At 42.2% G+C, this 144179-nt stretch overlaps 2 protein-coding genes across 20 annotated transcripts in view; both read right to left on the reverse strand.

The window, feature by feature from the left end:
* Nucleotides 1–218: 218 nt before the first annotated feature.
* PCMTD1 (protein-L-isoaspartate (D-aspartate) O-methyltransferase domain containing 1) lies at nt 219–72966 on the reverse strand. Of its 5 annotated transcripts, none has more exons than XR_008844228.1 (7): nt 72531–72940; nt 46316–46733; nt 19395–19497; nt 12939–13110; nt 11104–11227; nt 10532–10708; nt 2382–2516 (listed from the first exon to the last, which is right to left on the reverse strand). XR_008844228.1 is itself a non-coding variant. In XM_056521896.1 (7 exons), the coding sequence occupies exons 2-6, from the start codon at nt 46620–46622 to the stop codon at nt 8631–8633; spliced, it is 888 nt and encodes a 295-aa protein (XP_056377871.1). In that variant the 5' UTR covers nt 46623–46733; nt 72531–72966; the 3' UTR covers nt 2385–2516; nt 8628–8630. The 5 variants fall into 5 exon arrangements, 4 of the variants coding, with proteins under 4 accessions (XP_056377872.1, XP_056377869.1, XP_056377870.1 ...); XM_056521896.1 differs by lacking the exon at nt 10532–10708 and adding an exon at nt 8628–8812 and having other exon boundaries at nt 2385–2516; nt 72531–72966; XM_056521894.1 differs by lacking the exon at nt 10532–10708 and having other exon boundaries at nt 221–2516; nt 72531–72935.
* A 16141-nt stretch (nt 72967–89107) lies between these two features.
* Nucleotides 89108–144179, reverse strand: part of ST18 (ST18 C2H2C-type zinc finger transcription factor) — a 445260-nt gene continuing 390188 nt past the window's right edge. For 5 of the 15 annotated variants that reach the window (XM_056521900.1, XM_056521898.1, XM_056521902.1 and 2 more), the window contains exons 18-22: nt 136661–136882; nt 132179–132267; nt 118085–118191; nt 104910–105053; nt 89109–94398 (exon numbers count right to left, since the gene is read on the reverse strand). In XM_056521900.1, coding sequence (XP_056377875.1) covers nt 94258–94398; nt 104910–105053; nt 118085–118191; nt 132179–132267; nt 136661–136882 — 703 coding nt within the window. In that variant the 3' untranslated portion in view covers nt 89109–94257. Of the gene's footprint in view, nt 94399–104909; nt 105054–118084; nt 118192–132178; nt 132268–136660; nt 136883–144179 lie in introns of all 15 variants that reach the window. The other 10 variants (XM_056521909.1, XM_056521901.1, XM_056521904.1 and 7 more) reach the window with 8 other exon arrangements.

The following is a 144179-nucleotide window of genomic DNA, read 5'->3' on the forward strand; positions in this document are numbered from 1 at the left end:
ATAGAAAACATATAGGTTTAATAATTTTTAAAGAGGATTGTAACAAGCAACATTTTGTTCTAAATGCAAAATCATTTCCAAGTTTGACTATTCAAATTTTTCTTAGAAAATCACAAAACTTATGGCGTTCACAAAAGTTACCTTTGCTAAACTATTGCACTTTTTAACTGGCATATATATATATATATATATATATATATATATATATATATATATATATATATATATATATATCTCTAACAAAATTAAACAAATTAGAATGGAATGTCCCATTGTGACTTGTGTTTTAAAATGATTGAAATGGCTATTAGACCATTCAGACCTTTCTCCAATGTGCTATGCCTTGTATTAGAATACAGGCTGCTTAAGAATGCTTTCCCCAAAGAGCAAGATATACCACAAAGCAGTAACTTGTTACAGTTAAAAATATGTGTACAATTTATCTTAAAATGTACAGAAAATATAGAGCTTGTAAAAAACAAACTACAGTAAATTAATGAATGGAGTTAAGACCGTCTAGGTGTTCACTGGATTTGTTGCTGAAAGATACACTACTCAAAAAAATAAAGGGAACACAAACAACACAAGGTAACTTCAAATCAGTCACACTTCTGTGAAATCACACTGTCCACTCAGGAAGCAACACTGATTGACAATCAACTTCACATGCTGTTGTGCAAATGGAACAGACAACAGGTGGAAATTATAGGCAATTAGCAAGACATCCCCAATAAATGAGTGGTTCTGCAGGTGGTGACCACAGACCCCTTCTCAGTTCCTATGCTTCCTGGCTGATGTTTTGGTCACTTTTGAATGCTGGCAGTGCTTTCACTCTAGTGGTAGCATGAGACTGAGTCTACAACCCACACAAAGTGGCTCAGGTAGTGCAGCTCATCCAGGATGGCACATCAATGCAAGCTGTGGCAAGATGGTTTGCTGTGTTTGTCAGCGTAGTGTCCAGAGCATAGAGGCGCTACCAGGAGATGGGCCAGTACATCAGGAGACGTGGAGAAGGCCATAGGAGGGCAAAAACCCAGCAGCAGGAACACTACCTTCACCTTTGTGCAAGGAGGAGCACTGCCAGAGCCCTGCAAAATGACTTCAAGCAGGCCACAAATGTGCATGTGTCCACTCAAATGGTCAGAAACAGACTGCATGAGGGCTCAACGTCCACAGGTGGGGGTTGTGCTTACAGCCCAACACCATGCAGGACGATTAGCATTTGTCAGAGAACACCAAGATTGGCAAATTCACCACTGGCGTCCTGTGCTCTTCCCAGATGAATGCAGGTTCACACTGAGCAGGAGACGCCGTGGAGAACGTTCTGCAACATCCTTCAGCATGTCCAGTTTGGGGGTGGGTCAGTAATGGTGTGGGGTGCATTTCTTTGGGGGCCACACAGCACTCCATGTGCTTTCCAGAGGTAGCCTGACTGCCATTAGGTACCGAGATGAGATCCTCAGACCCACCATATGCTGGTGCGGTTGGCCCTGAGTTCCTCCTAATGCAAGACAATGCTAGACCTCATGTGGCTGGGGCATGTCAGCAGTTCCTGCAAGAGAAAGGCATTGATGCTATGGACTGGCCCACCCTTTCCCCAGACCTGAATCCGATTGAGCACATCTGGGACATCATGTCTCCCTCTATCCACCAACACCACAGACTGTCCAGGAGTTGTCGGATGCTATCGTCCAGGTCTGGGAGGACATCCCTCAGGAGACCATCTGCCACCTCATCAGGAGCATGCCCAGGTGTTGTATGTAGGTCATACGGGCACGTGGAGGCCACACACATTACTGAGCCTCATTTTTACTTGTTTTAAGGACATTACATCAAAGTTGGATCAGCTTGTAGTGTGGTTTTCCATTTTCATTTTAAGTGTGACTCCATATCCAGACCTCCATGGGTTGCTAAACTTAATTTCCATTGATAATTTTTGTGTCATTTTTTTGTCAGCACATTCAACTATGTAAAGACAAAAGTATTTCATACGATTAGTTCATTCATTCAGATCTAGGATGTGTTATCTAAGTGTAACCTTTATTTTTTGGAGCAGTGTATAACTGGCAAATTGTTTATTAACAAATGCTACATTGTCAAGAAAAAAAATTATCAGCAGGCAATAAAGTTTCATATTCAAGTGCATCATCATTTCTCTCTGTAATAGGTCAAGTATGCCTTTAAAGATTCCGGGAGAGGTAAGCTCAGAATTCTCTCGCGAAGAAGGTTTTGTGGAGGCTCCTCAGCTTTTAAAGCTTCATTGTGATCCTTTTCTTCTTCTTTGCTGTCCTCGTCTATCTTTTCATCATCATCACTATCTAAGGCTTGAGGAATTAGCTGATTTCCTACAAATACATAGGTGTTTATGCGACGTCTACGGCAACGCCGCCTTTTCCGTTTTGGAGGGGCTTTTGGAGGAATTCCTTTGGCCTGCATTTCATCATTTATGCAGTTTCTAAGTGTACGGCGAATATAGATACGAGCCAAGTCCTGTAGGCTTCTTACAGTACACACAGCTGTAAGAAAAAAAAAAATTATTTAATGGCAATCATCAGTTGGAAAATCTGTCTCCTCTAGAGAAAGAATTCTATTTCTGTCATTTCTTTCACATTGTGGAGTCTCTGCTGCAGCCTTATTAGCAGATCCCGATTCAGACTAAACAAGGCAGTTTCCTCTCTCCTAGATGGTTTCAGCAGACTCTCAAGTGCTTTTTCATTTTTCCAGTTTAAACAAAGGCACTAGCCAGTTACAATTTACATAACGGGTACGCTCACGTGTGCATATTTCCCTGCAGATTTTCTCCAGGTGATACTGCTACCCATTGAAGTCAATAGGTAGCAAAATCACCTGCAGCAAAATACACAGTAAACTTGCAGCAGGAAACTTAAATCCACCTGTGTGACTGTATCTTTAGGATCCATTCACATAAGCAGATTTCATGCAAAAAGTGTATTTTCTACAGCAAATTTTGCTTCTATTGACTTCAATGTGTCCTCAGAAAATCCACAAATCTACCAATGCACTGCAGAAAATTTGCACAAAATCTGCCCGTGTATTCACATGTACAGGATCTATTGCATTTTTGATGCTGCATATTTGAAGCTGTGTTCAGTCATTTAGTTTACACTGAAATCTGCAGCAGATCTTTTACATGTAAATATGCCCTTAAATGGGTACTCTGTGGAACTGAACATAGACATGATAGGGGAATGGATGGGCCCCCCAAGATCTCTTGGTACAGGGCTGTTCCTAATTTCCTGTCCTCCGAGTGCTTCAACCCCCACCTTCCTGGAGGTGAGCAAGTGAAGGCCGCTCAGCCAATCACCTGTTGCAGCCATGCCCCACTTCACCCGATGATAGTCTAGACGGGTCCATACTTGCCCACGTCCTGCATGGTGGGGGCCGGAGCGCACGAAGAACAGGAATGTAGGATGGGCGCTGTACAGGAGATGATAGAGGGGTACTTCAGGGAACTGAACTTAATATTTTATATAAAAATAAATAAATATAAATTTGCTCAGACTAGAACACCACAGGAGCCCAGAAGACCAAATATCCAGTGTTTCAGGGTAAAAAAAAAAGAAATAAAAAATTACAAATCTTTGCCTTTAGTAACGGCTCATTATTACATAAACAAAAAGGAACATAGAAAGTAGATATACATGTATGGGCATCTTGAGAATAAAATACAATGGTTATAATTGGAATACCTATTCACTAAGTACCATACACACAAATTAGGACTAGCATTAGCTTTATGTTATTAGTTTTGTTATTTACTAGCAATTTTTTTTTTCTGTATTGTTCATTGAAAACTACTGCAGCCAGCTCTGTCATAAGGCACAACTTCAATAATTTTACCAGGGATCAGGCCCCACAACCTTAATAATGAAGCCACTTTTCATCCTTTAGAGCAAGCAGGGCAGAGGAAAGAAGTGCCCATAATTTGTTGACAGGCAATTACAGATGCTACTTTGTAATGCTCTGGCTTAGGACAACAATTGGGGGCAGTATAAAGTTTTGATGAAATTGAGCGTGTAAGGGTTCACCTGGGTTTGAGATTTGTAGTTCTGAAAATAAGTTGCAAGGGCTTATTCATAATGTCAACTGCATCATTTTTAAAAGGGTTCACACACACTATTTTAACTGCAAAAGATTATTTCTCCTTTATATGAAAATTATATTTCACAAAATACAGCAAGATGAGAAAAGCAGTAAATAATCACCCAGGTGGATATAGATAATCGGCTTCTTTAACCTCTTAAGGACGCAGGGCGTATGGATACGCCCTGCATTCCGAGTCCTTAAGGACGCAGGGCGTATCCATACGCCCGTGGGAATTCCGGTCCCCACCGATAGCCGGTTGGGGACCGGAGCCGGATGCCTGCTGAAATCGTTCAGCAGGCATCCCGGCATATGGCATCCCGGCATATCGGAGGCAGACCACCACAACTCCCAGCATTCCCTTATGAGCATGCTGGGACTTATGGTTTTGCAACAGCTGGAGGCACATTTTTTCTATGGAAAAGTGTACCTTGAGCTGTTGTATAACTACAACTCCCAGCTTGCACAAACAGCTAAAGTAGATGCTGGGAGTTGTAGTGGTGCATCTGCTGGTTGCATAACTACAACTCCCAGCATGCCCGTTGGCTGTCGGTGACTGCTGAGAGTTGTAGTTTTGCAACAGCTGAAGGCACACTGGTTGTGAAACCCATTTTTTTTTTTACCTAACTCAGTGTTTCACGACCGGTGTGCCTCCAGCTGTTGCAAACTACAACTCCCAGCAGTCACCTTACACCATGCACCGTACATGCTGGGAGTTGTAGTTTTGCAACAGCTGGAGGCACACTGGTTTTGAAACACTGAGTAAGGTCACAAACTCAGTGATACATAACCAGTGTGCCTACAGCTGTTGCAAAACTAAAACTCTCAGCTTGTACAGTCTGTCAGCGCATGCTGGGAGTTGTAGTTTTACAACAGCTGGATGTCCCCCCCCCCATGTGAATGTACAGGGTACACTCACATGGGCGGAGGCTAACAGGAAGTATCTGGCTGCAAGTTTGAGCTGCAGCAAATTTTCTGCAACAGCTCAAACTGCCAGCGACAAACTACTGTGAACCCCCGCCCGTGCGACTGTACCCTAAAAACACTACACTACACTACCACAAAAAATAAAAGTAAAAAACACTACATATACACATACCCCTACACAGCCCCCCTCCCCTCCCCAATAAAAATGAAAAACGTCTGGTACGCCACGGTTTCCAAAACGGAGCCTCCAGCTGTTGCAAAACAACAACTCCCAGTATTGTCGGACAGCCGTTGACTGTTCAGGCATGCTGGGAGTTTTACAACAGCTGGAGGCACCCTGTTTGGGAATCACTGGCGTAGAATTCCCCTATGTCCACCCCTATGCAATCCCTAATTTAGGCCTCAAATGCGCATGGCACTCTCACTTTGGAGCCCTGTCGTATTTCAAGGCAACAGTTTAGGGTCACATATGGGGTATCGCCGTACTCGGGAGAAATTGTGTTACAAATTTTGGGGGGTATTTTCTGCTTTTACCCTTTTTAAAAATGTAAAATTTTTGGGAAAAGAAGCATTTTAGGTAAAAAAAAAAATATTTTTATTTTTACATATGCAATAGTCGTGAAACGCCTGTGGGGTATTAAGGTTCACTTAACCCCTTGTTACATTCCCCGAGGGGTCTAGTTCCCAAAATGGTATGCCATGTGTTTTTTTTTGCTGTCCTGGCACCATAGGGGCTTCCTAAATGCAGCATGCCCCCAGAGCAAAATTTGCTTTCAAAAAGCCAAATGTGACTCCTCTTCTGAGACCTGTAGTGCGCCAGCGGAGCACTTTTCACCCCCATATGGGGTGTTTTCTGAATCGGGAGAAATTGGGCTTCAAATTTTGAGGGGTATTTTCTGCTTCAACCCTTTGTATAAATGTAAATTTTTTGGGAAACCAAGCATTTTAGGTAATTTTTTTTTTTTTTTTTTTACATCTGCAAAAGTCGTGAAACACCTGTAGAGTATTAAGGTTCACTTTACCCCTTGTTAAAGTTCCCCGAGCGGTCTAGTTTCCAAAATGGTATGCCATGTGTTTTTTTTTGCTGTCCTGGCACCATAGGGGCTTCCTAAATGCGGCATGCCCCCAGAGCAAAATTTCCTTCAAAAAAGCCAAATGTGACTCCTTCTCTTCTGAGACCTGTAGTGCGCCAGCAGAGCACTTTTCACCCCCATATGGGGTGTTTTCTGAATCGGGAGAAATTGGGCTTCAAATTTTGAGGGGTATTTTCTGCTATTACCCTTTTTAAAAATGTAAAACTTTAGGGAAACCAAGCATTTTAGGTAAAATTTTTTTTTTTTTTTTTTTTTACATATGCAAAAGTCGTGAATCACCTGTGGGGTATTAAGGTTCACATTACCCCTTGTTACGTTCCCCGAGGGGTCTAGTTTCCAAAATGGTATGCCATGTGTTTTTTTTTGCTGTTCTGGCACCATAGGGGCTTCCTAAAGGTAACATGCCCCCCAAAAACCATTTGACGCTCCTTCCCTTCTGAGCCCTCTACTGCGCCCGCCGAACAATTAACATAGACATATAAGGTATGTGCTTACTCGAGAGAAATTGGGTTTCAAATACAAGTAAAAATTTTCACCTTTTTACCCCTTGCAAAAATTCAAAAATTGGGTCTACAAGAACATGCGAGTGTAAAAAATGAAGATAGTGAATTTTCTCCTTCCTCCTTCACTTTGCTGCTATTCCTGTGAAACCCCTAAAGGGTTAAAACGCTTACTGAATGTCATTTTGAATACATTGGGGGGTGCAGTTTTTATAATGGGGTCATTTATGGGGTATTTCTAATATGAAGACCCTTCAAATCCACTTCAAACCTGAACTGGTCCCTGAAAAAAAGCGAGTTTCAAAATTTTGTAAAAAATTGGAAAATTGCTGCGGAACTTTGAAGCCCTCTGGTGTCTTCCAAAAGTAAAAACTCATCAATTTTATGATGCAGACATAAAGTAGACATATTGTATATGTGAATAAAAAAAAAAATTATTTGGAATATCCATTTTCCTTACAAGCAGAGAGCTTCAAAGTTAGAAAAATGCAAAATTTTCACATTTTTCATCAAATTTGGGGATTTTTCACCAAGAAAGGATGCAAGTTACCAAAAATTTTTACCACTAAGTTAAAGTAGAATATGTCACGAAAAAACAATCTCGGAATCAGAATGCTAACTAAAAGCATTCCAGAGTTATTAATGTTTAAAGTGACAGTGGTCAGATTTGCAAAAAAGAGTCCTTAAGGTGAAAAAGGGCTCAGTCCTTAAGGGGTTAAAGCTTCAACATTTAGCTCCACTGCTGTGCTTCTCTGGCCATCTCCATGCACTCGAAGGACAGGTGAGATAGATTGCAATGTTTCAGAGGCTACGCCTCCTTTGTCAGGCTTGACAAAGGAGGCGTAGCAAAGGTTCACAAAGGAGGCTTAGCCTCTGAAACGTTGCAATCTATCTCACCTGTCCTTCGAGTGCATGGAGATGGCCAGAGAAGCACAGCAGTGGAGCTAAATGTTGAAGCCTTAAATAAGCCGATTATCTCTCCAGCACACATCTTGCGGACTATCTATATCCACCTGGGTGATTATTTACTGCTTTTCTCATCTTGCTGTATTTTGTAAAACATAATTTTCATATAAAAGGAGAAAGAATCTTTTGCAGTTAAAACCGTGTGTGTGAACCCTTTTATTACTGTGTACACACTGGGAATAGAGCACCCAGTCACCACACTGACACACCTTGAAGCATATGTGCATTCCCTTTATTTTTTGCTTGTGAACTGCATCATTTTTATCATAAGTTCCTGCTCGTGAACAATGGTGCCAACTGAGCATTCACCACCCCTCAGGTCCAAACAAGACATAGGAAAAAATGTAGCCCTCCAATTCTTCATAGTTAAAAGTAAAAATACATGCTTTATTTTACTAAACACCACAGCAACGTTTAGACTCAAGCAGAAGTCCATTTTAAGCTTAAAAGAGACTCAGAGTCAAGACCCTGCTGTAGTGTTTGGTGAAATAAAGCGTGCAAGGTTGCTTTTGCCCATGAAGGACTGGAGCACTGCATTTCTTTGCTATTTCTATTCCTAGTAAACAATTCTCAGCATGGCTCAGCCTTTTTCCTTTCTAGTGACTCAGGTCTAAGGCTATGTTCACCCAGCAGAATTTCTTCATTTAATTCTGAATGAAAATCTGCAGTAAATTCCACAGAAATTAATTGCCCATTTACTTCAATGGAATTCCTGCAGCAGAAATTATGCTGTGTGAATGTTTTTGGGAGGTTCACAAAGGAGGCGTAAATTTCTGCTCTGCTCCTCCGCTGCAGTCTCGTTTGGCTGTGGTCAACGTGTCAGACTGCGGCTCAGCAAATTCTCTTATGCAGCAATGTCCTGCCTCGGCTGGCGATAGGCTGAGCGGCAGTGTGAGGCATTAAATACTGGTGACCAATGCCGTGGCTCAATGCATTACACTGCAGCTCAGCCTATTGCCGGCCAAGGCAAGACATCACTTCGGGTGGCGATACAGGAGATACATGTTAAAGCTGATAAGCTCCATTAGCTACCTACTAATTATTTCCCTTCTTGGTTCCACACAGACAGTACCAGCTCAGCTTCCAGAGGAGTATTGATCAGGTTCCATAAAGACGTCCCATTTGTACCCTCTGCACATCCCACCTCTGGCAGTGGCAGATCTCTCACCTTCATGTTTCTATGCACCCAACAAGTCACAAGGCTGATGGCTAATACAAACACTGGAGGAATTGAAGACGTTTGGGCTACAATAGTCTAATACAAGAAGTTCTGTAACATTCCCTTACCCAATCAGAATACATTTTGAAATTCCCTCCTTCAAAAAGGTATGAACTACCTCCTTAAATCACTTAAAGCTTATGTAGTTGTATTCACAAAGGAAAGTAAGGACCCCATGAATTAAAGGCCCACATCGATATTGGATGTGGACCAAAAAACCTGGGACAAGTTACTGGCAATTAGGCTAAGCAAAACTTTCCCAACCTTTTACACACTGACAAAACAGGATTCATCAAGTGCAAGAAAGGTAGGCACAACTCCTTTTGAGTCCTTTATATGATTCAAGCTATGGTCCTGTTGAATGGCATAAAGTCAAGAAGACCTATTACAGGGTTGCATAGGACTACATATTCTTCACCCTTAAATGGGCACTGTCAACTGCAGAAACATTTATATAATGTGCATAATAACAACATTATATGTATATTTTTAATATACATAGTTTAAAAAATGTACATATTCTTGGGTGAAAAAAAAATGTTTTCTTGCTCCAGCAAGTTATTGCCAGTGTGTCTTGGCTGGGACATAATACAGAAACAGTAGGTGGCACAAGTAAAGTTCTATGCACTGAGGCTCTGTGACATGCTCCCGACTCACACAGCAGGCTGATTGACAAGCCAGGAGCCTGCATAGAGCCCTGCTTGTTCTGTCCACACTTCCTATATTTTGTTCCAGACAAGATACACAGCCAATAGCGGCAATGACAAAAAAAAAATGTCACCCAAAAATATACACATTTTTTAACCAATGTATTTATTTGATATGTTATCTACATCATCAATTTTTTTTTTTGTGCAAATGACAGTATGCCCATTTAAGAAACTTAACTTTATGTTCCAACTGATCTCTGCTATCTATACTACTTTTTGACTTTTAGATTACCATTAATGTTGGGTAAACTTTGCAACTATGGGGACTGGGCCGAGGGGGGGGGGGGGGGGGGTTTGGAAGGAGGGTGTCTATTTAGAGGCTCAGATTTTTTAACAAATTACAGTAACTAGGTGGTGACTCCCTTTATCTCTCAGTTCCCACTATGGATGATGTACACCAACCCCATGCTCAAGGGCTCTCTGCACTGCCTGTCTTATACTCAACCACAGCCAACGACTCTTCTATTTTAGACTTACTACATCATGTTTCATTGTCTGACTTCCTGTATAAGCATATCACACCCTCGAATGATAAAATTCAGTCTTTGGTGTCCCTGAATCAGTCAAATCTTCTCCCCCTTCACATGATCTGACACAGTTGTGACACCTTTTTAATGGGCACAAAAGTATACTAGAGACCTCACGTGGCTTGATCATGACTCGTCAGAGCTATCTCAAAACTCCATCTATCCCTGGTTGTTCCAATGTTTCTCATCTCTTGGGAATCGGAACTTAAAATTTCCCTCACGGAGACTGAAAGGAAGTGCATACTTCAATACGCTCATGGATTTTCTATGTGGATAAAATTGCAGACAAATTATAAGTTATTAATATAAGCTACTTATGAGATGGTAAAACCCCCAAGTTACTTTACTATATGGGTCTTTTGGTGTTGAAGCTCTGATGCAGGTATACCAGCTCTCACACACACTTTGTAGCATTGTCAGGAGATAAATCCCTTTTGGTCAACAGTGTAAATAAATAAATAAAATAAAATTTGGTATGCTCCACCTCGATCAAACTTTCTCTTCCTATTATTATTCTGGCATTCCTGGTCCTGTGCTTTTCCTCATCTGTCTAGTCACACACCTAGCAGCTGCGGCTGAACTCCTTCTACCGTTGCTGTGGATTAACCCATCTCCGCCTACAGAGCAACAATGGTCGGCCAAGGTTAACCAAATATGCCTCCTAAAAGAGATTTAAAGTTGGGTGTATCATAATCATGACCACTTCTTTAAGATTTGGCCCTAAATGCTTACCTCCCAAAAACAACATCTGATGTCCCTACCTCCCTCCTTCACTGACTCATTAATACCAATGAATCCCTTTGTGACTCAACCTTCCTAGCTCCCATGTCTCCTGCCTTGCTCCATTTACCTTTCGCTAGTACTAGTTTATCCTCTTCCTAAAAGATGCTTGTACATTGATTCACAGGTAACTCCTATTCTACATTATACGGATACCTTTTTACATGTGATGCATGCCCTGATTACTGTTATGATGTTATATTTTTCTGTTCTGTCATTTTGCCAATAAAATCTGAACTGACAAAAAATTAAATAAAGATATAGGTAAATACTTACGCAACTTCACAGTTTCAGATTTGTGATTGTCGTTATTACTTGGTTGCATCAAGGGGGCAAAAGAAACAGCTAAAATGTTTTTACTTTCCCATGTATTCTGTCCGGTTCTCTGGATCTGCGTAAGCTAAAGTAGTTTAAATTGAGCATGTTAATACAGTAAAACAAACATGTTGTAATGGTTCATTGTGTGATCATTAAAAGATACATTGTGGAGAGTAACCAGGAAATAAAAGAAAAAAAACAACGCGGAAGTGCACATTAATCAAACACTCTAAAAGACAGTCTACATAGTCCATGTCAGCCAAAGCGCAGCTTCGAGAGCTAAGCACTGATTTTTTGCTATGGGCAACAGAACCAGGCTTACTTTTAGGTTATTTCATAAATCTTCCCCTAAGTGATTTATTTATTTCATATCTTTATAAATAGTTTTATATATATTGAGTAGAGCAGTGACACAAAGCTGCATAGTGTTTAAAGTAGCAACTTTCAAAAACCAAGTTTTTTTAAGTGGTGCATTCACACCTCATTACTGTAGGCAATAGATTAAAAAAAATACACTTACTGATAAAGGTCAGTGAAGTTGTTTGAACTGGATCTATTTATTAAAAAAATTGCTTTCTCCCACATTTGTGGTCTTACTATTTGATGTAGCACATCCACAAATATGTAGTACAGTTTTAACATCACCAAGTTGCAAGCTGATCTGCCTTTTGCTCATTCCAAATGTTAGTGCCTTACTCTTCTGGCAGTCATTGCACATTAAAAATTAAACCTCTGGTGGAGGTGGTCTTCTCAAAGTAAATGCTCAGTATGCATAAATATGGTGGAACCAAAAATATATTCTGGATAAAAGGGTGGTCTTCTGGAGCAGTTCCGCTGCATGTATTTACTCTTTCATAGAAAAATCAAGCTTTCTTAGACATATGATTTACCATACAATTGAAAGTTATTTGATTTACATTCAAGATCATGGCGATCAGCTAGTCTATAGATCAAGCCGATATCCATGAGGTTGACTTCTACCTGAATTCAATGTTCTGCTTTCAATGACAAAATGTGTAATTCCCTCAGTTTTGGAACATTTGTTGACAGTCACTGTGTCTTTATTGACCTATGTGAGAGGCACCACAAGGTTGCGGCCTTGGTACATTGTCTCTTGCTCAGACTATAGGGGAATCATAAATAGTATATGCTTCTGAAATGCAAGGCAAAATTTATCATAAATATGCCATTCAGAAGCTGCAACAACAAAATATTACATATCATGGGTGTGGAATGTCCGGGCCGTGGGCTGTATAATCCCTGCCCGCAAAAAAGTTTGGTAAGGCCTGGCCAAGACAGTTATCTCAACAGTGAGATCTCGCTAGGTAGCACAAGATCACACACATTCTCTATAATGCAGCGCAATCTCTTTAAATAGCGTGAGATGTCACATGTCCAGTGGGACCATTTTGCACAAACTGTTCAGAATTGTACAGTGTGAGACAGCATTAATATACCTCTGAAATAAGGCTTGTTTATGGCGCTTATCTCCTGAAGAGATGGAAATCGCATGCTGAACACCCAGACTACAATGGATCAAAACTTTTGATTCCTCTGCCCCATATTAGATAAAAACTTTAAAACACTATTTTTTTTTTTTTACCAATGGAAGGCTACAATGTGATGTAAATTAGGCCTAACAATAGTACACTGCATAGGAAGTCATCAATTTGCTTTTAAAAACCTAATGGAAACAAATGTGCACAATTCTTTCTGAACTGATCTACTGATGTAGCTACTTCAATTTTATCTATGTTAATGTAAAAAATAAATAAATAAAATAAAAGTATCACCTGGTCTTCAATAGGCATAACTAAAATTCCTCCAACTTTCAATAAAATTTTCATGTAATTTTCATGGTCTTTTTGGACACCAGCACCACAATAAATCCGATCATATTGTGGACTGTCTGATGCGATCTCCAAACAATTTCCAACAACGAAATTAGGCTCACAAAACTCAAATCTGAAATACAAAATGTAGCGAAAGAGAATTTATGTAGACTTGGTTTGCCATTAAAGTAAATAACACTGTACTCCGTAATTTTTTTTTTTTATAAACCCCTTAATGACATCAGAAGTAAATGTACATGTCCTGGTGCTATGGTACTTAAGGAACCAGGATGTTTGTTTATTTTCGTCCTATGGGGCATTTCGACTAAAGTGAGCACAGGAGCTGAGCTCGCTTCATAGACGGTACCTCGCTGCTAATGATGGTTAGCAGCAATCACGCTGATGCCTGCTATTACTCCTTCAGATTCTGTGATCAATACTGATCACGGCATCTAAAAGCAGTTGCGCTGCTTGTATGGAGTAAAAAAAATGCAGCCAGATGTCTCCTCACCTGCCTCCTGCTGCTTTAGGGACCTGCTTGTATTGTCTGCCCACAATGGCAGACTATAAGACGTAGATCACTGATACAGCTGATCACTGCTATGCCTATGCGTATCACTGAACAGTAATAGCAACCTAAAGATTGCTATACAATAAATAGTCCTAAAGGGACTTAATACATTACTCAAAAAATAAAAGGGGGCACTTAAACAACACAATGTAACTCCAAGTCAAATCACACTTCTGTGAAATCACACTGTCCACTCAGGAAGCAACACTGATTGACAATTTCACATGCTGTTGTGCAAATGGAACAGACAACAGGTGGTAATTATAGGCAATTAGCAAGACACCCCCAATACAGGAGTGGTTCTGCAGGTGGTGAGCACAGACCCCCTTCTCAGTTCCTATGCTTTTTTGCTGATGTTTTGGTCACTTTTGAATGCTGGAGGTGCTTTCACTCAAGTGGTAGCATGAGACGGAGTCTACAACCCACAGAAGTGGCTATGGTAGTGCAGCTCATCCAGGATGGCACAATGCAAGCTGTGGCAAGAAGGTTTGCTGTGTCTGTCAGCATAGTGTCCAGAGCATGGAGGCGCTACCAGGAGACAGGCCAGTACATCAGGAGATGTGGAGGAGGATGTAGGAAGTCAACAACCCAGCAGCAGGATCGCTACCTCTGCCTTTGTGCAAGGAGGAGCATGAGAAGCAATGCCAGAGCCCTGCAAAATGACCTCCAGCAGGCCACAAATGTGCATGTGTCCACTCAGAAACAGACTCCATGAGGTTGGTATGAGGGCCCGATGTCCACAGCTGGGGGTTGTGCTTACAGCCTGCTTAAGTGCAGTTGTGCACCTACGTTGGGGTGGAGGATCTGCACTTGTAGACCACAATATGGGTTCACTCCTGTGGTAAATGTAAACAATGACATTAGCTAATCCTCAAAACTAGGGTTTAACCCTTACTTACCCCCATTTACCAGGGTCGGGCTTTGTTTAAAGTCCCATACAAGTCTATGGGAAATATATATGTTACTGCATAACTTCAAAACGGCTGGAGATATTTCGATAATACTTGATTACATGTCCACTTAAAATATAGGATCTTTAATTTAACCCTTAACTACCCCCATTTGTGAGGGTCTGGGTTTTTGTTTAAAGTCCCATGCAAATCAATGGGAAATGTATGTTCCCACAAATTTCCGTACAGCTGGAGATATTTCAATACCTGGTACACATATTACGCATCGGGATAGGAGGTCGGGATAGGAGGAAGGGAAATGACAAGATATGAGGACGGGATATGAAGTCAAAAGCTTCCTCTGTTGATTTTCCTCCACAACAAGGATTAGGAAGGAAAAATCGGGCAACGCCAGGTACTCAGCTAGTGTATATATGTAGCCTGGTAAAGCTCCACCCATGCACTAGACCTGCCGCCTGAATAAGGAGAATAACCAGCGAACAGGGCCATGGATTGGCCCAAAGCTTATTAATTATTTGGACCCATATGCTTGTCTATCCATAATGGTAACTGCAGGCAGCCAAAATTGGTATTCAACTGTATGGCTACATCGATAATTTGCTGGAAAATTTTTATCTGTTAACTGAGCTTTATGCACAAGAACCTACAGATGTGACTGAATGACCATAGTTCTGCTAAAAAACAAAAAGGAGAAGGGGGCACTAAATTCTAACTTCTGTTTAACCCCTTCCCGCAGAATGTCATATATAAACGCCGGGTTGTGCAGTGCGTTCGCGCATCCCGGCGTTTATAAATGACATGCAGTTAACCCGGCGATGCGCAGCATCGCACGGGTTAACTGGCAGAAGTCCCGCTGTTTCCAGCAGGGGACAACTTCTGCTTCACCCCCAGGACCATCAATTGATGGTCCTGGTCAGCGATCACTGTGATTGGTCCCTGTGGACCAATCACAGTGATCTGGGGTGAAAGTTCAGATCCCCCGCACTGCCCGCCCCTGGAAGTCGGGCAGAAAGGGGGACGAAGGCTGCAGGGGCTCGCGGGGACCTGCGGCATTCGGGGGGAACACGTGGGGACCGGCGGACTTACCTGATCCAGCGGCGGGACCGAGGAGCAGCGCGGGACCGGCCACGTGGACGAGCAGCGACGGGTAAGTATGTGGTCCTCAGAGGCAGCAGTGAAGATCTTCACTGCTGCTTCTAGGAGTCTGAAAACTACAACTCCCAGCATGCCTAGACAGCCTTTGGCTGTCTGGGCATGCTGGGAGTTGTAGTTTTGCAACATCTGGAGGGCCTCAGTTTGGAGACCATTGTATAATGGTCTCCAATCTGTGCTCTTCCAGCTGTTGCAAAACTACAACTCCCAGCATGCACTGACTGTCCAGGCATGCTGGGAGTTTTAGTTCAGCAACATCTGGCCCTTCAGATGTTGCCGAACTACAACTCACAGCATGCCCTTCAGCTGTCTGGGCATGCTGGGAGTTGTAGTTTTGCAACAGCTGGAGACACACTGGTTGGGAAACATTGTTTCTAACTCAGTGTTTCCTAACCTGTGTGCCTCCAGCTGTTGCAAAACTATAACTCCCAGCATGCACTAAAAGACCATGCATGCTGGGAGTTGTAGTTTTGCAACATCTGGAGGGCCCCAGTTTGGAGACCATTGTATAATGGTCTCCAATCTGTGCTCTTCCAGCTGTTGCAAAACTACAACACCCAGTATGCACTGACTGTCCAGGCATGCTGGGAGTTTTAGTTCAGCAACATCTGGCCCTTCAGATGTGGCCGAACTACAACTCCCAGCATGCCCTTCAGCTGTCTGGGCATGCTGGGAGTTGTAGTTTTGCAACAACTGGAGACACACTGGTTGGGAAACATTGTCCGTTTCTAACTCAGTGTTCCCTAACCTGTGTGCCTCCAGCTGTTGCAATACTATGACTCCCAGCATGCACTAACAGACCATGCATGCTGGGAGTTGTGGTTTTGCAACAGCTGATGCAAGCCCCCCCCCCCCCCGCCCCGCCACCCCCGTGAATGTACAGGGTACATTCACATGGGCGAGGCTTTTACAGTGGGTTTCTCGCATCTTGAGATGCAGCAAATTTTGCGCTGGGAAACTCGCTGTAATCCCCCGCCCATGTGACTGTACCCTAAAAACACTACACTACACTAACACAAAATAAAATAAAAAGTTAAAAACACTACATATACACATACCCTTACACAGCCCCCCTCCCCCAATAAGAACGTCCGGTACGCCACTGTTTCCAAAGCAGAGCCTCCAGCTGTTGAAAAACAACAACTCCCAGTATTGTCGGACAGCTGTTGACTGTCCAGGCATGCTGGGAGTTTTGCAACAGCTGGAGGCACCCTGTTTGGGAATCACTGGCGTAGAATACCCCTATGTCCACCCCTATGCAAATCCCTAATTTAGGCCTCAAATGCACATGGCGCTCTCACTTTGGAGCCCTGTCGTATTTCAGGGCAACAGTTTAGGGCGACATATGGGGTATCGCTGTACTCGGGAGAAATTGCGTTACAAGGTTTGGGGGGGCTTTTTCTTCTTTAACCCTTCATGAAAAGGAAATGTTGGGGTCTACACCAGAATGTTAGTGTAATTTTTTTTTATTTTTTACACTAACATGCTGATGTTGCCCTATACTTTACATTTTCACAGGAGGTAAAAGGGAAAAAAGCCCCCCAAAATTTGTAACGCAATTTCTCCCGACTACAGAGATACCCCATATGTGAGAGCAAAGTGCTCTGGGGGCGCACAACAAGGCCCAGAAGGGAGAGCGCACCATGTACATTTGAGGTGATTTGCACAGGGGTGGCTGATTGTTACAGCGGTTTTGACAAACGCAAAAAAACAAAACCCCACATGTTACCCCATTTCGGAAACGACACCCCTCACGGAATGTAATGAGGGGTGCAGTGAGAATTTACCCCCCACAGGTGTCTGACGGATCTTTGGAACAGTGGTCCATGAAAATGAAAACTTGTACAGCCCACTGTTCCAAAGATCTGTCAGACACCAGTGGGGGGCAAATGCTCACTGTACCCCTTGTTACGTTCCTCAAGGGGTCTAGTTTCCAAAATGATATGCCATGTGTGTTTTTTTTTGCTGTTCTGGCACCTTAGGGGCTTCCTAAATGCGACATGCCCCCCGAGCAAAATTTGCTCTCAAAAAGCCAAATATGACTCCTTCTCTTCTGAGCATTGTAGTTCGCCCATAGTGCACTTCAGGTCAACTTATGGGGTACCTCCATACTCAGAAGAGATGGGGTTACAAATTTTGGGGGGTATTTTCTGCTATTAACCCTTGCAAAAAGGTGAAATTAGGGGGGAAACACACATATTAGTGGAAACTTTTTTTTTTTTTTTTTTTTTTTACATATGCAAAAGTCATGAAACACCTGTGGGGTAATAAGGCTCACTTTATTCCTTATTACATTCCTCAAGGGGTCTAGTTTCCAAAATGGTATGCCATGTGGGTATTTTTTGCTGTTCTGGCACCATAGGGGCTTCCTAAATGCGACATGCCCCCCGAGCAAAATTTGCTCTCAAAAAGCCAAATATGACTCCTTCTCTTCTGAGCATTGTAGTTCACCCATAGTGCACTTCAGGTCAACTTATGGGGTACCTCCATACTCAGAAGAGAAGGGGTTACAAATATTGGGGGGTATTTCCTGCTATTGACCCTTGGAAAAATGTGAAATTTGGGGGGAAACACACATTTTAGTGAAAAAAAAAAATTTTTTTTTACATATGCAAAAGTCGTGAAACACCTGTGGGGTATTAAGGCTCACTTTATTCCTTGTTACGTACCTCAAGGGGTCTAGTTTCCAAAATGGTATGCCATGTGAGGGTTTTTTGCTGTTCTGGCACCATAAGGGCTTCCTAAATGCAACATGCCCCCAAAAACCATTTCAGAAAAACGTACTCTCCAAAATCCCCTTATCGCTCTTTCCCTTCTGAGCCCTCTACTGCGCCCGCCGAACACTTTACATAGACATATGAGGTATGTGCTTACTCGAGAGAAATTGGGCTACAAATATAAGTATACATTTTCTCCTTTTACCCCTTGTAAAAATTTAAAAATTGGGTCTACAAGAACATGCGAGTGTAAAAAATGAAGATTGTGAATTTTCTCCTTCACTTTGCTTCTATTCCTGTGAAACACCTAAAGGGTTAAAATGATGACTGAATGTCATTTTGAATACTTTGGGGGTGCAGTTTTTATAATGGGGTCTTTTGTGGGGTATTTCTAATAAGAAGACCCTTCAAATCCATTTCAAACCTGAACTGGTCCCTGAAAAATAGTGAGTTTGAAAATTTTGTGAAAAATTGGAAAATTGCTGCTGAACTTTGAAGCCCTCTGGTGTCTTCCAAAAGTAAAAACTCGTCACTTTTATGATGCAGACATAAAGTAGACATATTGTATATGTGAATAAAAATTTTTTTTTATTTGTAATATACATTTTCCTTACAAGCAGAGAGCTTCAAAGTTAGAAAAATGCAAAATTTTCAAATTTTTCATCAAATTTTAGTATTTTTCACAAGGAAAGGATGCAAGTTACCACAAAAATTTACCACCATGTTAAAGTAGAATATGTCACGAAAAAACAATCTCAGAATCAGAATGATAACTAAAAGCATTCCAGAGGTATTAATGTTTAAAGTGACAGTGGTCAGATGTGCAAAAAACGCTCTGGTCCTTAAGGCCAAAATGGGCTTGGTCCTGAAGGGGTTAATATATGGCCATTTTATTGTTTTAGGTAACAATAAATGCAGTATTTTCTGACATTCCTCCATGTTGGAATCATCAGGAATACAATAGATTTCATACTTACTGCTTGGCATGAACAGTCCTCAACAGCTGTTAGAGTATCTTAATCAGATATGTAATGTCAATAAATAATAAATTAGTCCAAGAACTCACTTGTCAAAGCTATCACTGTACTTAATAAAAGTCTCCAATTTTTCCTTGGCATATTCCACCACATCACAATGAAGCTCAACTCCATGGTTAATGCCAAATGGACCTAAGGCATAAAAGAAATGCAGGTTTACATTGTTCATAATAGAATACAATATAATAAAATATGACAATGGCCAAAGAAAGGTAATACACACAATAAGGCAATCACATCATGGCTGAACACCAATAGATTCTTTATGGTAGATGGAAGAAAATCCCTGATGGGCATAACTCCCGATACCGATAAATGTTTCTTCAAACCATGTTTTTTTCTTTTATTCTTTGCTTAAAAAGTCTTATAAGACAGGTAAAGTGCTTAGAGTTTTGCTAGCAGAAGCAACATTAGCTGTTAATCCCAGGTTATGGCACATCGTTTCATGGGGTGGACCCCCTTAATCAATAAGTCATTTAGTAAGCTTATATCAGCTGCATAAAATCCATTTCAGTGCATATAAACATATACAATTTTACAAAAAGCAGTATAATATACCTTTACATAAATACTTTAAATATACACTGTAGAAAAGAAGGTCAGAGCATACACCTTGGAATCCTGCTGCAAACATTTATTCAGCGTTCAAACATAGAACATCAAAAATGATAACATTACCCCCCCCCCCCATGTCACGAGCAGAGTTGGGACGGCAGGAGCGTGCACTCGGACAACAACCACTGTTTAACGCTCCAAAGCACTTCAGGAAGGTCACCGGGGGGCCTGATGAAACGCCTTGCGGCGTGAAGCAGCGGCTGTCAATCGGGTGCAAGCTCCTGCCATCCCAGCTCTGCTCGTGACACGGGGGTAATGTTATCATTTTTGATGTTCTAGGTTCGAACGCAGATTAAATCTTTGCAGCAGCATTCCAAGGTGTATGCTCAGACCTTCTTTTCTCCAGTGTATATTTACAGTCATGGACGTAAATGTTGGCACCCCTGACATTTTTCAAAAAAATTAAGTATTTCTCACAGAAAAGGATTGCAGTAACACATGTTTTGCTATACACCTGTTTATTCCCTTTGTGTGTATTGGAACTAAACCAAAAAAAGGGAGGAAAAAAAAAAGGTTATTGGACATAATGTCACACCAAACTCCAAAAATGGGCTGGACAAAATTATTGGCACCCTCAACTTAATGTTTGATTGCACACCCTTTGGAAAAAATAACTGAAATCAGTTGCTTTCTATAACCATCAATAAGCTTCTTACACCTCTCAGACGGAATGTTGGACCATTATTCCTTTGCAAACTGCTCCAGGTCTCTTATTGTAAGGGCACCTTTTCCCACCAGCAATTTTAAAGGGGTTATCCAGGAAAATATATATATATTTTTTATCTATCTATCAACTGGCTCCAGAAAGTTAAACAGATTTGTAAATTACTTCTATTAAAAAAATCTTAATCCTTTCAGTACTTATGAGTTGATGAAGTTGAGTTGTCCTTCTCTGTCTTGGGAACCGCCCAGTTTAGAAGCAAATCCCCATAGCAAACCTCTTCTACTCTGTGCAGTTCCTGAGACAAGCAGATATGTCAGCAGAGAGCACTGTTGCCAGACAGAAAAACACAATTCAACTTCAGCAGATGATAATTATTGAAAGGATTAATATTTTTTAATAGAAGTAATTTACAAATCTGTTTAAACTTTCTGGAGCCAGTTGATATATAAAAAAAAAAAAATGTTTTCCTGGAATACCCCTTTAACCCCTTAAGGACTCAGGGTTTTTCCGTTTTTGCACTTTAGTTTTTTCCTCCTTACCTTTAAAAAATCATAACCCTTTCAATTTTCCACCTAAAAATCCATATTATGGCTTATTTTTTGCGTCGCCAATTCTACTTTGCAGTGACATTAGTCATTTTACCCAAAAATGCACGGCGAAACGGAAAAAAAAATCATTGTGCGACAAAATCGAAAAAAAAACGCCATTTTGTAACTTTTGGGGGCTTCCGTTTCTACGCAGTGCATATTTCGGTAAAAATTACACCTTATCATTATTCTGTAGGTCCATACAATTAAAATGATACCCTACTTATATAGGTTTGATTTTGTCGCACTTCTGGAAAAAATCATAACTACATGCAGGAAAATTTATACGTTTAAAAATGTCATCTTCTGACCCCTATAACTTTTTTATTTTTCCACGTACGGGGCGGTATGAGGACTAATTTTTTGCGCCGTGATCTGAAGTTTTTATTGGTATGATTTTTGTTTTGATCTGACTTTTTGATCACTTTTTATTCATTTTTTAATGTTATAAAAAGTTACCAAAATACGCTTTTTTGGACTTTGGAATTTTTTTGCGCGTACGCCATTGACCGTACGGCTTAATTAATTATATATTTTTATAGTTCGGACATTTACGCACGCGGCGATACCACATATGTTTATTTATTTTTTTTTTTACACTGTTTTATTTTTCTTATGGGAAAAGGGGGGTGATTCAAACTTTTATTAGGGAAGGGGTTAAATGACCTTTATTAACACTTTTTTTTTACTTTTTTTTTGCAGTGTTATAGGTCCCATAGGGACCTATAACACTGCACACACTGATCTTTCATCCTGATCACAGGCGTGTATTAACACGCCTGTGATCAGCATTATCGACGCTTGACTGCTCCTGCCTGGATCTCAGGCACGGAGCAGTCATTCGTCGATCGGACACCAGGGAGGCAGGTAAGAGCCCTCCCGGTGTCCGATCAGCTGTTCGGGACGCCGCGGTGAAATTTCACCGCGGCGGTCCCGAACAGCCCGACTGAGCAGCCGGGATACTTTCAGTTTCACTTTAGAAGCGGCGGTCAGCTTTGACCGCCGCTTCTAAAGGGTTAATACCGCACATCGCCGCGATCGGCGATGTGTGGTATTAGCCGCGGGTCCCGGCCGTTGATTAGCGCCGGGACCCACGCGATATGATGCGGGATCGCGGCGCGATCCCGCTTCATATCGCGGGAGCCGGCGCAGGACGTAAATATACGTCCTGCGTCGTTAAGGGGTTAAGATCTCTCGACAGGTGTTCAATGGGATTTAGATCTGGACTCATTGCTGGCCACTTCAGAACTCTCCAGCGCTTTGTTGCCATCCATTTCTGGGTGCTTTTTGACATATGTTTGGGGTCATTGTCCTGCTGGAAGATCCAAGATCTCGGACGCAAACCCAGCTTTCTGACTCTGGGCTGTACAGTGCGACCCAAAATCCATTGGTAATTCTCAGATTTCATGATGCCTTGCACACATTCAAGGCACTCCGTGCCAGAGGCAGCAAAACAACCCCAAAACATAATTGAACCTCCACCATTTTTCACTGTAGGTACTCTGTTTTTTTTCTTTATAGGCCTCATTCCATTTTCGGTAAATAGTAGAATGATGTGCGTCACAAAAACCTCCATCTTGGTCTCATCTGTCCACAAGCCGTTTTCCCAGAAGGATTTTGGCTTACTCAAGTTCATTTTGGCAAAATGTAGTCTTGCTTTTTTATGTCTCTGTGCCAGCAGTGGGGTCCTCCTGGGTCTCCTGCCATAGAGTTTCATTTCATTTAAATGCCGACATATAGTTTGCGTTGACACTGATGCTCCCTGAGCCTGCAGGACAGCTTGAATATCCTTGGAACTTGTTTGGGGCTGCTTATCCACCATCCGGACTATCCTGCGTTGACACCTTTCATCAAATTTTTCTTTTCCATCCACGCACAGGGAGATTAACTACAGTGCCATGGGTTGCAAACTTCTTGATAATGTTGCGCACTCTGGAGATTGACTTGTAACCTGGAGATTGTTGATATTTTTCCACAATTTTGGTTCTCAAGTCCTCTTCTCCTCTTTCTGTTGTCTATGCTTAGTGTGGCACACTCAGACACAGTGCAAAGACTAAGTGAACATCTCTCCTTTCTATCTGCTTTCAGGTGTGATTTTTATATTGCACACAAACCTGTTACTTCCCCAGGTGAGTTTAAAGGAGCATCACATGCTTAAAACAATCTTATTTATCCACAATTTTGAAAGGGTGCCAATAATTTTGTCCAGCCCATTTTTGGAGTTTGGTGTGACATTATGTCCAATTTGCTTTTTTTCCATCCCTTTTTTTGGTTTAGTTCAAATACACACAAAAGGGAATAAATGTGTTACTGCAATCCTTTTCTGGGAGAAATACTTCATTTTCTTGAAACATTTCAGGGGTGCCAACATTTACAGCCAGGACTGTATGCTTGGACTGGCTGTCTTCGTTTGGCACCCTATAGGATCATGGACTGCTATTTACACTTACCACTGTTTAGCCTCAGCACTTACCATTTTCTCCTGCATTGTTCACGTAGGCAGTGCCCAGCAATTTCTTCATTCGAATTCTTAAGAATACTTTAAAGCTGCCATTCTCATTCATACCCTTTGGAACTAAAGGGTCTAATTTGGAACTAAAGGGTCTAATTTGGCTATACAGTTGGCTATACAATAGGTTTCCAAAGAAAGCCAGGATTCCATATCATTTTTATAAAATTTAAAAAGTGTCCATTTTCTTCGGTCTTATCTCAGTGTTGCGATCCCCACCGGTGAGGGGAACATATGGGGATAAGCACACTTTACTTTCAGCTCTTATCGATCTTTGTATCTTTTTCCATTATATGTTTATGGGGCAGCAAGACAAAGTCACAGAGAGTCAGGGAGTGAATACTTTATAGGTGGGAGTCTCAGCACTGAGACCGATATAACCTTTTGACATGTCTCTGGGATCTTACAAGTTCAGAAGTTGTAGGCTTATTGCTAGCCAAGGAGAAGGCATATCTATAGTGTAGGGTCACCTCACCGTGGTGGGATGGTATGTTAAGAACCTCCTTTTTTCCCTTTTATCACAGTATTGCAATTTTAGACTTGTCATATTATACATATTTCTTCATTCGAATTCTTAAGAATACTTTAAAGCTGCCATTCTCATTCATACCCTTTGGAACTAAAAGGTCCAATTTGGCTATACAATAGGTTTCCCTCTGAGTGTCCAAAGAAAGCCAGGATTCCATATCATTTTTATAAAATTTAAAAAGTGTCCATTTACTTTGCATTAGCAGTGTGCTGCTGTCATTTTCTTGTTTGCAAAGGTCTCTGTATGTCTTTTGTTTTTTTTTATTAATGACAGGAATACTTTAGAGCAATGTTTCTCAAGCACAGTGCTCAAGACCCCCCCCCCCCCCCCTTTCACAGGTGATATAACTCTGGTGATGCCCGATGCAATGACCATAATTAAATCACCTGTGAAAGACTAAGAAAATCCAGAAAACATGACCTGTTCGGGGTACTTCTGGACCACGCTTGAGAAACAATGGTTTACAGAGTGACACCAACAAGTCAATAAATCTGATCAGAATAGCTGTCACTGCAGCAAGTATTGTATATAGTCAATGTTACAGAAACAATATGACCCCCTAACCTGTCGGTACAGACAGGCAGAGCAGGCAACACTGATTACAACAACATTTACCTGGTCCAGTTTCCAACTTGGAGCATGGGTGGAGCTTAGTGACCTCACCGCTACTGTTTGCTAGCAGCAGGACCCAGCAGAGAACAGTAGTGGTGAAGTCATTAAAGGGGTACTCCGGTGGAAAACTATTTTTTTTAAATGACCTGGTGCCAGAAAGTAAAACAGATTTGTAAATTACTTCTATTAAAAAATCTTTATCCTTCCAGTACTTTTTAGCAGCTGTATGCTACAGAGGAAATTCTTAGCTTTTTTATTTTTTGTCTTGTTCACATTGCTCTCTGCTGACACCTCTGTCCGTGTCAGGAACTGTCCAGAGTAACATGGGTTTGCTATGAGGATTTTCTCCTGCTTTGGACAGTTCCTGATACGGGCATCAGGTGTCAGCAGAGAGCACTGTAGACAAGACGAAAAAAGTTATGAAAAAATAAATGAATTTTCTCTATAGAAATTCTAATTCAAAAAGCAAAGAATTTCATTTGTAGCACACAGCTGCTAAGAAGTACTGGAAGGAAAAATATTTTTTAATAGAAGTAATTTACAAATCTGTTTAAACTTTCTGGCACCAATTGATTTAAAAAAAAAAATATATGTTTTCAACCGGAGTACCCCTTTAAAGTGTAGCTCCCACCATCCTTTTTTTTTTTTTTTCTGTTCCTGCCTATTGCCCATCTATCCCTAACCCCCTCCCTGCTTTAATTTTTTTATTTTTTTTTACTATATTAAAAATGCTTTTTTGTCCGCCAGGTAGTGTGCTCGCTACCAGGCAGACTTCCCCAGCAGGCACAACGTCACTGATGCCTCCTGGGGGGGGGGGGGGGGGGGGGGGGGTGACTTCCACCCTTAGTTCATCTACACAGGGTGCCTCCAGCTGTTTCACCACTACAACTCCCAGCTTGCCCTGACATCTATTGGCTGTCAGGGCATGCTGGGAGTTGTAGTAGTGAAAACAGCTGGAGGCACCCTGTGTTGAAAACAATAAGTCAGGGCCATAGGCACTGCACCGCCATAGGCACTGCACCGCCCCCCCCCCCCCCCCCCCGTGTTAAAACCCGAACCCCCGCTTTCCCCCAACCCCCGTGTTAAACCCCGATTCTCCTTAACATACATACATGCCGCAGAGTCCTGCAGCAGCAGCGGCGTTCTGCTGGGGCAGCAGCAGCAGCGGCATGTACGGGAGGAGTGGCCTCCCGGCCAGTGGCCAAGGAGCCAATGCGCTCGCTCCCGCCTGTCTGACAGGCAGGGAGCGAGCACAGGCTGAATGAATTCGGACCGGATGAATTGCCCGTCCGGCATCGGTCCGAATTCAGGCGTGATGTCACGCCAGCCTGCAGCCGGGCCACTAGGAGGGAGACCCCTAGTGGCCAGTTTTCAAACGTAAATTAAAAGGTTTTAATTAAAAAAAATAATAAAAATATATTAGAGATGTTGTAGTCCATATGTACTACAACATATAAAAAAAATTATAATATGTTGATGACGGTGCCCATTTAACCCCTTAACGACGCAGGACGTATATTTACGTCCTGCGCCGGCTCCCGCGATATGAAGCGGGATCGCGCCGCGATCCCGCATCATATCGCGTGGGTCCCGGCGCTAATCAACGGCCGGAACCCGCGGCTAATACCACACATCGCCGATCGCGGCGATGTGCGGTATTAACCCTTTAGAAGCGGCGGTCAAAGCTGACCGCCGCTTCTAAAGTGAAACTGAAAGTATCCCGGCTGCTCAGTCGGGCTGTTCGGGACCGCCGCGGTGAAATCGCGGCGTCCCGAACAGCTGATCGGACACCGGGAGGGCTCTTACCTGCCTCCTCGGTGTCCGATCGACGAATGACTGCTCCGTGCCTGAGATCCAGGCAGGAGCAGTCAAGCGTCGATAATGCTGATCACAGGCGTGTTAATACACGCCTGTGATCAGGATGAGAGATCAGTGTGTGCAGTGTTAAAGGTCCCTATGGGACCTATAACACTGCAAAAAAAAAAAGTAAAAAAAAAAAGTGTTAATAAAGGTCATTTAACCCCTTCCCTAATAAAAGTTTGAATCACCCCCCTTTTCCCATAAGAAAAATAAAACAGTGTAAAAAAAATAAATAAATAAACATATGTGGTATCGCCGTGTGCGTAAATGTCCGAACTATAAAAATATATCATTAATTAAGCCGTACGGTCAATGGCGTACGCACAAAAAAATTCCAAAGTAGCGTATTTTGGTAACTTTTTATAACATTAAAAAATGAATAAAAAGTGATCAAAAAGTCAGATCAAAACAAAAATCATACCAATAAAAACTTCAGATCACGGCGCAAAAAATTAGTCCTCATACCGCCCCATACGTGGAAAAATAAAAAAGTTATAGGGGTCAGAAGATGACATTTTTAAACGTATAAATTTTCCTGCATGTAGTTATGATTTTTTCCAGAAGTGCGACAAAATCAAACCTATATAAGTAGGGTATCATTTTAACCGTATGGACCTACAGAATAATGATAAGGTGTAATTTTTACCGAAATATGCACTGCGTAGAAACGGAAGCCCCCAAAAGTTACAAAATGGGTTCTTTTTTTTCGATTTTGTCGCACAATGATTTTTTTTTCAGTTTCGCCGTGCATTTTTGGGTAAAATGACTAATGTCACTGCAAAGTAGAATTGGCGACGCAAAAAATAAGCCATAATATGGATTTTTAGGTGGAAAATTGAAAGGGTTATGATTTTTTTAAAGGTAAGGAGGAAAAAACGAAAGTGCAAAAATGGAAAAACCCTGAGTCCTTAAGGGGTTAAGCTCCGCTGATGCTCCAAGTTGGGTACGGAGCGGAAGATACCGAAGAGGATAGCCAGAGAACCACAGCATGGAACGGGACCAGGCAAGTATCATAGTCATCAGGGTCACCTGTCCTGTCAGTACAGACAAGTTAGTGCAGGTGACATTGATGACAGATTTCCTTTAAACACTGTTACACAGGCTGTGCAATTCCTTAAGTGTTGTCACATAAAAAGATATAATATTTACAAAATTGTGAGAGGTGCACTCACTTATGTAAAATACTGTATACATACACTACTTCTAGTCTAAGTTCTGTCCTACAGTGACTCCAGTGTCGTAGGACACAGTAAACAACTAGAAAAGTGGTTAAGAACATTGCTGATGTGTTATCATACCAGTACCTTACATATTCTATTCTGAACGGTCATGACCTTTGTTTTTGAAGTAAAGTGATGGTACTGTTTGATCCAAGGTCAATTATAATCCCAAGAGTACTGTCTTGGCAACATAAATGATCTGTAAAATCACTGTCTTCTTGAGGTCAAAAACAGGATTGGAATAAATCAGAAAAACTATTGCCAACCCTTTCCTTTTCGTAAAGTTATCCAGCTTACCTCTAAAGCGATCCAAAAATGCTAGTGGCTTAACAGTATTTTGGTGGCCATCCAAAGAGCTGTATCCTGGGGGTTATTAGAGAATGAGTGGAGGGTTACTCTCTCTCTATCACTGCTTGTTGGTAATACTAGGGCTGCCAATATATCAAAATTGCATCTCAGTATTTAATTTTTGCAATGTCGATTATGCTCCTAGGAAAATGTTGTGATTATTACCTTGGCCCAGCCCCCGTGCGGGTCCCAGCTGTTAGTCTCTAGTGTGGGTTCGACTGTTGCTCCCACTCAGCAGTGTCCAGCTCTGGAAGGAAGTGACTAGATAAAGTCACTTCCTTCCAGCCCTCTATGGTGCAGTACAGCCGCGTGGGAGGGAATTCATGCAACAAGGCCGCAAACTCACTATATCGGACCAGACAGGTATATGAAATGCAGAGGAGGAATTAAGTTAATTTCTCCCCATTTCCTATCCAGTCCTCCCAGAACATGAAATTGAGGGAAATGGAAATAAATTGAGGGAATTGGAAATAAAACAGGGAGAATGGAAATGAGGGGAATAGGGTATATGAAATGAGGGGAATGGCTAGGGAGGAAATATATATAATGAAATGAAGGTAAGAGCTATGATTAAATAAGGGGAATGGTCATGAAATTAAGAGGAACAGTCATGAAATGGAAGGGACTGGACATGAAATGAGGGAATGTCATCATTCGTTTATTATATTGCAATTACATTATGACATTTTCCCCCAATCGAGCAGCCTATAACTGAAAATGAGTGCCTATTATTCCATTTATTTTTGGTTTCCCCACTATTTTCTTGGTCAGCTCAAGACCGTAACTAGGTTCAGACTTCCCTAGCTGATCAGAATGCAGCATCGCTCACTTTGTTCTGTAGGACCATTCCTCTGATATCCCTAATAATGCCGAGGACACAAGACAGCAGGAGAGTAGTCCTTGATATTTATGAGGACCTGCACCCTCCACCTACTTAATGCTGATTGGCTGGGATTGGATGTCAGTCAGCAGCCGATGGATGGGGGAAACAGCACAAAGCGGGCTTTGGGTAATACATTTCTGTATCTTGTAAACAGCAGCATAAAATGGTGCAAGCAAAACATCATTCTGATCAGCAACTCTGTGACTAGTTTATGCTGACAACTTGGATAACATGAAGAAACCCATTACAAATTGTAAAACAGAAAAGATATTTACACCACTGACATCAGGTGATCTAGAAAGCTCAGTCTATTTATGCATACCGACTACTGCACATGACCTAGAGCATGCTCATAATCTCCCAAAACATGTCAATAGATCATTCTTTGACTTTTAATTTATTTTTTTTATATATATATATATATATATATATATATATATATATATATATATATATATATATTACATACACACATAAAAACAAAGTGATGGTATCAGTATCAAGAACAAAAAGGGGGATTCTCCTGGTGCAGCACAGTGTAGAATATTTGTGCATTAAACCATATAGAGATAGACACTAACCTTTTAGTTTTATGCAATGGTATAAGCACAACTCTATACCAAGCGTAAGAACAGTCTTCCATATTCATAGCCCTATTTGCAGAAGACCGGGAATCCAATAAATACAGCAGATCACAAAAAGGACAAGGTTGTCAGAAAGCCAGTGTTTTCTAGGTGCTTGTGAGTGGCAGGACAGATTTAGCGATTCCCCAAATATAGAAAATGCTGCTAATCTTTCTTATGGATCCCCCCACACGTGACCCCATTTTGGAAACTACACCCCTCATGTAATGTAATAAGGGGTACAGTGAGCATTTACGCCCCACAGGTGTCCGACAGATTTTTGGAACAGTGATCCGTGAAAATGAAAAATTAAATTTTTCATTTGCACAGCCCACTGTTTCAAAGATCTGTCAAACGCCAGTGGGGTGTAAATACTCACTGCACCCCTTATTAAATTCTGTGAGGGGTGCAGTTTCCAAAGTGGGGTCACATGTGGGGGGGTCGACTGTTCTGGCACCACAGGGGGGGCTTTGTAAACGCACATGGCCCCCGGCTTCCATTCCAAACAAATTCTCTTTCAAAAAGCTCAATGGCGCTCCTCCTCTTCTGAGCATTGTAGTGTGCCAGAAGAGCCCTTGACGCCCACACATGGGGTATTTCCATATTCAGAAGAAATGGGGTTACAAATTTTGGTGGTCATTTTCTCCTATTACGCCTTGTAAAAATGTAAAATTTGGGGCAAACAGCCTTTTGATGAAAAATTTTTTTTTCATTTACACATCCAACTTTCACAAAAAGTTGTGAAATACCTGTGAGGTGTTAAGGCTCACTGTACCCCTTGTTACGTTCCTTGAGGGGTGTAGTTTCCAAAATAGTATGCCATGTGTTTTTTTTTTTTTTTTGCTGTTCTGGCACCCTAGGTGCTTCCTAAATGTGACATGCTCCCCAAACACCATTTCAGCAAAATTTGCTTTCCAAAAGCTAAATGTGACTCCTTCTCTTCTGAGCATTGTAGTTCGCTCGCAGAGCATTTTACGTCCTAACATGGGGCATTTATATACTCAGAAGAGATGGGGTTACAAATTTTGGGGGGCAATTCCTCCCATTACCCTTTGTAAAAAGGATACATTTGGGGGAAAAACTGCACTTCAGTGAAATTTTTTTTTTTCCATTTACACATCCGACTTTAACGAAAAGTCGTCAAACACCTGTGGGGTGTTAAGGCTCACTGGACCCCTTGTTACGAGCCTTGAGGGGTGTAGTTTCCAAAATGGTATGCCATGTGGGGGGTTTTCTGCTGTTTTGGCACCATAGGGGCTTCCTAAATGTGACATGCCCCCCAAAAACCATATGAGCAAAATTCACTCTCCAAAATCCCATTGTCGCTCCTTCCCTTCTGAGCCCTCTACTGCGCCCGCCGAACACTTGACATCCATATATGAGGTATTTCCTTACTAGAGGGAAATTGGGTCACTAATTTTGGGGGGATTTTTCATCTATTACCCCTTGTAAAAATTCAAAAACTGGGTCTACAAGAACATGCGAGTGTAAAAAATGAAGATTTTGAATTTTCTCCTTCACTTTGCTGCTATTCCTGTGAAACACCTAAAGGGTTAAACTTTCTGAATGTCATTTTGAATACTTTGAGGGGTGCAGTTTTTATAATGGTGTCATTTGTGGGGTATTTTTTAATAAGAAAGCCCTTCAAATTCACTTCAAAACTGAAGTGGTCCCGATTTTGAAAATTTTGTGAAAAATTGGAAAATTGCTGCTGAACTTTGAAGCCCTCTGGTGTCTTCCAAAAGTAAAAACATGTCAACTTTATGATGCAAACATAAAGTAGACATATTGTATATGTGAATCAATATAAAATGTATTTGGAATATCCATTTTCCTTATAAGCAGAGAGCTTCAAAGTAAAAAAAAATATGCTACATTTTAAATTTTTTCATCACATTTTGGAATTTTTCACCAAGAAATGATTAAAGTACCGACAACATTTTACCACTAACATAAACTAGAATATGTCACGAAAAAACAATCTCGGATTCAAAATGAAAGGTAAAAGCATCCCAGAGTTAATAATGCTTAAAGTGACAGTGGTCAGATGTTCAAAAAATGGCTGGGTCTTTAAGGTATATTTGGTCTGGGTCCTTAAGGGGTTAATATATATACTTACATTTCCTATGTAACAATATGCTCGAGACCAAAATTAGAGAACAAATTTATGAACATTTGATTTTTTTTTCAGAAATAAATGTAATCTACATTGATCATCATTTGAAGGATTTTTTGTAAGGGGTACTCCATGCCATCAAAACAGTGTTTTACAAAATAATCAAAATATATCAACATAAAACCTTTATTTAAAAAAAAACAAAAAAAAAAGATATAATTAGAGAACAACAATGAGTGTAGCACAGGAAGATTGTAACTACATTTTCTGAAGGTTCCAACAGTCACCAATCATTAGGAAGTGTACAGGCCTTTGCTTTGAATGACTTCAGCACATCTGCGCCCCCCACAGGACATTACTAGTCTCTCACACTGCTCTGGTGGGATTTTGATCCACTCTTGTTCCAGTCTCTTCTACAATTCTGTGACTGTTGTGGCTTTCTTGACCATAACTTTGTCACCAAGGATTTTCCAGAGATTTTCTATTGGGTCTAGATTAGGACTCTGGGCGGCCATTTCATTGTTTTCAGTTTTAAGGAACTGCTTTACCTGTTTTGACAGGGGGCATTGACCTGCATGAAAATTGCTGCTGATTGAGTGATGAACGCAAGGAAGGAACCATGTGTTGTTGAAGAAGGTTTTGACACGCACTTGAATTCACTCTACCATGTAGCTGTATGAGAGGTCCAACTCCTGCTGCAGAAAACATTCCCCAAACCATGACACTTCCTCCTCCACCTTTCACTGACTTCTTTACACACTTTGGGTTCAGTGTTTCCCTGAACATAATGTTTCCCATCAGACCCAATTAAATTAAAAACTTTCTTTCATTACTAAAATGAACTCTGGGCCACTTCTCCTCTGTCCACACAACATGCTCCTCAGCAGAGGCGAGTCGAGACACTGTATGACGAGACAGATCCTTACCCTGTTCAATGCTGAACTGGCGAGCAATTCCAGCTGCAGTGTTGAAACGATTACTCATGGAGATTCTCCGCATTATCCTGTACTTTACTTGCATTTGTCTTTTGAGGGTGACCAGCCTACTTGGGGGACTTTAATGAGTTTGTGATGTTGTTTAAAGATGCAATATTCTAGAAATCACAGACTTGGAATGACCAACTTCCCTTGCTATGGGCGATACATTCATCTGGGCAACCTGCTGCCGGAGGGTTTCAGTCACTTTGGAGCAGCACACCATTTTTGAAAAGTCAGTGAAAACTGGAAAGTTAGGCTGCCAGTTAAATAGGGTTTGTCAGATCGTTTAAAAGGGGTAATCTGGCAGAAAACCTTTATTTATTTATTTTTTAAATAAACTGGTCCTAGAAAGTTAAACAGATTTATAAATTACTTCTATTAAAAAAAAATCTTAATCCTTCCAGTACTTATTAGCTGCTGAATACTATGGAGGAAATTATTTTCTTTTTGGAACACAATGCTTTTTGCTGACTTCACGAGCACAGTGCTCTCTACTGATATCTCTGTGCATTTTAGGAACTGAACAGAGAAGCATATGTTTGCAGAGATGTCAGCAGAGAGCACAGTGTTCGTGATGTCAGCAGAGAGCTCTGTCTTCCAAAAAGAAAATAATTTCCTCTGTAGAATTCAGCAGCTAATAAGTACTGGAAGGATTACAATTTTTTAATATTAGTAATTTACAAATCTAACAAGCACAAAGAGGGTTTTTCAGCTCACCTGATTCTTGATACGTGCACGGCCAGCCTCTGAATGCAAAGCAAGGAACAAGGAAGGGTTGACCAGCACTGAATAAAAAAATACTTCTTTATTGTAATCCAAGATAAAAAATCCATGAAAGGCAGGGAAAATGAGCACAAGGACAACAAAGTGAAAAGTTGCATGGTTGGAACTCCTCAAACACCGACGCGTTTCAGGCCATCAGGCCCTTAGTCATGCAGGGATGTGGAATTTCTATCGCCCGACGCCCGGGACTAGCAGTTTTGGGCGCCGGGCAGGTGAATTTGTCCGGCCCTTAGCCCGGCTTCGGGCAAGCAGGGCCGGACCTGACAAGTGCGGCGGATCTGCAGTCTGTATGGAGCGGGCTCCTGACTCCTGCCCGCTCCATACGCTGCAGCCTGTGTCCTCTGAAGCAGAGCAGGGGAGATGAGAAGCTGTGTATTTGTCTTCTCTCCCCTGCTCTGCAGACGTGTGTGTGTGGGGGGGGGGGGGGGGGGGGGGGGATGAGGGGGCGTGGCTTCTTGCTTCCCGTGCAGACCTGCGTCCTCTGCCTTCACTCCCCCCAGCTGTAGCTTCGGAGAGCTGAGGGGAGGAGGCACGTCTGCACGGGAAGATGCTTGCGGCGCTCTGCAGTATGTATGGAGCGGGCTCGGGATTCCTGCCCGCTCCATACTCTGCAGCCCCCGGCTGTTCTCAGTAGCCGGGGGCCGCCGCTAATAGCCAGCATGCGGCGACCGCCGCGGCTGGCTATTAACCCTTTAGATCGCCGCTGTCAAAGCTGACATCGGCGTCTAAAGGGAGATGTGAATGCTCCGTGGTGGGCTAGTGGAGGTGGATCGCCCCCCCCGCAGCGCGATCGCGGGGGGAGATCCACTATGGAGATAGCCGGAGGACTTACCTCTGCTTCCTCCTGTCCCGGCTCTGTCATTGATAGATCCTGGCTGGACCAGGCTCTATCAATGGATCACAGAGCACACAGATTAATAGAGTTCAATAGATCTCTATTCATCTGTCTGTGGAATCTAATGATTCCTCATATAAGTGTACTAAAGTGTAAAAAAATTAATAAATAAAATAAAAAAGTTTTAATAAAAGTTTGAAAGACACACATTAACCTAGTGGTCTTCAAACTGTGCCTCTCCAGATGTTACAAAACTACAATTCCCAGCATGCCAGGACAGCCGTTGGCTGTCCGGGCATGCTGGGAGTTGTAGTTTTGCAACATCTGGAGGGCCACAGTTTGAAGACCGCTGCATTAACCCCTTCCATGTTAAAAGTTCAAATCACCCCCTTTTCCTATATAAAAACATGCAAACATAATAAAAATAAACATATTTGGTATCGCTTCGTGCGTAATTGTACAACCTATGAAAATATAACATTATGTATCCCGTAAGGTAAATGTAAAAAAAAAAAAAAAAAAACACAGATTTGCAATTTTTATAATATCCCAGAAAAAAAAGTTAAAAAGTGATTAAAAAGTCAGATCAATACCAAAATGGTACCGATACAAAAAAACAGATTATGGCGCAAAAAATGAGCCCTCATACAGCCTGGTATGCGGAGAAAAATTAAAGCTAGAGGGGTTAAAAAATGGCAAATAATTTTTTTTTTTTAAAGTCCAGAATTAGTAAAACATGACGTAAACTATACAAATCTGGTATTACTGTAATCAGGCGCCTAAAGTATAAAACTAACATGTTATCTCAACCACAAGGTAAATGGCGTAGAAAAGAAAACCACCAAATCTGCAAAATTATCTTTTACTATTTCAATTTCACTTCACCGATTATTATTTATATATATATATATATATATATATATATATATATATATATATATATATATTTATTTATTTTTTTTTGGTTCAGAGAATGTAATTGAAAAATTAAAAGGTGTCATTATAGTAGGTAGTTATGGTAGGGCGAGGAGGAAAAAAAACGAGAGCGTAAAAGCGAAAATTGGCCGGACAAGTGGATCGTCATGAGGGACAAGTAGATTTTGCTCCATTTTAGTCCCGTGGACAAGTAGTTTTTTATAAAATTTCCACACCCCTGTCATGGCATATATGTTAGCTCTTCAAAAGATTCTTTTATACTGAGAAGGTCAAGAAGCTCACCTCCCACAAGGGGAGGGAGCTAAAAGACCCACCCATTTGAACAACCCACTTTATTGTCCAAAGTGCATTAAAAGCAAACATATAGAAAAAAAGAGTTTGCAAATAAGAGAAAGAAAAACCCAAAAAAGGGGCAAAAGGATATTTTTTTGCATTAAACAAAACATACAAAATTTGTATACATATAGAAAAAAGTGAGCAAGCAACACATGTAATTTTTGTATATTACCAGTTTAGAGTTGCAATTAATGAAACTATAAATTGTATGCTTTTTATTGTCGATGGTGTCCTCAATGGTGGTACATTTCACAGCATATTTACAAATAACACATTTAAAAAATTATTTGGTTGTCATCCAAGTGTCATGTGTATCACGATCTATAACTGTGCTAGGGGTTAATGAGTTAGCTAGTGTTGGGGGCTCTACGAGTGGAAAATCTTATTCCATTTTGTAACACTGTGCTTAGACCCGAATCTGAATGAAGCATAGGTACCGTATTTTTCGCCGTATAAGACGCACTTTTTCTTCCCCAAAACAGGGGGGGGGGGATGGGGGGTTGGGGAAAGTTGGTGCGTCTTATACGGTGAATATACGCCCGAGGCTGCTGCGGGCGAGAGCGGGAAGTCAGCGGTAATTACAGAGGCTGCGGCGGTGCGGTACAGCGCTGACTAACTGCTCCCCGCCAGCAGCAGCCTCATGACCGCCGTTGAATTTTTCACCTCACACCGGCTATGTTTATTGCCCTATACAGTTCTGGGCGCTGGGCAAGTGAATTACTAATAAATGTATACTAAAAACCAGGGTGCCTCCAGCTGTTGTGAAACTACAACTCCCAGCATGCCCGGACCAGCAAAGGCTGTCCGGGCATGCTGGTAGTTGTAGTTTCACAACAGCTGGAGGCACCCTGGTTTTTAGTATAAATGAATTAGTTTTTACCTGCTCTGGCCGGCCCCCGCCTGCAGCCGCACACAGGAGCTGGCCCTGGCAGATAATCATAGGTTTTCCTATGCCGGACATCCCTGTGTCCCGAAAAATCTTTTCGGGACATAAGGATGTCCGCGGGTCACTAACCATTCCCCGGCCGATGCGCGTCCTCCTCCGGTCCTCCTGCGATCCTCCGCCTCTCTATGGTTGTACGCACAGGACCTCAGTGACGTCCCGTGAGTACAACCATAGAGGCGCAGGAGGACCGGAGGAAGACGCTCGCTGGCCAGGGCCTGGTGAGCGACCGGCGGCGCGTAATCTTCAGTGTTCCGGTCACCGCTCCTCCGGTCCCGGCACCTACTGCTATGGTCCATAGGCCATAGCAGTAGATTGTGACCCCGGGCCAGAGGAGCGGTGACCGGAACACTGCAGGGGCAGCACACAGACATACAGCCTCCAGCCGTACACTGTATATGGCTGGAAGCTGTATGTCTGTGGGGGGGGGGGGGGGGGGAGGCTGCCTACCATTGTGGGGGGACTATACTGCCAACTATTGTGGGGGGACTATACTGCCAACTATTGTGGGGGAACTATACTGCCAACCATTGTGGGGGGGGGGAGCTGCCTACCATTGTGGGGGGAACTATACTGCCAACTATTGTGGGGGAACTATACTGATATAAAATATTTTACTACAGTATTTGGTTCAGAATATTTTTTTTCTAAATTTTCCTCCTTTAAAATTGGGTGCGTCTTATATGCCGGAGCGTCTTATATGGCGAAAAATACGGTAAGTGTTTTGAGATGATATCTCTGATTTTATAAAACTGGGGACTATAATTTGTTACAAGTGTGATTGGATCATTAGACTGGCCATGTTCCTTCTTTTTCAAAAGTTCCAATCTGTTTATCGAATCCACCCACTTTTGGGCTTTGTCTAGGATCCAATTCCTCCTGGTAGATCAACTCAGAAGAACTGTTGCGTTTGACACAAATTAATTCACCTACATGTATGCCTTCAACGGTGTGCTTGGAGTGACATGAATCAGCCCTAAGAATGGTATTCCCTGCAGTTGGTTTTCTGAATGGGCAAACCTCAATGGTGTTGCCATTGGCAACCAAAGATACATCTAAAAATGGTGTAGATGTGTTAGACCAATTGTGTGTGAAACATAATTTACAAGATTTAAATATTTCATGAATGTATTTGCTAATAATTCATCACCTTTCCATACAATGACCACGTCATTGCCATTTCTTCCAAACCATGCGACATTGTCTCTATAGGGATTTTGATCTGAAAAAATATAAAAATTCTCCCACCAAAATACATATAAATTTGCAAGGGCAGATTAGGATTTTGCACCCATAGATGCTCCAGTTTTCTGCAAATAAAAAACACCATTGAATAAAAAAATAATTGTTTCAAAAATAAACTGTTTTAACTCAAGATTGTAATTTGAAAACTTATTTAGAATATCAGTGAGTGCTACCAATGCCAAATGATGGGGAATACATGAATAAAGAGACTCAATGTCGCATGTTAACCATGAGTATTGTTCACACCATTGAAATGAAATCAAGAATTTTTAGGAGGTGTTTCGTGTCTTTAATGAAGCTAGGGCATTTACTAACCAAGGGCTGTAAAACAGAATCTAACCATTGACATATGTGTTCGTTGCGGGAATCGGTTTCCTTAATGATCAGCCGCATTAGCGGCGGGAATCTGTCCTTGTAACTTCGGCAATGCATGAAAAATGGGAACAATTGGCTGTTGTACATACATATAATCAATTTCTTTTTGGCTAACAATAGATTGAGAAACACCCCTAATAATTCAGAAAGAGATTTTTGAAATGTAATGATAGGGTCAGCTAAAAGCGGCTGGTAAGTGTCAGCATCAGATAGTAATTCTTCACAAAGTTTGATATATAAACTTGTATCCATACAAACAACTGATCTGCCTTTATCGGCAGATCAAATTGTAAGATCATGATTATTTTGAAAACTAAGCAATGCTTTTCTTTCATGCTTTGAAAGATTATCTTTTGCATTTGACACATTTTGACTTTTCAAGGCGACCAAATGCTTCATTATTAAGTCCTGAAATTGGTCTAAAACAGGTGGACGAGCATGGACAGGATAAAAATCCGGATTGGATGTTACAAAATGGCTGGACCTGCTGATAGTATCTGTCGTGCCTTATGTTTCCAATATTTGGAGGTCCCAATATGCAACTTGCTCCTCAATAGATCTCAAGAAAGGGTCTGGCACAACCGCACCATGTAACTGGTGTCCTATATAATCTTCTGCGCTAGTTTCCACATTTGGATCATCTCCAGGTAGAAAATATTGTTTTACAATCAGAAGGCGCACAAATTTATTTACATCTAAGATGGTTTTATAGACATCAAATTGAATAGTAGGCGAGAATTCAAGTCTTTTTGATAATAGTTTTTCTTCATGGTCAGAGATAATGTAAGATGATATATTAACAACTTGATGGCCCGGCTCTTTTAGGTTTTCTTTTTGACTTTGTTGCGTTCTGATACTGACATGATTATTCCTTCTTTTTTTTATAATATTTATTTAGATTTTTCTTCAAAATAGATTTAGGGTTTGCAAATATGTTTTCCCATTGGTCCCAATTACACTCTGTTTTGGTACGAAAATCATGAGTGTCACGTTGAAATTTAGACTTTGTTTGATGATCTCCTCTAATCTGGTGATTTTTTCTTTACATTTTTTGTCAAAGTCCAGATGTATCTTTGGTTGCCAATGGCAACACCATTGAGGTTTGCCCATTCAGAAAATCAATCGCAGGGAATACCATTCTTAGGGCTGATTCATGTCACTCCAAGCACACCATTGAAGGCATACCTGTAGGTGAATTAATTTGTGTCAAACGCAACAGTTCTTCTGAGTTGATCTACCAGGAGGAAGCCAATTTGGTATGCATGCGGTTAAAAAAAAACGGTGCTATCCGAATTGGATCCTAGACAAAGCCCGAAAGCGGGTGGATCCAATAAACAGATTGGAACTTTTGAAAACGAAGGAACATGGTCAGTCTAATGATCCAATCACATTTGTAACAACCTATAGGCCCCAGTTTTATAAAATCAGAGATATCATCTCAAAACACTTACCTATGCTTCATACAGATTCGGGTCTAAGCACAGTGTTACAAAATGGAATACGATTTTCCAATCGTAGAGCCCCAACACTAGCTAACTCATTAACCCCTAGCACAGTTGCAGATCGTGATACACATGACACTTGGTAGACAACCAAAAGGATTTTTTAAATGCTCAGAGCCTCGATGTGTTATTTGTAAAAATGCTGTGAAATGTACCACCATTGTTGATGGGGCTGGGGGAGAATGTGTGTAAGAGGGTAAGTAACTGGCTCAGTGATAGGAAACAGAGGGTGGTTATTAATGGTACTTATTCTGATTGGGTGACTGTTACTAGTGGGATATCACAGGAGTCCGTCTTGGGTCCTGTTCTATTTAATATATTCATTAATGACCTTGTAGTAAAGTAGCAATCTTTGAAGATGATACTAAACTCTGTAAAGCGGTAAACACTATAGAGGACAGTGCACTGTTACAAATGGATCTGGATAAGTTGGAGGTTTGGGCTGGGAGGTGGCAGATGAGCCGGGCTGGGATTATGTATTAAATGGGAGAATGCTTGGGACAACTGATGTGGAAAAGGACTTAGGGGTCTTAGTTAATAGTAAATTTAGCTGTAGCGACCAGTGTCGAGCAGCTGCTGCCAAGGCAAATAAAATCATGGAGTGCATCAATAGGGGCATAGACGCCCACAACAAGGAAATAATTTTACCGCTGTACAAATCACTAGTCAGACCACACATGGAATACTGTGTACAGTACTGGGCACCAGTGTACAAGAAAGATTTAGTGGAGCTGGAGAGGGTTCAAAGATGGGCAACCAGAGTAATACGTGGAATGGGAGGACTACAGTACCCAGAAAGATAATCAGAATTAGGGTTATTTAGTTTACAAAAAAGAAGGCTTAGGGGAGACCTAATAACTATGTATAAATATATCAGGGTACCATACAGTGATCTCTCCCATGATCTATTTATACCCAGGACTGTATCTATAACAAGGAGGCATCCTCTACGTTTAGAGGAAAGAAGGTTTCTACACCAGCACAGATGGGGGTTCTTTATTGTAAGAGCAGTGAGACTGTGGAATTCTCTGCCTGAGGAGGTGGTCATGGGGAACTCTGTGAAAGAGTTCAAAAGGGGTCTGGATGCATTTTTGGAGGGTAATAACATTACAGGTTATGGATGTTAGATTTATAGGGACAGAACGTTGATCCAGGGATTTATTCCGACTGCCATATTTGGAGTCGGGAAGGAAATTTTACCTCTAGTATGGGTTTTTTGCATTCCTCTAGATCAACTCAGTAGGGACTCATTAGGGATATAGGTTGAACTTGATGGACTGTGGTCTTTTTTCAACCTTATGTACTATGTTACTATTGTGTTGCTTGCTCACTTACATATATTGGCAGCACTAACTATGTCTAACGTATCTAAACATTTTCTTTTGGTTCATAATGGAGATGTGTCTAATCTTAAGCTTTGTGCTATGGAAAAAATAATTCCCCGAAAAAGAGGAGGTGATAACATAAGATATCTGCATAACAGAGAAGCGATGTGGATATATTTAACAGTATTCATCCCTTTGGTTTAAATAACTGGACAGATTTAATCCTGCATTATTATTTTTTGCTATCCTCTGCGTTTCGAAAATGTCCGAAAACACAGAAAAACATTTTTCTATATGCATACAAATTTTGTATGTTTTGTTTAATGCAAAAAAATTCCTTTTGCCCCTTTTTTGGGTTTTTCTTTCTCTTATTTGCAAACTCTTCTCTTTTTTTTCTATATGTTTGCTTTTAATGCACTTTGTACAATAAAGTTGGTTGTTCAAATGGGTGGGTCTTTTTGCTCCCTCCCCTTGTGGGAGGTGAGCTTCTTGACCTTCTCAGTATAAAAGAATCTTTTGAAGAGATAACATGTATGCCATGACTAAGGGCCTGATGGCCTGAAACACGTAGGTGTTTGAGGAGTTCCAACCATGCAACTTTGCACTTTGTCGTCCTTGTGCTCAATTTCCCTGCCTTTCATGGATTTTTAATCTTGGATTACAATAAAGAAGTATTTTTTATTCAGTGCTGGCTCCACCCTTCCTTGTTCCTTAATTTACAAATCTGTTTAACTTTCTGGCACCAGTTGATTTAAAAAAATAAATAAATAAATAAAAAAAGGTTTTTCACCGAAGTACCCCTTTAACCCCTTAAGGACCCGGGGTTTTTCTGTTTTTTTTGCATTTTTATTTTTTCCTCCTTACCTTTAAAAAATCATAACTCTCAAGTTTGCACCTAAAAATCAATATGATGGCTTGTTTTTTTGTGCCACCAATTCTACTTTGTAATGACGTCAGTCATTTTACCCAAAAATGTACGGCGAAACGAAAAAAAAAAAATAAAGATTTGTGAGACAAAATAAAATGTAAAAAAAATAATAAAAAACACCATTTTGTAACTTTTGGGGGCTCCCGTTTCTACACGGTACATTATTCGGTAAACATGACACCTTCTCTTTATTCTGTAGGCCCATACGATTAAAATAATATCCTACTTATATGGGTTTGATTTTTTTTGTACTTCTGGAAAAAAAATCATAACGACATGCAGGAAAATGAATACGTTTAAAATTGTCATCTTCTGACCCCTATAACTTTTTTATTTTTCCCGTGTATGGGGCGGTATGAGGGCTAATTTTTTGCGTCATGATCTGAAGTTTTTAGCGGTAAAATTTTTGCATTGATAGGACTTATTGATCGGATAGGACTTTTTATCAATTTTTTCATGATATAAAAAAAGTGACCAAAAATGCACTATTTTGGACTTTGGAATTTTTTTGCGCGTACGCCATTGACCATGCGGTTTAATTAACAATATATTTTTATAATTCGGACATTTCCGCACGCGGCAATACCACATATATTTTTATTTACACAGTTTTTTTTGTTTTTTTCTTTTTATGGGAAAAAGGGGGTAATTCAAACTTTTATTAGGGAAGGCGTTAAATGATCTTTATTCAATTTTGTTTTCTCTTTTTTTTCAGTGTTATAGCTCCCATAGGGACCTATAACACTGCACACACTCCTAGGAAACCGCACACACTCATATGAAACCATTGATCAATGATTCTGCTGCTTGACTGCTCATGCCTGGATCTCAGGCACTGAGCAGTTATTCGGCGATCGGACAGCATGGAGGCAGGTAGGGACCCTTCGGCTGTCCTGTAAGCTGTTCGGGATGCCGCGGTGAAATTTCACCGCGGCGATCCCGAACAGCTCCCTGAGCTAACCGGCATTGTTTTACTTTCACTTTAGACGCAGCGTTCAACTTTAAACACCGCGTCTAAAGGGTTAATAGCGCGCGGCACCGCAATCAGTGCCGTGCGCTATTAGCCACAGGTCCTGGCCATTGTTAGAGGCCGGGCCTGACCCGCTATGACGCGGGGCCACCTGTGGCCCCGCGTTATAGAACAGGAGCGGACCCATGACGTACCGGTACGTCATGGGTCTTTAAGGGGTTAAAGGAAATTAGCACCAGTTGCCAGATTAACACCAATAACTTGCAGGTATCTGAAAGTGTTCTCTAATTTTGATCAGTGTTCTTTTGCAATTATCTCATTTACATTTTTATTCTGTGCTTTAGAATACAATTTATGAATAAAGCTTAAAATACTGTTATTTTACTCATGTTAGGATATATTCATATAGGACTACACAATGACCTATTTAGAAAATCGTGTGTTGTTCTATAATTTCTCTGGAGCAACTTCTCATTACTGTGTGCGTGTAGGGAGTGACACAATGCACTGCTATTAAAACAGCTTATGGATACATTCACAAGTGCTTATTTTCTGCTGCAGATCTGCTGCTTAATTGCTGTAGCAGATTTTGCTACCTATTGAAGTAAATGGGTAGCAAATTCTGCTGCAGCAAAAATATCCACGTGTGAACATATCCTAAGGGCTCATTCACATAAGCAGATTTTGTTTTAAACTTGCAGGGGGTTTCCTGCTATGAGTTTGAAAGGGGTGGGCTCTCTGCAGGCAGATTTTTTACAGTGGAATCTCTGCTGTTGAAAACCCACTGAAGACCCCATAGACTTCAATGAGGTCTGCGGCAGATTTTCTGCAGTGGAGATTTTGCTGCTGAAAATCTGCTGCAGACAGCCCGCAGAGAGTCTGCCCCTTTGCAAAAGCTGGAGGTACCCTGGTAAGGAAACAGTGACCTTGGACAATGCTAGTTTTGTGAGGCAGGATATTTAGCAGATGGTCAGGGGGTTTAGCTACTGTTGAAGCATAATATGCAATTTCCTATTATAGTTTCACTAGCCCCATCCAAACAGAAGAGAGAATATACACTCACTGGCCACTTTATTTGGTGCACTTTGCTAGTTCCGAGTGTGACCTCCTTATGTTTTCATTTTTCATGGCATACTTTCTACAAAGTGCTGTAAACATTCCTTAGAGATTTTGGTCCATATGGATGTGCCTATTGGTCAGCTGCACATCCATGATGTGAATCTCCTGCTCTACCACATCCCAAAGGTTCTATATTGTATTGAGATCTGGGGACTGTGGAGGCCATTGGCGTACAGTGACCTCTTTGTCATGTTCAAGAAACCAGTTTGAGATGATGTGACATGGTGCATCCATCAGAAGATACACTGTGGTCATAATGAACATTGTCATCATTGTATTAAAACGGTGCTCAATTGGTATTAAGTGGCCCAAAGTATGCCAAGAACTGTCCCCTACATCATAACACCACCACCCACCTTAACCACTGCTACAAGCCAGTATGGATGCCTGCTTAATGTTGTTTATGTCCATTTCTGACCCTGTCATCTGAATATTGCAGCTGGAATCAAGACTTATCAGACAATGATCTTTCAGTCTTCCATTTTCCAAGCCTGGTGAGCCTGTGCTAAGTGTAGTCTCAGTTTCCTGCTCTAAGCAGACAAGAGTGAAACCCGGTGTGGTCTACTGTTGCTGTAGCCCATCTGCTTCAAGGTTTAACATGCTGTGTGCTTAGAGATTGTACTCTGCATACCTTGGTTGTAAAGAGTGGTTATTTGAATTACTGTTGCCTAGGGATCGACCGATTATCGGTATGGCCGATATTATCGTCCGATAATCACGGTTTTGGGCATTATCGGTATCGGCAATTACCTTGCCGATAAGCCGATAATGCCCCGCCCCCCGCACCGCCCCCACCGCACCGCGACCGCCCCCCGACCTGCCGCACCGCGACCGCACCGCGTTGCACCCCCCACTGTAGTGCTGGGCGGTATACCGGTATGGATTTTACCGGTCGGGCCCCTCCACCCTTCGAGTCAATAAAAAAAATTTAACTTACCCGTAATGGGGGTGGTCCGGGCCATCCATCCTTCCTTCCTTCCTTCCTGTAGTGTCCGGCAGCATTCCGGGTGGAGGGTGAACCGGTCCGGGCTGTCCTTCTCCGGGGGTCATCTTCACTCCGGGCAGGCTCCGGCCTAGAACACTGCATAGACGCCGCTACGCCGTGACGTCAGGTGCGTCGCTGCGCACGGGCATCACTGCGCAGCGGCGTCTATGCAGCGTACTAGGCCGGAGCCTGCCCGGAGTGGAGAAGGTGACCCCCGGAGAAGAAGGGCAGCCCAGACCGGTTCACCCTCCACCCGGAATGCCGCCGGACACTACAGGAAGGATGGATGGCCCGGACCACCCTGACAGGTAGGGGGAGAGAAGCGGGTGGTGGCGGCGGCCTATGGCACCGCAAAAGCCACTGCAGTGCATTGATTTAAAGCGCCAGCTTTAAATCAATGTACTGCAGCGGTGTTGAGGGGGGATAGATAGCCGATAACTTATACCGGAATATCGGTATAAGTTATCGGCTATCGGCCCTAACCTCCACCGATTATCGGTATCGGCCCTAAAAAAACGATATCGGTCAATCCCTACTGTTGCCTTACTATAATCTTGAACCAGTCTGCCCATTATAGTCGGACTTCAACAAGGCATTTTTGTCACTCATTGGGTAACTTTTTTTTTTTTTTAACCCATTCTCTGTAAACCCCAGAGATGGTTGTGCCTGATAATCCTAGAAGTTCAGCAGCTTCTGAAATACCCAAACCGGCCCGTCTGACACCAACAGCCATGGCACGTCCAAAATCGCTTTAATCCTGTCTTTCCATATTCTCGTAATCTTGACCACTTCTACATGCCTAAATGCATTGACTTGCTGTCAAGTGATTGTCTGATTAGCTATTTATGTTAAACAACAGGTGTACCTAATAAAATGACCACTGATTGTATGAAGAAGCCTATAGCCCACTCTGTGTGAATTCCATTATGATGCCATGCACTGGATTTGAGTCAATTCCGATTCCAGTGGAAGACTTGTGGTTAACAATTTTAATTGGGGGTGTTATATCAATAGACATTTACACAAGTATAGTAAATTATAGCTGTGTGCATGATCCTGTGATAACAGTAGCAATCGTAACAACAGTATTGTTAGAAATTTTGAGAAAAAGAAAATAATATTTACCTAATATTAAGCCCACCATTGTACTTAAATATCCAGTTCCACTTCCAAGATTAAGAAAAGACAATCCAGGTTGAAGCTTTAAAGCCTCCATGACTTCTGAATAGATACAAGGTGCAGACAAGTGTATGTTGCCATGCTTCCAAGCCAAGTCTTTATAAGCATTGTCCCTGTATCCTTCCAGGTAATATTCCCCTCGATCAATTGCTCTGAAGGCTTGCTCTACTTTTTCAGTGCGTATATACTGTGCTTCCTTTAGGTTATCAATCAGATCATCGTTGTCTTCCCCAGCACTCACTGCTCCTCCCATGTTCTACCAATTGCTTTTAAATGATTTGGTAAGACATTCGCCAAGCACAGAAGAAAGTGTCAGCAGATCTCAGTCCTAGCAGGTCATCCGTGCACCCACCATAAATGCACCCTGTAGAAGAGACAAGATGCAAAGGTTGGGACTCGAGCAATAAATCACAGTATTTCTCATGACCTTGAGATCGTAGCAGTTCCCACATTTGCTATAGAAATGTCATAATAAGTCCCTATGGGAATACCCCTTTAGGGTGTATTCACACGTACATCATCATTCGCATACTTGATGTGCATACTTGATGTGATGTCCAAATGATAGGGGATAAGATGTCTGATCGCAGGGGGCCCGCCGCTGGGACCCCCCCATGATCTCCCTGCTGCAGCCCGCATTCTATGCTTAGCTGCGTCTGCAGTCTCAGAAACTGCCGGGTTTCCGAGACGGGGACGTGACGTCACGCCACACCCCCTCTTTCATTTCTATGGGAGGGGGCATTCCGGCCGCAACGCCCCCTCCCATAGACATGAATGGAGGGGGCGTGGCGTCACGTCGCCGTCTCGGAAGCCCGGTGATTTCCGAAACTGCAGACGCAGCTACGCATTGAATGCGGGCTGCTGCAGGGAGATTGCGGGGGGTCCCAGCAGCAGGCCCCCCGCGATCAGACATCTTATACCCTTATCCTTTCGATAAGGGATAAGATGTTTTTGCCCGGAATACCCCTTTAATGTAGCAGATTAAATTCTGCACATCAGGTAAACCTAATCGACTGAACACAGCTTCAAAACCTGTGAATCACAAATGTGCAGGATACTGTACATGTAAATACACCCTAAGGATAACACATTGCGCATATATGCAGCATATTTCACGCAGTGCAGCGGGAGACATGCGGTGTATTCTTCTATGAGCAAACACACAGAGCTAACCGTGGCAGCCCTATGTGTGCAGTTAGGCTTGGAGGAATGACCAGCACGCCAACATCATTGTGATGTGCTAGCCAGCCTCAAAACCTCACCACACACACACAGGGCTGCCACAGGAAGGCCTGTGTGTTTGCTCACAGGAGAATATGCAGTGTATTTCCTGCTGCGCCACGTGAAATATGCTGCGTATACGCGACATGTGACCTTACTTTAAATGAGTTTCTAGAACCTGCAAATATGACAACATACTATTTGGTCATAAATTCTGAGAAGAGAAGCAGGATACAGAGAGCTAAATCATGTACAGAAGTCAGAGTGTCACAATTGAGTACAACAGTTCTCAGTATAAATCAGTGGCTGTAGCTGGAGTGTGGTACGCTACCGACGGGGTGCCAAGCTGGTGAGGTATAAAGTACAGAAATCCAATATTGTAGATAGAAATAGTAGCTTGCACTCACCGTCCTTGTAGCTAATTACGACACGAGCATTCTGTGCAGCAGGGAGACGTTCTGATGTGGGCACTCAGAGAGTAACAGTCGTTTTCGCACACAGCCGTGTGCTTCTTCCAGCCTCAGAGTGAGGCCAGAAGAAGCAAACGGCCGTGTGCGAAAATGGCTGTTAGCCTCTGAGCACCCGCATCAGAACGTCTCCCTGCTGCACAGAATGCTCGTGTCGTAATTAGCTACAAGGACAGGGAGTGCAAGCTAATATTTCTATCTACATTATATTACTTGGTCCCTTTGCTTCAAAGTGATGACACAAGGCTCGATCTAATGACTAGAGGCCACTGTGATGTCCGCTATAAAAGATGCAATGTCTCATGTAATATGACTGTGGACTCATCACTGTACCTGAACTAGCAAGGTTAAGAATTATGACAGTAAGTATACTACTTACTGCCATAAGTATTTTGCATAAGTATTTTGTGAACTTGGATGCACATGAATAAAGGATGCATTTCTAAGTCTCCTTCCTGCTGGATCCACTTCTTCTAATAAGGCAGTGTTTTCCAAACAGTCTCCAACTGCTGCAAAGCCCCAACTCCCAGCATGCCCAGACAGCCTTTGGCTGTCCAGGCATGCAGGGAGTTGTAGTTTTGCAACAGCTGGGGGGCGCACTGTTTGGAAAGCACTGGCCTAAGGAAACAAAAATATGTGCAAAAATGTCCATACCATAACAAAAAATGTTTTACTAAAGATCTGTATCATTCCTGTAACTACACTCATTGTAGGCGAACACTTACTTCTATGCAGAAACAAATAACATGTTTCTTCTGTAGCTAGAAATAAATCTTAACATAATAAAATTAAATAAATACAGGACCTGACATTTCCCAGAAGAGACGAAAGTTTAATCACAGGCTTTGCTGCTAGTTGGAAGAAACAAAAAACAAAAAAACATGCAATTCAGACTAGTAAATCAGCTTAAACTTAGACTATAAAAAACTTGATATAAGGTAATAGTAGATACAAATGCCTCCTTCACATCAACATTAAAAGTGTGTACTGTATGTCATGCCAAATGAAAGAGATACCTGATTCAATGGATTAGGGCAGGTTAGAATGCTTTCTTTTTTATTTTTATAGCACCCTGACTCACTATTAAAACATTTTCTAGAGCCGGAATAATCCCTAAATCCCTAGACTCAAATTGGATTTAAATATACGCTCAGTTCGTCTGGTATTTAAAGGGGTATTCCGGCTTTATACATCTTATCCCCTAGCCAGAAGGATAGGGGATAAGATGTATGATCGCGGGGGTCCCCCGCTGCATCCGAGACAGGGACGTGATGTCATGGTCACGCCCCCTAGTGATGTCACACCACGCCCCTCCATTCATGTCTATGACCCCTCCCATAGACATGAATGGAGGGGAGTGACATCACTAGGGGTGTGGCTGTGAAGTTATGTCCTCGTCTCAGAATGCCGGGGGCTGCACAGAGATTGCAGGGGACCCCAGTGATCATACATCTTATCCCCATCCTTTGGAGACCCCTTGAAGCACGACCAGGGGCGTTTGATGGGTTAAAATGGCAGCCAGGGGGCTTTTTGTTAATTCCAATCTTCTGATACAGTCTGCCTGAGGCAGATTGTACTAGGAAAGCACCAATATCAATGTAAAATGCTATGTTATGGTACAGCATTGTACAGTGAAAGCAATCTAATGACTGCTTATAGTGGTCCCCTATGGTAACAAAGGGGCTATCTACTGAAACATTTTCTTTTATTATTGGGCCCAGGCTGCATAATAAAACAACAAAAGCTTCTACTCCCCTCCGTCACAGCTTCTGGTATTGGCGGCCAGAATTAAAACTGCCACGTCACATTGCTGCTCAGTAACAGAAAAGTAATGTGACATGGCGTCTGCAGCCCTGAGAAACTGGGCACTGATACTGGAGGCTATGAGGGATATGAGTATTAGTTTTTTGCTTAAATTATGTAGCATGGGCACATTGGTTAACCCCTTAAGGACCAGGCGTTTTTCGTTTTTTGGACTTTCGTTTTTTTCTCCTTACCTTTAAAAAATCATAACTCTTTCAATTTTGCACCTAAAAATCTCTATTATGGTGTATTTTTTGCACCACCAATTCTACTTTGTAATGACATCAGTCATTGTACCCAAAAATCTACTGCAAAACGGAAAAAAAAAATCATTGTGCGACAAAATAGAAAAAAAAATGCAATTTTCTAACTTTTGGGGGCTTCCGTTTCTACGTAGTAAATTTTTCCTTACAAATGACACCTTTTCTTTACTCTCTAGGTCCATACGGTTAAAATGATACCCTACTTGTATAGGTTTGATTTTGTATTACTACTGAAAAAAAAAAATACATACAGGAAAATGTATACGTTTAAAATTGTCATTTTCTGAGTCCTATAACTTTTTTAGTTTTCCATGTTCAGGGGGCTATGGGGGCTCATTTTTGGGCCGTGATCTGAAGTTTTTGTCGGTACCATTTTTGCATTGATCGGACTTTTTGATCGCTTTTTATTCATCTTTTCACCATATAAAAAGTGACCAAAAATACGCTATTTTGAACTTCGGATTTTTTTGCGCGTACGCCATTGAACGTGCGGTTTAAAAAGCGGTATATTTTTATAATTTGGACATTTCCGCACGCGGCGATACCACATATGTTTATTTACACAGTTTTTTTTTTTTATTCTTGGAAATGCCACGTGATTCAAATTTTTATTAGGGGAAGGGATCAATGAAAGGGTTAATGATTTTTTTACACTTTTCTTATGCAATATTATAGCTCCTATAGGGGGCTATAACATTGCATTAACTGATCTTTTACAATGATTGATTCATCTCCATAGGAATGGATCAATCAGTGTTTTCGGCGATTGAATGCTCAAGCCTGGATCTCAGGCTTGAAGCATTCATTCGGCGATTGGACAGCGCAGGAGAAGGTAAGAAGACCTCTTCCTGTGCTACAGCTGTTCGAGATGCCGCTATTATACCGCGGCGATCCCGAACAGCTCCCTGAGCTAGCCGGGCACTTTTACTTTCGTTTTTAGCGGCGCGGCTCAGCTTTGAGCGCGTGGCTAAAGGGTTAATAGCGCGCGGCACCGCGATCAGTGCCACGCGCTATGACGCAGGGCCCGCCGCAATATGATGCGGGGTTACCGTGTAACCCCGCGTTATATCACGGGAGCAGGACTAGGGGGTAAGTTTACGCCCTTGGTCCTTAACAGGTTAAAGGGGTACATGCTTGAAAAAGGCAGTTTATTGCCGAAACGTTGCACATGGATAGCAAATAAAGTCTCATTCCATCTACTAGCCTGAGTCCTCAGCTAGCCACTTTGGACTTTTGCCTTCCAGTACATATTAGCAGCTATATGCTACAGATGAAATGCTTTCCTTTTTGAATTTCTTTTTTGTCTTATCCACAGTGCTCTCTGCTGACACTTCTGTCAGTGTCAGGAGCTGTCCAGAGCAGCATAGGTTTGCTATGAGGATTTTCTCCTGCTCTGGACAGTTCCTGATACGGGCATCAGGTGTCAGCAGAGAAAACTGTGGACAAAACAAAAAAGTAATTAAAAAAGAAAATCATTTTCTCTATAGTGTACAGCAGCTGATAAGTACTGGAAGGGTAAATATTTTTTAATAGAAGTAATTTACAAATCTTTTTAACTTTCTGGCACCAGTTGATTTAAAAAAATATATATGTTTTCTACTGGAGTACCCCTTTAAATAATTTTTTTTTTAAGTGGACAACCTCTTTAAGCCTTTACCGTATGGGTACACCATGGCTCCTTGGTACCAAAGAGAGGCAGGGACCCCTACCCACTGCCAAGATCTGTGCCCCTCGGGGCTGAAGAACTCTCTGTCTGGGCAGGGCGAGTTTACAGTAAAGGAACAGGTAGGAAGTAAAAAAAAAAAAATTTATAAATTCCCCCCGACCCCCTAATAGGTCCTCAAGGGTCCACCACAGATTAATCAGCGTGACCCGGGCCCTATTAGGGTTTCAGAGAGCTGCATTTGCCTCCCCCCACCCCCCTTTTTTTTTTCTTCATATAACACTGTGTGACTTATCACACACCGCTATATACAAAAGTCACATCAAGCGCACACACTACACACTCCCCCCCCCCCCCCCCCCACACACACACACACACACACACTTTTTTTTACAAAAATGGGTCATGGGTCACTGAGTCACTATCATCGGGGACTTTTTTTTTTATGTTGCCTCAAATGCGCAGCACTCTCTCTCCACCTGAGCATCTGAGGCAACAGGTTGGAGACGGCCGCACACATCACATTCCCAGAATGATTCAGAGTATAGGGTTTGGGGTGGGCATATTTTTTAGTTCTGGCTATACTCTGGGTCATCATTCTGGGAACATAACCTGTTTTATCATTTTATGTCCCACTGTACCCCATTTTAGTAATTTAAACCATGTAACGCTCCTTGAGGGTGGGTCCCGCTGTTCTGGCTCCATAGGCAGCTATGAAAAAGCTCAAGGCCCCTGACTGCGCTCCTGCTCCTCCGAGACCTGGAGTGCACCTGCAGAGCTGTTTACGTCCTGATATGAGGTATGTTCTTACTCTAAAGAAATGTATTTACAAATTTACAGTGACATTTTCTACTGTTACCACTTATGAAAATGAAAAAAATATGTCAGCATTTTAGTTATCAAACTCCTGTGGGGTGTTAAGACTTACTGTTTCCCTTGTTATGTACCTTGAGGGGGTCTAGTTTCCAAAACAGTATGCCATTTGTTTTTTGCTGTTCTGGCATCATAGGGGTTTCCTAAATGTGACATGCCCCCCATTTCAGCAAAATTTGAAAATGTGACTCCTTCTCTTCTGAACATTGTAATGCCCCTGCAATACACTTGACGTCCACACATGGGGTACTTCCATACTCGGTAGAGATGGGGGATACAAATTTTGGGGGGCATTTTCTCCTATTACCCCTTAAAAATACAGCATTTTAGTTAAAAATAAATCTTCTGAGCCTTGTCATACACATGAGGTGTTTCCTTACTTGAGAGAAATTGAGTTACAACTTTTAGGAAGATTTCTCACCTTTTAACCCTTGTAAAAATCCAAAAACTGGGTCTACAAGAACATGCAAGTGTAAAAAAAAATGAAGATTTTGAATTTTCTCCTTCACTTTGATGCTATTCCTGTGACACACCTAAAGGGTTAACAAACTTTTTGAATGTCATTTTGAATACTTTGAGGGGTTCAGTTTTTATAATGGGGTCATTTACGGGGTATTTCAAATATGAAGGACATTCAAATCCACTTCAAACCTGAACTGGTCCCTGAAAAATTTTAATTTTGAAAATCAGAATGAAAATTAAAGCATCCCAGAGTTATTAATGCTTAAAGTGACAGTGGTCAGATGTGCAAAAAATGCTCTGGTCCTTAACGACGAAGGACATAAATGTCATCCTGGTTAGTTGGTATTTAACGCACCAGGACGTACATTTACGATGCCCGGATCATGCGCGGCAGGTCCCGGCTGTTGATCGCAGCCAGGGACCCGCCGGTAATGGCGGACACCCGTTATCCCGCGGATGTCCGCCATTAACCCCTCAGATGCCGTGATCAATACAGATCACGGCATCTGCAGCATCGCGGTCACTTAAATGGATGATCGCATCACCCGCTGCCGCGGCGATCCGATCATCCAGCGCGGCAGACGGAGGTCCCCTCACCTGCCTCCGCTGTTTTCCGGGAGTCTTCTGCTCAGATCTGCCTTCCCGCAGACCAGAGCAGAAGATGACCGATAACCCTGATCAGTGCTGTGTCCTATACATAGCACTGAACAGGATTAGCAATTGAATGACTGCTATAAATAGTCCCCTATGGGGACTATTAAAGTGTAAAAATAAAAGTAAAAAAAGGAAAAGTAAAAAAAAAAAAACGTGAAAAACCCCCTCCCCCAATAAAAACGTAAATTGTCCCATTTTCCCTATTTCACCCCCAAAAAGTGTTAAACATTTTTTTATACCGTATATACTCGAGTATAAGCCGACCCGAGTATAAGCCGAGACCCCTAATTTCAACCCAAAATCCCAGGAAAAGTTATTGACTCGAGTATAAGCCTAGGGTGGGAAATACCTCATCCCCCCCTGTCATCATCCAGACCCGTCATTAACATCCTCATCATCCCCTTGTCATCATCCCACACATCCCCCCTTCATCATCCCCTTGTCATCATCCCACACATCCCCTTATCATCCCACACATCCCCCCTTCATCATCCCCTTGTCATCATCCCACACATCCCCTTATCATCCCACACATCCCCCCTTCATCATCCCCTTGTCATCATCCCACACATCCCCCCTTCATCATCCCCTTGTCATCATCCCACACATCCCCTTATCCCACACATCCCCCCTTCATCATCCCCTTGTCATCATCCCACACATCCCCCCTTCATCATCCCCTTGTCATCATCCCACACATCCCCTTATCATCCCACACATCCCCCTTCATCATCCCCTTGTCATCATCCCACACATCCCCTTATCATCCCACACATCCCCCCTTCATCATCCCCTTGTAATCATCCCACACCCCCCCCCCTTCATCATCCCCACCCCCCTTCATCATCCTCTTCTCATCATTCGCCCTCAGTGGTCTTCAACCTGCGGACCTCCAGAGGTTTCAAAACTACAACTCCCAGCAAGCCCGGGCAGCCATCGGCTGTCCGGGCTTGCTGGGAGTTGTAGTTTTGAAACCTCCGGAGGTCCGCAGGTTGAAGACCACTGCGGCCTTCAACATCATCCAGCCCCCTCTCACCCCCTTTAGTTCTGAGTACTCACCTCCGCTCGGCGCTGGTCCGGTCCTGCAGGGCTGTCCGGTAAGGAGGTGGTCCGGTGAGGAGGTGGTCCGGGCTGCTATCTTCACCGGGGGCGCCTCTTCTCCGCGCTTCCGGCCCGGAATAGAGCCGTTGCCTAGACAACGACGCATCTGCGTCGTTGTCAAGGCAACGTGACTATTCTGAGGCCGGGCCCGAAGCGCTTAGAAGAGGCCTCCCCGGTGAAGATAGCAGCCCGGACCACCTCCTCACCGGACCACCTCCTTACCGGACAGCCCTGCAGGACCGGACCAGCGCCGAGCGGAGGTGAGTACTCAGAACTAAAGGGGGTGAGAGGGGGCTGGATGATGTTGAAGGCCGCAGTGGTCTTCAACCTGCGGACCTCCGGAGGTTTCAAAACTACAACTCCCAGCAAGCCCGGACAGCCGATGGCTGCCCGGGCTTGCTGGGAGTTGTAGTTTTGAAACCTCTGGAAGTCCGCAGGTTGAAGACCACTGCGGGTGGGGGAGTTCACTCGAGTATAAGCCGAGGGGGGTGTTTTCAGCACGAAAAATCGTGCTGAAAAACTCGGCTTATACTCGAGTATATACGGTATATATATTTGGTATCGCCGCGTGCGTAAATATCTGAACTATTAAAATAAAATGTTAATGATACCGTACGGTGAATGGCGTATAACATTTTATTCCAAAAAAAATGTATTTAAAGATTTATATAAGCAAATATGGTATGAATAAAAAGTACAGATCTCGGCGCAAAAAATGAGCCCTCATACCGCCGCTTATACGGAAAAATGAAAAAGTTATAGGTCTTCAAAGTAGGGGGATTTTAAACGTACTAATTTGGTTAAAAAGTTTGTGATTTTTTATTTAACCCCTTAAGGACGCAGGACGTAAATGTACGTCCTGGTGAGGTGGCACTTAACGCACCAGGACGTACATTTACGTCCTAAGCATAACCGCGGGCATCGGAGCGATGCCCGTGTCATGCGCGGCTGATCCCGGCTGCTGATCGCAGCCAGGGACCCGCCGGCAATGGCCGACGCCCGCGATCTCGCGGGCGTCCGCCATTAACCCCTCAGGTGCCGGGATCAATACAGATCCCGGCATCTGCGGCAGTTCGCGATTTAAATGAACGATCGGATCGCCATACATAGAACAGATCAGTATTAGCAATCATGGTATTGCTATGAATAGTCCCCTATGGGGACTATTCAAGTGTAAAAAAAAAAATGTAAAAAAATGTTAAAGTAAAAGTAAAAAAAAAGTGAAAAATCCCCTCCCCCAATAAAAAAGTAAAACGTCCGTTTTTTCCTATTTTACCCCCAAAAAGCGTAAAAAAACATTTTTTATAGACATATTTGGTATCGCCGCGTGCGTAAATGTCCGAACTATTAAAATAAAATGTTAATGATCCCGTACGGTGAACGGCGTGAACGAAATAAAAAAAAAAAAAAAGTCCAAAATTCCTACATTTTTAATACATTTTATTAAAAAAAAAAAAAAAATGTATTAAAAGTTTTTTATATGCAAATGTGGTATCAAAAAATAGTACAGATCATGGCGCAAAAAATGAGCCCCCATACCGCCACTTATACGGAAAAATAAAAAAGTTAGAGGTCATCAAAATAAAGGGATTATAAACGTACTAATTTGGTTAAAAAGTTTGTGATTTTTTTTTAAGCGCAACAATAATATAAAAGTATATAATAATGGGTATCATTTTAATTGTATTGACCCTCAGAATAAAGAACACATGTAATTTTTTCCATAAATTGTACGGCGTGAAAACAAAACCTTCCAAAATTAGCAAAATTGCGTTTTTCGTTTTAATTTCCCCACAAAAATAGTGTTTTTTGGTTGCGCCATACATTTTATGATATAATGAGTGATGTCATTACAAAGGACAACTGGTCGCGCAAAAAACAAGCCCTCATACTAGTCTGTGGATGAAAATATAAAAGAGTTATGATTTTTAGAAGGCGAGGAGGAAAAAATGAAAACGTAAAAATTAAATTGTCTGAGTCCTTAAGGCCAAAATGGGCTGAGTCCTTAAGGGGTTAAGCGCAACAGTAATAGAAAAGTATGTTATCATGGGTATCATGTTAATCGTATTGACCCAAAGAATAAATAACACATGTAATTTTTACCATAAATTTTACAGAGTGAAAACGAAACCTTCCAAAATCAGCAAAACTGCAGTTTTCTTTTTAATTTCCCCACACAAATAGCATTTTTTTGGTTGCGCCATACATTTTATGGTAAAGTGAGTGATAGCATTACAACGGACAACTGGTCACGCAAAAAACAAGCCCTTATACTAGTCTGTGGATGAAAATATAAAAAAGAGTTATGATTTTTTGAAGGCGAGGAGGAAAAACCGAAAACGTAAAAATAAAATTGTCTGCGTCCTTAAGTGGGCCTTAATGGGCTGCGTTCTTAAGGGGTTAAGGTGAAAATGGGCTGGGTCCTTAGGGGGTTAAGGACCAAGCCCAGTTTGGCCTTAAAGGGGTACTCCGGTGGAATTTATTTTTTTTTGTTACATGAACTGGTGCCAGAAAGTTAAACAGATTTGTAAATTCCTTCTATTAACCCCTTAAGGACGCAGGTTGCATCCATACACCCCCGTTTCCGAGTCCTTAAGGACTCAGGGCGTATGGGTAAGCCCTGCGTTCTTCTGGCCCCTGCTGCTCGCCGGACAGTTACTGGATCGGCATTGCCTGCCGATATCGTTCAGCAGGCATCCCGGCATATCGCCCAGGGGGGTCCTGAGGTCCCCCCATATCGGCCATCGCCGCAAATCACGCTTCAATTCAGACGTGCGATTTGCAGTTATTCCGGGTCAATTGGGTCTCTGGTGACCCGGAAAAAAAGGGTGAATGGGGCTGTCAGCCCCATTCACCCTTACTCAACAGGAGTGAGGTGGCACTGGTGCCGCCTCACGATCACGTGATTGATCGATCGGAACGACGGACCAATCACGAACTTGCTGGGGACAGCGATCGGAGATCGGCGACGGTGGGGGTCTCCTACCTTGCCCTGGTCCGGCGGGGGTCCCCTCAGGATCGGTGGCAGCGACAGGAGCAGCAGGATCGGTCCCCGGAGCAGGATACAGCGGCGGCGGTCCAGACGGCAGTATAAAGCGGCGGCGATCCAGGCAGCAGGATATAGCAGCTACAACTCTCGGCATGCAAAAGGGCATGCTGGAGGTTGTAGTTATGCAACAGCTGGAGGCACATTTTTTCTATTAAAAAGAGTGCATCCAGCTGTTGCATAACTACAACTCCCAGCATGCACAGACTACCAAAGGGTATGCTGGGAGTTGTAGCAGTGTGCCTCCAGCTGTTGCAAAACTACAACTTTCAGCATGCCCTTCGGCTGTCAATGCATGCTGATTGTTGCAGTTTTGCAACAGCTGGAGACACATTGGTTGTGAAACAGAGTTTGTTACCTAACTCCCAGCATGGACTGAGAGACTGTACATGCTGGGAGTTCTAGTTTTGCAACGGCTAACAAGTAAACTCTCAGTGTTTTGCAAGTAGTGTGCCTCCAGCTGTTGCATAACTACAACTTCCAGTATGTATGGTCTGTCAGTGCATGCTGGGAGTTGTAGTTTTGGAACAGCTGGAGGTTTGCCTCCCTCCCCCATGTGAATGTACATTCACACGGGCAGTTTACAACGAGTTCTGCTGCAAGTTTGAGATGCAGCAAATTTTCCGCCACAGCTCAAACTCCCTGCGAAAAACTCACTGTAAACCTCCGCCCGTGTGAATGTACCCTAAAAACATTACACTACACAAAATAAAAAGTAAAACACTACATACCCCTTCACAGTCGCCCCCCCACCCCCAATAATAAAAAATAAAAAAAAGTCTTGTACGTCACAGTTTCCAAAACAGAGCCTCCATCTGTTGAAAAACAACAACTCACAGTATTGCCGGACAGCCAAGGCATGCTGGGAGTTTTGCAACAGCTGGAGACACCCTGTTTGGGAAACACTGCCGTACAGCATTTTTGTGGCGGATTCAAATCCCCAATTTAGGCCTCAAATGCGCATGGTGCTCTCTCGCTTCGGAGCCCTGTCGTATTTCAAGGAAACAGTTTAGGGCCACATATGGGGTATCTCCATACTCGGGAGAAATTGCGTTACAAATGTTGGGGGGCTTTTTTTTCCCCTTTTACCAAGGTAAAGTTGGGGTCTACACCAGCATGTTAGAGTTAAAAAAAAAAAAAAAAAAATTACCACTAACATGCTGATGTTGCCCAATACTTAAAATTTTCACAAGTGGTAAAAGGAAAAAAAGACCCCCAAAATTTGTAACGCAATTTCTCCCGAGTATGGAAATACCCCATATGTGGGCGTAAAGTGCTCTGTCGGCACACAACATGGCTCAGAAGTGAGAGCGCACTATGTACATTTGAGGTCTAAATTGGTGATTTGCACAGGGGTGGCTGATTTAACAGCGGTTCTGACAAACGTAAAACAATAAATACACACATGTAACCCCATTTTGAAAACCACACCCCTCACGGAATGTAACAGGGGTAAAGTGAGCCTTAACACCCCACAGGTGTTTGAAATTTTTTTGTTAAATTTGGATGTGAAAATAAAAAAAAATTATATTTTCACTAAAATGCTGGCGTTACCCTATTAAAAGCCCAATGGCGCTCCTCCTCTTCTGAGCATTGTAGTTCGCCCCCCAGAGCACTTTACATGCACATATGGGGTATTTCCATACTCAGAAGAAATAGGGTTACAAATTTTGGGAGTCTTTTTCTCCAATTACCCCTTGTGAACATGAAAAATTTGGGGTAACACCAGCATTTTAGTGGAAAAAAAAAATCTAATTTTTCATTTTCACATGTCAACTTTAGCAGAAATTTGTCAAGCACCAGTGGGGTGTTAAGGCTCACTTTACGCCTTGTTACATTCCTTGAGGTGTGTGGTTTCCAAAATAGTATGCCATGTGTTTTTTTGCTGTTCTGGCACCATAGGGGCTTCCTAAATGCGACATGCCTTTCCAAAAGCCAAATGTGACTTTTTTTCTGTAGTATGCCAGCAGAGCACTTGCTGTCCACATATGGGGTATTTCCATACTCAGAAGAGATGGGGTTACAAATTTTGGGGGGCATTTTCTCCTATAACCCCTTGTAAAAATTTCGAGGAAAACCAGCATTTTAGTGAAAAAAAAAAAATTAATAAATTCATTTACACATCCGACCTTAACGAAAAGTCGTCAAACACCTGTGGGGTGTTAAGGCTCAGCGGACCCCTTGTTACGTTCCTTGGGGGGGGGGTGCAGTTTCCAAAATAGTATGCCATGTGGGGGGGTTTTCTGCTGTTCTGGCACCATAGGGGCTTCCTAAATGTGACATACCCCCCAAAAACCATTTCAGAAAAAAACAAACACTCTCCAAAATCCCATTGTCACTCCTTCCCTTCGGAGCCTTGTAGTGCACCCACAGAACACTTGACATACACATGAGGCATTTCCTTACTCAAGAGAAATTGGGTTACAAACTTTGGGGGGATTTTTCTCCTTTTACCCCTTGTAAAAATTCAAAAACTGGGCCTACAAGAACATGAGAGTGTAAAAAAATTAAGATTTTTAATTTTCTCCTTTACCTTGCTGCTATTCCTGTGAAACACCTAAAGGGTTAACACACTTTCTGAATGTCATTTTGAATACTTTCGGGGGGGGGGGGGTACAGTTGTTATAATGGGGTCATTTATGGGGTATAATAAAGAAGAACCCTCAAATCCACTTCAAAACTGAACTGGTCCCTGAATAATTCTGACTTTGAATATTTTGTGGAAAATTGCTGCTGAACTTTGAAGCCCTCTGAAAGTAAAAACATGTCAACTTCATGATGCAAATATAAAGTAGACATATTGTATATGTGAATCAATATATAATTTATTTGAAATATCCATTTTCCTTACAAGCAGAGAGTTTCAAAGTTAGAAAATTGCAAAATGTTCAAAATTTTCATGAAATTTGGGGATTTTTCACCAAGAAAGGATGCAAGTAACGATGAAAATTTACCACTGTGTTAAAGTAGAATAGGTCACGAAAAAACAAATCTCGGAATCAGAATAATCGGTAAAAGCATCCCAGAGTTATTAATTAGTCCTTAAGGTGAAAAAGAGCTAAGTCCTTAAGGGGTTAAAAATCTTTATCCTTCCAGTACTTCTTAGCAGCTGTATGCTACAGAGTAAATTCTTTGCTTTTTGAATTTCTTTTTTGTCTTGTCCAGAGTTTTCCACCGGAGTACTCCTTTAACCTGTTGGGGACGGCCCTCCACCCATGCCCGGCGAAGCCCCGCGTCATAGCGGGTCGGGCAAGGCCTCTAACAACGGCTGGGACCCGTGGCTTATAGCTTGCGGCACTGCGCGCTATTAACCCTTTAGACGCGGCGTTCAAAGTTGAATGCCGTGTCTAAAGTGAAAGTAAGACCTTGCCGGTTAGCTCAGGCGGCTGTTCGGGATCGCCGCAACCCAAACACCTTACAGGACAGCAGGAGGGTCACCTACCTTCCTCCTCACTGTCCGATCGCCGAATGACTGCTCAGTGCCTGAGATCCAGGCATGAGCAGTCAAGGGGCAGAATCATTGATCAATGGTTTCCTATGAGAAACCATTCATCAATGTAAAAGATCAGTGTGTGCAGTGTTATAGCCCCCTATGTGAGCTATAACACTGCAAAAACCTCCCTTTTCCCATTTACAAAAAAAACGCGTAAATAAAAAAAAAATTATGTGGTATCGCCGCGTGCAGAAATGTCCGAATTATAAAAATATATTGTTAATAAAATAAAAAATAAAAAAGAGCCCTCATACCACCCCGTACGCGGAAAAATGAAAAAGTTATAGGGGTCAGAAGACGACAATTTTAAACGTATAAATTTCCTGCATGTAGTTATGATTTCTTCCAGAAGTACGACAAAATCCAACCTAAATAAGTGGGGTATCATTTTAATCGTATGGATCTACAGAATAAATATAAAGGTGTCATTTTTACCGACAAATGTACTGCCTAGAAATGGAAGCCCCCAAAAGTTACAAAATAGCATTTTCTTTTCAATTTTGTCGCACAATGATTTCTTTTTCCATTTGGCGTAGATTTTTGGGTAAAATTACTGATGTAATTACAAAGTACAGGGTGGGCCATTTATATGGATACACCTTAATAAAATGGGAATGGTTGGTGATATTAACTTCCTGTTTGTGGCACATTAGTAAATGTGAGGGGGGAAACTTTTCAAGACGGGGGGTGACCATGGCGGCCATTTTGAAGTCGGCCATTTTGAATCCAACTTTTGTTTTTTCAATAGGAAGAGGGTCATTTTACACATCAAACTTTTTTTTTTGTGTGTCCCCCCCCCCCCCCCCCCAAGAATCATTTTTATTAAGTTTTAACATTACAAACAATCCGGGCATACCTGAATAAAACAGTATAAAGTGGCGAGCCACCATAAACAGGGACAAACAGATGCAGTCTGTCTAACAAATCTATGACAATAGAATCTGCACAGTCTGCAAGCCTAATGAAATAGATGGTTACTTAATACAGGCGTATAGCAATGGAATATATAGAATACCAATGGACATGAAAGATATCACTTGATATGTCGCCGGATTCAAAATGGAGTCGATGTGGCTGTCAGATACACAGGTCACGGAGGAGTTAGTGAGTTGCAACGGACAGCGGTTGGGTAGAAGGGGAGAAAGGGAGTCTAGGTGCAAGGTAAGAGATGACATAGAAGAAGTGGTGAAAGGGGGGTAGGGAGGGGGGGAATAAGTATGGGGGTTAAGGAATTTGAGCGTATTGAGAGGACATCCAGCAGGACCAGGTCCTCTCAAACTTAGTGTAAGTACAATTACCTAGGGAAATGATTTTTTCAAAAGAGCATGTGAGATTAAGGGATGTTATGACATCTTGTACAGACGGAACCCTAGCCGATTTCCATTCTCTGGTTAAGACTGTCTTAGCAGTGGCACACATGATACACAAAAGACCCCTAAGATCCCGATGATAGTGATCTATACCCATCAATAATAATACTTGTTGTGGAGACCAGTGCTTATTTCCCGGACTAGAGCCCTACAATCTCTCCAGAAATCCTGTATCAGTGGACAAGACTAGAGATGAGCGACCTTACAGTAAATTTGATTCGTCACGAACTTCTCGGCTCGGCAGTTGATGTCTTTTCCTGCATAAATTAGTTCAGCTAATTGGACTGGAAAAGGTGGATACAGTCCTAGGAGACTCTTTCCTAGGAATGTATCCACCTTTTCCAGCCCACCGGAGCACCTGAAGGCTGAACTAATTTACGCAGGATAAGTCATCAACTGCCGAGCCGAGAAGTTCGTGACAAATCGAATTTACTGTAAGTTCGCTCATCTCTAGACAAGACCATAGAATGAGGAATAGTGTGCCTACACACTCTCCCCCTGCCTGTCCGGGGGTCCTGAGTCCTATCACCGCCACCCCCGCACCGCTCCCCCCACCGCCGCACCGCTTTGCGCACCCTACCGCCGCGTGGAACCCCCCACTGCCTCCCCCATCCCCGGTTTTATAATTACCTGGGCCCGGGGTCCACTCTACATCTAGCTCCGTTGGCGTCCTCCTGAGCTGTCACTGTGCGCACTGACGGTGACGTCACGTCGCGCATGTCACGTCACTCGTCATTGCGCACAGCGTAACGCAGGATGCAGCAGGAGCCAGAAGTAGCGTGGGCCCCGGGAACAGGGAATAATAAAACCGGGGATGGGGAAGGCAATGGGGCCGGGGCGGTGCAGTGGTGGGTGCGATGCGGTGCGTCGGTGGGGGCGGTCGCGGTGCGGTGGGGGCGGTGCGGGGGCATTATCGGCAAGGTAATTGCCGATACCGATAATGCCCAAAATCGTGATTATCGGCCAAACCGATAATCGGTCGATCCCTATTAATAACCACTGGTAACCATATAAATTATATAATGATGATGCCCGGCAATAGTACCAATTTCACAGAGTTCGGTTATGTATTAGTATTCCATGGCAACCATTCAATAATAACCAGCCGCGACAATGCCTCACAATTGTGCAGGTTTAGAATATGTTCACACTTAATAGCAATAGGCTGGCGGATGATAGACAAGTTACACACTTGTATGCTGTAACTGTTGCAATGTTACAATACAGTCAACAGTCATATCACTAGATACTTTGTGTCTCACCACTCCCGGGCTCAGGTATGCAGGACTTCGCGGCGATGCTGCGATCTCCTTCAGTAGTGCAGTCACTGGGTGGCTCTCATAGCATGAAGCCGCATCGCCGGAGACTCGGCCGTCTCCCACGGTGGCAATGCTTGATGATAGTGGGCTCTGGGTAGTGGTCCTACAGCGGTTTTATAGATGTGTATACTGTGACTGCAGTGGTGTCCCCGTGGCAATGAGGTGCGTGATTCTCCTGTGTCGGGTGCCGGGTGATTGACCGTTATCTTTCCCGGTATCAGGCGGCTGGATATTGGACTGGAGTTGTATAAGCAGGTATATTGGTGGTCTAATTAATTAATATCACAGCAAGACCCCGACGGGCCGTCCAAAGGGACCTCACCCATCTTTAGTCCAAAAAGCCGAACAGTTCCAGGTCGTTATTAAGGCCCCTAGGGGCTAGTGACCCAAATTCAAAAATCTTGCGGTATTCCGCCCTAGACATTTTACCAATAATATTTCCTCCCCTCCAATCTTGATGTATTTGTTGAAGTGCCATGTATTTTAAAAGGTTGGGGTTCCGCTGGTGAAAAAATTTAAAATGTGCCGACAAGGGGTGTTTATCGTTTTGCTTTTTAATATTATAACGGTGTTCGAGAATGCGTGTTTTTAGCGCACGTCCTATATATTGTTTATGGCATGGGCATTCAGTTAGATAAATAACCCCCTCGCTGGCACAATTTAAAAATTCCTTAATGTTAAAACTAAAGTCATTTACTGTGGATTTCCCCATCACTGTTCTCTTATCAAATTTGGTGGCTTTACAATTAGGACAGTGTCCGCATCTAAAAAAGCCTTTTAAATCCACCAGGGTGGAATCTAGTTTGGAGCGTTTAGGATTGGGACGTACTGTGGGGGCTACCTAGATTAGGGGCCTTGGTGTATATGATAGGCGGTTTGTCAGGGATGAGATTTCCAATTGTCTTATCTTGTTGGAGTATTGGCCAATATTTTTTAATTATAATTTCTACTTTGCGGTGTTGGGTATTAAATGGGATAATTAATTTGGAGTTGTCTGTGTTGGTGATAGTTGGAACTTCTGGAGTTTTTGGGAGAAAAAAAAGTGATCCGATCTAAGTTCCTAACTTTCTCAAGAGATTGTTTTAGATGTTCTGGAGGATATAGTTTATCTATGAATTGTTGAGCGAGAGCCTCAGCTTCCAACTCAAATTGCTCATTTTGTGTACAATTGCGTCTTAACCTGCGATACTGACTTGTGGGTACATTAGTCAGCCACTGTGGTAGGTGGCAACTAGAGTGAAAAATGAATCCGTTTTTAGCTACGAGTTTGTGAAAAGTGCTACATATGAGTCTGTCAGTGCTGGTGGTTATTAACCCCTACAGGACCCATGACGTAACGTTACGTCCCGACACCCTGGGTCTTAAGGACCAAGGACATACAGTTACGTCATGGGCAGTTCTTGTCCCCGCTGTGCGGGGACCGGCCTGGGATGCCTGCTGAAATCATTCAGCAGGCATCCCGTGCAAATGCCCAGGGGGGTCATTAGACCCACCCACCCATGTCTGCGATCGCCGCAAGGTCTACGTTCCTCAAGGGGTCTAGTTTCCAAAATGGTATGCCATGTGTTTTTTTTTTCTGTTCTGGCACCATAGGGGCTTGCTAAATGCGACATGCCCCCCAAAAACCATTTCAGAAAAACATACTCTCCAAAATCCCCTTGTCGCTCCATCGCTTCTGAGCCCTCTACTGCGCCCGCCGAACACTTTACATAGACATATGAGGTATGTGCTTACTCGAGAGAAATTGGGCTACAAATACAAGTATACATTTTCTCCTTTTACCCCTTGTAAAAATTCAAAAATTGGGTCTACAAGAACATGCAAGTGTAAACAATGAAGATTGTGAATTTTCTCCTTCACTTTGCTGCTATTCCTGTGAAAGACCTAAAGGGTTAAAATGGTGACTGAATGTCATTTTGAATACTTTGGGGGGGTACAGTTTTTATAATGGGGTATTTCTAATATGAAGACCCTTCAAATCCTCTTCAAACCTGAACTGGTCCCTGAAAAATAGTGAGTTTGAAAATTTTGTGAAAAATTGGAAAATTGCTGCTGAACTTTGAAGCCCTCTGGTGTCTTCCAAAAGTAAAAACACATCAATTTTATGATGCAAACATAAAGTAGACATATTTGAAATGTGAATAAAAAAAATAATTATTTGGAATATCCATTTTCCTTACAAGCAGAGAGCTTCAAAAGTTAGAAAAATGCAAAATTTTCAATTTTTTCATAACATTTTGGGATTTTTCACCAAGAAAGGATGCAAGTATCGACAAAAATTTACCACCATGTTAAAGTAGAATATGTCACGAAAAAACAATATCGGAATCAGAATGATAACTAAAAGCATTCCTGAGTTATTAATGTTTAAAGTGACAGTGGTCAGATGTGCAAAAAACGCTCTGGTCCTAAAGGTGTAAAATGGCCTGGTCCTTAAGGGGTTAATAGGTCCAAGAATTCTACAGGGACAGAACTGGTGTTGAGGGTAAACTTCAGATTTTTATTATTAATATTGAGTGAACTGATGAAAGAATCCAAGTTAGTCCTGGAACCTCGCCAAATGAACACATGACACATCAATCCTATCACCGTCCCAATTCCAATGGTCATTCTCAGAGCCCTCGGGCACCATATCCCCCACACTCAAATTGGAGACAACCCAGACCATATGGTCCACACAAACCACGATACCCAAGACACAATTACACTTACCATCACCCAACACCCCATTACAATCACCCACACCAATACCCAATTCCCCAGCACTATCCCAACAGACAACTTCCGGAACTAATGGCAGTTCCAAATCTCACTTAAGTCCCAGAACCACGCAAAGTCATCAAGACAGTGGAAACGGTTGCACAGATTCACCCGACACCAATAAACACACTAGGAGCACCAACCCCCAACAGAAAAAGAGAATACGTAGAGGACACCATAGAAGAAATAGAAGTACCAAAGCCCAAAATGAGCAAACCATAATGGAGACAGACAGTGCCATTTTTAATCTCAGTTCTAAATCCCTCAACTCAAATCAAACCAAACAACTAAATAAAGGTTTAAAGTATGCTCCTAGCCAACCTCTTGACAAGTTTGGGATTTACATTGGTCTAGAAAAATATATCCGCAAGTTATGTTTGAAAAAATATTTTATAAAAAATCCTATCCCGATTCCTACAAATAATACATCAATTTACAAGCATTCCACCTTAAAAAATAAATCAAGTTTTTTTTCCACATCAAGAAGTCAGCACAGACATGTTATCTTTCAAAAAAGCCATAGAGAATGAATTAAGGAAAAAAAAAAAAACACATGGAACAATTTATCTCAAGGAGAAATTAAAGCCATTAAGCAATTTCAAGAGGAGCTGCCCATCACTATTAGGCCGGCGGATAAGTGGGGCGGAATAGTAGTGATGGACACCTCCGCATACACAGTTGAATGTATATCCCAACTGAAGGATATAAACACCTATTGTAAATTAAAAGGAGACCCCCACAGCAGACTACTTTGAAGAATTAGACCTACTATGTACTGAAGCCAAAGAACAGGGGGTTCTCACAAAACAGGAATATGACTTCATCACATACTCCTAAAAGACTTCCAGTATTTTACACAATCCCAAAGATCCACAAAAATCCCACAAAGCCCCCAGGACGCCCTATAGTATCGGGTATAGGGTCCATTACGGCCAATTTTTCTCAATACATAGACCAATTCCTTCAGCCATATGTAAAACAGATAAAATCATACATACGGGATACCACACAAATAGTGCAATTAGTCGAGGCAATAAAATGGGACCCATCCTGGATCTTGGGGACCCTTGATGTCAGCTCTCTTTATACAGTCATAAATCATCAACAAGGAACTGCGGCCATACAATCTACCCTCAAAGTAAAACCAAATTTACATCCAGATCAAATACAGTTCATTTTAGATGGAATACAATTTATATTAATCACATAATTATTTCTCATTTGCATCTGATTATTATTTACAGATTAATGGAACGGCCATGGGCACCAGATTCGCCCCCCAGCTATGCCAATCTGTTTATGGCAGATTGGGAAGACACCATTAATCCACAGCTGGGGACGGATCTGGTGGCCTGGTATCGTTATATAGACAACATTTTTTTCATTTGGCGAGGTTCCAGGACTAACTTTGATTCTTTTATCAGTTCACTCAATATTAATAATAAAAATCTGAAGTTTACCCCCAACACCAGTTCTGTCTCTGTAGAATTCTTGGACCTATTAATAACCACCAGCACTAAAAGACTCATATGTAGCACTTTTCACAAACCCGTAGCTAAAAACAGATTCATTTTTCACTCTAGTTGCCACCTACCACAGTGGCTGACTAGTGTACCCACAAGTCAGTATCGCAGGTTAAAACGCAATTGTACACAAAATGAGCAATTTGAGTTGGAAGCTGAGGCTCTCACTCAACAATTCATAGATAAACTATATCCTCCAGAACATCTAAAACAATCTCGAGAAAGTTAGGAACTTAGATCGGATCACTTTTTTTCTCCCAAAAACTCCAGAAGTTCCAACTATCACCAACACAGAAAACTCCAAAATAATTATCCCATTTAATACCCAACACCGCAAAGTAGAAATTATAATAAAAAAAATATTGGCCAATACTCCAACAAGATAAGACAATTGGAAATCTCATCCCTGACAAACCGCCTATCATATACACCAAGGCCCCTAATCTAGGCATCAAGGTAGCCCCCACAGTACGTCCCAATCCTAAACGCTCCAAACTAGATTCCACCCTGGTGGATTTAAAAGGCTTTTTTAGATGCGGACACTGTCCTAATTGTAAAGCCACCAAATTTGATAAGAGAACAGTGACGGGAAAATCCACAGTAAATGACTTTAGTTTTAACATTAAGGAATTTTTAAACTGTGCCAGCGAGGGGGTTATTTATCTAATTGAATGCCATGCCATAAACAATATATAGGACGCACGTCACGTGCGCTAAAAACACGCATTCTCGAACACCGTTATAATATTAAAAAACAAAACGATAAACACCCCTTGTCGGCACATTTTACATTTTTTCACCAGGGGAACCCCAACCTTTTAAAATACATGGCACTTCAACAAATACATCAAGATTGGAGGGGAGGAAATATTATTGGTAAAATGTCTAGGGCGGAATCCCGCAAGATTTTTGAATTTGGGTCACTAGCCCCTAGGGGCCTTAATAACTACCTGGAACTGTTCGGCTTTTTGGACTAAAGATGGGTGAGGTCCCTTTGGACGGCCCGTCGGGGTCTGGCTGTGATATCAGCACCCTGACGGACCCTTTATCGGGCCCTTGCCTATATCCACACATTTATATATTTGATAAGGCGTTTTATGTAGAGTATTTTATAATATTCAGCTGTTTGTAAGTTATATTCCGATATCAGCTATGCATAATTCATACTCATACACACAATTTTCATATTCTTGATATATATCATATATATTTTTACCACATTTACTTCATTTATACATCAATTGAGTCGATTTATCTATTTTTAGAAAGACTGACATTTTTTAATATACAACATAGTCAATTATTTTATGATAATTTTAAGCTAACGTTTTCATATTTATATTTCCATTACATTAACATTATCATTTCACATAACGCATAAATATGAGAAGCCTTTAGACTGAATTGTAGCACTCTAGGCTATTATTATGAGTGTACTATTACTTTCATTCATAAATTTACTATTACTATATTGTTTACCCTGGATCTGATGTCACAAATTGATAGAGGAGGAGTTAAAAGGTATAAATAACGAGACATTGTCCAGCGTCCCTAAAAATTATTAATTAGACCACCAATATACCTGCTTATACAACTCCAGTCCAATAACCAGCCACCTGATACCGGGAAAGATAACGGTCAATCACCCGGCACCCGACACAGGAGAATCACGCACCTCATTGCCACGAGGACGCCACCGAAGTCACAGTATACACATCTATAAAACCGCTGTAGGACCACTACCCGGAGCCCACTATCATCAAGCATTGCCACCGTGGGAGACGGCCGAGTCTCCGGCGATGCTGCTTCACGCTATGAGAGCCACCCAGTGACCGCGCTACTGAAGGAGATCGCAGCATACCCGCGAAGTCCTACATACCCCATTTCCCCGAAACTAAAGTAAGCCCTAGCAGGATTATCAGGGTGGGCTGCAATATAAGCCTTACCCCGAAAATAAGACCTAGGCCAGGGGTAATCAACTGGCATCTGCACCGCGGCCACCAGTAATGCCCACAGACTTCCCAAAAACCCCTCTCCCCCCTTGGCTGGTCCCACGGCAAGTTACCGTAATTGAACTGGGGCAGGGATGTCGCTTTAAAACGTCCGCGCGTATGCACGGTCGACGTCACGGACGTGTCCCTGCCCTCGGCTGCTAAGCAACAGAAGGAGATCCCGCCGGCGCCGAGAGCTGCAGCTTCCGTACAGTACAAGTTGCGGACGCTACACTGTAGGAGTGTGGAGGACGACGGGGAAGGGGAGGATGGGGGGCTGTAGCAGTGTGGAGGATGGGGGGGTGGCATTCTACACACTGCTACAGCCCCCCATCCTCCACACTGCTACAACCCCCCATCCTCCACACTGCTTCAGCCCCCCATTTGTCTATCATCTGCCGCCTATTGCTATTAAGTGTGAACATATTCTAAACCTGCACAATTGTGAGGCATTGTTGCGGCTGGTTATTAATGAATGGTTGCCATGGGATAGTACAGGTTATTATAATACAATTTTATATATTTTAGATATTATACTTGTTTAAATATTTTAAGTACTTATAGCTGGTGCTGCGCCTTCACAAGGGCCCTGTGAGATGCAGAAGCCAGTATCCTACTATATTATCTATATTTTTAGTACATACCATACATCTTGTCCTATTTGTCCGAAACCCTGAGCCCCAATTTACATTTATTTATCAGTTCACTTATCTAACTCCTTGGGTATAGGTGTCAATTGGGTAGCCCGGGTTAATTTGAGGGTTTGTTTGACAAGAGCCTATCCAACTTTTTTTTTCTAGATTTGTAAATTACTTCTATTAAAAAAAATCTTAATCCTTCCAGTACTTAGCTGCTGTATGTTCCAGAGGAAGTTGTGTAGTTCTTTTCTGTCTGACCGCAACGCTCTCTGCTGACATGTCAGGAACTGACCAGGTTTGCTATGGGAATTGGCTCCTATTCAGCAGGTGTCAGTAGAGAGCAATGTGGTCAGACAGAAAAGAACCACACAACTTCCTCTGGAGCATACAGCAGCTGATAAGTAGTGGAAGGATTAAGATTCTTTAATAGAAGCAATTACAAGTCAGTTTAACTTTCTGGAGCCAATTGAGTTGAAAAAAAAATCTGTTTTAGTACCCCTTCAATTTCTGAGCTTGTTTGTTTGTTTTGGTTTCTTTGTTTGTTTGGGTTGTTAACATCTGGTGAACATTTCAGGTCATGTAGTATCTTTGGAAATATATTTATGAGAAAAGTGATGATGTGTCCAATACTTATTTCACCTGCTGTATGTTCTATCGCAGAGGTCTTCAACCTGCGGACCTCCAGATGTTGCAAAACTACAACTCCCAGCATGCCCGGACAGCCAGCGGCTGTCCGGGCATGCTGGGAGTTGTAGTTTTGCAACATCTGGAGGTCCGCAGGTTGAAGACCACTGTTCTATCTGGAAATGTTTATGTTAACTGATGCAATACAGAGAAATCTATTTCCCATTTTTAGTGGATTGTAAAACAGTTATACAGAGGCCGAATAGGCAATGTGAACACAACCTTACCAGGAATTTGCAGCATGTTGCAACAACTCAATAATGTGAACAGGGCCTAGAGCAGTGGTCTTCACACTGTGGCCCTCCAGCTGTTGCAAAACCGCAACTCCTAGCCTGTTCAGACAGCCATTGGCTGTCCAGGCATACATGGAGTTATAGTTTCGCAACAGCTGGAGGGCCACAGTTTGGACTAAATGCAAAACACACTAGATCTATTAGTGACCAGTGACTCCTGCCAACCAATCAGATTCCAGCTGACATTTTTGAGCAGCATTCTGATTGGTTGCTCAGCGACGTCCTCACCATCCTCTGCTAGACACGTCACCATCAGACATGACGTCAGAGCGGGGGCAACAAAACCGAGAACGTGTTATGACGTCACCCGCCGGATGGTTTGCCCCCCCCCCCCCCAAGGCCTCCGGATAACAATGGGAAGAAAGTTTCCGAGCCCCGCTGACAAGGACACCGCCATCTGGAGCCCGGGGCTCTACGTACACGGACAATAGCGTTATAGGTGACGCGCGGAGGAGAAGCCGAGAACTGCGCCACAAGCCGGGGAGGAGTAATACACCTTTATCTGACTAAACTCCAGCTGCCATCCCAACAACTCACCCTGAGAGGCCGGTGCGCTCACACACCACAGCGTGCAGTCTCCGTTCGCGGCCCGGTAGCTGTCGGGTGGCGAGGCACAGGGGGGGGAGGGCAGCGGCGGGCACGGAGCGCGGCGTACACACAGGCCCGTGTGCCCGGACTCGTTATTTGTTTTGATGTGCGCGGTGCACTCTGGGAACCTGTAGGGGGCGAACAGCTGAGCATGTAAACAGTGTAGCAACGTGACCGGCTATATAGCTGACCAATCAGCGCACGACTATTCCAGGCCGAATGCGGTGACGTCAGAGACATGGGAGGGGCCTATTTATATAATGAGCTCCCTGAAGGGGTGTTTTATAGCGGCGCTCCGGCTGTGCAGCGCGCTGGTTGGTTGGAGGCGGTGTGCTCTTACTGTCGCCCGTGTCCTGGCAGCACCTGGGGAGCCGTCCAGCATCTACCCCCGGCTATGTCTGTCAGACATGTCTGGCCTTTGTGTCTCCACACTTCCGGCGCCATGTCACTTGACTGAGGAGGAAAGTTTGCTTTGTAACAGCCTTTGTTACCCATAGTAACTAGTCACAACAAAACAAGGTTTAAAAAATGTAAGCTGCGCTGTGATTAGTTGCTATGGGCAACATATGCCGTCTTTAAGAAGCCCCACCCCCAATATTTGTTTGTATATTATGACTATAAGAAATCATAGATATTTTATTTCTTAGTCTAAATTTACATATGTGTTTAAAAAGCGCGTCAGAAGTAGCCAAAAAAAAACCTCAACGCTGTATGCACTAATTGTTTATGCAGTCGGATCTGTTAAGTAAACATTTACATCAATGGGATCTGTGGGTGTCCGATGTGCATCAGACCACTCCAGCTCTGTTTTTCAGCCGTGACGGAATTTGCTTCATGCGCCCCCAGTGCATGGACCCTCCAACTCAGATGTGAATAAGATGTAGTCTATAAACAGGGATCACTAAAAGGACTTAGGCCAGGCTGCTGTCCTTAAAGGGGTACTCCGCCTCTAGACATCTTATCCCCTATCCAAAGCAAAGGGGATAAGATGTCTGATCGTGGGGGTCCAACCGTTGGGGACCCCCATGATCTTGGCTGCTGCCTCCCAGACATCCGATGCACGGAGCAAACTTCGCTCTGTGCTGGATGACTGGAGATGTGGGGCAGAGGCTCATGACGTCATGGTCACGCTCCCTCAATGCAAGTCTCACACCCCCTCCCATAGACTTGCACTGAGGGGGCGTGGCCATGATGTCACAAGCCTCCGAACGCCGGGTACAGCAGGGAGATCACGGCGGGACCTCCTTTGGATATTAGATAAGATGTCTAGGGGCAGAGTAGACCTTTAAATGTGTTGGGATAGTGGGAACCCAGATGTCAGAATGAAAGCCTTGACCGGGCCATGCGGGTAACTTACCATGCGCACGTCCGCATTCTCCTCCTCGATACCCCGCTCCTCCATTCCTATGGGCACACCGCCTGTTCCACTGGCCAGCATGTAGAAAATTTTGTTCCGAACGCTGTGCGCGAGCTGCAAGGGTTGGCCACGCCCCTCCCTCTAAATGCAAGTCTATAGGAGGGGGCATGATGGCCACCACGCCCCCTCCCATAGACTTGCATTGAAGGGGTGGGGCATGACATCACAAGGGGGCGGTCGACCTCGACATCGTGCGCACAGTGTTAGGAACTAAATTTTTCGAACGCAGGCCAGTGGATTACCCCTTTTAAAATAGACTTGCAGAGCAGGGACATAATATTACCAGTTTATAAATCTCTGGCACGGCCACATCTGGAATATGCTGTTTAGTTTTTGCTACTGGTTCATAAAAAGATTTATCAAAACCTGTGCAGAGGAAGAGTTGATCAGTTGCCCATAGAAACCAATAAGATCGCCTTTTTGAAAATGAAAGAAGCAATCTGATTGGTTTCTATGGGCAACTGGTCAACTTTTCCTTTGCACAGGTTTTGATAAATCTTCCCCACTGTGCTTACTTATAGGAGGTACTTGTTTTAATGCTTAAAACGTGAGCACTGAGTAAGGTCCCAGCACATGCGTTTAATGAATCCATAGAACTCCTTTCTGCTTGTATCCAGCCAGGTTTGCTGGATAGAATAGTGCAAACTTTTCTTTGTCTTGCTGCATTACAGGGCCCATAATATTTTTCGTTTTCTATCAATGTAGCTTTATCGGGGTTAATTTTTTGAGGGACAAGTGGTTTTCAGTGATACTATTTTGGAGTATACTCCAGTACTTGTGTTTTGCAGGTATTTTTTTCTATTAGAAAAGAAATAGAAAACACAGGTCAGCTCACCACCAGTGCAAACAGGCATCAAATTAGAATCCAGATGCATGGAAACAAAGGGCCGCTTCCCTCATAGCATATCCTAGAGAACAAAATGAAGTGATATCCAGCTTTCGGTATAGTGGCAGTTAAAACTTGTATTTATTCAAATCCATTGAAAAGTAAAGAAAATGGACATGTCACTGTGGTGTCGGGGTGTGAGGTGCAAGGTAGATGTGGGGCAGATGTTATGGCCCAAGGGGCAGATGGTATTAACCCCTTCTTGTCGTGACACCAGGGCCTGGTTTAGCCTTAACCACCCGAAGGTAATACCGCTGATCTTGGGTTAGACAGGGGCAATGAAGACACCAATGCCAGATTAAGGATAACGACAGCTTTACTGAGGCAAGACAGGTGATATAGTATTTGCAGTACAGCCAGATATCCCAGGGAGGTGACCAGTGACACAAAGGGACCTTGCAGGGTTGCTGGGACTTGCAGTAGTTAGACTGATTTTAGTTCAGGCCACAGTGACTACAGATGGACTTGACAGAGATGGTGACTGACAATAAGATGACGGACATGTGGCTCCAGGACTTTAGGCTTGGGGCCTCCAATGCTCTGGACACAGATACTGGAACAACTTGACTGGACTTGGACCTCAGCAGACGTAGCAATGTGCTAAGAGGGAGATTGCAGCCTCTCCCCTGGTTATATAGGGGGGTATGGGCAAGGAGCCCATAGATCACCTGGGGGGTCACCTGGTCACTGGAGCCCTCTGGGTAACAATCATGTGGTACACACATTAAAGCAACAGTACATTAAATGAGGCAAACCTATATACTTAATGGGGGTATGCTGCAGGGGAGCCCTTGGGACATGCAGGGACTTTGCCTGACAGAGTAGGAGGACAGTACGGGGCCACATCATCCCGTACTGGGACATCACAAACTCCCCCACTTGAATAAAGTCACCCTCAACGCCCAGTCCGGGAGGACAGAGGAGCAAAATCGCCACAGGGGCCCCATGCAGTCCTGGAGCATTGCACTTAATGTCCATTTCCAGGCTGAAACTTAGTATTTCCAATGAAAATAAAGAGTTATTGTATAATGACCATACACGCTCTGAAGACTTTTATGACTATTTTAGGAACATGACTCGATAACATTACACTTCACTATAAGACACTTTATGCAACTGTTGACACAATATAAGATGGATTGGGCTGCCAGAAGCCTTTTACCCAAGACCTTGGCTACTGGGGTTCCTTGGCATAACACACTTCTCCCCTGAACACTAGATATATACTTTAGACTAGACATTTCTACACATTTGTTACCTTTGACTGTTTGATACATGCATAGCAGGTTACAGGTATACCTTCTGGTCAGGAAAGTATCTTGAGCACGAGGACACAAGAGAAAATACATTAAACATATGACAATTTATAGAGACATTAGTGTATTTTATGGTTAGTGCTACAGCCCTAGTGAAATGACGGATATGTGTACATGATTATATATATATATATATATATATATATATATATATATATATATATATATATGTACTCTATGTGTGAAACTAACGGTTACTTGACATTTAATCTTTGTATCTTGCTGGCAGTTGGCCCTGTGTAGACCTTTGGGACCTACACAGCACCACTTCTTGTATATCAGGAACACTTCCCTCCTCAGGAACTCTTGTCATTACTGGAGTTGTAGTGGATTCTTGGTGATCAAATTCCAGAGTTGGAGTTGGTTCTGGACTATCAGGACTTCGGCTGGCTGGCAGAGACACTGGAGATCTGGATATCAGGGTGTAGACTGGTGCCAATGGTTACAGAACTGGAGCTGGTGAGGCAACTAGGGTTGGTTGCACCGGCCCCTGGGATGGCAGGACACAGAAGACTGCAGGTTTGCAGGGAGAGAACATGGGGACATCCATGGATGGGTGGATCCCCTCTCCTGGCACATACTCCCTCGCAGGTCTGTCAGTTGGTGGAGGAGGTACAGGAGGTTCAGGAAGGTCTTCCTTGAGACATAACTTTATCCAGTACGGTGGATGATTCGCGGCTCATACCCAGTTTTCTGGATCTCGTACACATCAGAGCCTTGGAAGAGTATGGCCATTATTGTGTATGACTTCATTTCCCAGATGGAATCCAGCTTGTGGGACCTCGGAAATTTCCGCAGCCAGACCTTATCACCTAACTGAAGGGGTTTGGCGGAGGCATGACGGTTATAGTCCTGCTTTTGCTGAGCCCATCTTTTTATTGACAATCTCTTTTGCTTCCTGGATTCTTCTTTGATTTTCAGAGACCCACTCCATGGAAGCTTGCGGAGAATTATTGAAGGGAGCTTTAAGTCCAAACGTTCGGTCATTCGGCAGCTGCCCATGCCACCCCATCATCAGGTAGAAAGGGGTGTGTCCTGTGGAACAATGGACAGTATTGTTTTAACTTTCCAGCAACTCAGGCCACTTTGTTTTGACACAGACGCTGCTCGCAGCATGTGGATAAAAACTTAATGCACTCACAGAGCCCATTTCCTTGAGGGTGGTAAGCAGTAGTCCAGAGCTTCTTACAGGCATGGAACTGACCCAGCTCCTGGAAGAGTTGGGCCTCAATGGCTGTTCCTCGATCCATCAGGACAGACTCCGGGCAACCTAGGGTTTGCACCCATTTGTTATAGAACATCTGAGACGCTGTTTTGGCTGTAAGGTCTTTGACAGGCACTGCAACAACCCACTTAGAGTAGTGATCCACAATGGTGAGAGCATATATGTACCCGGACCGGGTAGGAGACAACTTGACATGGTCTAGCACGACCAACTGGTTAGGCCTTTCACTCTGGATGGGATGAAGAGGTGCTCTTGCGTCTTTGCGCACGTTCTTGGTGATGTTGCAGACTGCACACTCACTGCACCATTTCTCGATGTCGCTCTGCATCCCAATCCAGTAGAACCTTTGTCTTACAGTAGCCTCGGTCTTGTGGATTCCAAAGTACCATCGCCGCATTGGATTCCAAAGGACCATCGCCGCGTCTCTTTGGGGGACCAGAATCTGATGAAGTCGATCACCAGAGACCGGATCCAAAGAATTTCGGTACAACAATCCCTTTTGCATGAACAGTCGCTTCCTCTGTCATCACAGACGCTTCAACTCGTAGTCACACTGGGCCCAGCGTAGACAGGTTGGTACTTTTTTCATCAGAAGATAGTCCAACAAATCCCCCATGACTCGAGTTTCGTCTTGAAGAGTCTTCCAGGTATATAGGTCTTCTTGGACCTTCTCGGACCTGGGTTCACCATTCTCTAGGGTGGTCACAACATTGTGACTCACAAACTTCTGGTAAAATGGGGGCATCTCCACGTCTTCCCACTCGTCTTCGACAGGTGGTTCTTCGCCGGGGATTATCCGAGACAGTACATCGGAGTTGACATTGGATTTTCCGCTTCTGTACTTGATGGTGAAGTTGTAGATGGCCAATCTGGTGGCCCAATGCTGCTCAATGACACCCAATTTGGCAGTATTCAGATGGGCCAACGGGTTATTATCCGTGTAGACAGTAAATGGCATGGCAGCCAAATAGTCCTTAAACTTTTAAGTCACAGCCCATACAAGGGCAAGGAGTTCCAGCTTGAAGGATCTGTAGTTTGCATTGTTCTCTGCTCCTCGCAGGTTATGACTGGCATAGGCTATAACTCACTCTTGCCCTTCTTGGGCTTGGGACAGGACAGCTCCCAGACCTTCAAAGCTGTCATCAGTATACAACCGGAACGGCTGACTGTAATCTGGATACGCCAGGATGGGTGGTTCTGTCAATAGGTGTTTAAGAGCTCAGAGTGCTTTCTCTTGCTCTTCGGCCCATTCAACAGGTAGTCTTCCACTGTAGTTCTCCTTTGCCGTACCCCTGAGAAGAGCTGTGAGGGGTTCTACAATCTGAGCGAAGTGGGGAATGAAGCGGCAGTAGTAGCCAGCAAATCCCAGGAAGCTCCTGACATCTTTCACCATGCGCGGGGGTAGGCCAGTTCTTGACAATCTCTACCTTTTCAGGATTAGGCTGGACTCCCTCAGCGCTGACAACATGACCTAGGTAAGTGTACCTCAGGTTTAAGCAGATGACACTTTGATCTTCAGCCAATGCTTGATCAGGACTTGGATGACGTCTGACAGATGACTAAGTTGTTCCTGGTAGGACTTGGAATACACAATGACATTGTCCAGGTACAACAGGACACTTTGAAAATTAAAATGGTCCAGGCACTTCTCTATCAGACGCTGGAATATAGCAGGAGCATTACATAGCCCAAATGGCATACTCTTATACTCAAACACTCCCATGGGTGTCACAAAGGCGGTCTTCTCTCTGTCCTCCACGGCCATAGGCACTTGCCAATATCCACTGGTTAAGTCCAGAGTGGAGAAGTAAGCAGCCGACCCGAGGGCTGTAAGTGACTCCTCAATTTTGGGTAGAGGATAAGCATCTTTGTGACATCACGCTCCCTCCCATAGACTTGAATTGAGGGGGTGGGACGTGGCGTCACACGGGAGCGGAGTCATGATGTCACTATACTCTGGCCCTGTGGTCGTGAGGCTTCAGACACAGAGCCTCCAGCGCTGCGTGGAGCTCACACAGGTGGGTGCTGCATAAGAGATTGTGGGAGTCCCCAGCGAGGGGGACCCCCGTGGTCAGGCATCTTATCCCCTATCCTTTGGATAGGGGATAAGATGTCTTAGGGCCAGAGTACCCCTTTTACTGTGTGACAACTGCTGGTTCATAGTATGGGAGTGTTAACCTCTGAAGGACTCAGACTATTTTACCCTTAGGACACCGCAAATTTCTTTTTTTGTGTTTTCATAATCTTTTCAACATTTAAAAAAAATATTTTATGTATCCTTTTTAAGTCCCCATTGGGGACATTCACATTCACTGTTCACATTCCTAACACTTAATAATTCTATGCTATTGTGTAGCATTCATTACTCAGCAACGTCAGCCATCTGCTGACAGAGCCTGGCTCATCCAGTGGATGCTTTCTCTCTTCTTTTTTTTTAATTTTTGTAATTTTTTAGATCTGGCTATAATATATTGTTGTTGATCCATCTTGATCAGTATTTTATGACATACTAATAGATTTTAAAGAGGTTTTCCAGCCTATTACCAGAATGGCCTTCAATATCTGATCAGTTGGGCTCTGTCACCTGGCACCCCTGCTATTCAGTTGTTCACCAGAGCTCTGGCAATATCAATACACAGTGAATGGATCCAGAGGCAGATGGCTTAGCAGAGTGTGTAGTGACTAGGCTGGATTACTGCAGTTTAGCACCGATTAAGCTGAATAGAGTTGTTCTGTAGTAAGCCATCATGGCCACTATTCAATGTACGGAACCATCTGCTTCTGGTTCTGTTCTCTGCATATGCTGGTGTTATGGCTCTGGTGGTGTGCAGAATGTCAACACTGTCACAATCAGATATTGATGGACTGTCATTATGATATGCCCTGAAATAAAAATAAAAAAAGTACCAGAAACCCCCTTTAACTGATGACTGTTACGCCGAGCGCTCCGGGTCCCTGCTCCTCCCCGGAGCACTCGCGGCATCTCTCTCTCTGCAGCGCCCCAGTCATACCCGCTGACCGGGAGCGTTGCACTGACATTGCCGGCGAGGATGCAATTCGCATAGCGGGACGCGCCCGCTCGCGAATCGCATCCCAAGTCACTTACCCGTCTCGGTCCCCGGCTGTCATGTTCTGGCGCTCGCGGCTCCGCTCTCTAGGGCGCGCGCGTGCCAGCTCTCTAAGATTTAAAGGGCCAGTGCACCAATGATTGGTGCCTGGCCCAATCAGCCTAATTAGCTTCCACCTGCTCCCTGTCTATATTACCTCACTTCCCCTGCACTTCCTTGCCGGATCTTGTTGCCTTGTGCCAGTGAAAGCGTTTAGTGTTGTCCAAAGCCTGTGTTCCAGATCTCCTGCTATCCTCTTTGACTACGAACCTTGCCGCCTGCCCCGACCTTCTTCTACGTCTGACCTTGCCTCTGCTTAGTCCTTCTGTCCCACGCCTTCTCAGCAGTCAGAGAGGTTGAGCCGTTGCCGGTGTTATGCTGGTTGCTACCGCCGCAGCAAGACCATCCCGCTTTGCGGCGGGCTCTGGTGAAAACCAGTAGCAACCCTAGAACCGGTCCACGCCAATCCCTCGCTGACACAGTGGATCCACATCCTGCTAGCCGAATCGTAACAATGACATTTACATACAAGAGGCATAGCTGCACATTCCTCATGGACAAGAACTGAAAGAGGGGCAAACAGAGTCATCCAGTAAGAATGTGAGGGGCGAACAGAGTCATCCAGTAAGAATGTGAGGGGTGAACATTCAATCCAGTAAGAATGTTTTAGTTGAGTATGACTTCTAGGCACACAACACTATCATGGATTCACCATATTAAATCATAAGAGGAAATAATTTTATTTTTAAGAACCAAATGCTGCTTAAAGTTGAATTATTAATTGAAATGGCAATGTACGCCTTGCAGATAATTTTTTCTAGTGAGCAAAATTAAAGGGCTTGAAATGAACTTTGGAATATGCAGTAACAGGTGCTTGAGAGCACTAGTCTGGTGACAGATGGACAAGATGCACAGACACACAACAAAGTGAATTGAATAGGAAAGGAAGAGGATCATTAGCTACATAAGAGAGGAGAAATAGATGAATTATTGAACAAGCTGGGATAGCTGATTTCTCTTCATCATCCTCTGTTGAGCACAATCGGGAACAAGCTATTTAGTGCAGTGGCAGATGCATGTTTACATGACTTATTCTAGTCAACATTTCATTTTTACTTGAGAAAAAACTGCCAGCATTTTGTTTCAGTAATTTTAGAAATCATATTTTTACATACTCACTTTTTGTAACATTTAATCTACAGTACAGAGAACTTTACCTAAATACCATACAATATCACAATGTGTTTGCATAACAATATCATTCTGATCTTACACACTTTTATTTGTAACTTGCTATGAAATCAGAACTGTTATTTCCTACTGGTGGTTAGAGGCTTTCTGTCCCCACCCAAAACAATGTTCACTTGTTCTGTGTAACTATAGATAATACAGGACATGTGGAATAATTATCATTAGTTGTTCAGGCTTACCTTAAAGGGGTACTCCGACACTTAGACATCTTATCCCCTATCCAAAGGATAGGGGATAAGATGCCTGATCACGGGGGTCCTGACGCTGGGGACCTCCAGGATCTCGGCTGCAGCACCCACCTCAAAGGCTTCCGGCAACGCTGGAGGCTTCGGATCCCGACCATGCGAGCGAAAGAGCGTGACATCACAACTCCGCCCCCGTGTGAGGTCACGCCCCCTCCCATGGGCTTGCATTGAGGGGGCAGAGTGTGATGTTACACGGGGGCGGAGCCGCCGAAGCGTGCAAGATCACAGGTGTCCAAAGCAGCGGGACCCCCGCGATCAGGCATCTTATCCCCTATCCTTTGGATAGGGGATAAGATGTCTAAGCGCCGTAGTACCCCTTTAAGCTTAACCCAATTTAAAAGGGGTACTCCAGTGGAGAACTTTTTTTTTTTTAAATGAACTGGTGTCAGAAAGTTAAACAGATTTGTAAATGAAGAAGAAATATGTGCAGCTCACAATTATATCACCAACCGAGGACAAATGGGTAATGCACCTATACCTATGGTGCCAATAATAAATATTAGAAAAAGAGACAAAAATACCCAGACCTCAAGGAAGGTAAACTATATGAATCAATTGAAGAAAACAAGGATCGTGCTTCAATTATAATAGGATATAGATTTTATTAAAAAATTTATATAAAATATTCCACCTCACAAGGGGCCCCTTGTGGGAGGAGTATACAATGACCTAAAATAAACTATCACTGGTAACTAATTAATATCACAAAATGCACTATTAAACTGGAACAGTTATAGACAAATTGCACTGAAATAGTGAAGGCAAAATATAGTGATATGGACTGAAAGAGTTAAAGACACTTGAATTGCTGGAAAGCCTCTTGGAAATCAGGCCTTTTCCCTGGAGAGATGATAATGTAATATTGTGACAAGTTCCTCTTAATGGATGACAATGAAACAATGTTTGGTGTGTTAAACTGAGGAAGTATTAAAGTTCACAGTTGCTAGTTTCACTGTGTCACTGTGTCAGGAAAGATAACAGGCAGCTTTGTGGTACATTACCGGTCCTGAGAGCGGAAGACTCCTGTGAGGCTGGATGGATCTAGCACTAGGATGGTCACTGCAGGTGGGCTACCTCAGAGTCCCGGCGCTGTCAGGCGTCGGGGATGGACACTTTCAGTTGTGGCACTCGCTGGTGGAAAAGTCCTGCCGTGGAGACCAGGTCTGCAACAGACCGATAGTGAATGCCTCTGCCTCGTGAGGGTGGCGTGTGATATCAGTGCCAGCACCTGCAGGATGTGCTTTGATTCCACGGCTCGCTGAGGATCCACTCCGAACTAGATGTATATTATGGACCGGAGCGGCAACATCAACAGGGTCGTCTCTGGACCGGCAAGGCCACAGAAGTAAGTCCAGATAGAATTTAAGTGCCAAGTGCAGTCAGTGATAGTCCGCAAACTGACTAGACACATTTCAGGGTATATGAATGGACCCTTTCTTCAGTAGTCATAATTTTAACTGATCATACTCGCCATTTTATAGAAGCTTTGATCCAATCAGAAAATCACAAATGTAAAATAGAAAACGAGATCTGGATTACAAAATCACATGAATAAGCCATATATAAACCAAGGACTGGATTGATAAGAAGGTCGCAATGTAAGCAAGAAGCAATAGTGAATGTGAATAGGGGGCAAAACCTTGCGTTCAATTTTACAATTTAAGTAACATTATAGCATATGTATGTGCAATGTGAACTATGATTTAAATGTAAAAGTAGTAAGCCTGACATTATAATGGTATATCAAAAGAATAGTCAGGGTAAGAGTTGTAACCCTAGTTGATGTGAACACCGTTCTATTATGAGATGTACCGATAAGATAGATTTTTTGAGAAAAATAAATATAAAAATAAAATAGCAGCAAAAACTTAATTATTACAAAGTATTCATAGAATATAGAATGATAGAAGTTAGACACAGAGATAGCGGGTGTGGTGGAAGGTAAATTGAAAAAACTGACTAACTAATTGTTAGTGTGAATACTATTCTATTATATAAGTGAATAGATAGTGGAATTGTAACTTTTAATTGGTATAGACACCATTCTATTTTATATATAAGCCAGTAATATTTGAAAATGTGAAATGTATAAAGTGAATAAAATTATCAACTTGGATATATAGAGGACGGCAAAGTAGTATTTGTAAAGAGTGTTTGGGATGTTAAACTGGGAATATGGAGGGTAGACTTGGGTGTGGCAGGTATATAGGAGAATCAATTGATTGGAAAAAACCTGACTAGTGTGAATACCGTTCAATAATGAATGTGTGAATAATTAATAAAATGTGAAATTAGAATTAGAGCGTAAAATTATAAATCATAGATTCCAATATTATGTACACAAAGATTTTTTATGAAAAAATAATGGTAAAAAATAATGGTAAGATAAATGGATGGGAATGGAAATAATTTAACCTAGACAGATTGTTATATGATGAATGAGCCCAATGTATTTTATGGGCGATATATGGTGTTTGATATAGGAGAGATGTAAAACGTAGACACATAGATGTCACAATGAAAAAGGGTAACAATGTATAACATAATTCACACAGTGTTTTAAAAAATATACTAGATAATAAAAAATTGGTGCAATATATAATTACACAGATAATAATACAATAAAATACATATAGATGATGGATAGAAGGATGAAAGAATATAAGTGAAAAATAATAATAATAGTGATGCAAGTAAAAATAAAAAAAAATAAAAAAAATATATAAATAAAATAAAAATAAAAATATAAACAAAAATGAAAATAAAAATAAAATATGGATAAAAATAAGAAGAAATAAAGATGTAAATATAAATAGAAATGAAATAAAAATAGAATAAAATAAAGGTAAAAATAAAAATAATTTGAAGATTTGTAAATGACTTCTATTAAAAAAATCTTTATCTTTTCAGTACTTATTAGCAGCTGTATGCTACCGAGGAAATTATTTTCTTTTTTAATTTATTTTTTGTTTTTTCCACCATGCTCTCTGCTGACACCTCTGTCTGTCTCAGGAACTGGCCAGAGCACCATAGGTTTCCAATGGGGATTTTCTCCTGGACAGTTCCTGATACGGGCATCAGGTGTCAGCAGAGAGCACTGTGGACAAGACAAAAAAGAAATGTAAAAAAGGAAAGAATTTCCTCTGTAGCATACAGCTGCTAAAAAGTACTGGAAGGGTAAAGATTTTTTTATAGAAGTAATTTACAAATCTGTTTAACTGTCTGGCACCAGTTGATTTAAAAAAAAAAAAAATTCCACCGGAGTACCCCTTTAACCTGTTCAGGACGCAGGGCGTATGCATACGCCCTGCATCCCGAGTCCTTAAGGATGTAGGGCGTATGGATACGCCCGTGGGAATTCCGGTCCCCTCCGCTAGCCGGTTTGGGACCGGACCGGGATGCCTGCTGAAATCATTCAGAAGGCATTCCGGCACATCGTCGAGGGGGGTCCTGAGACCCCCCCCCCCCCCCCATGTCGGCATTCGCAGGAAATCACATGACAATTCAGACATGTGATTTTCTGCTATGTCTGGGCTGATCGGGTCTCTGGTGACCCGATCGCCCGGAAAATAGGGATGATCGGAGCCCCGATCATCCTGAGGGATAGGAGCGAGGTTGCAGTGCTGCGATCTCCTCCTATCCCTTGCCATTAGTCAGCAATGAATGCCTACCAATGGCAGTGGAAGACAGGGGGTTGCCATGTGACCCTCCAGATGTTGCAAAACTACAACTCCCAGCATGCCCAGACAGCCTTTGGCATGCTGGTAGTTGCAGTTTGGCAACCACTAGAAGGCAGCAGTCAAGATCGCTTTACTGCCACCTTCCTAGATGCTCCGCACCGTCGCCTCCCTACCTCCGCTGCTGATCTCCGCTGATGCCACCGATGATCAGCAGTCCCCACCGCATGAATGTCCCCAGGTATCAGCCTCCATCTTCTCCCCCCCCCCCCCCATTCTGCCCGACATCCAGGGGCGGGCAGAGCAGGGGGTTTCCATGGTGACCCCCCATCTTCAACTGCCATTGGTCAGTAGTCATTGCTGACTAATGGCAGAGGATAGGAGGAGGTGGCACCACTGCAACCTCACTCCTATCCCTTAGGATGACCGGGGCTGTCACTGACAGCTCTGATCATCCCTATTTTCCGGTCGATTGGGTCACCAGAGACCCGATCAGAGAGCCGATCAGCCCGGAATAGCGACAATTGATCTGAATTGATCTGTGATTTGCCACTATCGCCGACATGGGGGGTCTCAGGACCCCCCTAGGCGATATGCCGGGATGCCTGCTGAACGATATCAGCAGGCATCCCGGTCCGGTCCCTGCCCGGTGAGCGGTGGGGACCGGAATTCCCAGGGGCGTATCCATACGCCCTACGTCCTTAAGGACTCAGGATGCAGGGCGTATGCATACGCCCTGCGTCCTGAAGAGGTTAAAAATAGTGTTAGCCTGCTTCTACATGTTTCTCCATATTTTTGGATTATGACACTGTACTGTTTGCTGTGAACTGCCCATTATCTTAAACTCTAGCTACCGTGTTCTTATAATAATGTTAAAATAAAATTACCCTGTTAATAAAAAGATATTTGCCCAAAAAAAGTGTTGTTAACCAACAGATTTACCCCTAGATATTGGCTCCACTAGCTCTAAACCTCAGTTTAGATCAAATATATACACCTGTAGGTGCACATAGCACAGGGAAAAAACTTTGGAAACACAATTACATAGAAAAATGTATCAATGTTTATTCAAGTACACACATGATTTGTACTTCAATAAAGATTGATGATTTTTCAATGTAATTGAAAGAGCATTTCGGATGTAACAGCCAGTTTCCACTACAAAAGAGATGGTCTCTCTCTTTGCACCATGTAGCTGGCTGGGAGTCTGTTTATTTTATATTATTATTTAGCATGATTTTTTTTCTTATTTTTTTAGGTAAATTCTTTTGTGAATTACATTGTTATGTAAATTAGTGTAGATTTCACAGTAAATTAGTGTGTGCATTACTTTACTTCCTTCTTGCTGTTACTTTCTGTAAACACACAGTGAAGTATTTTCATGTTATTTTACAGCTGGGTTATAGCATTTCTGTCATGTCCTAGTTCTTCTTGCAGTACCTGACTACATTGGATTGTAAGGCTGTCTTCCTATGTTTCTAAATATATGATCATGCCATTTACCGTATTTTTCGCCGTATAAGACGCACTTTTTCTTCCCCAAAACTGGGGGGGAAAAAGTTGGTGCGTCTTATACAGCGAATACACACAACTATCGCGGCGGTCCCTGCGGCCATCAACGGCCGGGACCCGCGGCTAATACAGGACATCACCGATCGCGGTGATGCCCTGTATTAACCCTTCAGACGTGGCGATCAAAGCTGACTGCCATGTCTGAAGGGAAAGTGACACTAACCTGGCTGCTCAGTCTGACTGTTCGGGACCGCCGCAGGGAAATTGCGGCATCCCGAACAGCTTACAGGACACCGGGAGGGACCTTACCTGCCTCCTCGGTGTCTGCACCGTGCCGGGATCCCCTGCATGGCCGGCGCTCTCCTTTGACGTCATCATGTCGGTGCGCATGCCGTCCTGTCAGCCAATAGGAGCGGCGTGTGTAGCGACGTGATGACGGCGACAGAGAGCGTGGATCCCGGGAAAGAAGACATCCGGAGCGTCGGGACACCACAGGGACGCGGCGACAGCGATGGAGCAACATCCAGGGCAGCGGTGACTCTTCTGGAGCGGCGGGGACACATGATTATTACCTCCTATCCAGTGGTCTTCAACCTGCAGACCTCCAGATGTTGCAAAACTACAACTCCCAGCATGCCCGGACAGCCAACGGTTGGGTTCAGAATCTTTTTTTTTTCTAGATTTTGCACCTTTAAAATTGGGTGCGTCTTATATGCCTGTGTGTCCTATAGGGCGAAAAATACGGTATATGCTTTGTCATGTTTTTATTATTTTTGGAAAAGATTTATGAAAATTTCAATAAAAAAGAGATTGTCTGCTAAAGACAACTAATTGAAACTTTTGATTGATAAAAACGTGCATAATATGCACTGACTTTAAACCCTTGTTTTTGCATGGCATTTTCACAATATTCCAGGTATATATCTTTGGAAAATATGTCAATAAGAGGGCATATGATGATTTGTTTTATTTGTGTATGTAAAAAGTATACAAAAAGGCCCTGGCAGTAAAATAAGTACATTTAGAAATTCTGGTGGCCTTTAGCTGCAGAAGGCTAAAGCTGAATTTGTACAGATCTCATTTACAGTTAACCTGATCTATATTTGTGGCAAGAAGCTACCACTGTATTTTCATTTGCTATTCAAACAATACAGATTAAATAGGATTTGGGACCCAGTATTAGAAAAACTTATTGGGCAATTTGTTATGAAAATTACATCTTACTAAATTTAAGAAAATCTGGCCACGTTATTATATATGAAAGAAAATTACGCATTGTATGTTGAGATCATAACTCTTTGGAAACTGGTAATTGGTTCTGAAGCCCCAAAAATGTTATCCAAAAACAGGAAAAAGTTAGGATAAAAAAAAAAGTAAGTAAATAACTAATACCGATAAAGCAAGTCCTTACATATAAAAGTAAGGAATAGCTGCTGGAAGCGGTAAATTAATGTATATATAGAGGACAGGAGCTTCTTCAGGGTCTTGTACAGTAGACACAGTGTCCCAGAAAAGTAAAATGGAGCCGCCCTCACCTAGTGTCCAAGGAGACAGCTAACTCTGGGACAGGTAAAGAGTAGTACAGAACATGTAATACCTCCCTGTACTGTATGGGGGCGCTATAAGACAGCCAGTCAGTGCATGCACTTCAGTAATACAGGTGTTTTACCAGTGAAATGCCCATTCTAATTGGTCAGTTCTACCAGACAATAACACATTTTGCAGACCTGGACTGTCTGTAGCATTGTATGTTGAGTCTGGTTTCAAGTTACAATAATGCAGAAAAGACCATTGCATATTAAAAATATTGTAACCTGAGGCCATTGAAAAATGAGGGACCACTGTAGTTGCAGATGCCAATTTGGCTCGGTTTGTGCAGCAAAGTTTATGTGTTTATTTTTGTTTTACTGTGAACTAAACAAAAATGCATAATAAATCACATGATATAACTTTTTACTAGAGCACAGACAAATCCAGATTAAGTTGGCGTTTTATAATCAATTTTATTTCCTAACATCCACCAAATTTACAGCACAAACACAATTTGTTGATCTGAATGTAAGAAATATTAGTTTATGAAGACACAATATATAAACTACTCCAAATAAAAATTGCATACATCGCTTCTTACAAAAGATATAATTTACAGTGCTGCTCATTGATGCAATTGAACACAAAAAAAATCAGTGCACATTACAAAAAGAACACATCAATTACAAAGGAAGCAAATTAATAAATACAAACATACACTACCAAACATCCGGAGCATCAGACATAAATTAAGTAAGCCTTAGCAATAAATACATATGTTTGCGAGATTTCCTCATATTCAACTTAAATATAGAACACATTTAAACATGAATAAAATTAAATATTAAAACATATGGAAAACATATTTCTTTTTAAATCAACTGATGACAGAAAGTTAAACAGATTTGACTTCTATTAAAAAATCTTAATCCTTCTAGTACTTATAGGCTTCTGTATGCTCCAGAGGAATTTCTTTTTTTTTATTTTTTATTTCCTTTCTGTCTGACCACAGTGCTCTCTGCTGACACCTCTGTCTGTCTCAGGAACTGTCCAGAACAGGAGAGGTTTGCTATAGGGATTTTCTCCTACTCTAGACAGTTCCTAAAATGGACAGAGGTGTCAGCAGAGAGCAATGTGGTCAGACCGAAAGGAAATAAAAAAATAAAAAAAAACTCCTCTGGAGCATAAAGAAGCTTACAAGTACTAGAAGGATTAAGATTTTTTTATAGAAGTAATTTACAAATCTGTTTAACTTTCTGGCACCAATTGTTTAAAAAAAATAAAATGTTTTCCAGCGGAGTACCCCTTTAACATGTTCAGTGAGTGATTCCAGTACTAACTGCTTCATCCCTGAATCCCCCTTTCTTCAAACCTTTACACATGGTTGTGGTTTTAGAGGAGATTTACCTATTTGTGTCACATAATTTATTGTACCTGTAGATTATGCTGGATAGGTTGCACTGCATGTGCAGTTAGGATAATGTATTTGTGCCTGAATTGTTATTGCATGAATGCTGGGGGTACACATCTATACAGAGTCAAATAGATTAGATTTATTCAAATGTATGATGTGTGAATAAGTTAAAATTCTGGAGTGTGCAATGTGCAGCGGAATTCCATTGACAGCTATGGGACTCTGCTGCACAGGAATTTCTAAGCGGAATTATGCTCATAAATTCCTCAGTCCGAACCTAGCCTAATAGGACTAAACTTTTCAGGAAAAGACATCCACATTTGGAGAGGACTATGAAGTCAGTCATTTGCAACTAGATTATTTTCATTAGAGGTTATTTTACAAATAACCTATGAAATCTCGTCATGTTACATATAGATGGATGGTGGCTGACATAGGAACCCTAATTCAACACTGCATAATAGAATACATTCATTTATAGTCAACCATTTTCTTTTATCTTCCAGGGCTTCCTATCTGGCCATGTCTAAGTTCTCATTCCAAGTCATAAATTACAAAAATATTTAATATTGCACTGCCTGCTACAGTAACAAATAAAAATAAAACAATGCTCCTCAGAGTCTCTTACAAATATCTTAACCTTTTTATCAATCGTACGCATAGGCATAGGCTGGCAGTTTGGCAACTGAAAGATCAGAAGTAATATCTGCCTAATATCAGCATTTCTAAGCATCTGAAACTAAATAATTTCAATTTGACCCCCATCATTCCCAAATCACCATTCCTTTCCGCAAAGCAGGATGAGTATGTACCATCTGTTTCCATAGAATTTAATGGGACCATCACCTGGCTGTGCTAACTTGGCCTTTTCATTATTGTCATTCACTGTGAGGGGGCATGCCAGAACAACTTGGGAATCTATATTTTTTTCTGTTTAAATATTATGGATATTTATACTACATTAAATGCAATGTTTCCTCTAAGTAGACTTACTGAGGAAGTTACATTATTGCTATAAAAAAATGGCAAATGAATGCTGTAATGAAGCATTAAACTCCAATTCTACATCTTTTAATACTAATATTTAACTCTAGGGTTTAAGGGTGAATATCTCTATGAAGTTAACCAAAAATGGGGTTATGTATTCTGTTCTCTTTCTGCTGTTATAAAGAAAAATGGAAAGAACAGGAGAGTGTTGTATTTAGCAGACTATGGAAGAAAAAAACAACCACCCTCCACTATTATCTGTTATTTAAGGGATGATGGAACCAAAGGGGTAAAGGATAGCATCATAAATAAGGGATGATAGGAAAGGGGAATACAATATATGCAATGGCAGTAGTCATGTGCTTGTAGACTTATATACTTGTACTAAATATTAATAACTGCTATGAAGGCTTAAATGGGCACTGTCAGATACGAAAACATTTGATATGTTGTAAATCATGCAAAACCAATAGGTTTTGCAATTGCTTTCATTAGAAAATGTTCAGTATTTCATACTGAAAAAGCCAGTCAAACAACTTCCCCATCTGCCTGCTTGGACCCATACTAGTCCTGCTGTGTCCATGCATCATCACCTATGTCATGGACACACTTCCTTGATTGACAGCTGTGAGCACAGGGCTCACAGCTGGAGGAAAAATCATCCCACTGTCAGCTTGTGTCCCGCTACTGTCAGTGAGGACAAGCTGGGAGTTGTAGTTTTGCTAATGCTAGGGGAGATGTGAGCAGACAGCATACTGAGGGAGGGGGCGGAGATCTGCACAGTGAGACCACACCCCCTCCCTTTGAGATGAATTCAGACTAGTGAGCAAAATTAAAAGTGTAATAAAAAATAAATAAAAGTGCTGGACACATAAAAAGAGGTTCATGGTCAGGATTAGGTACTGAGTGATATATTTTAAAAAATGTTTTTTTTGTTGGATCTGACAGGTACGCTTTAAAGGGGCTGTGTGAGATTTCCAAAAAATAGGTCTTTTTTCTCAAGAAGTAGCACCTCTGCTGTATGGGGGTAATGTTGAAACTACTTAAAAAGGAGATGGAGCTGCAATAGCGGACAAGGTCATAGAAACATAGAACATTAAGAACCATTTGGCCCATCCAGTCTGCCCAATACTCTAAATACTATCGATAGTCTTTAGCCCTATCTTATGTCAAGGATATAAATTGTTTATAGTTCCTGTGTTGGCCACCGGACTTTCATTGGATCATCAGGTCTGATCATCTCACCAGGCTTCTACCCAGCAGAAAAAACTTCTCCATACTTGTCTGAATATCGGAATGCTTAAACAAGCCAAAGTGCTTCTTTTACAGATTTCCTAATAGGAAAGTCATTTATTGTAAACTGATGAAGAAACCCCATGTCATTGATTATAAAAAGCCCTCTAAGCATTTGAACTTGGCCTTCCATGTATACACCATAGTCTACTAGGTGACTAACTAGTCAACTAGGTTGTTGAATAAGAGTAAAGCTATTAACTTTAATAGGACTTAACTGCAATACCAGATAACACCATTGAATAAGAATGGTGCTTTTTCTGGACACAAAACAGACCTAATTTTTCTTTTCTTAAACAACCCACTAATGTTAAAGTATACAAAATGGCACAATTATCAATTGGAAATTGTTTATCTATACCTACTTTATATAACCAAATCTACGTATACAGCATTCATGAGTAACATTTGTGCTCTCATAGATGACCGTTCTAGCTGTAGGATTACAGGGAAGTATGTGCACCAATTGAGAATGTATCATGTTTTACACAATAAATAAAACGTAGTGTGAATGTAACCATTTACAATGAGGCACATATGCACATTAACTGTGCATACACAAGGCAGTTTAGCTGGTTTTTTAACATCATCAGTTGCAAAATTATAGCTTGTGGAAAATAATAAAACACAAAACACACTCAAAGCATTTTAACTGTCCTTGTTTCTAGAATATTAAGTATTTACACATGAACATATTAACTGTTCATCTGGTACCAAGATGATACACAATCCTGGGCTTGGCATATCAGATTTTCTCACAACCTATGGAGGTTCAGTTTAATGAAACACAACTAGATTAACATAAATAAATAAACTACCATAGAGAACTTGTAGAAAAACATCATGTCATACCATTCATTTTTTTTTTTACTTTCTAGGATTGCCACCTTATGTGGAAGAAGATTGAAATCATATCTGTATATAAGCAAACACATCACTAAAGCATATGTCATTCTAATTAAATGTTACTTTTCTATACACTAAAGGTTGTGAGGTATAAATTAGGATTTATTCAAGTGCTAGCAAGAGATCCAGTGTATGACATAAATAATATACATTGCCAGAAACAATACTAAATGCTACTATTATTGCTAGCATCGGCTTCAAATGAAAACAGTTATTTAATTAAAAAAGAAAAATCACTTGATATGGGTGGCTATCTCATAATTTGTTTAATCCCTGATTTTATGTTGCAGCAACAGTACGTTGACAATAAGAATTAAAGGAAATGGGCAATAGTACAAAAAATAGAACAACTAAGAACCCCCTTTTTTTAATTGCCAAAGTAACATTTCTTTTCATTCCAAGATAATTTTTTATCATAATATTTTACAGAATCACCTTTCATTAAATCTATTTAAAATCCACTCAGAAAATAACATATAAAAAGATATTTGTAAAAATATGGTAAGCCTAACAAAAGAAACGTCGTTTAAAGGTATGAACAAAACCTCTTTCAATCTGAAATAAATACAATTTATAAAAAATAGTTGCAAACACCTTTATACATTCACTATACAAAAGAAAGAGTGCAATCGAGAAAAAATGAGCTGAAATAAGTACATTGAGATACACTCGATAAGTGCTGCTGTTAGTTTAAACAGTCTTATAGATTTTTATGTTTTCATTTTTTGTATTGTTTTATGACTGCTGGGGAAGTAAGTAGTGCAATGTTGACATTGTTAATACAGCACACCAATCAGCAACATTCTTTTGTGCTATAGTACACACAAAGCAATCTATACATGAAGTCAGTCTATTCCTTTGTGTCCTTTTCTAGGCCCCGCAGATATTTTTTATTTTTTATTTTTGCATGCTATACATGGATTCCCTTCACGGCTTGTTTTATATTTTCCAAAAGAGCTTTGCACTCTGGAGAATATTCCCGCTCCATATTGCTGTACATTTCTGTGAGTGTATTTACATATGTTTCAAAGTTGTGTTCACCGATTGGTTCCTAAAGGTAAAAAAAGATAAACCACAGGTAAGACTTATTGTAATCCAAATAATGTCAACACAGATAAATGAATGCAAGAAATACATTACAAATTATATTACTATGTGCCAAACGCCACCCCTCTTTTTATATGCTGTACCACTAAGTATAAATAGACGTGGACAGATGCAGCAAAGCAGCCCCAAAATATAACCAAGCTTCTTCTATGCATTACAGTAGATACAGGGTTCTTTTCTTTGTATGCTTTATTTTTGTGTCTGTGAACATAGAGCTGATTAGACTTACCAAAAGCTCCAGTTTTATCTCATCTGTCCAAAGGGCAAGCTCAAAAAGCTTCTGGGAGAATGTTATTTGGGCAGATCAGACAAAACTGAAGCTTTTTTGCAGGTCACATGAGATATGTGTTTGTAGATACAAAAATAAAGTATACCAAGAAAAGGTCACGGTACCTACTGAAGCATGGAGGAGGCTCAGTCCTGTTTTGAGGCTGCTTTGCTGCATCTGGAACAGGGTGCCTTAAATCAATACAGGGTCCAATGTAATCACAAGACTATTGAGGCATTCTTTAGTGAAATGTGCTGCACAGGAAGCTTGGTCTCAGTCGAAGGTCATGGTCCTCCAACAGGATAATGACCCAAACCACACAGCTTAAAATGCCCAAGTATGGCTAAGAGTAAAGCATTGGGTAGCGGAAGAATGGCTAAGAGCAAAACATTGCACAGCGGATCCAGTGCTACACTAGTTCCTATTTTCTGCTGCTTACTCTTATCTACCATAATGGATCAGGTGCTTCTGGGACCGGGAGGAATGTAGCTGCAGGACCTGAAACATTCTAGCACAACTTGGCAGGGTGAGTGTACTGCTCCTGTATTCATTTTATTGGTGTAATATACATATTTCACTAGGGAATGAGCAAAACATTGGACTATTCTGAAGTGTCCTTCTATGAGCCCTGATCTGGATCCTATTGAACATCTGTAGAAGGAGCTGAAACATGCAGTCTGGGGAACACACATTCACACCTAAGACAGCTGGAGCAGTGTCTTATGAGGAATGGGCAACGATAACTGGAGACCAGTTCAGAAGTCTCTTTGTGAATTACAAAAATTACTGGTTTGCAGTAACCGTCTGAAAAGGTTGTTCAACAAAATACTAGGTTCAGATAGCATCTTATCCAGGACAGTTTCATTATTTTGTGTTTTAAAACAATTCTGTGAAACCACAATTCAAAAGATTTTCATCAGTTCATTTTCATATATGAGAGTGAGGACCTATAAACTTGCATTCTTTTGCACATTATACTATGCTTGAAAAAGGCTTGTAGAGCCAACACGTAGCTGTTACCAGATGGGTGAATAAATTTACACTTATTTGACTTTACTCTTAATTTGTGACGTGAAGCTTCCTCCTTGTATACATATACATACACACACACATATATATATATATATATATATATATATATATATATTTATTTATTTTTTTACTTTCTGATTTACTAAGGCCTCATTCACATCAACGTTGTAAGGATCTTAATAAAAATGAGTCCACCTAAATTACAGGACTTTAGCAGAGAGAAAAAATACTGCCAGTAGTAATTTTTTTCTCCGCCAAAATGACTGACACTGATGACCAACTGACCTCATTCAAAATCGGGACCTAGTGGTGTCTGTTGTGCTCCAATTCAGCTTCTGATTGGCGCAAAGAAAAAAAAAGCTAACCAGACAATGCTAAGACTTAGCCAAAATGCTGTTAAAAACAGCCCGGGCAAAAGGACTGCCCTCATGATAGTCTACTAAAAATTACATTTTACAATCAGAAAATAAAACCAATTAGGAAAAAAGAAAATTTCAGTATCTATATCTAATTATTTAAAAATAAATATAGGTGATTGACTTTAACTGATGTACAATAATTGATGCAAGAGGCTTTTTCACAAGATATTCACTTTACTATACACTATACAAGATATTCTATATTGTTATCTATAAAGTTACTGACAATATTAGCATAATTTTCTTAACCCCTTAGTAACAAGGAAAAATTGATTTTGTTTGTTTTTGCCTCACCATATTCCAACAGTCCACTTCTTTAAATTTTTTGTTGTTATGAGATTTTTTCTTCTTCTAATTTTATTGTATTGGTTGTTATATTTATAATTAGAGATGAGCAAATTTTTGAAAACTTAGATTCGGCCGAATTTTCACCAAAAATTTGATTTGGTCTGAATTTATTTGCCGCAAATTGCTATTAAATATGGCTCTTTCTGACCTACAGAGAGCCTCAATAGGGGTGTAGAACACTTTGGCTTGCTGTAACACACTTAGGTTGTGTGCTAGGTTAGTAAAATAATGCTGTTATTCAGTATGACATGGAGATCAGAGGTGTCACAATTAGAATCACTGTTGCAGAGCGGCACAATGACAGAGCCTGGAGGTGGCATCAGTATGAAGAGACCATATAGTGGCTAAATGAAACAGCTTTGAGATTGCGGCAGCATGATGGGACCATATAGTGTCTGAATGACCCAGCATGGAGGTGGCAGCAGCATGAGGAGACCATATAGTGCTTGAATGACACAGTGTGGAGGTGGCGGCAGCATGAGGAGACCATATAGTGGCTGAATGACCCAGCATGGAGGTGGCAGCAGCATGAGGAGACCATATAGTGCTTGAATGACACAGTGTGGAGGTGGAAGCAGCATGAGGAGACCATATAGTGGCTGAATGACACAGTGTGGAGGTTGCGGTAGCATGAGGAGACCATATAGTGGCTGAATTACACAGCATGGAGTTGGCGGCAGCATGAGGAGACCATATAGTGGCTGTGAATGACACAGCGTGGAGGTGCGGCATCATGGGGAGACCATATAGTGCCTGAATGACACAGCGTGAAAGTGATGGCAGCATAAGGAGACCACATAGTGGTTGAATGACACAGCGTGGAGGTGATGACAGCATTAGAAGACCATATAGTGGCTGAATGACACAGCCTGGAGTTGGCAGCAGCATGAGGAGACCACATAGTGGCTGAATGACACAGCCTGGAGTTGGTGGCAGCATATAGTGACTGAATGACACAGCCTGGAGTATGTGGCACCATGAGAAGAACATATAGTGGCTAAATGACACAGCCTAGAGTTGGTGGCAGCATGAGGAGACCATATAGTGGCTGAATGACACAGTGTGGAGGTGGTGGCAGCATGAGGAGACCATATAGTAGCTGAATGACACAGCCTTGATTTGGTGGCAGCATATAGTGGCTGAATGACACAGCCTGGAGTTAGCAGCAGCATGAGAAGCACATATAGTGGCTGAATAACACAGCATGGATTTGGCACAAGCATAAGGAGACCATATAGTGGTTGAATGACCCAGCGTGGAGGTGGGAGCAGCATGAGGAAACCAAATAGTGCCTGAATGCCACAGCGTGGAGGTAACGGCAGCATGAAGAGACTATATAGTGACTGAATGACACAGCCTGGAGGTGGTGGCAGCATGAGGAGACCATATAGTGCCTGAATGACACAGCATGGAGGTGGTGGCATCAGAAGGAGACCATATAGTGCCTGAATGATACAGCGTAAAAGTGGTGGCAGCATGAGGAGACCATATAGTGGCTGAATGACACAGCGTGGAGGTGATGGCAGCAGGAGTAGAACATACAGGGTCTGAATGACACAGCCTGGAGCTGGCAGCAGCATGAAGAGACAACATAGTGACTGAATGACACAGCCTGGAATTGGTGGCAGAATTAAGTGGCTGAATGACGCAGCCTGGAGTTTGCAGCAGCATGAGAAGAACACATAGTGGCTGAATGACACAGCCTGGAGGTGGCAGAAGCATAAGGAGACCATATAGTGGTTGAATGACCCAGCGTGGAGGTGGCAGCAGCATGAGGAGACCAAATAGTGACTGAATGACACAGCCTGGAGTGTGCGGCAGCATGAGGAAACCATATAGTGGCTGAATGACACAGCATGGAGGTGGTGGCAGCATGAGGAGACCATATAGGGCCTGACTGACACAGCATGGAGGTGGCGGCATCATAAGGAGACCATATAGTGCCTGAATGACACAGCGTAAAAGTTGTGGCAGCATGAGGAGACCATATAGTGGCTGAATGACACAGCGTCGAGGTGATGGCAGCAGGAGGAGAACATATAGTGGCTGAATGACACAGCCTGGAGGTGGCGGAAGCATGAGGAGACCATACAATGGCTGAATGACACAGCGTGGAGGTGGCAGCATCATGAGGAGACCATATAGTGTCTGAATGACACAGCGTGGAAGTGGTGGCAGCATGAGGAGACCACATAGTGGCTGAATGACACAGCGTGGAAGTGGTGGCAGCATGAGGAGACCATATAGTGGCTGAATGACAGAGCATGGAGATGACGGCAGCATGAGGAGAACATAAAGTGACTGAATGACACAGCATGGATTTGGCGGCAGCATGAGGAGACCACATAGTGGCTGAATGACACAGCCTGGAGTTAGCGGCAGCATACAGTGTCTGAATAACACAGCCTGGAGTTAGTGGCAGCATTAGAAGCACATATAGTGGCTGAATGACACAGCCTGGAGGTGGTGGAAGCATGAGGAGACCATATAGTGCCTGAATGACACAGTGTGGAGGTGGCGGCAGCATGAGGAGACCATATAGTGGTTGAATGACCCAGCGTGGAGGTGGCAGCAGCATGAGGAGACCAAATAATGGCTGAATGACACAGCGTGGAGGTAGCGGCAGCATGAGGAGACCATATAGTGACTAAATGACAGCCTAGAGTTGGCGGCAGCATGAGGAAACCATATAGTGGCTGAATGACACAGCATGGAGGTGGCGGCAGCATGAGGAGACCACATAGTGCCTGAACGACACAGCATGGAGGTGGCAGCAGCATATAGTGGCTGAATGACACAGCCTAGAGTTTGTGGCAGCATGAGGAGAACATATAGTGGCTGAATGACACAGCCTAGAGTTTGTGGCAGCATGAGGAGAACATACAGTGGCTGAATGACACAGCCTGGAGGTGACAGAAGCATGAGGAGACCATGTAGTGCCTGAATGAAACAGCGTGGTGTTGTCAGCAGCATGAGGAGAACATGTAGTGGCTGAATGACACAGCCTGGAGTTGGCGGCAGCATTTAGTGGCTTAATGACACAGCCTGGAGTTTCGGCAGCATGAGGAGAACTTATAGTTGCTTAATGACACAGCCTGGAGGTGCTGGATGCATGAGGAGACTATATAGTGCCTGAATGACACAGTATGGAGGTGGCGGCAGCATGAGGAGACCATATAGTGGTTGAATGGCCCAGTGTGGAGGTGGCAGCAGCATGAGAAGACCAAATAGTGGCTGAATGACACAGCGTGGAGGTAGCGGCAGCATGAGGAGACAATATAGTGACTGAATGACACAGCCTAGAGTTGGCCGCAGCATGAGGAAATCATATAGTGCCTGAATGACACAGCATGGAGGTGGCGGCAGCATGAGGAGACCATATAGTGTTTGAATGACACATTGTGCAGCTGGCAGCAGCACGAGGAGAAAATATAGTAGCGGAATGACACAGCCTAGAGTTGGCGGCAGCATATAGTGGCTGAATGACACAGCCTAGAATTTGTGGCAGCATGGGGAGAACATATAGTGGCTGAATGACACAGCCTGAAGTTGGCGGCAGCATGAGGAGATCACATAGTGGCTGAATGACACAGCCTGGAGTTGGCGGCAGCATATAGTGGCTGATAGTGTTGCTCGCGAATATTCGCAATGCAAATTTTATTCGCGAATATTCGCGAATATAGCGCTATATATTCGTAATTACGAATATTCGTTTTTTTTTTTCCCTTTCACAGTACACATCACAGTGATCATCCCTCTCTGCTTCCAGCTTGTGTGATGTTAAGAAGACTCTAATACTACTGTGTGAGACTGGTGTGTGAATTTTCGCATATGCGAAAATTTGCATATGCTAATTTTCGCATATGCTAATTTCCGCATGTGCGAATTTTCGCTTATGTTAATTTTTGTATATGCAAATTTCCGCATATGGTAAATTCCGTATACGCGGATTTTCGCATATGCGAAAATAAAACGGGAATATTACTAATATGCGAATATTCGCGAATATATGACAAATATTCGTCCATATATTCGCGAATTCGAATATGGCTGAATGAAACAGCCTAGAGTTTGTGGCAGCATGAGGAGAACATATAGTGGCTGAATGACACAGCCTGGAGGTGGCAGAAGCATGAGGAGACCATATAGTGCCTGAATGAAACAGCTTGGAGGTGGCAGCAGCATGAGGAGAGCATATTGTGTCTTAATGACACAGCCTGGAGTTTGCGGCAGCATGAGGAGAACTTATAGTGGCTGAAAGAAAACAGCCTTGAGGTAGCGGAAACATGGGGAGACCATATAGACCCTGAATGACACAGCCTGGAGGTGGCATCAGCATGAGGAGAACATATAGTGGCAGTATGAGACAACTTGGAGCTGGCATCAGCATGAGGAGAACATTTGGTGGCAGAACGAGACAGCCTGGAGGTAGCAGCATCAGGAGTCCTGAAAGTGACCCGGTGACAGAGTAATGTGGTGGGTGGCAATACCAGTACCCGGTGACAAAGGTGGGTAAAAAAAGGTGAACTTGGCATCAGATGTGTGGCATCAGGCGGGTGGCAGGATCAGAATAGTAGCTGAGGCAGGTAGGGAGAAGAAAACGGTCTCTGTTGTAAAAGTGTTAGTGTGCACAAGTAAGTATTGAGGATATGCATTATGTAAAATTTTACTTTTATTAATATGCCTAGGATAAAATATATGGACCCAAATGTTTTTTTTTTTAAATCAAACAAAAGGAAAGATGTGCAAAAAAACACTGAGTGCCACCTACACCACCAAATATTGATGTGATGCAAAGACCTCTAAAAGATGGAAGAGAACAACGTATGGTCAATGGGAAAACACTTCCCCTGTAAGGCCCTACTCTCACATCATTAATTCCCTTTATGGCAAGTGTTACTCGCACTAAAAAGGGCAGCCCCACACAGGAAACAATTTTCACCTACAAACACTGCCATTTCCCAGGGCTTTTAGGGGGAAATAGGGACGTTCCTGTGTGGGGCCGCCCTTTTTAAGACGAGTTACACTTTCCTCAAAAAGGTGGAAGGGAACAACATATTGTCCATTGTAGCAGGTGGTGGTAAATAATTCCCCTGTAAGGCCCTACTCTCGCTCTATTAATTCTCTTCTTGGCAAGTGTAACTCACCTAAAAAGGGTGCCCCACACAGGAAACTCTCTCTATTTCCACCTAAAAACCCTGGGAAATGGCAGTGTTTGTAGGTGGAAATAGGGAGAGGTTCCTGTGTGGGGCTGTCATTTTTAGGGCGAGTAACACTTGCCAAGAAGGGAATTAATAATGCGAGAGTAGGGCCGTACAGGGGAAGTGTTTTCTCCCACTGGTTACAATTGACCATACGTTGTTCTCTTCCATCTTTTCAGAGGTCTTCTGCTGATGAGTTGCTTCACTATGCGGGTGAAGAAAGCTACTCATCAGCGACTGTAGACTCAGACTGCTGCTGATGGAGCTGGTACTGCTCCTGCCACCCCACCCCTCCCCAGCAGCCATGGCAGTGGAAGGTGAGTGCAGAGAGCCCCCTGAGTCAGTCCTGCGAGAGGATGGACGATGGAGCAGATAGGCATCGGCCAACTGACTACGTAGGATGTCTCTGTAGTGGGTCAGTTTGTCCTCCCTCTCAGTGGGTGTAAAAAAGGCCCTCATTGTGTGCTGGTAGGGAGGGTCCAATAAGATGGAGAGCCAGAAGTCATCCCACTGCCGAATGGTGACAATTTGGCGGTCAGTATGCAAGCAATGAGCATGCATTGTGCCATTTGGGCAAGTGACTCAGAGGGACTCCCTGCCTCCATCTCCACTGCATACTGCAATGGTGTGTCTGGGTCCTCTGTCTTGCCATTCTCATAACCCACTAGCTCCTCTAGCTGCTCCTGCTCCTCCTCTCCTGTCAGATGACTAGAAAATCTGCCCATCTCGCGAAACCTAAACTGTGCTCCACTGTGCCTCTCCCCCTCCTCCAGTTCAGCCCCCACAGGGCTCATGTGGCCTTGAGATGTCGGCGCCACGTCTACAGTGCCCTTACCAGCCATTGTTTCCAACACGTATTGTAGTAGATGAAGCAGTGGAATGACATTGTCCATACCGTAATCCTGGTGACTGACTAATAATGTGGCTTCCTGAAAGGGCCTGAGCAAACGGCATATGTCACGTATGAGCTGCCACTGGTTGACATTGAAGTTACACAGGGGAGTACTTCTATCCGCTTGGATCATCAAGAAATTGGTGATAGCTTTTCTCTGTTCGTATAGTCGGTCCAACATATGAAGAGTGGAATTCCAACGTTTTGAAACTTCGCAAATCAGACTATGTTGGGGGATGCCGTTCTGACGCTGAAGCTCAAGGAGGGTGTGCTTTGCGGTGTATGAGTGGCTGAAGTGCATGCAAAGTTTCCTTCCCATTGTTAAGATGTCTTGCAAATGGGGGGACACTTCAGAAACTGCTTGACAACCAGATTGACCACGTGTGCCATGCATATTTAAGGATTTCTTGTCGCAGCGCAGACAAGATGTTCTTCCTGTGTTCGGTCACCATGGTTCCCATCTCCAGTTTTCGTGGAGTAAGCCATGATTCGATTTCTTGATGAATTACTTTTAGCAGTTCCTCCCCTGTGTGACTCTGTTCGCCAAGGCAAACCATGTGAAGAACAGCGTGACACTGCCGTGCCCTGCACACATGGTATGCTGGAGGGGCATTAAGACTTGTCCGTGCAGTGGAAACTGAGGACACGGTGGAGGATGAGGAGAAGGAGTCACACATCATTACAGGACCAACGCCTGAGAGGGTGGAGGCGGAAGCGGCGTGACCTGTCCAAGTTGCTGTTGTGGCTGTGCAGGAACCACATTCATCTAGTGGGCCTTAATCCGCCATTTTTGATGCCCTGGAGCATGGACTGCACTAAATGGAGTTTAATGAAGCAATTTGCACAATCGAATCATTCGCATTTGTTGCAAATCTATTTTTTTCTGAAATTTGTAACAAATTCCGATTTGTCAGATTCTATTTGCTCATCCCTATTTATAGCGATACCAAATATGCATATTTTTACTGTGTTTCTTTTTCTAAGGAATACTTTTTATTATGATTACTATTATTATTATTATTATTGTTATTGTTTTTTTTTACTGGAGTACCCTATTTTTCTTTTTATTTCCAATCCCATCCCTTACTGCAGGATGACTGTCAATCACAACTGGCTGCTACACTTTCCCCTACTTCTTATGCATGTATGAGAATATTGTAAATGTATGATACTTATAGAAATGTATAACTAAATAGGCAATTAGGAGTTACCAGATGAAGGTGTATTGCTGTACTGTCTGACACCAAGAGATTTCATTGGACTGTCTCAGACACTATAGGGACACACACCCAACTGGTAACACCCAGTTGGCTATTTAGTCATACATCTCTAGGGAGAAAAACAAAGAAAAAGAAACACTGCAACAATCCACAGCCAAATAGATGAAAGGTATCACAATTTTATTAAGCAACTACAGACATGTATTCTAAAACACTTAAAAAGGCTATACATGAGCCACACAGTAGCAAAGGGAACCAAGGACTGGTATATCTATGGACTACGTGTACAAAAATAGTACATATAATAGGCCACTTCTTATACCAAACCTACATATAGATACAGGTGACAAATCTATGCAAATAATAGGTAAAAATTATCAAAGTAAACAGTAATATTTATATAGGTACAAAAAAACATGCAATAAGTATGCAATAGTATTAGAATACAAAGTGCAAATAAATAAAAATAGCGTATAGACCTATTCTACAATAAATGACCACACCATTGTTTTGTAACAAAATATGGAGGCATAATGGCAAAAATGTACTGATCCCAAGTAATTGTAGGAAATAAATGTATATAACCGGAGAGGAGATCGATGAGGAACAATGTAAGCACACATGCACAGCTAAAATCCTACATGTTCCATCACTCACTGTGATTTCCTCAGGACATTTCTAATGAGAATGGCGCAGGAACAGCACACAGAGTTATACAAATAGTTGTTCCAGAATTGTTGTTTCATGGGAAATGTATAAAGTAGACAGACCATAGAGACCACAGGTCCTCTTTAATACAATGCATGCACTCATACCTAACCAATCACACGAAAAACAAGGCCATCCTATTTACTCATGTATGCTAAACATTAGCAGAATATATATGTTTACTAGAGAGTAACAGATAGGAATGTACATAATTCAATAGGCTCCTTCAGTGATATGTCCTAGCAAAGAGCAGGGGGCTGAAGGGAGGGGGAAGCAAAGCTTGGTAGGGCCTTAGCATATGTAGCATACCTTCTAGTAGCTGCAATTTAACTTATAGTCCTCACCATGGGAATTTATATGGTCTTACCATTTGTGGAAGCTGGATATCGGCAAGACTTGAAATAAGGGCTTGGCTTAGACCTGCCAATTCTTTCAAAAGACTTTCATTGTTCTGCTCTATAAGTTTGTTCTCCTCCTCTATTGTTTTCAGATTTGTCTCCATTGAAGAGATCTAAATCAGAAAATTTTATTGGTTACAAGGAAACTTGGTGATTGTAGTTGTAATGAAAAAATAAAAAAAAAAGAATATTAAATAATCCTATACTGTATATATTTTTTTAACACAGACCCATATTAGACAGGAATTAAAAGTGTCCATACACATTAGAGGGTAAGGCTTCAAAGGAACCCAGCTCAATCGGCGCTGAACGACCACAATAGGTGAACGGTTAAAAGGAATGCAACACGTTTCGCTGCGCAGCAAAACACTTTGCATTCTGGTCAATTAAATTCCTTTTAACCGTTCACCTGTTGTGGTCATTCAGCGCCGATTGAGCCGGGTTCCTTTTAAGCCTTATCCTATACTGCAAATATCTACCAAAGGGCAGCAGTCAACCTACCATTATCCTACGCTTACATCATTGTTGTGTATGAATTTGCACAACCACCCAGGGTGAGCAAGTAATTTGTATAATAATTATTTCACCACGGGTTCTGACGTTACTACTCAATGGAGCGCCTGTTTCTCTCATTCCATACACATTAGTAGTGTTGCTCGCGAATATTCGCAATTCGAATATTATTCGCGAATATCGCATATTCGTGAATTCGCGAATTTCGCGAATATAGCGCTATATATTCGTAATTACGAATATTCATTTTTTTTTTTTTCTTCACAGTACACATCACAGTGATCACCCCTCTCTGCTTCCAGCTTGTGTGGTGTAAAGAAGGCTGTAATACTACTGTGTGAGACTGGCGTGCGAAAATTTGCATATGCTAATTTTCGCGTATGTTAATTTTGTATATGCTAATTTTCACATATGTTAATTTTCGCATACGCGAATTTACGTGTATGCGAAAATAAAACGAGAATATAACGAATATGCGAATATTCGCGAATATATGACGAATATTCGTCCATATATTCGCGAATATTCGCGAATTCGAATATGGCCTATGCCGCTCAACACTACACATTAGAGGAAAGTCATCTGAACCTGAAAATTTCTGCTAAACTATTTGACTCGGTATAGGGAGGAGGAGTGTGTGTTTAATTTCAATATATCTTATCGTTTGTTTCCACAAAACACAAGTTTCTGCCAGAGGAGAACACAGCGGTGCATGCATTTTTTTTTTGGGGGGGGGGGGGATGTTGGATGCAATAGATGTTGTCTATATGGACAACTAAAAAATGTGATTTGCAGCAAAGCTACATACATGTGTATACTGTATCTATATATCTTGCTGGGCAGTAGATATATGACCAGATCGCAGCGGCGAGTGTCACTCCTGACACCCGCTGTGATCCTCCTGTATAATGTACAGTGGACCCTCAAGTTACAATATTAATTGGTTCCAGGACGACAATTGTATGTTGAAACCATTGTATATTGAGACCATAACTCTATGGGAACCTGGTAATTGGTTCTGAAGCCCCAAAATGTCATCCACAAATAGGACAAAGTGAGGATTAACCTCTTAAGGATGCAGGGCGTACCTATATGCCCTGCGCCTGGTCCCGGTATATAATCGGGTTGGTCCCGGCAGTTGATGAAAGCTGGGACCCTGGGCTAATTGTGTGCAGCACCGATCATTGTGCCGCACACTATTAACCCTTTAGACACGGCGTTCAAAGTTGATCGCCGCATCTAAAATGAAAGTGAAAGCTTCCCAGCAGCTCAGTTGGACTGATCGGGACCATCGCGGTGAAATCTCAATGTCCCGATCAACTAGAACTCGTGCGGAGGTCCCCTTATCTTCCTCCATCGCATCTGATGGGCGATTGATTGCTCCAAGCCTGAAATCCAGGCTTGAGCAATCGACCGCTGATAACACTGATCTTTGCGGTGTCAATGCACGGCAATGATCTGTGTAGCAGATCAGTTTGTACAGCGTAATAGCCACTAACACTGCAAAAAAAAAAAGTGTTAAAAAATGTTAATAAAGATCATTTAACCTCTTCCATAATAAAAGTAATAATCACCCCCCTTTTCCCATTTAAAAATGTCCAAACTACACAAAAAAATTACAAATTACAAAATAGCGCATTTTTGGTCACTTTTTATATAATGAAAAAATGAATAAAAAGCGATCAAAAAGTCTGATCAATATACAATTGGTACCGATAAAAACTTCAGAACACTTCGCAAAAAATGAGCTCCAATACCGGCAGGTACGTAAAAAGTTATAGGCGTCAGAAGATGACAATTTTAAACATATGCATTTTCCTGCATGCAGTTAGGATTTTTTTTTAGAATAATACAAAATCAAACCTATAGAAGTAGGGTATCATTTTAACCGTGTGGACCTACAGAATAAAGATAAGATGTAATTTTTACCGAAAAATGCACTGCGTAGAAACGGAAGCCCCCCAAAAATAAGCCATAAAATGGAATTTTAGGTACTAAAATGAAAATGCAAAAACGGAAAAACCTTCCGTCCTTAAGGAGTTAAAGAAAAATAAGTAAATAACTAATAGAGAGAAAGCAAGTCCTTGCATATAAAAGTAAGAAAGAGCTGCTGGGAGCTGTAAATCACTTTATATGTAGAGGACAGGACCTTCTTCAAGGTTCCGTACAGTACATGCAATGTCCTAAAAAAGTCAAATGGACTGCCCCCAACTGGAGCTGTCCCTGGCACAGGTAAAGAGTAGTACAGAACATGTAGTATCACCCTGTACTGTAGGGAGGCGCTACCAGACAGGAATTCCATGCATACACTTCAGTAAAACAGGGGTTTTACCAGTGAAATGGTCATTCTGATTGGTCAAATATTCCAGCCATTGACATGTTTCACAGATCTTGACTGTACATAGTATTGTATGTTGAGTCTGGTTTCACGTTACAATGGTCCTGAAAAGACCACTGTATGTTGAAACTACTGTATGTTGAGGCCATTTTAAGTTGAGGGATCACTGTATAGATGTGGCCGGCCGCTAGTCTATGGTCCCCTGCACTGACGTATATATACACATATTCATATTTCCCACAGAGAATTATGATTAGCTGGAACCATCTGACCAATCACAGCTCTCTGCGGGAAATATGAATAGGTGTATATACACGGCAGTGTAGGGGACCATAGAAGAGCAACCGGCTGCCTCTATAAATTATACAGAATGATCGCAACGGGGACCCAGGGCGATCTGTCAATGAGTACAGTTACTACTACTCCCATCATGGAACAGTGTGTTCCTTGCTGGGAGTAGTAGTGCTACCAAAAAAATATTATAATTTTTTTAATGGTAGCCTACCAATCTTTATTAAAAAAGGTATCTCCATCACTTTTTTGGATCGCTAAAGTCTAAATAAGAATAAAATCCGCCGGCAAAAACACCAACGTTTTTCCCGAAAAAAATGCCAAAGTCTCAACAAGAGGTCATTTTTGAAAAACTGCCAAGGAGCCCAAAATAGCAGAAAAACGCCAAAAGGATTAAATAATCGCCAAACTGAAAAACGCCAAGTGGATATGGCATTTTGCAGTTCCGTATTGACTTGCAGCTAACATCTGGCCGCAGCGTTTTTCACAAAAAAATGGCGTTTTTAATGGCGTTTAAAAAAAAAAAAAAAAAAAAAAAAACAAGTGGAAACCTAGCCTCAGAGAAGAAAGGAAAAACACAACACTCTGTAGTTTGCTTCTTTATTTAATGTTTACATACCTGGGGAGCTAAGGAACCCTTCTGGGATAACGAAGGGGCTACAGCCATTTCGCACTGACACAATGTTTCAACTGGCCTTCTGGTGCCTTATAGAGGGTCAGATGAAGCATCTTGTCCGCGTAAAATGTCTGTAGCCCGTTCATTGTCCCAGCACAGCTCCATGTTTCCCCATGTAATTATTGAGTAAAGAAGCAAAGATACAAACTACAGACAGGGAGTGCTGTGTTTTTCCTTCTCTTTCTTAGGCTAGGACTCCACTGAGATTTTTGCCCTGCGATTTTTGTGGCATAAAAACGCCAGAAAAAAATGCCAGAAAAACTGCCACAGTTTTCCCCTACGTTTTTGTGTTGCCGCTTTTGGCCCCTTTGGCGTTTTTTTTTTTTTTACAAAATATTTGGGTACCAAAAAAAAAAAAAAGGATGCAGTAGGGATGTAAAAATGTATTTAACTAAATGTTTATTTTTTATAACAACATTTTTATACATTTTTTTTTATAAAATGTGTGTGTGCTTAATTTTTTAAAAACATTTTTTATGTAGTACTACTCCCAGAATGGAACGCACTGTTCCATGCTGGGAGTAGTAGTACCTGTACTATAGACATATCGCTCCGGGTGTCAGTCTGACACCCGATGCGATCGTCCATTATATAGCAGAGAAGCGGAGCGGCTCTATACAGCGCTCACATCTCTGCTCTGTACTCTGAGTGATGTTCTATTCATATTTTGCGCCCAGAGCTGTAATTGGCCAGATGGTTGCAGCCAATCACAGCTCTGAGGAAAATATGAATGAATGAGTGACCGACCCGGAGTATAATGCAGAGCAGGGATGCGAGCGATGTATACAGCCGCTCCATCTCTGCTATAGACAGGACGATCACAGCGGGTGTCAGTAGTGATACCCGCTGTGATGTGTCCTTAACTGCAGGTACTCCTACTCCTAACATGGAGCACACTCTGCTCCATGCTGGGAGCTGTAGTACCTGCATTAATAGACAGATCGCAGCAAGTGTAATTTCTGACACCCACTGTGATCTGTCTATTAATGCAGGTACTACAGCTCCAAGCCTGGAGCAGAGTGTGCTCCATGTTGGGAGTAGTAGTAGGAAAGATCACAGCGGGTATCACTCCTGACACCCACTGTGATCCTCCTGTATAATGTATGGATGCAGCGGCCGCTCTTCTCTGGTCCCCGGCACTGCCGTATATATATACACATTTCTAGAGCTGTGATAGGCTGGAACCATCTGGCCAATCACAGCTCTCTGCGGGAAATATGAATATGTGTGTATATACGTCAGGGCAGGGGACCATAGAAGAGTGGCTGGCCGCATCTATACAATATATAGGATCGCAACAGGTGATCTGTCTATTAGTACAGGTAATACTACTCCCATTATGGAACAGTGTGTTCCATGCTGGGAGTAGTAGTACTACCTAAAAAATGTAAAAAAAAAAAGTGAAAAACACACACACACACACTACATTTTTATTATTGTCGGCTACATTTTTAGTGCTTTACCTGCACACATAAATTGATCCCTGTTTAAAAATTAATAAACATTTAGTAATAAAAAAGATATATTTCGTACAATTTTTTCCATCACTACTGTATCTTTTTTATTATAATTTTTTAATGGTACCCTACGAAATTTTAATAAATAAAGATCTCCATCACTTTTTTGGATCGCCAAAGTCCAAAAAGAATAAAAATGCCACGATTTCAGGGCAAAAAAAGCCAAACTAGGTTTTGTCAGGCGTTTTGAAAATCCAGCCTCTGAGCCCGAAATTGCTGAAAAACGCCAAAAGGATTAAAAAAAACGCCAAACTGAAAAAAGCCAAGTGAATCTGCCATTTTGCAGTTTACTATTGACTTGCAGCTAACATCTGGACACGGCTTTTTTCTTGCGCCGTGCGGAAAAATTGGTGTTTTTGAAGGCGTTTTTGCCAAAAAATAAAACCTCAGTGGAGCTCCAGCCTTATGATGAACTTCATATGAACGTACAAGTATCCAAGAGTAGTTTCATGAGTTTCTAGGTCTCACAGATTACATGCACACCCTCCAGCTCTCTTCCAATTTATCAGCAGTGCCAGGTGCTTTTCTCTCAGACTCTTTACCAGTTATCAGGGGAGGGATGAAGGTATTACTTATTATTATTATTATTATTATTATTATTTTTAGTTTATTTACCACTTCCCTGACCCAAATTATGAAATATAAATCTCCACTTGGATAATCCTGTAAGCAGAGTGCAGAGTTATTTAGTATATACCGTATTTTTCGCCCTATAAGACGCACCCAATTTATAGGTGTGAAATCTAAAAAAAAATAAAGATTCTGAACCCAACAGTGGTCTTCAGCCTGCGGACCTCCAGATGTTGCAAAACTACAACTCCCAGCATGACCGGACAGCCGTTGGCTGTCTGGGCATGCTGGGAGTTGTAGTTTTGCAATATCTGGAGGTCCGCAGGTTGAAGACCACTGATATAGGAGGTAGTACTCACGTGTCCCTGCCACTCCACACGCGTCACCGGTGCCCTGGATGTCGCTCCATCGCTGTCGCCCCGTCCCCGTGGTGTCCCCGATGCTCCGGACTTCTTCTTCCCCGGGATCCACGCTCTCCATCGCCGTCATCACGTTGCCGTCATCACGCCGCTACGCACGCTGCTCCTATTGGATGACGGCATGCGCGACGACGTGATCACGTCGAAGGAGAGCGCAGGGGATCCTGGCACGGAGAAGACACCGAGGAGGCAGGTAAGGTCCCTCCCGGTATCCTGTAAGCTGTTCGGGACGCCGCCATTTCACCGCGGCGGTCCCGAACTGCCCAAACGGGTTAGTGTTATTTTTGCTTCATACGCGGTGGTCAGTTTTGATCGCCGCATCTGAAGGGTTAAGACAGGCCATCACCGCGATCAGTGATGTCCTGTATTAGCGGCGGGTCCCGGCCATTGATGGCCGCAGGTAAAAATACAGTAGTTTTGAAATTTGTAATACATGTTTTGGTTGAAGAAAAGGTTACAAAACTAACCACATTAAGTCAAGTTGGGAGTTTTGCAGAACTATCAAAACATTTAAGCATTTCTGGCACTAATGCAATTTATAGTTTTTCACGTGAGCTCTTGATAATGCTAGGTTTCCACTTAAAAAAAAATGCCAGCAAAACGCCAGAAAAACTGCCACAACTTTTTCCTACATCTTGGCAGTTTTTCTGACGTTTTTTCTGGCGTTTTTGCCTTTGGGTGGAAATTGCATTTTTAGCCCCTTTGGCGTTTTTTTCAAAAATTTTTGGGTACCAAAAAAAAGAAAGGATGCAGTAAGGATGGGAAAACAATTATTTAACGAAATAAAAAAAATTGACATTTTTTATAAAGTGTGTATGTGTGTTTATCTTTTTTTCTCTCAATTTTTTTATTGTTTTTAGGTAGTACTACTACTCCCACCATGGAACAGACTTCCATCATGAGAGTAGTAGCAGTGGCGTCTCCAGCATTCATATTTAAGGGGGGGCACATGGGGGGCCAGTGACAAAAGTGGGGGGGCAATTTTAAAATTTTAAAAAATTTAAAAAAAATTAATAAAACATTTTTTATAAAAAAGATACATTTTGTTAAATACAATTTTTTCTATCACTACAGTATCTTTTTTATTATTTTTTTTAATGGTACCCTACGAAACTTTATTAAAAAAGGTATCTCCATAACTTTTTTGGATCGCTAAAGCCCAAAAAAGAACAAAAAACTCCGGCAAAAACACAAAAGTTAAAACCCACGTGGCGTTTTTCTTGGCATTTTTTCACTCCCATAGCTTCTATGGGAGGAAATCTCCAACATTTTCCTTTAAAAAAATGCCAAAGTCTCAACAAGAGGTCTTTTTTAAAAACTGCCAAGGAGCCAAAAATAGCTGTAAAAGGATAAAAAAAAAAAAGTGCCAAACTGAAAAATGCCAAGTGGATATGGCATTTTTCAGTTCCCTATTGGCTTGCAGCTAACATATGGCCGCAGCGTTTTTTTTTCTTACAGTTTTTGAAAAACTGCCAAACTGAAAAACGCCAAGTAGATATGGCATTTTGCGGTTCCCTATTGACTTGCAGCCAAATTTTCACAAAAAAAAAAAAGCCATGTGGCAGAATGGGCATTTTTATTGGCGTTTTTGCCCCCCCCCCCCCCCCAAAAAAAAAAAACAAAAAAAAAAAAAAAACAAGTGGAAACCTTGTTTCCTTTTATGGGTCCTTCAATGCAAAAAAATAAAAAAATAAAATAAATCTTATTTTGCCATAATAAATGAAATATTGATGGAAATATTTTTGCTCTTCTCATGAGATAAGACTTCGTTCACCGCAAAAGTTTGTCGCTGGAATAAGACACTGTATGCCTCTGCAAATATATTTGTTTACCATTCTCTCCCATTGTTAAAAGCAAAAACAAACAGACACTGGGGGGAGCTAAAACCGGGCGCTCCCGTATCCCTGCCGTATGCGCCCCATATGTAATGTATTTCAATGAGCCGACCGGAGTGAAGTGCGTGGTCCACCATGGTTTTAGGTCCAGTGGGAAAACCACATACGGGACAAAAATGAGCTGACCGGAGTCAGCGCTTCACTCTGGTCGGCTCATTCAAATACATTTCAAATGAGCAGCATACGGCAGGGTTATGGGAGCGCCCGGTTTTAGCTCCCCCCAGCCGTATGCGGTCCCGTATTGCATAAAACGTGATGTGAACCCAACCTTAGCTGTGCTGCAACTTGTATTTTCTACAATGTATTTTTAATTACTCTTCTCATGACTCTACTTTACATTTCACATTCCTTTTGAATCCACTCCTGATCTGCCTGTCTTTCTTAAAGGGGTACTCCAATGGAAAACATTTTTTTTTTTTTTTTAAATCAACTGGTGCCAGAAAGTTAAACAGATTTGTAAATTACTTCTATTTAAAAAAAAAAATTAATAAATCTTTCCAGGTACTTATCAGCTGCTGTTTAGTACAAAGAAATGTCTTTTCTTTTTGAATTTCCTTTCTGTCTGACCACAGCAGCTGATAAGTATGAGAATGATTATGATTTTTTAATAGAAGTAATTTAAAAATCTGTTTAACTTTCTGGCACCAGTTGATTAAAATTTTTTTTCCAGTGGAGTACCCCTTTAATGCTTTGAGTAAAAACACCCATACAGCCTTGTCCACACTTTGGACACTCAGTACGCAGAATTCTGCTTGCAGCACAGTCCCATTGTTTTCAATCAGATTCTGCTTTGTACATACTGGAGGATTTCCATCATGGGATATAACTACTGGAATGGACGTCTGCCCAATGAATAAACATGTCCGTTCTTTGGGTGGAATTCTGTCAGACTGCTTTGTCGTCTATGAGTAGGTGCACGTAAACACAGTACCACCACTAATGATTTTGGCGGGGCCTTCTATTGCTGCTGAATGGATGAGCCCTAAAGATACATTCACACATACGTATATGTGTATCTGCATCACATGGTTTGTGTGAGTGTACCCTTAAAGGATATTCATAACTTAAAAAGTTATCTTCTATAAACAGGAAAGGGGTTAACAAGGTGATCATGGGGGTCCAACCACTAAGACACTCATCAATCATGAGCAGTTAAAGTCAGCCCTTCAATGTTCAGCTTGTTTACCCTGATCTTGTGATTAGGAGATAACTTTTGCTGTAGGGAATACCCCTTAAGGGTACGTTCCCACACAGCGTATTTTGCTGCGTATTTGCTGCGTATTTGGTGCTGCGTATTTTCCTACCCATTGACTTCAACAGAGAAAATAAAATACGCAGCAGCAAATACGCAGCAAATACACCGTGTGGGAATGTACCCTTAGGCTGGAACTCCACTGAGGTTTATTTTGCAAAAACGCCGTAAAAAATGGGAATTTTCCCGCACAGCGTTTTTTCAGTGAAAAAACGCCACGTCCAGATGTTAGCTGCAAGTCAATAGTAAACTGCAAAATGCCAGATTCACTTGGCGTTTTTCAGTTTGGCGTTTTTTTTTATCCTTTTGGCATTTTTCAGCAATTTCGGGCTCAGAGGCCGGATTTTCTAATCGCCCGACAAAACCTAGTTTGGCATTTTTTGCCTTTAAATTGTGGCGTTTTCATCCCATAGAAGTCTATGGGAGAGCAAAAACGCCAAGAAAAATGCCATGTTGGTTTTAAATTTTGCGTTTTTGTAGGCGGTTTTTATTCTTTTTTGGACTTTAGCGATCCCAAAAAATGATGGAGATACCTTTTTTATAAAAATTTTGTAGGGTACCATAAAAAATAAAAATAAAATACAGTAGTGATGCTAAAAATTGTACCTAACGAGATTTATCTTTTTTTATTACGAAATGTTTATTAATTTTTAAACAGGGATCAATTTATGTGAGCTGGTAAAGCACTAAAAATGTAGCCGACAATAATAAAAATGTAGTGTGTGTGTGTGTGTTTTTCACTTTTTTAAAATTTTTCTTTAGGTAGTACTACTACTCCCAGCTATGGAACACACTGTTCCATGATGGGAGTAGTAGTACCTGTACTAATTGACAGATCGCCCGTTGCGATCCTCATGTATAATATATAGATGCGTCCGGCCGCTCGTCTATGGTTCCCTGCACTGCTGTATATATACACCTATTCATATTTCTCGCAGAGAGCTGTGATTGGTCAGATGGTTCCAGCCTTTCACAGCTCTAGGAATAGGTATATATATACGGCAGAGCAGGGGACCATAGAAGAGCGGCCGCTGCATCTAAACATTATATAGGAGGATCACAGCGGGTGTCAGTAGTGATACCCGCTGTGATCTTTCCTTAACTACAAGTACTACTACTCCCAACATGGAGTACACTCTGCTCCATGCTGGGAGCTGTAGTACCTGCATTAATAGACAGATCGCAGTGGGTGTCAGAAATTACACTCGCTGCGATCTGTCTATTAATAGGAGTACCTGCAGGTAAGAACAGATCACAATGGGTATCTCTGCTGACACCCGCTGCGATCGTCCTGTCTATAGCAGAGATGGAGCAGCTGTATACATACTCCGGCCACTCATTCATTCATATTTTCTTCAGAGCTGTGATTGCCTGCAACCATCCGGCCAATCACAGCTCTGGGCGGAAAATATGTGTGTTCCATGCTGGGAGTAGTAGTACTACATAAAAATGTGGGGAAAAAAGTTAAACACACACACTTTCTAAAAAAATTTATTAAAATTTTGTGATAAAAAATAAACATTTAGTTAAATACATTTTTACATCCCTACTGCATCCTTTTTTTTTTTTTTGGTACCCAACTATTTTGTAAAAAAAAACGGGCCAAAAAAGGCAAATTACACACAAAGGTAAACACACAAGAAAAAACACCAGAAAAAAATGCCAAAACGCAGGGAAAAACTGTGGCAGTTTTTCTGGCGTTTTTTCTGGCATTTTTATGCCACAAAAATTGCAGGGCAAAAATCTCAGTGGAGTCCTAGCCTTAAAGTGCAACAGTCCCCAGCAGGTGCAGACACCAGCAGTTAGGGCATTAGGATATGGGAAAAAAACTTACCTTTACTTACTGTGGGGGCAGTTTGTAATGTTTTGTCATGGCTATTGTCTATTCCAGCTGAACTGAGTCGCAGTGGCACGTCCCCTGACCCACATAATGATGTATAGGGCTCCATGCTGGGAGGGCGGGAAGGTGGCAAGAAGGAAGTGTGCCCCTGTGACTCGGCTGGCCTTTCAGACTTTTTAGCTGGATCAGAAAATAGCTGCAATATAACTTTACAAACTTCAGCCACAGTAAGTAAGGGTATGGTCTTTCCCACCCCCTAATGCTGTAACTGCGCACACACTAGTTTTTCATGTTTTTATTTCTGATTTTTAAGACCCATAACTTTTCATTTTCCTGTTAACATAGCCAGATAGCAAAAAACAAGCTAAGTGCTTGTGTCTAGCAAGACAATTTGTATGGCACTATTTTGGGATACAAATTAATGATTGTCATATGTTAGTATGCTTTTTTTTTTTAAAATAAACTGCAAGTCTGGCATTGTTATATGGAATTAATATTTACACTGTTTGCTGTGAGTTATACATGGCTCACTTTATTATAGAGGTCATTTTTACTATGGTGAATCCATAGTCTACATCTATAGTAGTTTTGTGTGCTTTAGTACATAAGCATAATTAAAAAAAAATCTATTTTTCATACCCTAAGGTTATGTTAACCCAGCCTAAAATTCAACTGTGTTTTGTATTTCACAGTACATTTTCAGAAATAATCTTAAAAATTGAGGCAACATTTTTTCTGATTACAGAGGAAAATCTGTTCATTAAATAAAATATGCAGCCAGATTTTGCACTGTGTGAAATGCCAATTGTGTTTAAAAAGGACCATTTTTCTTTTTTTGTTGTTGTGGCTGTTTTTTTGCTGTTTACAGATGAGGATACAGCCATAATAAAATATGGACATCATGTTTTTCTGTGTGTGAACATACTTTTGGAGCTATAACATTTTGAGATTTTTGTCATTTTAACTGTATGTTTGTTTGTTTTTGCATGACAAGTTGTAGAAACCTCCACCTGTGGCCTAATTAATGAGGTAGCAGAAAGGGGAAGTGTGTTTAAAAGGAAGTCAGAAAGAATAGTTGGTGCTCTCCCCAGTAGACAGCAAGGGTGCTGTAAAGGGGGGAGGCAGGGGTCCTGATGAGGAACACACAGCCAGGAGCTGTGAGTGACCCCAACAGTGAAGTGGACAACACAAGGAGTCTTAGCACACACAGCAAGAGGCTGCAAATGCTGTGTGTGAACTGTGAGTAAAAGGTTGCAGGAAACTTGTGTTTTAACTGGCAGGGAAAGCCCACCAGTTGATAGTCAGGGCATGCTGGGTTGTGTAGTTAGTGACTGGATGGTCTAGGGTTTTGTTTGTTACTGTGTTATGTTTTTATTTATCCTGCAACCATTCTAATAAAGCTGTCGAGGAGCCAGACTGCATAAAGAACTGTTGTTTGCCTACTGAATGAAGTAGAAACATGCCCTGTGGCAAGGACGATCCCAGAGCTATCACCAGGGTGAAATCCTTACTATATATATATATATATATATATATATATATATTTTTTTTTTTTTTTTTTTTTTGAGGGGGGGATTCAAAATCTGAGCTGGTTTTTTATATACAAATTGTTACAGTTTTTATTAAATTTACCATGTGTTATACTTAATATTTATCCTACAGTTTGTTATGATAGACAAGATACCATAAGGCATTTTTTTAAGGTTTATTTTTACTAAATAGAATCATTTTTATTGCATATTTGGCCAATAAAAAGTAATGAATACAGCTTTACGGACTAAATTGCAGGTTTTCAAGTTTATTTCACAGAATGACTAAAAAGGGTTTTCTAACCTGGGTTTGAAGTTTCATCATGTCAGCTTCTATCTTCAAATTTGATTCATTCAATTCTTTGATCTCTTCATCTAAATTCCTGATATCATCCCCATTCTCTATGCCTGCTGGTACATTAACATATTTTTGTGTTATGAACAGTGATTTCCAGCACCATGACAGTTTTCAAATTGTCCATTCTTAATATTATGAAAGGGTGATGTTTGTGAAGTGTAAAGAAACTATCCACTATTACTTGATATGAGTCCAACATGGGGTGCAAGTAATGTTCAAATGTGATAGTTGAATCATTTGCTCATGCAAAATGTCAATACTGCTTTTAATACCATAAAAAAATCAAGATTAAAGAGGTATTCTAACTTAAAGGGGTACTCCACTGAAAATTTTTTTTTTGCTAAATCAACAGGTGCCAGAAAGTTAAATAGATTTGTAAACTACTTCTATTTAAAAATCTTAATCCTTCCAGCACTTATCAGCGGTTATATGCTCCACAGGAAGTTCTTTTCTATTTTAATTTTATTTATTAAACAAAAGAGTTATAGAGGGGCCGTGAACAATGATTCTGATGATGAGTGATATCTAGATTGAATGTGTCACAAGAACCCTTAAATAAGAACACTGTAGCATGCTAAATATAATGTGATTTAGCTGGTGTCATTCCAAATCATGCTGTATTTTATTTGGTATGCTTTCCTGCCTGTGATGCAAAAATACAACCCCTAGCATGCCCAGACAACTGGAGGCACACTACTTGGGAAACACTGGTCTGAAGAGAAATAATTATTTACTTGTTCTAAAAATTAAGAGTCACGGTTTATTCTTAATGACTTAAAGGGGTTACTCTTCTGCTAGACAACTTATCCCCTATCCAAAGGATAGGGGATAAGATGTCTGTTTGCAGGGTTCCCCCCCCCACTGGGGACCCCCGCAATTTCAGCTATGGTACCCCAGACATCCGGTGCATGGAGTGAACTTCGCTCTGTGCTGCATGACTGACAATGCGGGGCGGAGGCTTGTCACGGCCACACCCCCTCAATGCAAGTCTATGGTAGGGGGCGTGATGGCCGTCACTCCCCCTCCCATAGACTTGCATTAACTCCTTGCCGCAACTGGACGTTTATTAATGTCCATCTGCAGCTCCTGAGGTACGACACACGCTCAGCAGGTGAGCGTGCATCATACTCGGTGGGTCCCGATTGCTATAGGCAACCAGGACCCATGGCTAATGCCAGGCATCATCGATAAGGCCGATGTCCAGCATTAACCCTTTAAATGCGGCGAGCAAACTTGAAACGAAAGTAAACATTGTCGGTTAGCTCAGTAGTGCTGTTCGGGACCGTCACGGGGAAATTGTGGTGTCCCGAATAGCTTGCAGGACATAACGAGGATCCCTACCTGCCTCCTCACTGTCTGATCGCCAAATGACTGCTCCGTGCCTGAGATCCAGGCAGGAGCAGTCGAGCGGCGATAACACTGATCAATGCCATGCTATGTAGGAAATCAGTTTGTGCAATGTTATAATCCCCTATGGGGGCTATAACATTGCAAAAAAAAATTAAAACAAAGTGTTAATAAATGGGATTTACCCCTTCCCTTATAAAAGTTTGAATCACTCCCCTTTTCCCATTAAAAAACAAAACTGTGTAACATATGTGGTATAAATGTCCAAAGTATAAAAATATATTGTTAATTAAACTACATGGTCAATGGCGTACACGTAAAAAAATTCCAAAGTCCAAAATAGCATATTTTTGCTCACTTTTGTGTACCCTAAAACATTAATAAAAACATTAATAACAAGCCTGATGAAAACAAATATGATACCAATGAAAACTTCAGATCACGGCGCAAAAAATGAGCCCTCATACCGCCGCTTATACGGAAAAATAAAAAAGTTATAGGGGTCAGAAGAGAAATCAATGTATTAATTTTGGTATATGTAGTTATATTTTTTTTTTGTAGTAAAATAATATCAAACCTATATCATTTGGGTATGTTTGTGACCATACGGACCTACAGAATAAATATAAAGCTACATTTTTACCAAAAACTGCACTCCGTAGAAACGGAAGCCGCTAAAAATGTTATTTTTTTTCTATTTTTTTTCTGGTTTCGCGGTAGATTTTTTTGTGAAATTATTAATGGTATTGCAAAGTAAGATTGGTGGCGCAAAGAACAAGCCCTAATATGGATTTTTAGGTGGAAAATTAAATGTTATGATTTTTAGAAGGTGAGGAGGAAAAAAAAAGTGCAAAAAAGGAAAGGGTTAAGGGTGTGTGGCCGTGATGTCACAAGCGGGGCATGGCCGTGATGTCACAAGCCAATGACGTTGCACCCGATACTCCAAATGAACATTGGTTGCAGCATGGAGATCGTGGGGGTCCCGCCTTTGGATAGGGGATAAGATGTCTTGGGGCAGAGTACCCCTTTTAGGGATCAAAATGTAGGTTATTAGTGGGATCTTTCATTCCACACCCTGGGCCACTCCAGGTTCTAAGATATATTGCCTTTCTCTGTGACTGCAACGATATTCCTGAATGTTCCTGAAATTATGCCACTGCAGGAGAGGAGAGCTGTCTGGCAGAGGCAGAGATAGGTTCTTTTGATCTCTGACTTCCTGATTCCTGTAGACACAGCACAAAAAGCAGCCATAAGGCGTTCATGTTTCGGTTCTACTAATCTCAGGGTTGCTGCAGTACCTGCTAGATGTTAGCAGACGCAGATCAGCCCAGCAGTGAGCACCAGGGGACCGTATCCCCTGTAACTGCGGCCAATCTGTCAGTTGCGTTACAGGGGAAATTAGCAATAAAGGAAAAAGTATTACAGTATAAAATGCCACCCAAAGGTCTTTTAAAATAAAAATGCATTTACAAAGAAAAACAATAAAATGTATCATATGTATTTTTCCCAGTTCCTTATCCAGATCCATCACTTGCTTGCTTGTTAATCAGAGGGTGGATATTAAAGAAGCCAGGAGATCAGAAGCTCTCTCTTTATGAAATACATGGCAGGTTGGTAGTGGGGTCTTTCATTTCACTTCCATGGCCACTCCAGGTTTTAGGAAAAGCCCAGAGCAGTTCAAGTGCTGGAGCCGGCTCATCAACTGATCTCAAAGTAAAGCTGGGATTTAGGTTTCCTTAAGAGGTTGTGAGATACTGGACCTAAAGTCCTGAGGTGCTTTTCTGTGACAATTACCAATGTGTAAGGTTACTGAGGCAAATAAACAAAGCAGCAAGTCAAAATGATGTGATAATATTGGGGGACTTTAACTATCCCGATATAAACTGGGAGACTGAGACCTGTGAATCTCAAAGGAAACAGGTTTCTGACTATAGCTAAAGACAATTATCTTTCCCAAATGGTGCCGGGCCTGACCAGAGGGGGCCCCCTACTAGACTTAATATTAACCAACACCACCTGAGAGTAAATAATGTGCAAGTAGAAGGACACCTAGGAAATAGTGATCATAATATAATACATTATAACTTGTTCTTCAATAAGGGAATCTCTCAAGGGGCCACAAAAACAATGAACTTTAGGAAGGCAAAGTTCATTCAACTCCGAGAAGCCCTTAGCAATATAAAATGGGATAATATCCTCAAAAACAAGAATACTGACACTAAATGGGAGACTTTTAAAAATATCTTAAATTCTCACTGCAAGATGTACCGTATTTATCGGGGTATACCACGCACCGGCCTATAACACGCACCCTCATTTTACCAAGGATATTTGGGTAAAAAAAGTTTTTTACCCAAATATCCATGGTAAAATGAGGGTGCGTGTGTGCGCGTGTATACCCCGATACACCCCCAGGAAAGGCAGGGGGAGAGAGGCCATCGCTGCCCGCTTCTCTCCCCCTGCCTTTCCTGGGGTCTAGAGCCCTGCTGACGGCCCTTCTCTCCCCCTGGCTATCGGCGCCGCTGCCCGTTCTGTCCCCCTGACTATCGGTGCCGGCGCCCCATTGCCGGCGCCGATAGCCAGGGGGAGAGAAGGGGCAGCGGCACCCATTGCCGGCGCCGCTGCCCGTTGCCTCCCCCCATCCCCGGTTGCATAATTACCTGTTGCCGGGGTCGGGTCCGCGCTGCTGCAGGCCTCCGGCGTGCGTCCCCTGCGTCGTTGCTATGCACGGCGCCGCGCACTGACGTCATGCGCCGCGCCGTGCAGCGCATAGCAACGACGCAGGGGACGCACTCCGGAGGCCTGCAGCAGCGCGGACCCGACCCCGGCAACAGGTAATTATGCCACCGGGGATGGGGGGAGGCAGCGGCGCTGGCAATGGGTGCCGCTGCCCCTTGTCTCCCCCTGGCTGTCGGCGCCGCTTCTCTCCCCCTGGCTATCGGCGCCGGCAATGGGGCGCCGGCATCGATAGTCAGGGGGACAGAACGGGCAGCGGCGCCAATAGCCAGGGGGAGAGAAGAGCCGGCAGCAGGGCTCTAGACCCCAGGAAAGGCAGGGGGAGAGAAGCGGGCAGCGACGGCCTCTCTCCCCCTGCCTTTCCTCGGGGTGTATCGGCGTATAACACGCACATAGACTTTAGGCTAAAAATTTTAGCCTAAAAAGTGCGTGTTATACGCCGATAAATACGGTATATATCTTATTTGAATAAAGGGGTAAGAAATAAAAGGAAACCAATCTGGATAAATAAGAACGTTAAAGGGGCAATAAATGACAAAAGTAGTTAGTAGCATTTAAACTACTAAAACAGGACGGCAGTGAGGAAGCATTAAAAAGCTATAGAGAAAAATGTAAATATGTAGAAAAACAGATAAAAACCGCAAAAACAGAGACAGAAAGACTCATTGCCAAAGACAGTAAAACTAACCCCAAAATGTTCTTTAACCCCTTCCCGCAGAATGTCATATATAAACGCCGGGTTGTGCAGTGCGTTCGCGCATCCCGGCGTTTATAAATGACATGCAGTTAACCCGGCGATGCGCAGCATCGCACGGGTTAACTGGCAGAAGTCCCGCTGTTTCCAGCAGGGGACAACTTCTGCTTCACCCCCAGGACCATCAATTGATGGTCCTGGTCAGCGATCACTGTGATTGGTCCCTGTGGACCAATCACAGTGATCTGGGGTGAAAGTTCAGATCCCCCGCACTGCCCGCCCCTGGAAGTCGGGCAGAACGGGGGACGAAGGCTGCGGGGGCTCGCGGGGACCTGCGGCACACGGGGGGGAACAGGAGGGGACCGGCGGACTTACCTGATCCAGCGGCGGGACCGAGGAGCAGCGCGGGACCGGCCACGTGGACGAGCAGCGACGGGTGAGTATATGGTCCTCAGAAGCAGCAGTGAAGATCTTCACTGCTGCTTCTAGGAGTCTGAAAACTACAACTCCCAGCATGCCTAGACAGCCTTTGGCTGTCTGGGCATGCTGGGAGTTGTAGTTTTGCAACATCTGGAGGGCCTCAGTTTGGAGACCATTGTATAATGGTCTCCAATCTGTGCTCTTCCAGCTGTTGCAAAACTACAACTCCCAGCATGCACTGACTGTCCAGGCATGCTGGGAGTTTTAGTTAAGCAACATCTGGCCCTTCAGATGTTGCCGAACTACAACTCCCAGCATGCCCTTCAGCTGTCTGGGCATGCTGGGAGTTGTAGTTTTGCAACAGCTGGAGACACACTGGTTGGGAAACATTGTTTCTAACTCAGTGTTTCCTAACCTGTGTGCCTCCAGCTGTTGCAAAACTATAACTCCCAGCATGCACTAAAGACCATGCATGCTGGGAGTTGTAGTTTTGCAACATCTGGAGGGCCCCAGTTTGGAGACCATTGTATAATGGTCTCCAATCTGTGCTCTTCCAGCTGTTGCAAAACTACAACTCCCAGTATGCACTGACTGTCCAGGCATGCTGGGAGTTTTAGTTCAGCAACATCTGGCCCTTCAGATGTTGCCGTACTACAACTCCCAGCATGCCCTTCAGCTGTCTGGGCATGCTGGGAGTTGTAGTTTTGCAACAACTGGAGACACACTGGTTGGGAAACATTGTCTGTTTCTAACTCAGTGTTTCCTAACCTGTGTGCCTCCAGCTGTTGCAAAACTATGACTCCCAGCATGCACTAACAGACCATGCATGCTGGGAGTTGTGGTTTTGCAACAGCTGATGCAAGCCCCCCCCCCGCCCCGCCACCCCCGTGAATGTACAGGGTACATTCACATGGGCGAGGCTTTTACAGTGGGTTTCTCGCATCTTGAGATGCAGCAAATTTTGCGCTGGGAAACTCGCTGTAATCCCCCGCCCATGTGACTGTACCCTAAAAACACTACACTACACTAACACAAAATAAAATAAAAAGTTAAAAACACTACATATACACATACCCCTACACAGCCCCCCTCCCCCAATAAGAACGTCCGGTACGCCACTGTTTCCAAAGCAGAGCCTCCAGCTGTTGAAAAACAACAACTCCCAGTATTGTCGGACAGCCGTTGACTGTCCAGGCATGCTGGGAGTTTTGCAACAGCTGGAGGCACCCTGTTTGGGAATCACTGTCGTAGAATACCCCTATGTCCACCCCTATGCAAATCCCTAATTTAGGCCTCAAATGCACATGGCGCTCTCACTTTGGAGCCCTGTCGTATTTCAGGGCAACAGTTTAGGGCGACATATGGGGTATCGCTGTACTCGGGAGAAATTGCGTTACAAGGTGTGGGGGGCTTTTTCTTCTTTAACCCTTCATGAAAAGGAAATGTTGGGGTCTACACCAGAATGTTAGTGTAAACATTTTTTATTTTTTACACTAACATGCTGATGTTGCCCTATACTTTAAATTTTCACAAGAGGTAAAAGGGAAAAAAGCCCCCCAAAATTTGTAACGCAATTTCTCCCGACTACAGAGATACCCCATATGTGAGAGCAAAGTGCTCTGGAGGCGCACAACAAGGCCCAGAAGGGAGAGCGCACCATGTACATTTGAGGTGATTTGCACAGGGGTGGCTGATTGTTACAGCGGTTTTGACAAACGCAAAAAAAACAAAACCCCACATGTGACCCCATTTCGGAAACGACACCTCTCACGGAATGTAATGAGGGGTGCAGTGAGAATTTACACCCCACAGGTGTCTGACGGATCTTTGGAACAGTGGTCCATGAAAATGAAAACTTGTACAGCCCACTGTTCCAAAGATCTGTCAGACACCAGTGGGGGGTAAATGCTCACTGTACCCCTTGTTACGTTCCTCAAGGGGTCTAGTTTCCAAAATGGTATGCCATGTGTTTTTTTTTTTGCTGTTCTGGCACCTTAGGGGCTTCCTAAATGCGACATGCTCCCCGAGCAAAATTTGCTCTCAAAAAGCCAAATATGACTCCTTCTCTTCTGAGCATTGTAGTTCGCCCATAGTGCACTTCAGGTCAACTTATGGGGTACCTACATACTCAGAAGAGATGGGGTTACAAATTTTGGGGAGTATTTTCTGCTATTAACCCTTGCAAAAAGGTGAAATTAGGGGGGAAACACACATTTTAGTGGAAATTATTATTTTTTTTTTTACATATGCAAAAGTCATGAAACACCTGTGGGGTAATAAGGCTCACTTTATTCCTTATTACATTCCTCAAGGGGTCTAGTTTCCAAAATGGTATGCCATGTGGGTATTTTTTGCTGTTCTGGCACCATAGGGGCTTCCTAAATGCGACATGCCCCCCGAGCAAAATTTGCTCTCAAAAAGCCAAATATGACTCCTTCTCTTCTGAGCATTATAGTTCACCCATAGTGCACTTCAGGTCAACTTATGGGGTACCTCCATACTCAGAAGAGAAGGGGTTACAAATATTGGGGGGTATTTCCTGCTATTAACCCTTGGAAAAATGTGAAATTTGGGGGGAAACACACATTTTAGTGAAAAAAAAATATTTTTTTTTACATATGCAAAAGTCGTGAAACACCTGTGGGGTATTAAGGCTCACTTTATTCCTTGTTACGTACCTCAAGGGGTCTAGTTTCCAAAATGGTATGCCATGTGAGGGTTTTTTGCTGTTCTGGCACCATAAGGGCTTCCTAAATGCAACATGCCCCCAAAAACCATTTCAGAAAAACGTACTCTCCAAAATCCCCTTGTCGCTCTTTCCCTTCTGAGCCCTCTACTGCGCCCGCCGAACACTTTACATAGACATATGAGGTATGTGCTTACTCGAGAGAAATTGGGCTACAAATATAAGTATAAATTTTCTCCTTTTACCCCTTGTAAAAATTTAAAAATTGGGTCTACAAGAACATGCGAGTGTAAAAAATGAAGATTGTGAATTTTCTCCTTCACTTTGCTTCTATTCCTGTGAAACACCTAAAGGGTTAAAATGATGACTGAATGTCATTTTGAATACTTTGGGGGGTGCAGTTTTTATAATGGGGTCTTTTGTGGGGTATTTCTAATAAGAAGACCCTTCAAATCCACTTCAAACCTGAACTGGTCCCTGAAAAATAGTGAGTTTGAAAATTTTGTGAAAAATTGGAAAATTGCTGCTGAACTTTGAAGCCCTCTGGTGTCTTCCAAAAGTAAAAACTCGTCACTTTTATGATGCAAACATAAAGTAGACATATTGTATATGTGAATAAAATTTTTTTTTTATTTGTAATATACATTTTCCTTACAAGCAGAGAGCTTCAAAGTTAGAAAAATGCAAAATTTTCAAATTTTTCATCAAATTTTAGGATTTTTCACAAGGAAAGGATGCAAGTTACCACAAAAATTTACTACCATGTTAAAGTAGAATATGTCACGAAAAAACAATCTCGGAATCAGAATGATAACTAAAAGCATTCCAGAGTTATTAATGTTTAAAGTGACAGTGGTCAGATGTGCAAAAAACGCTCTGGTCCTTAAGGCCAAAATGGGCTTGGTCCTGAAGGGGTTAACCATATAAATAGCAAAAAAAAAGTCAAAAATGAAAGTGTAGGCCCTTTAAAAAATTATGAGGAAGAAATTATAAACGGGGATCAGGAAAAAGCAAATATATTAAACAAATTCTTCTCCACTGTGTTCACCGAGGAAAATGAAATGCCAGGTGAAATATAGTAAGATAAGGTAAAATCCCCAGTACAGGTCACCTGTCTAACCCAGGAAGAAGTACAGTGGTACCAATATTTAAAAAGGGATCAAAAGGTGACCAAGGGAATTATAGACCGGTTAGTTTAACCTCCGTTGTATGTAAATTGTTTGAGGGTTTCCCACAACAAGGAAATAATTCTACCGCTGTACAAATCAGCTACAGTACCCAGAAAGATTAGCAGAATTGGGATTATTTAGTTTAGAAAAATGAAGGCTTAGGGGAGACCTAATAACTATGTATAAATATATCACGGCGCCATACAGAGATCTCTCCCATGACCTATTTTTACCCAGGACTGTATCTATAACAAGGGGGCATTCTCTACATTTAGAGGAAAGAAGATTTCTACATCAGCACAGATGTGGGTTCTTTACTGTAAGAGCAGTGAGACTGTGGAATTCTCTGCCTGAGGACGTGGTCATGGTGAACTCTGTAAAAGAGTTCAAAAGGGGTCTGGAGGCATTTTTGGAGAATAATAACATTGCTGGTTATGTATACTAGATTTATAGGGACAGAACGTTGATCCAGGGATTTATTCTGATTGCCATATTTGGAGTCAGGAAGGAATTTTTACCTTTTTCCTCTGGATCAACTCAGTAGGGACTCATTAGGGTTATAGGTTGAACTTGATGGACTCTGGTCTTTTTTCAACCTTATGAACTATGTTACTATGTTACATTTGAAGATTTGTTAGGTTGGGTGGCCAATTGTAGGCCACTTGTATAGTGAGGGCAAACTAAAGTGTTTAGATTTTAGTTAGTGCTGGACAAGCAGGATTGTTTTTGCTTTTAGTGTCAATATGAAAATGGCTGTATGTTTTGTTTTTAAAAATAAACAGCAAGAGAAGCTTTGACTATGCACTGTGTCACTGTTTCCGACTTCTGTTTATTGCCACTTGCCCATCTCTACTGAGCCAAACTGCCACACTATAAATATCCCTTAAATACAAATGACCATAATGGATTAGGAACAAAAATGAAAAGAGTGTTTAAGTGGCACTTTGTGTTATTAAAGATGAAAGTAGAAAAAAAGACACATATTTCTATATATACCGTACATACATTGACATATGTTGCATTATTGTAACAATCATAAAGAATTTTCCTGGAAAAGGTTCTATAAACAATGCTAATTTTGTTTATGCGTATGGCTGAACCTTTATTTTCTTGTACAATAAATCATTAACCTCTTAAGGACGCAGGGCGTACAGGTACGCTCTTGTCCCCTGGTACTTAAGGACGCAGGGCATAACTGTACACCCCAATGCCTTACATGGCTTTGAAGCGAGCGCAGGAGCTGCGCTTGCTTCAGAGCAGTGAGTGTCGGCTACCATCAGTAGCCAAACCCTCACTGCTTATGCCGGACAGTGGCAATCCTGCCGCTGCCTGGCATTTAACCCTTTAGACGCCATGACCAATACCCATCATGGCATCTTAAGTGAAAGTAAAAATCTTCGGTAGCTCAGAGGAGCTTACCAAACCCCTGTGACATGATTGCAAGGGTTCGGTGAGCTAGAATGGCCAGGCCAGATCAGTGGATAGCCGATCATACTGTATAATGCTATGCCATAGGCATAGCATTATACAGGGAATGCAATCAAATGATTGTATATAAAAAAGTGTAAAAAAAAAAAAAAAGGTGTAACAGTGTAAAATAAAAAAAAGTCTCTAAAAGTATATAAAACCCCCTCCCCTAATAAAAAATGGAATTACCCTTATTTTCCCATTTAAAAAATAAATAAATAAATAACATATTTGGTATCGCCACGTGCATAAATGTCCAAGCTACTAAAATATAATATGATCCTGCATGGTAAACTGTGTAGACATAAAAAAAAAAATACCAAACACAAAAAAATTTATAAAAAGCAATCAAAAAGGCCCATTAAAACAAAAATGGTACCGACAAAAACTATAGATCCTGGCGCAAATAATGAGCCCTCATATATCCCTGTATATGGAAGAAAAAAAAGGTAGAGGGGTCAGAAAAGGGCGATTGTATGTATACCAATTTTGTTTGCAATTTTTTTTAGTAGTACAAGAATAAAAAAAACTATGTAAATTGGGTATCGTTTTAATCGCACTAACCTACAGAATAAAGATAATGTGTCATTTATACCATAAAGTGCACTGCGTAAAAACCAAACCCCCAAAAGTTGTAAAATTGCAGTTTTCTTATACATTTTAACCCACAAATATTATTTTGGTTTTGTGGTACATTTTAGAGATGAGCGAAGTTACAGTAATTTGATTCGTCATAAACCTCGCGGCTCGGCGGTTGCTGATTTTAGCCTGCATAAATTAGTACAGCTTTCAGGTTCTTAGGTGGGCTGGAAAAGGTGGATACAGTCCTAAGAGAGAGTCACCTATGACTGTATCCATATGGGTATCATATTGGTCTGTAGGTTGAAAACTAAACAAGTTATGGATTTTAAAAGGTGAGGAGAAAAAAACGAAAAAGCAAAAATGAAAATCCTTTAGGCCAAAATGAGCTGAGTCCTTCAGGGGTTACATGCTATAATAGAGAAAATAGGACAGAAATCAGCACCAGACACTGTGCTCCTTTATTTTAACCTGACTTTTGTTTATGATCTACTCATTTGTAACTTTGTTTTTATATACGATAGATCTTTGGAAACAATGGATCACTCTTCTGAAAGCCAATGTTTTTGTTGTCTATTCATAAAATTTGTATATGCAGTAGCAAGTGTAAAGTATTTGAAGGGGTTCTCCGGTGCTTACACATCTTTTCTCTAATCCAAAGGATAGGGGATAAGATGCCTGATCGCGGGAGTCCCGCCGCTGGGGACCCCCGGGATCATGCACGCGGCACCCCGTTTGTAATCACTCCCCGGAGCGTGTTCGCTCCGGGACTGATTACAGGTGACCACCGGGCCGGCGGCGTGACGTCACGCTTCCGCCCCCGTGTGACGTCACGCTCAGCCCCTCAATGCAAGCCTACGGTAGGGGGCGTGATAGCTCTCACACCTCCTCCCGTAGGCTTGCATTGAGGGGTGGAGCGTGACATCACATGGGGGCGGAGGCGTGACGTCACACGCTGCTGGCCCGGTGGTCGCCTGTAATCAGTCCCGGAGTGAACACGCTCCGGGGACTGATTACAAACTGGGTGCCGTGTGCATGATCCCGGGGGTCCCCAGCGGCGGGACTCCCGCGATCAGGCATCTTATCCCCTATCCTTTGGATAGGGGAAAAGATGTGTAAGCACCGGAGAACCCCTTTAAATATTACAGAAGCTTTCAGAAATAGTCTAGTCTAATAAATGAAAGAAAACACATTCTGGATTGATTGTACAGTATACCTATAAGCAGATCATCTAATGTGTATTGGAGCCTCCTAAGGGGCGTGGCCGTGGCATCCCCATCTGGTAGACAATGCCGGGGCCTTCACCGAGATCGCAGGGGTCCCAAACATCTTATCCCCTATCCTTTGGATAGGGGATAAGATGTATAAAGCTGGAATACCCCTTTAATTTTGGGAGAGACTACACCCTCTCCATTCCACGCACACAAGCGCACATCTGAGCTAACTTTTACTGTATGTAGGGGGACCAGGACTTATAGTTGCTTGACCAACATGTTTTATGTGTGTGGCAAAATAGTGGCACAGTGACAGATAATGTTATCTACATGGTTAGTAATTTGGGCTAATGGATCATAATAAATATACTATGGTCTATTTCTATTGTATATAGTTATGCTTTATATGGATACTCAGTTTAGTGCTGATTAATTGCCAATATGTGGTGACTCTATAACTGGCACTGTATGAAGGGTTTGTGACTGGCAAAGGGGGCAAGCACTTAAGGAAGCAATGAGAGAACTATAGCAGTTTACGCTCTGTCGAGGGCAATGGGAACAGTGGCAAGCGTTTAGTTTGTCTGCACCAACATCACAGGTGGACTGACACCTTACATGGTCCCTATTATAATGAATCCCGGCACTCACAATATACTTTTGCAAATGAAAGCGTGTTTATTCACACGATTGTGGATAGTCACCAATGACGCGTCATTTGTGACTATCCACAATCGTGTGAATAAACACGCTTTCATTTGCAAAAGGATATTGTGAGTGCCGGGATTTTTTCATCTTCTTAGTACCCAGCTTTCCGCGGGCACCACCATAGACCCGAGTGCTGACCCTTCCCATCTTGTCCCCTATTGTAATGAATGGCCTTTCATGTAATGCACAGACATTATGGATTTTCTAGCAAGAAGGATGCTCTTGGTGCTGCTGTGTCCTCCCATGTTGCTGAGGGTGTCCCTATTAACTCTTTGCTACATGTCACTCCATTGTTAGTAGGTAGGCCATAGCGGGTGTCAGCTGCATGGGCTGTAGGCATTATTTGCTTCATTATTGTTTGGTGCATATCTTTATTATGTAGGTTCATTTGGTTAGTGTCTTCAAGCCCGGCAGTGTACTATACAGGATTACACATGTCCTTTGCCTCTACTATATTTCATGGACCCCTCCTTTGGATTATGTGTGTCTACTAGGGGGGTTGGTGTTTTGTAGGATTACAATCCTCCACCATGTTGTACAATATTTTTTTTAAGTGGTTTTAGATGTATGTGCTGTAACTTATGTTATAATATAGATTGTGTTTTGCATTTTACACACATTGTGTGTCCTTACAAACATAGTGGCTAGCTTTGTTTCTCTTCTTTTCATGTTCATGTGTAGCCACTGACTGCACCCACCATTTAACATTTGAGTGGTGCCCGTCCCTCTCTTTTTCTCTATATCATTTATATGGTTTAGTCATAGATGATTGTTTTTTTTATTTTTTTTATTTCTCAGTTATAGTTATTTTGCTTTCCCTCCTTGTAAAGCCTTAGGCAATGCTTTGAAGCATCTTGATATAATCCTACCTCTCATGCGTATGTCAGAAACCTCATTCAGAAAACATCAATAGGAATGGAATTTATTTATAATGCATTCTTGTTTTCAGCTCCAAGTATCAAAGGAAAGCATTTAGATTAGTGAAATGGCTTTTATGTGTATTTGTACACAGCCAGTCTTTACCTGCACTTGTCTTTATTTTGACACTCATTAGTTCATCTGAGGTTTTCCCTTTCTTTATGGCTTGTGCATTTAAAGGGCATCCAGATAAACTGTAAAATATACAGCAGACACTTTATAATGGTGATAAAACAATAGTGTTAATGTAATACAACAATTAATTTAAAAGGGTACACCAACTTATGGATCTTCTGACATGTCACTGGCAGCCGTTGAGCTGTGAACCTAAAACAATGTTTCCCAACCAGAGTGCCTCCAGCTATTGTAAGAGTGCGTTCCCACCTGGCGTATACGCAGCGTACTTCACGCGGCGCAAAATTTACGGCAGCAGCGGGAAATACGCTGCGTATTCCTCGCTCACTATACACACAGGGCTTTCTGGTGGCAGCCCTATGTGTGTAGTGAGTTTTGGCGGCGGGGCCATGTGCCGGCGTGACTGTGACGCGCGGCTCCGCCTCAAAAACTCACTACACACATAGGGCTGCCGCCAGAAAGCCCTGCGTGTATAGTGTAAAGCAAAGAGAAAAACAGGCGCTCCCTTGTGAAGAACCAACGGGATCACAGGTGTGTGGGAGGGGGAGGGAAAAGTAAAGGCTCACCCTGCCAGGTTGTGCGTACTCCCACACAACCAAGATGTGCGTTTCATATGATGATCTCGGTCTGCAGCCTTCCCAGAGATGGCGTAGAGATGTAAGGTGAACTTCAGAAAAGATGGGAATATCGGCGCTGACCAAGGAGAGGACAATAGAGCCAGGTGTGTAGCGAACAGATTTAATCCAATGCGACGCGTTTCACCGCGCTTGCGCGGTTTCATCAGGCAGTGTGTATAGTGAGCAAGGAATATGCAGCATATTTCCCGCTGCTGCTGTAAATGTTGCGCCGCGTGAAATACGCTACGTATATGCCAGGTGGGAATGCACCCTAAAACTACAGCCCCTGCATGACTAGACATCCGGTGAAAAAAATTAAAAAAAGAACCACAAAAAAAATTAAAAACATGCAAACTCATTGCACAAAAAAGCATGCAACGTAGACCAGAAAGTAAAAATTTAAATGATAAATTCCCCCCCAATAGCCCAATATTAAACTATGTGAGAGAAAAAGGGAAGAGATTTTCTTACAGCAACCAATCACAGCTCAGCTTGAAAGCTAAGCTGTGATTGGTTGATGTGGGGAAATCTCTTTACTTTTCTGTCATAGTTTGATAAATTTGGCTCATTGTATGTATATTACACTAAGAGCATACTATTTTGCAGCAAACTCCCACAAGGGGGAGCAAAATATGCATAAAACATGTTTTGTACATTTGAGTGGGGCTATTCCTCTAGAATGTGCATGTATTTTAGTAACCAAGTTATCAAAGGCGACATGTGTATGGAGTTTGCATGTTCTATGTGTCCTATGAAATCAACCTTATTGTTTGCGCTACTTGGATGAAGAAATTTAACAAGGAATTTGTTCATGTAAATAAAATGCAACAATAGTGACTCTAACCAAATAGACAAAACTCTCTAAGTGCTTTTCATATGGACTTATTATGGTCATATATAGCGTTGAAGTTTTATATACAAACATATAGTTATGTAAGCTTATAATCTTTTTAGCTTTTTTTTTAATACATTTTTTTTAATATACCTGTGAAAGTCACTTTCTGTTCACATACATTTTGAATTGCCATATTGCATAGTTTCTCTTTACTCTGTTTAACATATCTTAATGTCTGAAGAAGAGGCCAGATAGGCCCAGAAATGCGTCACATGTTAAAAAATTTATTAAATAAATAAATCAGTACTAAAACTTTACATTCCTCTCCTCTGGTCCTTCTTTTATGATCCCAAAAATGTTTGCACCTTAGTACAAATTTCTCTTGCATTCAAATTGCCCATGTTGGTGCGAGCACTGGAATAGTAGCAGCCAACTGGAACAACACCATCACCACCATCCTGACTAGAGGTTGATGTGATTTATTTCAAGCATATTGAGTGTTGTGCCTCTGGATTGCTTAACACCATTTGGTTAGTTACACCCTACTTTCAGGGGCGCCACTTTGGCTATGATCCTTTACATTGGAGCGCTTGTGTATGTGTTTTGTAACATATCTATGTAAATTTGTTCAATAATGACCCCTCCACATATGTGTGTCGTTTGGTAGTGTTTCATTTGAAAACACGCCCGCAATATTTAACATTTGGAACACGTCACATGGGTGCCAGACAGGGACTGCATCTTGCTGTCCAGCATGCACAAATAATGAATGCCAGATCTAAATAACTGATGCCAACTGATGCACTTTTGTCATCAGCCGGGGCATCAGTTGTGGCGAGTTTGAGGCTGGGACGCCGGACATGTGTGAACCTAGCCAAAACTTTGATTATTTAATTAACTCGTTCCCGCATTTTCAGGTACATGTACGTGGTGACTTGGGATGACTTCCCACATCAGTACGTACATGTATCTGAAGATAATAAACTGTCACAGCGCCGCCAGGCACTGTGACAGTTTATTGAGCTTAGCTGTGCTGCACAGCCAAGCCTCCCTCCCTTTCACAGCCAAGCCTCGGCCAGCGATCTTTGCTATTGGTTCGTCAGTACAGACGGACCAATAGCAGGGATCTTGCGGTAGTCTCCTCCTTCACCCTCTTCTCTGTCACTTTACACAGTGAAGCGATCGGTGGTGAGGGGGGCCCCGTCGGAGGAGGCCACCTGTGGCACTCAGCTCCGATCCTGAGTTAACCCTGTAGATGCTGTGGTCACTGTGACTGCAGCATCTATTAGGGTAACAGAGGGAGCGGCCTCCATTGTCATGGCTGCAGGATCAGATCAGTCTTTACCTGAGGTAATGACTGAACTGATATCCTATGCCTGTCAGTACAGATGTGTACTCCATTGAATTATGTGTAAAATAGTAAAAAATAATAATAGTAAATTGAAATAAATATAAAAAAAATGAAAAAAAAATGAAATTTGAAAAATAAAATAAAAAAATTTGAAAAATTATTAAAAATATAAAATAATTTTATCTAATACATAAAAAATGATTAATTGGTGAATGTGAGCAGTGTAATACTGCCCAGACATCCGGTCTATAAAAATTCCCTGATCCTAGCCAGAAGGCCAGGATACAAAGGGTGAGTGCCCAGAAGAGAAAAAGTGCATGCTATGTGCCATCTTTCAAGTGGGGCTACAAACTCCCAAGTGAATTACGGCACTCTCATGTCACCACTCCCTGGGCACTTTTGCACCTTGGCTCTTACTCTACTGGGACCTTAAGACCAGATCCAGCAGGAACAGGTCGCTTAAGGGACAGCTGCTGCTCTCCACAGCCATACCTAGTACACCTGCCCTGCTGTGTGGTTCCCCATCTTGCCTTGGTGGTCTCCTACACTGCCAATTAACAGGAAAGGTAGGTGTGGAATCTACTGTTACAATTAAATTGCTTGCAACAGAGTGAGCAAAGGGAAAAGCAGCAGTCTTCTGGGACAAAACTACCACCACCATCATGGAGTAGAGAAATGTGATAATACTATAAACTCTGTTAGCGTTGTGCCTTGGTGAATTGCACAACACCCTCCGGTGAGTCACAACCTATTGCCTGGCGCTGTTTTAGGCTACGATCTTTCACATTAAAGCACTTGCGTCATTTTATATTTTAGTTTTTCTGAATCGTGGCAGCGCCCATTATACGCTGAAGGAGTTGTTGCTTGGGAGGTTGTTCTTACACAATTATGCGCCTTGTGTGTTGGCAGGAGAAGCAGCTTTTTGAGGATCTGCCATACTTTGGCTTATATGAGCGTTGTGTCTACATAGGCACAATCTCATCTGGAGAGTGATCCAATTCACCTGCTATTTCTTTACTCTTTCTTAAAGATAATACACAGGGGAGCACTCTAGTTGGTTTTTTTTTTTTTTTATTTTTTATTCTGGACCTCCTGGAAAGAATATAGTGGTAACTTTGAGATCTACAAAAGCCTTGAGTCTGGTTAGTTCTAAACTGAATGGATCAAAAAAGAATGTACCACATATATTTAAGGAATGTGTATTGATGTAAGTTGTTCTTTAAAGGTGGAAAACAAGTTTTTTTTTTTAAATCAACTGGTGGCAAAAAGTTAAACCAATTTTTAAATAACTTCTATTTAAAAATCTTAAACCTTCCAGTACTTATCAGCTGCTGTGTAATACAGAAGAAGTTCTTTTCTTTTTTAATTTCCTTTCTGTCTGACCACAGTGCTCTCTGCTAACACCTCTGTCCATGTCAGGAACTGTCCAGTGCAGGAGCAAATCCCCATAGCACCTCTCCTGGCACCAATTGATCCCCTTTAAGCATAAAATGTAAAAAAAAAAGAAAATATATGTTTTTTATACTAACTCAGTGGATTATACATTTATAGGACCGGAAGTTATATTAATTATATTTTGTATGGCTTTGTGTAAAACACTCATTCAGTTTATAAAATAAATGTTGAAGAATAGAAAGTATGCAAAGTACCTTCTGTGCGTGACGAAAACATTATTGACATGTCCAAGTCCATTGCAGCCTGGAAGTGGGCAATGTGGCAGCTCCTGCTTATTTTGCTTCCATGACAACGATGAGCCATTCAATGTACTCTCTTTTTGCCTTTTAGCAGCCAAAGGACAGCCAGAAGCACTTCGATGAGATGTGTATTTTCCTGATATGTGGCCTTGGCCATCACAGCCTACAACAGGACATCTGTGCAAAAGAGAATCATAATTATTTTTTCAATATGGCTCTTCAGAAGATATTATTTGCTTCTCTATGATGTTTTTTCATGGCTGTATATCGATATGTTGCCCTGTCACCACTGTGCAAATTTTTTTTTTTATAAATCTGCTTCAAGATATTCACATTATGGATTATGGACCTAATAAAATAAAATATAGTCAGATAGACCAAATAAACTGTCTGGGTTCACACTTCTAGGCTGTTTGAGGTGTATGCACTTAGTCTAAGGCCTGTAGTGGGTGGTTTAAATACAGACTGTGTAATGAAGGTGTTTAGTCATTGTAAGGACCCAGCCCATTTTCACCTTAAGGACCAGAGCATTTTTTGCACATCTGACCACTGTCACTTTAAGCATTAATAACTCTGGGATGCTTTTACTTATGAATTTGATTCCGAGATAATTTTTTCATGACATATTCTACTTTTTTTTGTCGATATTTGCCTCCTTTCCTTGGTGAAAAATTCCAAAATTTCATGAAAAGGAAGCCCCTATGGTGCCATAACAGCGCAAAAAAAAAAAACCACATGGCATACTATTTTGGAAACTACACCCCTCAAGGAATGTAACAAGGGGTACAGTGAGCCTTGACATGCCACAGGTGTTTGACGACTTTTCGGTAAAATCGGATATGTAAATGATTTTTATTTTTTTTTCACTAAAATTTTTTCCCCAAATTTACCATTTTTACAAGAGGTAATAGAAGAAAATGCCCCTCAAAAGTTGTAACCCCATTTTTTCTGTGTATTGTAGACGGTAATTACTCTCCGGTAATTCTGTTTCCCTGAGCCATGACAGCACCACCTGAGAGACTCCGCCCCTAGGGACAGGAAACATGAGGATAAAAATAAGAGCCCTCCTCCTCGGCCTCAGTGAGTTTCAGAGACCAGAAGAGCCTTCTAAATTAGTAAGCATAACATAACATATTTGAAGAAAAAAACTAAAAGAAGTGGACCCCCACCATGTGTGGAAAAAAAACCTGAAAACATAGGGTGGGAATGCCCTGGTGCTGTCATGGCTTGGGGGAACAGAATTACCAGTGAGTAATTACCAGCTTTCCCGGTCACATGACAGCACCACCTGAGAGAATATGAGAGAAGAACCAATTAGGATGGGATAACTGACTGCAAGACCTTGCGACCAAAAGAAAGGGAAGAAAAACTCCCAACGTTCACCAGGTAATGAGGAAAAATTATGAGGTGAAGACCAGGTAGCTGCGTTGCCGATCTGATCTACAGAAGTGCCTCTTCTTTCTGCCCAAGAGGCGGCTACAGCTCTGGTTGAGGGAGCTCTAAGATCAACTGGGGCAGGTAAACCTGACACTGAATAGGCCAAATTAATAGCTTGTTTTATCCATCTAGACAGGGAATTACTACTAGCTCTCTTGCCCTTATTTTTCCCTGCAAATTGAACAAAAAGGGTGTTACAATTTCTGAAATCTTTAGTTCTTTCAATATATTTAAGGACACATCTTCTAACATCTAAGGTGCTAAGGGACCTTTCCCTGTCATTAGAAGGATTGGAACAAAAAGACGGGAGTACAATCTCTTGTGATACGTGAAAAGTGGAGACAACTTTAGAGAGATAAGCAGGATTGGGGAGGAACACAATGCTATCTTCCAAAATCTTTGTATAGGGTTCCCCACTGGACAAAGCTGAAAGGTCACCCACTCTACTAGCTGTGGTGACTGCTACTAACAGTACCTTCTTAAGGACTAAATGACATCTAAAGATTCAAAAGGCTCTGATAGAACTTTGGGTCCCTAGAAATAGAAAGCCTTTTGAGTGCCTTAAAAAACCTTATTACCCAGGGGTGATTGGGGATTTTTGTGTTATACTAAGCCCCTAAAGCAGATTCTTGAACTTTTAAAGTGGCAATTTTTAAACCCTTATCCAGACCTAAAACATCTAGGATTTTAGGGATGTCTGGGACAGAGTTTGCCGAAAAAGGTTGGTTAAGAAAATTCAAAAATGTCTTCCAAACTCTGAAATAGATCCTAATTAGTTATTGCTTTTCTGCTGGCTTCTAAGGTAGATATTACAGTGTCTGAAATACCTTGTCCCCTGAGTAACACCCTCTCAAATGCCAGGCCGTCAGGGGGAGACTTTTCACATGTGGATGGGACACTGGACCCTGAGTTAGGAGATCTGGTAATTCCGGAAGGACCCAGGGATCCGACAGAGACAGCTCTCTCAGTGCCAAAAACCAAACCTGGTGTGGCCAAAAGGGGGCTAACAGGATTACACAGGTTTTCTCCATTCTTATTTTCTTGATTATTCTGGGAAGTAACTGAAGAGGTGGAAATATGTATACTAGTTCCCATTCCCAAGGCTGAGTCAGAGTGTCCACTGCCCAAGGCCTGTCCTTTGGATTTAAAGAGGAAAATCTCTGCACCTATCTGTTGCTTTTTGTGCTTAATAGATCTATTTCTGGCCAGCCCCAAAGACCGCAAATTTGTTTGAAAATCTCTGGGTTTAATCAGTCTGTTTTTGAATTTAGAGCTGAATTTAGAGCTTCAAAGTTCTGCAAAGTAAAAATTTATTTCTCCAATATTCATAAGCGGTTCGCTTCTTGTAGTGTCCTGGCGGTTTATAACCGGCACTGTAGTTGTATTCTTTGAAAAAAAAAATGTTTTCTTGGTACAGGTGTTGTTTTGCATCTTTTAGAGCATAACAGACTGCTAGAAGTTCTTTTGCATTTGAGGAAAGGGAGGACTCTAGAGGATCCCAACAACCCTGGAAACTTAATTCTCCAGTATGCACCCCCATCCTCAAGGGCTTGCATCTGTACTGAGAATTTTTGGACTTTCCAAAACCCAATCTAGGCCCTTGTTGATATAGCTTTCCACTAACCACCAGAGAAGTGAGTCTTTGGTTTTTTGTGACAGGAGATACATTTTGTCTAGGTTTTATACTGTCCCGTTCCAACAGCTGAGTAGATTTTCTTGTAGAGCCCTTGAGTTGAATTGAGCCAAAGGCACCGCTTGGATCACTATAGTAAATAGGCCCAACAAAGACATCCCCTTTCTTATGGAAACGGACTGGCAAGTCAATACTTCCCTCACTTGTTTTTCTGATTGCCCTACCAAAAGGAAATCGTCTAAGTACGGGACAAATAAATCTACCCCTTCTCGGATGTGAGCTGCCATTTCAGTAATAATTTTGGTCAAAACTTTGGGGGCTACAGCTATTCCAAAAGGCAAAGCCCTGAAATGAAGGTGAGTTAGACCTGACTCAAATTTCATGGTTATACGTAAATACTTTTGGTAGTCTGGCTGTATGGGGACGTGTAGATATGCATCTTTTAGATCTATAGAGACCATAAAGTAATCTTTTGTTAATAGGTTCACTGTTAACTTTAATGTCTCCATTTTGGATTTTTTGTAGATGAGATACTGGTTTAGAGGTTTTAGATTTGTAATGGTATGGTAAGTATTGTCTGTTTTTTTTTTTTTTTTTCTTTTTACCAAAAAGAGGGAAGAGTAAAAACCTAACCCTACTTCTTCCTGAGGTACTGGGACAAGAATCTGTTTTTCTAACAGAGATAGGACTTATTTTTGAAGAGCCACTAACCCAGAGGGCCCGAGTGACTTGATGTCACCCTTGGGGGAGTCAGAGGGAGACTGAGAAACTCCAGGCGAAGACCTTCTTTTAAGGTACTTAAAACCCAAGAGTTGTTTGATATTTTTTCCCACTCTGCCACAAAGTTTTTCAGTCTGCCTCCGACTCGCCCCAGACTGTCATTGCTGACTAGACATTTTAGAACTTGTGGAGGCTTGGTTAAAGAGATACCCTTTGGATTTTTGGGGAAAATGCCACCTTGGGGTATCTTCAAATCTACAACCCTGCCCTTAGATTTCCTATTGGGGGGGGGGGGGGAATAATGTCTGGACCGATAATGGGAAAGAGGAAACTTTTTCTTCTTATCCCCTGCTTTCTCAAAAATGTCTGCTAATATAGGTCCAAACAGAACTTTCCCTCACAAGGAAGGGCGCAAAGTTTGTTCTTAAAGGTTATGTCACCAGGCCAGATTTTAAGCCATAAGACTCTATGGGCAGAATTGGAAAGCTCAACAGTTCTGGTCGATAACCTCAGAGCATCCAAAGATGCATCTGCCAGAAATGCCGCTGATTTTTTTAATGAGGCATAGCATTTAATAATTCTTCATGAGGGACCTGATTGCTGATGGCCAAAGATAGCTGATCTAGCCAAAGAATTAAAGACCTTGCAACCCAGGAAGCCGCCACATTAGGCTTAAAGGAGGCAGTGGCGGCCTCCCAAGTTCTACGCCATAAAATCTCAGATTTTTTTTGTCCATAGGATCACGTAGAACACCTAGGTCTTCTAAGGGAAGGGCACCTTTCCTGGAGACTTTAGAAATTGCAACGTCTATCTTAGGCACCTTTTCCCACTCGGATAACTCAGTATTGTCAAAAGGATATTTCCCTATTAAAGCTCGGGGAAGAAAAACGTTATTTTCAGGATTTTCACATTCCTTCTTAATTAACCCAGAAAGACACCTGCGAACGGGAAAGGCTCTGCATTTTCTCAGCTCTAATCCTTGAAATTGATCCTGAATTGATTTTTCCTCTATAGGATCTTCAATACTCATGGACAATCGTACATTTTTAATTAGGTTATCCATATCCTCTGCTGGAAAAAAAGGTCTCCCTGAAGTAGTGTCCTCAACTGAAGAGGAATCCTCATCAGATGAATCTGTTTCTACAGCAATTCCATCCTTCTTAGATCCCGTTGGCTACACGATAGGGATATCAGGAGTAGGAGCCAGAGAAGAAGCAGAATTTAAAGCAGTTTTCTTAGAATTCTGTCTAATTAAATAATAGTGCATTTACACCCCACTGGCATTTGACAGATCTTTGGAACAGTGGGCTGTGCAAATTACAAATTTAATTTTTCATTTTCACGGACCACTGTTCAAAAAATCTGTCAGACACCTGTGGGTTGTAAACGCTCACTGTACCCCTTGTTACATTCCTTGAATGGTGTAGTTTCAAAAATGGTGTCACGTGTGTGTGTGTGTGTGTGGGGGGGGGGGGTCCACTGTTCTGGCACCATGAGCGCTTTGTAAATTCCAGACACAATCTCTCTCCAAAAGCCCAATGGTGCTCCTTCTCTTCTGAGCCCTGTAGTGCATCAGCAGAGCACTATACATCCACATATGAGGTATGTATATACTCAGAAGAAATGGTGTTAAAAATTATGGGGGCTTTTTTCTTATTACCCCATGTGAAAATAAAAAATATGGGATAACACCAGCATTTTTGTGAAAAAATAAAAAAAAATCATTTTCACGTCCAAAACTAAAATTCTTCAAACACCTGTGGGGTGTTAAGGTTCACTATACCCCTTGTTACGTTCCGTGAGGGGTGTAGTTGCTAAAATGGGGTCACATGTTGTTGTTTTTTTTTTTTGCGTTTGTCAGAACCGTAACGATCAGCCACCCCTGTGCAAATCACCACAAATGTACATGGCACTCTAACTCCTGAGCCTTGTTGTGCACCCGGAAAGCACTTTATGTCCACATATGGGGTATTTCCATTACAAATTTTGGGGGTCTTTTTTTCCCTTTACCTCTTGCGAAAATGAAAAGTATGGGGCAACACCAGCATGTTATTGTAAAAAAATAATTTTTTTTAACAATAACATGCTGGATTAGACCCCCACTTTACCTTTTCATAAGGAGTAAAAGGAGAAAAGCCCCCCAAAATGTATTAGGCAATTTCTCCCGTGTACGGAAATACCCCATATGTGGCCCTAAAATGTTGCCTTGAAATACGACAGGGCTCCGAAGTGAGAGAGCGCCATGCACATTTGAGGCCTACATTAGGGATTTGCATGGGATGGACCCGGATGCAAGAATTACACTTGCCTCGATACCAAAATTACCCTACGGTAGTGTTTCCTAAACAGGGTGCCTCCAGCTGTTTAAAAACTCCCAGCAAGCCTGGACAGTCAATGACAGTCTGGTAATACTGGGTGTTGTTGTTTTGCAACAGCTGGAGGCTCCGTTTTGAAAACAGTGCCATACCAGATGTTTTTCATTTTTATTGGGGGGGAGGTAACTGTGTAGGGGTATGTGTATATGTAGTGTTTTACTTTTTATTTTGTTTAGTGTAGTGTAGTGTTTTTAGGGTACATTCACACAGGGGGGGGGTTCACAGCGAGTTTTCCACTGGGAGTTTAAGCTACAGCGGAAACTTTGCTGCATCTCAAACTTGCAGCGAGAAACTCACTGTAAACCCCCGTCCATGTGAATGGGGGCAAACCTCCAGCTGTTGCAAAAGTACAACTCCTAGCATGCCCTCTGGCTGTCCATGCATACTGGGGGTTGTAGTTATGCAACAGCTGGAGGCACACTGGTTGCAAAACACTGTGTTTGTTACTTAACTCAGTGTTTCCCAACCCATGTGCCTCCAGCTGTTGCAAAACTACAACTCCCAGCATGCATGGTCTGTCAGTGCATGCTGGGAGTTATAGTTTTGCAACAACTGGAGGCACATGGGTTGGGAAACACTGAGCTAGGAAACAGACACTGTTTCCAAACCAGTGTGCCTCCAGTTGGCATGTTGGGAGGCATGTTGGGAGTTGTATTTATGCAACAACTGAGGGAGAACAGTTTGGAGACCACTGTGTAGTGGTGTCCAAACTGTAGTCCTCCAGATGTTGCAAAACTTCAACTCCAAGCATGCCCAGACTGCCCAGGCATTCTGGGAGTGGCCAGATGTTGTCAAACTACAACTCCCAGCATGCCCTGACTCTCTCTGCATGCTTTGAATTGTAGTTTTGCAACATCTGAAGCGCTACAGTTTGAACACCACTGTATAGTGGTCTCCAAACTGTGCCCTTTCAGATGTTGCAAAACTATAACTCTCAGCATGCCAAAACTGTCCAGGCATGTTGGGAGCTGTAGTTCTACAACATCTGAAGGTCCAGATGTCACAGAAATACAGCTCCCAGCATGCCTAGATTGTCTGGGCATGCTGAGAGTTGTAGTTTTTGCAACATCTGAAAGGGCACAGTTTGGAGACCACTGTGCAGTGGTCTTCAAACTGTGGCCCTCTAGATGCTGCAAAACTACAACTCTCAGCATTCCCAGACAGCCAAAGGCTCTCTGGGCATGCTGGGAGTTGTACTTTGACAACTCCTAGAAGGCAGCAGTGAAGATCACTTACCACTGATCTTCACTATTGCCTTTAATGTTGCCTCCGCCGCCACCACTTTCTGCCACAAGTCCCGCTGCTGCCT

The sequence above is a fragment of the Hyla sarda genome, chromosome 5, assembly GCF_029499605.1.
Source record: "Hyla sarda isolate aHylSar1 chromosome 5, aHylSar1.hap1, whole genome shotgun sequence".
Classification (NCBI taxonomy): domain Eukaryota; kingdom Metazoa; phylum Chordata; class Amphibia; order Anura; family Hylidae; genus Hyla; species Hyla sarda.

Excerpts from the sequence above, each read along its gene's own strand:
- PCMTD1 (XM_056521894.1), bottom strand. The coding sequence starts at position 46,622 with ATGGGAGGAGCAGTGAGTGCTGGGGAAGACAACGATGATCTGATTGAT. Across the intron at positions 19,498-46,315 it reads AATGGTGGGCTTAATATTAG|GTCCATTTGGCATTAACCAT; the intron begins GTAAATATTATT and ends TTTATGCCTTAG. Across the intron at positions 11,228-12,938 it reads TTATGCCTATTGAAGACCAG|CTTACGCAGATCCAGAGAAC; the intron begins GTGATACTTTTA and ends AAACTACTTTAG.